This window comes from Diadema setosum, chromosome 7 (genome assembly GCF_964275005.1).
Source record: "Diadema setosum chromosome 7, eeDiaSeto1, whole genome shotgun sequence".
NCBI classification, from domain to species: domain Eukaryota; kingdom Metazoa; phylum Echinodermata; class Echinoidea; order Diadematoida; family Diadematidae; genus Diadema; species Diadema setosum.
The window spans coordinates 29694551-29838729 of NC_092691.1; the positions used below are offsets into that span (position 1 = coordinate 29694551).

The 144179-nt window shown below is 37.8% G+C and overlaps 9 protein-coding genes and 1 non-coding gene across 12 annotated transcripts in view; 5 read left to right on the forward strand and 5 right to left on the reverse strand.

Moving 5' to 3' along the window:
• Positions 1–11542, reverse strand: part of LOC140231262 (C-myc promoter-binding protein-like) — a 78640-nt gene extending 67098 nt beyond the window's left edge. The window contains exons 1-2 of the mRNA XM_072311407.1: positions 11431–11542; positions 294–510 (exon numbers count right to left, since the gene is read on the reverse strand). Coding sequence (XP_072167508.1) covers positions 294–470 — 177 coding nt within the window. The 5' untranslated portion in view covers positions 471–510; positions 11431–11542. The remainder of the gene's footprint in view (positions 1–293; positions 511–11430) is intronic.
• Positions 11543–32400: 20858 nt separating this feature from the next.
• Positions 32401–32464, reverse strand: LOC140231342 (U6 spliceosomal RNA). The gene has a single exon (XR_011901435.1). It is a non-coding gene; the product is annotated as a U6 spliceosomal RNA (small nuclear RNA).
• A 5153-nt stretch (positions 32465–37617) lies between these two features.
• LOC140230569 (uncharacterized) lies at positions 37618–46395 on the forward strand. Its single transcript, XM_072310711.1, has 7 exons — positions 37618–37714; positions 38104–38192; positions 39222–39366; positions 40366–40447; positions 41638–42334; positions 42973–43136; positions 45087–46395. Exons 1-7 carry the CDS (start codon positions 37688–37690, stop codon positions 45326–45328), a joined length of 1446 nt encoding a protein of 481 aa, XP_072166812.1. The 5' UTR covers positions 37618–37687; the 3' UTR covers positions 45329–46395.
• A 6262-nt stretch (positions 46396–52657) lies between these two features.
• LOC140230571 (dual specificity mitogen-activated protein kinase kinase 5-like) lies at positions 52658–87522 on the reverse strand. Its single transcript, XM_072310713.1, has 20 exons — positions 87391–87522; positions 85142–85190; positions 83000–83067; positions 78385–78454; positions 77783–77820; positions 76955–77019; positions 75495–75537; positions 72932–72996; positions 72336–72375; positions 71113–71181; positions 60793–60874; positions 60073–60134; positions 59575–59623; positions 58577–58701; positions 56899–56970; positions 55856–55882; positions 55090–55116; positions 54307–54339; positions 53763–53824; positions 52658–52979 (listed from the first exon to the last, which is right to left on the reverse strand). Exons 1-20 carry the CDS (start codon positions 87487–87489, stop codon positions 52823–52825), a joined length of 1302 nt encoding a protein of 433 aa, XP_072166814.1. The 5' UTR covers positions 87490–87522; the 3' UTR covers positions 52658–52822.
• On the forward strand, positions 65971–68379 carry LOC140230524 (uncharacterized). The gene is made up of 2 exons (XM_072310667.1): positions 65971–66060; positions 67567–68379. The coding sequence occupies exons 1-2, from the start codon at positions 65971–65973 to the stop codon at positions 68377–68379; spliced, it is 903 nt and encodes a 300-aa protein (XP_072166768.1).
• A 10229-nt stretch (positions 87523–97751) lies between the features above and the next one.
• On the reverse strand, positions 97752–100781 carry LOC140231038 (uncharacterized). 3 transcript variants are annotated; one of them, XM_072311190.1, is made up of 3 exons: positions 100709–100781; positions 99058–99231; positions 97752–97944 (listed from the first exon to the last, which is right to left on the reverse strand). In XM_072311190.1, the coding sequence occupies exons 2-3, from the start codon at positions 99181–99183 to the stop codon at positions 97753–97755; spliced, it is 318 nt and encodes a 105-aa protein (XP_072167291.1). In that variant the 5' UTR covers positions 99184–99231; positions 100709–100781; the 3' UTR covers position 97752. The 3 variants fall into 3 exon arrangements, with proteins under 3 accessions (XP_072167291.1, XP_072167292.1, XP_072167294.1); XM_072311191.1 differs by having other exon boundaries at positions 99058–99228; positions 100709–100780; XM_072311193.1 differs by having other exon boundaries at positions 99058–99204; positions 100709–100728.
• A 235-nt stretch (positions 100782–101016) lies between these two features.
• Positions 101017–107881, forward strand: LOC140230572 (probable peptidyl-tRNA hydrolase 2). Its single transcript, XM_072310714.1, has 6 exons — positions 101017–101116; positions 102161–102299; positions 102785–102886; positions 103554–103717; positions 103866–103980; positions 105299–107881. The coding sequence occupies exons 2-6, from the start codon at positions 102180–102182 to the stop codon at positions 105383–105385; spliced, it is 588 nt and encodes a 195-aa protein (XP_072166815.1). The 5' UTR covers positions 101017–101116; positions 102161–102179; the 3' UTR covers positions 105386–107881.
• A 4100-nt stretch (positions 107882–111981) lies between these two features.
• LOC140231171 (uncharacterized) lies at positions 111982–117386 on the reverse strand. The gene is made up of 2 exons (XM_072311319.1): positions 117371–117386; positions 111982–114106 (listed from the first exon to the last, which is right to left on the reverse strand). Exons 1-2 carry the CDS (start codon positions 117384–117386, stop codon positions 112002–112004), a joined length of 2121 nt encoding a protein of 706 aa, XP_072167420.1. The 3' UTR covers positions 111982–112001.
• Positions 117387–117583: 197 nt separating this feature from the next.
• Positions 117584–136889, forward strand: LOC140231172 (stimulated by retinoic acid gene 6 protein-like). The gene is made up of 18 exons (XM_072311320.1): positions 117584–118197; positions 120241–120326; positions 121622–121764; positions 123026–123158; positions 124696–124738; positions 125745–125870; positions 126566–126660; positions 127458–127519; positions 129368–129429; positions 130200–130428; positions 131254–131329; positions 132048–132123; positions 132353–132401; positions 133009–133126; positions 134010–134111; positions 134671–134834; positions 135539–135676; positions 136236–136889. The coding sequence occupies exons 1-18, from the start codon at positions 117949–117951 to the stop codon at positions 136682–136684; spliced, it is 2400 nt and encodes a 799-aa protein (XP_072167421.1). The 5' UTR covers positions 117584–117948; the 3' UTR covers positions 136685–136889.
• Positions 136890–140421: 3532 nt separating this feature from the next.
• LOC140231173 (stimulated by retinoic acid gene 6 protein-like) overlaps positions 140422–144179 on the forward strand; it is a 16733-nt gene continuing 12975 nt past the window's right edge. The window contains exons 1-3 of the mRNA XM_072311321.1: positions 140422–140706; positions 141423–141508; positions 141954–142096. Of these exons, the coding sequence (XP_072167422.1) occupies positions 140422–140706; positions 141423–141508; positions 141954–142096 (514 nt within the window). The remainder of the gene's footprint in view (positions 140707–141422; positions 141509–141953; positions 142097–144179) is intronic.

Genomic DNA, 144179 nt, shown 5'->3' on the forward strand with positions numbered 1-144179 from the left:
TTTGCTATAACATGCATTTCCCACAGGCACCTGCCCGAGCTTTCTCTGGACTCATCCTCAACGGGTTAAGATAACTAATAATTTACGTAACTTGTAACCTCACGATTTCTTTGTTGCAGTGTGTGTGAATGGACACCTCCCATCACTGTAAATACCTAATGTTGCCATGTTTCACAGCAAGAATGCACTTGCCCCTATTAACCCATTCTGTACGGGAACCTGGTGACCTGTGTGTTAAAGTCTATGAGCATTTTAGTATGCAACAGGTTAAGAAAGAGAAGACAGATACCCACCTTTTCCCCCTGACTCTTGATGATGATCGCCACATCCGTGATGGGGGCGAGGTTCTTCGGGGGCTTGCGAGGACCCTCGCTCTGGATCTCCTCCTCCAGCGGCCGCGACGTCTTCGTCAGGCCGGCCACGACAAAGTAATCGGCGACCCTCTGGCCGCCACTGTGATCCTCCATCATTGGCTGGATCTATGTGAGCATGTCGACAGCAAAGGTAGTCCTGGAGGCAACGAGAGCACAGGGAAAGTGATAAAATCTATTAGTATAATCCCTGACACAACTCTCAGTGTGTACCAAATGGAAAGGGAGTTCACGACCAAAGGATATACTTTTCCTTACAACTGCTACGGAAGAGCGGTTTTCCTGTTTATATCTATTTTTTTTTTTCCTATAGAGTTTTATCAACTGTCCATTTGCCTTCTGTGGAAGAGGAACTCTCCTCACTGACCACTATCTGCAAATGATTTTACATAGCTGCATCATAAACTCGATGGCCCGTCAATTAGACGTGTACAACTCTCACACACTTAACTGATAGAGTACAGTTCGACCTCAATTATCCGGCCATGTCGGGACAGGCGCTCATCCGGATAAGCGAATTGGCCAGATATGGGAGACGCATTGTTAATGTATATAGCTGCCGTCCAAGCTGCCATCCCAGTGCACTGGCAGCTAGGCAGGTAGCTTACCCCGCAACGGTGGTGTACTCTATGTTAGCCTGCGCAAAATTGTAGTCCCTTCTTCACAAAAATAAAGTATATCTCTACGTGAAAATCATACATGTGTTACCTCATTAGATATTCAGAAACCTATCACGCACATCTTATGAAATAAGTGAAACAGATCCATAAAAGTCACTGTTATTTCTCAATTTTTGGATGAAAAAAAAAAAAAATCCTTCACTGCGTGAACGCGTCCGGATAATAGAGATTTCCGGATAAAAGGAGGCCGGATAATCGAGGTCGAACTGTACTTATGTAAAATGTACATGCTAGCGCACAACCAAGTAGATGCATGAGCAAGCTACTTGTACCTTCGACCTGTCGGTTGTGCTTTCCAGGTCAAACCTAGGCTCCAAATGCGCATACAGAAGCAAGTGAAACCAAACTGGACGACACTTTTAGAACACAGATGGCCAGACATGACTACGAAGCATGTCTTGCAGAAATATGAATCAAAATTGCTTTTGTGGGAAAGACTGACTAAAAATAGCTCAAATTAGCCAGAAACATAAAATGCATACAAATTCTTTCATGAGTGAGAAAACAATCTATGTCAACTTCTGTGAATGATTTAGAACAATCTGTAAACAGAACTGATTTTCCTTTATAAGGGGGATTACTGTAGCTTCAACTGCGACTATCATGTTCCTTGTAATGTTTCATTCCTTTCTTCTCTACATTCCCATAAGAACATCCCCTCTTGGCTATTAAAGAGGAATTAAAAAACTTTCATGGGAAACTGACAAGGTGCTGGCAATGCGTAGGCTTCCTATAAGGTCAAACCACGTTCAGTTGTCTAACAAAGCAGCGAATGGTGCGTGGCAGGCATTCATCCCGAACAGGGCTTGCGTGGGATGCATTTCATTGTAGCGACCGTTTGGACAACACTCCTTCTTCCTTGCATGTTTACGAGCAAGGAGGCTCTGCACTTCTTGTCTACCTGAGCATGGTTCCTCAAACTTCCCTTCCCACACAAACGCACACGTCAAAGACAATCTGACTGGGGGATAAAGATGGACATGCCCATAATCATTTCCTGCGTTCTATCTCGCCTGGCTGATCACAAACTTATCATGGGAACACTCCTCGTCTTCCTTTTGTACACTTCTCCAGCTTTGGTTAAGAAATGCTATGTGAATTGACAGAGAAAAAGCCACAAATTATTGTACGAAAAGGTTTCATGACAAGGAATTTCATTATAATTTTTTTTTCTTTTAATCTCTGGACTGGTGTAAACTGAATATGACACATGTTGCAGACCATGAACACTACAACAGTGTGCAGGTGTAATGTAATCATCAACCAATATTCAATAAGGGCTTATACCATTGTAATGGAAGGAGATACACAAAAATACTAGCAAGAGAGTAGTCAGCTATGACAGGATAAACACATTTGTAGGTCTACAAGCATTTTTCTCATTCAATAATTGTATGCACTTTTTTTAAATAGTAGCAAGTTCATTCTTATGACTGTCAAGTAGTACATGCTAACCTGCGCAATCTTCTTGCTGAGATACAGTAGCTGTATTAACAGGCTTTTGAGTGTTGTTATGGCACACACACACATACACACACAAATACACTATGAGCATGCACAGTATACTAATGTATGTCTTGTAGCATTTCATTCATGTGCTATTAGTATTGACATTCATAATTACGTACTCTCCAAAGAAGACATCATTTCTAATGTCATGATTTCACAGTCCCTTTCATAAAGACTTGTTACACACTGCTTACAGTGATTTTACTGCTTTCTCCACACAACTGCCATTAATTTAGTACAAAACTGATGTATCGATCTTCATCTACAATGCAGGAACCTTTCAATCCTTCTACAATGTACATTTGGACAGGTGCATGCTCTGGAGAAATCACCAAATCAGCAAATTACCGGGTGCATGATACGGCAATCCACTGCATACTGTCTGCAATACTGCAGGTGCAGCGGTGTCAATTCCGAGCCCATCGCGGAATTCACTGCCACGGGCGTCATTCACATCCACCCAAAGTCAATATTAAAATGTATTGGCCCTGCATTATCATGTGACATCAACTGTGCACTAGTAAGGTAAATTTGGTGCAAATATGAAGCTCAAAAATGGCAGGACAGAAAGTGAAATTGCTATAAATAGAATCTATTCTGATTATTATCATTTTTTTTTTTTGGGGGGGGGGGGTGGGGTAACTTCTTTCATAATGACTGGTGCCGCAGAATGTGTAGCATTGGTTTCCTGTACAGAAAGTGCCGTGCAGGACAAAGCTATTGTGATTCAGTGTTTAGGGCGATAATGCTATTCCCCTTCACTGCCTTTGATGAAGCGACACACGGTAATACCGCACTGTTGGACACACAAAGGTATTGATCACATACCGCGACAGACTGGGGCATGATAATGGGTCTAGGGGGCTGATGAGAGTGGGCACCAGCGGTACGTGCACTTGACAAGGCCACCTACAATTAATTGTTTAGATCAGAGACTCTGACGGGATTGTAAATGAGGCGTGTAAACAAGAGTAACCAGGCCATGTGGCTTTCATGCCTCCAGCCTGTTGTATCAATTCACAATGTTCAAAAATGCGATGAGCTTGGACCGAGTGGGAACACCGCTCAAAAAGGCAAGTCCCCATCCTACTCCTCCCCCCATCCCCCTCTCCCATTATCCCCAATCCCCTTTTTGGGGGTGGGGATGGGAGCAGGTATCAATGTATGTTCAAGTGGTGAGTATAATACTGCTAGTGAAAAACTGAACTTATCAAGTATAGAATGATATTGTATGCTATACATTATACATATTTATACAACACCTATTTAGAATGTACAATGTAGCTATCCGATTGCTCGATTGCCCATCACGTGACATTTAGTGAAAGGTTCTATTGCACGCTCTGGCTGTCTCAGCGTGCAATTTTGGTTCGATCAAAATGTTCTATTGCACCCGCTCTGATGTCACAATAAACAAACATGTGCCGCGCGCACTCAACAACTACAAGCGCGCTTACAAGCGCGTACTTTTGTCACTATTTTTTGTAAACAACGTTTCGCATACATACGTACACGCTAACATGTACATACACGGTAACTGCGACTGTGAGGTTACTCATTCGTTTTTCACAGAAAATGTTGCCATTTCTGCGCTAAATTCAAGAATATGTGAGTACCAAATTCCTTGACGTTCGAGGTGTTGTATAAAACAAATAGTGTATGGTCTTTACTCGTGCAATGGAACAAGATTTCGCACTCGGTGAAAGATGAGGCGCACTATTCAACTTGGCTTCGCCTCGTTGAATAGAGCGCCTCTATTTTTCACCTCATGCGAAATCTCGTACCATTGCATTCGTGACCATTCACTATTTGTATAATAATGTATGCCTTGATGCCAATATCAACCACTCCAGACCAACTCACTTTTCTTTATACATGGGTCCAGTGTGTGCTATGCTGCATCTTGCACTGGTTGTTATTGCCAAGGAAATATTGCAATAATTACTTTGTCAGTATGTAGTATTATATTTATCAATTGGTTTTTCTTTCATGACTGCAACTTCAAATGTACTACAGGCATTAGGCAAAGTCAGGCAAAGTGTGGACTAAGGCTGCGTTTATATAACTTGAGAGAGAGAATCGCATTTCAAAACGCGTTTGGAACGGTGTTTGCAAACATGGTTTGAAATGCGATTCTCAGGGTGCCGCGTTTTTCTAACCATCATACAATCGCCATTTGAGTAGTGTCACTGCGCACCTGCTTTGCGCCGTTTGACCCGGGAAGTAAAGGTCAACTGCATACCACCAAACATGCCTCATCAGTCACACACAAATAGTGGGTAGAGAGCACAACCGGAAACAGCTGGGATTTGACCTTGAGATATACACGCGTTTCAAAACGGCACTGCATTTATCTACTCACAGAATGGCGATCGTGGTCTCAAACGTGTTTCAAAATGCCCTTTGAAAGGCGTTTCAAAACAGCGTGTTTCTAAACGCATTTGAAAATATGGTTGCATTTATCTAACCCCTGGAAATGCCTCAAACACGTTTAGGATTGTGATTCTGAATCAGAAAATTTTTAGATAAACGCAGCCTCATACATGTGGCGCAAGGCGCGGTGTGCACAACTTCACAGCAAACCCTGCTTTGCAAGACAGCTTGGGTGTTCTTCCCTTTCACTTTCAGGTGCCTGAACTTCCTCTCATGAAAAGATGCGCATGAACTTGAAGTCAATATACCGCACATGACATCCTCAGGAAGTTCCGAGGCTCTCTAAAAGCCATTCTCTTCCCCCACTGCCGGAACCAGCCCAATCCCTTCAGGATTTCCACTAGGACGGAAGTGATAACACCGTGCCCATCATAACCAGCAGCTGGCAGACACACACTTTCATTACTATTTAAAGCCCCATATAGTTTAGGAAACAAAAACATACAACTTGCACACAACAACATATTCATAAATAATTGGAAGTAGAACTGCACATACAAAAACTCTTGTACATGTACATGCAATGTAACTTTATGAAACCATGAATATGCAATAAAGTTTAAATACACATCATCTAACATGCAAAATATTATGAACCAAAGTAAGGTCTCAATGAAAGAAATAATCAATTTGAGGCCAATACTTGATATCCTTTTTCGCTAAATATTATTACATCCTGGAAAAGAATACTGGTAAACGACACAAACCTTCAGATGTTCTCGATACCTTATATCTCTTTATGATTGCTACACTTGACGCTTAGCATACTCCATTACATTAATGTACATTTGTTATGGTATTGTTACATCAATAAATACTTGCATTTTACAATTACGTAATAGGGTACCAGTAACCTTTCGCTCAATTCTATCAGAACCTTGTCATGTGCAGTTTGTCATAAGAAACCAAATTACAGCATGCTCTATGCATACCACTGTAGTCATGTAGAACTACAGTTCATGTTTTTTGTCTACCCCTTACATTTGTCCATATGTAGGCCCACTGATCATCTGTGAAAAGAAAGTCTTTCATGTCTGCATGTTCTTCGTTTTTTATCCACTCTGGCCAATAACACTGGCTCTGTCCAAAGGATCTTGATCAAAAACCAATCTCTCCCAAGTAACTTGTGTTACAGTGCCTCTCTCGAGGTGCACAGAAGAAAATTGGCTGCAGAGTCTTTGGAGCAACTGAGGTGAATGCATTCTATTTCTGGGACACTGGGTCACTTCGCGCATTTGCCCAGAGTTTTTCGTGGCCTTTCCTATTCAGGGGTCAGGCAAATTGAGCATTAGGTCGTCCATGGCCAAGAGGCTATGGCAGCTAAAAAGCTGGCAGATTGAAATAGCCTGGCTTCCAGGCTCAAATTTGGCACTTTACCAAGCAGAGTGATATAATCTACTGGTAGGGAACATCATGCCTTGCATACAGTTCTGTACATCCATCTAGAACAGAGACTAAAGCAAGCTGGCATGTTCAAGCATAAATCTCTTAAATAGCATCATACGTTACGCATAATGTATGGATTTAAACCTTAGTTGGTCAATAGGCTGACATATTCTTGGACAGGGCATGTAGCAAGGAGCTCATTACAGTCTGCAAGGTAGGCTACAGAGAAGAGGATCCCACAGAAATCTCCTCCTGTAGGGCCCCCTTGTTGGCCAGAGAGGGGAGTGTGGCGGAACGTCATTCATCGCACCTAATAAGATGCACACCTCCTGCATCAAACTGGAGGCATATTACCCAGGAGGGAGTACCTTAGTACAGGAGAGAGCCATTGTCATCATGTGAGGACACAATTTCATGTAAGAATGCAAGGGAATATGATCAACAACTGTTTACACGCTGCCATAAACACCTGCTGAATAGGCAGGTATCACTTGCCACAATTACATCGTGTATGATGTTACACCCTTTTTAGAAACAAGCCATACCGAACGCCTTCGCAAAAGACTGGGTATCACCTTTCTGTGAGAAGATTTACAATGTATGATTGACCACAGTATGTACATTTAAATATGAAAAAAAAAAATTAAGTTACAAAGTATACACATTTCTTGTTTTCTATTTTGAAACTACATTGAAACTAATACTGCAAACCTTGATTCAAGGCTATCTACATTAATGTAAATGCAACCGGAGACTCCAGCAAATAATCATTTCTCCAAAGATTAAGTTTTGCAAGTGAAGAGGGTAGGAGTGTGGGAATAGATTGAGTGATGATGCAATAATGCTGGTTTCCATAGTTTTATAAATGCAAAGCTCAATAATAATCATCTACGTGTATATGACTATTGTTGAGTTTTGCACACAGCATTAATGATGAATTACAGTCAACATTTCAGTTTCTATCGGCATAGAATAGAGTGAGGTAATGAGAAATCTTTGATGAAATTTGAAAGAGAATGCAATTTTATGAGGATTCAACTTTTATTTGATGAAAATTGGTTTTGAAATGGCTGACATATCCCCCAAAATGAGAATGATAAAAGGCGACAGGCCACAACTTTATTAGGATCTCTTTGTTTCACCTTGTTTTTGGATATCTCAGCCATTTCAAAACCGATTTTCATCAAATAAACTTTTGATACCCTTTAGAATTGCATGCTCTTTGACATCTCATAGAGTGGTTTCTGAATATCTCGCAAAACGTTAAAAAGCTAAATCCTCACCTCGACCAGAACTGTACACACCCTTTAAAATGTATGCGAACGTTCCTCGTTTTACAGTATTGTACACAAGCTTCCATGTTTCTGCCAACATGGCACGCCCATCAAATACATGGCAATGCAATCCATATATTCCATTATTCACAGAAACAGAAATAAAAAAGAGTGTTCTCACAAAATGTATTTTTACACCTGAAACCACAGTAAAATCTATCAAACAAGGGAGCACATGTATACAAGTGTACAGCTGTACATGTATGAGAGATTACAGTAGCCTTTTGACAAGGCCCTCTTGCTATCAGAGCTCACTTCGCTTGCCCCATTTGCTCATCCCCATACAGTGAGGGGGTCTTGTCAAAAGGCTAATGAGAGACTTGATTTCAGAAATTTGACCCGTCATTGGAGAATTGCCCAGGTCCTCGCTCAAACAGGAAATGACATCACAATATCTTCTCTCTCCCTCTATCTCTCACTTTCTCCTTCACTCTCTCCCTCTACATGGACAAGACCTGTCCTTCACCCAAATGACATATAATTCTGCACATTCCCCCTTACCAAGTGATGCTGTTAGTATGCGCTGGTTTATAAAGTCCACACATTCACGATGTCTTTCTAAAATCAAAGAATCACGCACAGAGGGATGTGTCTTCAGAATGAGAATTCTCAATTCAATGGACGCACATGGGCCAAACAGAACACATTTGAGTGCTACTTCATTACCTTGATATTATTGATGATGATGATGATGATGATGATGATGATGATGATGGTGACAATGATAATGTTGGTGGTGGTGGTGATGATAATCATGGTTATCATTGTAATAATGCTGATAATAGCAATCATTTCATTATCATTCTTTTAATCATGGGCACCATTATCATTATCATCAGTATTATTATTATCATTCAATAGTCCTCATGTTTGTTATCAATAATATTACAAACTGTAAAGGAATACTGACAATGGATATCAGAGCAACAATAATCTCAATAAAATTGAAAATAATGAGTTGCTAAGTATACAATGGAGGAACTACATGTACTTTATGTCATGCATTCTAATTCAGTGATTGATGGACATATGTACGTCAAAATAGAATTTGTTTTCCAGCGACAAAATCCATATTATTTCTAGCAAACGCATCTCAAGATCTTGACTAAATCTCAACACACCTCCACGTGGCGCAGTCATAGAATCTGGCACATTTGTCATGATGTGCTTCACACTGCCATGTGTGAAGTGCGTGGCAGTCCATGCATTCTACCTATACATGATGTACAATGTACCATCACACATAATAGCAATGCACAGCACCTTCACTCAGTTCAATGTGATTTGGTTGGCAGGTAAACATAGAGCGGCACCACGGCTAATATATTATGTGCCTCTTGCCGCTCTCGCGCACAGCCATCCTTGCAGTCAGCAAATAAAACCTATTCCCTCAATTGCTACCCAGTGACTGCATCGCCACCTACAGCTCCACTTGTTGTTGCTTATTTTTCTCTCTCTTTTCCCTTAGATGTGTGTGTGTGTGTCTGCCAATAGTTGACATCTCACAGACTTAAATAGCGAAGCACTCCCTCTTATACATCACAGCGCCTCTTGCGTTTCACAACAAGTGAAGCGCACGCGAGTATCCGGGCACTCTGGCTCTTGAATGTTTGATGGAGGGGACCGATTGGCGTGCACCCTTCCAAGATAAATCACATCCGAGCAACGCTGGGTTGGTCTTGACTTGCCCTCAAATTCTTGCCAAAAACAGCAGAATTTCATATGCACGACTGGCTTCCTGCCTCCCCGTGTTATCGTTTGTCTCCTGTTCCGTCAATCTTTCCCAGCGATGAGACTAGACTCAAATTGTAGCAAACTGCATTACTCTAGTCTTCCCATGCAATCGTACACACAATCTCTTCAATTCAATGCATGCCCTCACTCTGTGTTTATCAGCCAGTAAATCAGCTAGCCTCTGCCTTGAATGCAAGTGGAGACACAGCTAAACTCCTTCGAGTTAAAAGTAAATATATCTCTGATGGCCCTCACGCAGAATATTATATATTGTAATTTTTTGGTCGCAGCAGATCGTATGACATCCAGATAGACCACAGCAAGGCCAATTCATTCCAAGTAAAATACCAGCTGACAGTCTATCACAGAAGAACACGTTGTTGGGTATTCCACAAAATTTGCTGTTTATCTGACGCAATTTATCAAAACTTCACAGAATCACAAGATTCTTTGGAAGTTTTAGCAAAATCATGTTGTTCATGCCAGTCACTACTTGCAATGACAAAGTTAATCAAGTGCATCTAGTGGAATAAATTATTTTGCTAACAGAATTCTTCAAAACCAACAAGTATTTGTAGTATTTGTAGTAACCATGAGAAATATGGTCAGTCAATCATTATTCTTCATGTATCTTTCCTTTCATTTATATATGATTTTATCTTTTTTATTTTGTTTTCTATCATCACAAAAAAAAAAAAGTTTACACAATTCTCAATAATTTACAGGCAACTGAAGGAAAATAATATTTTTTTTAGGCAGAAAACAAGAGAAAATTACATCCAGATGTGTGGAGCTCAGAGAGAATGTGCTACCTATCTGACACACATTATCATAAACTGTCATCGAGTATCTCCTCCTATATCATGCCAAAGCATAGAGACTGAACTTGAGGTAATTCAAACAAGGCTCTTCAGGTCCTACAGCCTCGGTGTCGCCAGCAATCAATCAGTGCTCGACGACCCTTTACGACTCCCTTCGCTCGCAGGATCCACAGTATGGAATGCACGTTTCCTGCATGCCAACAGCTTTGTCATCGTCAATCAACTTCACACATCACTGTGCATAAAACTGCATGCAGAACACGGTTGTAGTAATTCCACTGAATCAAGTGTACACATGTATGTCACAATAAAATAACTTCCTATTCGCTAGATCAGGAGTTGTAAAAAAAAAAAAAAAAAAAAAAAAAATCAATGCCAGAAATAAGAGCTTATCAGTGCCTTAATCTTGTAGACATTTCTTGAAATATGTAATGTTGCTATACATTGTACATGTATGTGCTAGCTTTTACTTTGAATTTGTTGATCAGTAAATATCTAATGTAGCTTACCTGTGAAACTGAATACATTTAGCATTTATCATACTAGATACACAATGTATGATGAGAAATTGTCATTTGATGATACCATGCTTTACCCAGCAGCAGAAACACAAAAAGGTACATCTAATTTTATGCTTCCTTGAATCTTAATAGACAGGAGTGTCTCAGTTACAAATTGGAGTATGCTGCATTTATGACACCAAAATAGCAATTTCAATGAAGAATCCAAACATCCATATGGATTTCCAAACCATGTGATTCTCATTTTCAGTTTGTTTTCTTTTTCATGCACACCACCTTGCCATGATACGAGCTCTTGGAATTATCAGGGTGTGTGGTTGTGCAGGAATTTATTCTCGGGTAAACATTTGCAATGCATTTTACGGGAAGAGACTTGCTGAAACAAAACTGACCCATCCGACATACACAAAAGATACAACTCAAATTCTAGCATGTTTGATAGGCATTTCAGTGATTTGTATATCATTTCAATACACAAATATGTATCCTGATTTGTAATAGGATTTTGAAGTTTCTTTAACATTATATACAATTGTATTCCAAATCTCTGAGACATCAAGTGAATTTTGCACAACTAAGGAAACTAAACTGCTGCTGAATGAGACCCGGTGTCATGAAGTACAGATCACACAAAATCTCACCTGTATAATAACTCACTGCAGTTGCTGGAGTTGCAATAGAAAGACACCATCCACACGAACTTGATATCTGGCAGCTGGCCTCAAGATGTCTTCACTATCTGTCTTCCAGCGTCTGTGATAGAATGACAAGATACCACACAAAATTCATTCATAAGTACAGCCGTGAGTCTGGTAATGACCTAGTTCATGTTGCAGAATGCAGAGGCAAGGTAAGGGGACAAACCTTGAAATGTTTACTGGTGGCTGACTGAGGCCTCTCTGTTGTTTGCTTTCTGAGTGCGATTGCCAATACAATACTTGCACATTCACACGCACACACACAGGCGGAGATTAGCGGGAACAGCCGATGACTGGAACAGACACAAAGTGTGTGTTCTACGTATGATGCATCAACAGGTCATGGCTACAGATGAACACAAATTATATGGACAGTTAGCAGCGTCACATCTTCACAACATGCAATGTTTACCATGGTACACATTGCAAGGTCCGAGGTACAACACTGTGCTTCACTGTACACAGTCATTAATCCTGTAGGCCTACCCATTGGGGAATTAGTTACATACACTGCAACATAACTTTTTGCACGGTCAAGGACCTTGGGGTCAACCATGGACCTACAACAAAATACAAGGCCCACTGAAATACAGTTCAATTTTCTCTGAAAACCACAGGAAAACCCCCTATCATTTGCCACATTCATTTTGATGTGCTGGCATGACATTTACATTGTACTTTAACTACACACTTGAACTATTCCATAAAGGAATTCCAGAAAGAAAACAAAAACAAGAACAAAATATAGTTCTCTTAAATTACTGTCCTTTCTTGGCAATTGTACATTGTAAGTTCACCATGTCAATGTTCGCATGTACTCATTTGGACATGTGATAAACTTCAAAGCAAATACAGTAGCTGCCCCTTGTCATATTAATGTTGCTATATTATGATGACATAAATGGTATCCCGGGGTACCAAACAAAAATCAGCCATTTTGTTGAATTATTTATTTTTTTCAAAAGGTTGTACCCTGGGTGCCAAAAAGAGGAAATTATTTTGGTGCTGGAGCTAGCGCGCGCTAGCCACTGCACTGCACTGCACTAAAGCACACGCTAGTGGCATCGCAGCTTCCAGTGCACGCATAGTATAACATGCAGTGGCATGGGAATGACTATGTAGACGCACACACAGTGCATGCATTTTTCTCTGGCTGTCCTCGAGTGGACGTGAGATGGCGCTACACAACGCAGTTACCCGGGGTACTACGGTACCCCGGGGTAGCGCATGATGCATCATATTGCAAATGCAAGAGCACACATTTAATGGAGGCGTTACTGATACTGTACTAGTTATAATACTTTCTATCTCATAAAAAGTAAGTTATGCACATTGACATTCACAGCCACCCTTTATGATTCATAAAAAGTAAACAGCAAATGCAAGATTTTGGTATCGTCGTACCTACAATGTAAGTGGCTGTGCAGGTACACTGTACATGTATATTAAAAGAAATTCACCATCATTCTCTCCTCTCATTTATGTCCTAATGCGTTTTAATTTCTTTCTAAGCGCTTCTAAATTATGCTTTGAAATATACACAGGTTATGGAAACTACATACTTCAATACATTCATGAATTCCAATAATCTAATGTCTTTGATGCATCAATAAAGCAATTACGTTTTTATAGACAATTAACACTAAATAGAAGAAGCCTTCAATGCCGTGATCCTTAGACAAGAAGAAAAAAAAATCCTACTAGAGTCTGGAAACAAGGCAATAGCTTCAGGATTCCCCATCCACTCCAGATAAATTTGATTTGTAGAGCGATGCACAAATGTCAAATGAGCTTGTATGTGCACAGTGCTGGTAATTGAAGGCGGAATGCATCCGGAAGTCTTACGCAAAGCAATTGCGAAATATGAAGATCAAGCTATCCATCCACAAATCCTACCACATCTCTCCTGTCCTCCTCTCCAATATTCATCTGTAACGTAAGGTGGATTTGTGCATGGTTCAACGAGTGGTAGACTGTATGATATGTGACAGCGACACTGTGTAGTTTGGCGATATTGTACAGTCTGTAGTTTTCATGACATGTCTCATTGATTTGCCAACATTATATAGATGTGAACTTGCAATTTGTGTCGCGCCATTTCAATGTTCAACCAAATGTAGAGAGGTTCCGCAGCCAGAATATGAATGAAATGACTAGTCAAGTACAGCACACATTACACAGCAATTTCAAGGTGGAACTGTATACGCTGTTATTTTCGCGTACAGATATTTTCGCAAATTAGGAGGTCATAGACATTTTCACGAGATGTTGTTTTCGCGAACTGACGCTGACGCTAACGCAAATGCACTATTACCCTAGCGCATGGAGACATTTTTGTGTGTTGTTAAATTTGCAATCCAACTGAGATTCGCAAAATTCGCTAAAATTAAACCCTCGCAAAAATAACAGCTTATACAGTATTTCCATCTGCACTGAGAACATACAATGTATAAACCAAAGACTGGCTACAATCAGGTAGATGCATTACAAATCAGATTCAAGCAATTTAGTATAAAATACATGTAAATCATCACTTATCTTTTGTTTATGTTGTACATGTTGTGTTAGTTGACTGCAGAGTGTCACAGACAGTATTAAAAGCAAGAAACACAGATAATTTATCAAGGTTCATTAAGATCTGGGTCATACAACTAGTACACATAAACTGAAACCACATCCAACTGGTCATCATGACCAGAGACAGCATAGACACTCAATATGTTGGAGAGGTCAAGTATTAGTGGTCCACTTTGTAGGAACAGTATCAAATTAAGTGAGGGATTCTTTATAATGAATATCAATTTTACAGAACCAGCATTTTGTTGATTTTCACTTGACTTGTTTCAATGCTTGAAATCATGTCGAATTCATTCTTGGTACAAATTATTCATATGATGAAAATATCATTATCGCAATTTCTGCTGGTACTACCACTGCGTGTACTTCACAATGCAACAACAATAATGAAAGAAATATAAGTATAGCCAGGATCTTAAATTGTTAAACACTATGTTGTAGGCACTCCTACATTATGCTACAATGAATAAAACAAATCAACATGTAATACACACATCACATACAATGTACATGTACAATTTGTGAACGTCTACTGAATTAGAAATAAAATCTTTATGGATAGTAACAAAAAGGAACATTACATTTATTTTCATGTTAAATGAACTAATCTTTACATGATATCACATGTTAAAGAAACACAGGTTGTGCAATGCCAGTAGTTACGGTATGTTTGAATTTAAGAAATGGAAGCAGTGATTCACTGCAAGTCTATGCAATAATAGCTTGTCAATTCTATATCAACATGTACTGAATCATAAATTCAGAACAAGAATAATATTGTTCCTTCAGAAAATGATTTTTTTTTCATTATTTAAATCGAAAAGGACTGGGACCTTGCCCCCGTCACTTGATATAAAAATCTGATTTGGCAAGAACAAAGCCAATGCCAAACATCCCAAGCTGAACACACCAGACAATGTAGACAGGACAATTTCATATGATATTGCTGGCAATATTGACATTATAAGGCACAGGCAGATGAATGTAAACCCAAATTATTAAAATAAAAAGAAATAAAAAACCAGACGATGCTTATAAGCAGAAAAGTCAATAAATCAACCCTTCCATTCAGCATAGCAATCCTGCAAAAACACATGAATGAATAGACAAGTTCAGATGCCTGCTGGCAGCTTTTGGCTTATAACCGTGGGATGATAGAAGACAGCCAATCACAAATCGTGTGTCATACCGTATATTGTACGACAAGGGTAGGGCAAGCACTACAGTGTACATGTACTTCACCCTGCAGTATGTATTACGCGATCTGTAGGATCGGATGTAAAAGAGTGTTTCACAAATTGCCTCTCTCATGACTAATGCATGCATAGACGAAGGACTGCAATCATAAACAATTTAAATGTACTCCATATGACCATCATTAATGAATTACTTTCAAATACAAGCTCACTATCAACCCCCCCCCCCCCAAAAAAAAAAAAAAATGTGAGTATTAAACATGTTAGTACATTGTATAGCCTTGTTTCAAATTATGTACATTTGTACAACATTCCCACCTTTTGCAGTACAAGCATTTGACACTGCTGCAACAATGACTTGATTATCTGTTGTGAGGGGGAGGAGTTTGCATCATTTTTTTTTTTTTACTGCACTGATGTGATGTTACCAACACACTTTTTAAAATGGCAATAATCTGCCACAGCACATTAGAGTGAATGTACATGTACATTGTAGATGTTGACAGAGCTCTGAGCGTCAAAGTCTTCCTGCTATTAGACAAAGTGTTTACAAAGTTCAAGATGCAGGGAAACAAAGGCTTCCTTCCAGCTGGACTGTGTCTACAGTGAAGCAGGTGGAGATGCTACAATGGCTTCACAACTCAGTCCTAGACTGCATTGATTAGTTCAACAGGAGACAAAGAGAGCCACTAATCCAACTGCACAGCACCCAGATGTGTCAAAAGGTTCAATGGGGAAACCCCTTCAATATATTCTCCTTTTTCTTTCATACAGCTCAAGTGCAAGTACACACTGTGTGAAGACCACGCCTACAACTGTACTTGGTAGAAAGGGTTGCGCAACTGTGTCAAGATCGAAAATAGCGACCACTGTGATCAATTTTGGAGGCATGAGTCCTTCTTTGTATGTAAGACTGGTTCAGTTTGTCGAGACCTCGGATACACCGCGCTTTAATAAAGACATGGAACGCACTTGGCACGTCAAACCATGCAATGACACAAGAAATAAATGATAAAAAAATGTATTGTGAGAGAGAAAGGGATGGGCCTACAGTATGTTTCCATATAACAAACTCAAACAATCAACATGATATTGTACTATTCAAGACAAAAATTCAGGCAGTCCGGCCCTGCTCAAAGATGTCCACTGTTGAACATTTGTGGTAGGGGAGCTCAATTTCAGAAATTGTAGAACATCATTGAGTTGAGGGATAGGCCTAATGTTTAAATGTGTGAAAACAAGGGAAAAAGAAAAAAAAAAGTTCAGAGCAACCAACACATGAAAATTATGCTGCACTATAAAGAGGTCTATAAATACACATTATAATCATTCTAATTATATACCTTTTATTGAAAGGTAAATCCAGTCTTATCCAGTAGGGCTTACATGTAATCACATGTACAGTACGGTACATGTATATTTTCATTTTTTTTTTCTTAAGCATTTACATTCTTGTATTATTTTCAATACATTTGTTATACTCTCTTTCATATATTAGAAACTCTAATATTTCAAAGCATACAGTTCAACTTTTGCACACTAGAGGCATTGATAAACAATGCTTTGAACAGTCTCTGAAACAACTGCCATTATACCCTGTTGATGTAAGAACGTCCTGACCAGTGCAAACAGCATAATGTCATTGGCCCATCCCTAATTTGGCTAATTCAGATTTGCTCACTGATTCATCAAACAAAACATGTGAGAAACATCCACATTTCCATTACCCTAAAATTATCCCAAGTGAGACTCCTACATCATAAAATTTCCAACCCTTCTCCCAACCCCCATCCCTAATCCCCAAACCCTGAGCCATAAACCTAATCCTGAGTACCCGAAATCCTGATTGCGCCATTACACCGATGGGAGATAATCCACATGAGAACAGACAAATGTGAGATTACCATGCGCGCAATTTGTCCCCGGCCTCCCTTTGCATAATGACGGTTATCATCCATCATTCCCTAAAAATGGGGTATACTATCCATTCATCATGTACTCAAGAGCAAAATTCACTATTCAAACAAACATTGGGTCCCAATGGATCAGCCATAACTGAGCAATCTCCGCTGGCCTGGAACTGAAGCAATGAACTGGAGACAAGAAAGTCTGTGGGCTTCAGCCGCTTTTGTCACATCGCAGGCCACTCTTTTATAAATCTTCTTTGTTCATTTTTTTTAAAGACCTCTTTCACACGTGTGCACAAACTTTAAAAGTGTGTGGGCCAGTGTGGGTGTCTGAAAAAGGGTGTCTATTGTGTCAAAGCACTCGTAAAAACCATGAATCGTTATCACGTTCACAAATTTTATTTCATTTCGTTTGATCATGATGAGTCATCGAATGATTCCATGAATTAAGTGAATGGAATCATTTGGGGTACAAAAACAGGTAATGTGCATGAAAATTCAACCCTTTTATCTTTGTTCTGAGCCCTTTGTTTCCCACCCCCTTCTCCATCTACTTTCTACATCTGTGCAAATTACCCTATCTTTGAGTTGAATTACTACAGTGACTGTGTTACATAGAGCTCTACAAGTTATTGCTGTAACTTGTAAGCAAAGGAACTGTGTACTGTAACACTATAGTTGAATAATCTATAGGGCAATTCCACGGTAACTAGGACACAGGTGCCAAAAATTCAAAATGATATTTGTTTCAAACACCATACATTTTCAGACAGTACTTGAGTTGAAGTTTTAAGAATCATTATGTTTTTCAATAAAAGCGGCCATTTTGATTTTCAAAATGGCTGCCAAAATATGCCTATAACTCAATGGTGAAAAGAGTGTATTGTCGCATAACTTACTCTCTGTATATCCACTTTATTAGTACTCTAAACAACAATCTTTCATATGTATGCAGTTACCAGAGAAGTCTTTTACCACACGATAGAAAAAAAAGCTGGTAGCTTTAAAGAATTTGATAAAAACTGTTAATTACTTTGATAATGATGGATGTAACGTCAGTTACCAAAAACAAGGAATTTTTAAGTTTATTCATCAAAGGAAGTGAGCTGTATGATGTAACTTGGGATTTCTAATGTATGCCCATATGCCTTTATTTCAATACCAGAAATAAGGATACTTGGCATACTGGAGAGTCAAAATGAACACTACAAAATGTGTAACGTCAGTTACCGAAACGTCATACACGAGTATGTAACGTCAGTTACCATGACAGTAATTATAACTGAGGCAAATTTTTTGACTTTTGGCCATTTCAATACATCTGGGAAGTCAACTTACAACAGAGAGCAGCAATCCCTTTCATAGGAAGTGATGGTATGTCCATGGATACCAGGTATTTTTTTTTTTATTTTTTTTTATTTCTAAATTCATTTATTCATTCATTTACCATGATTATCTTTTTTTTTTGGGGGGGGGGCTTGAGCTTTCGATTTTTGATTCAGCACAAGTTTAAGGTTAAATAATCTGGAAGTTTAGTTTGCCAAATGCAGTATATGCACTCAAATTAGTACATTCCCAGTCCTACGGGATGATAAAGCTACCAAAGTTTGTAGGCCTAATCAGTGACATGATTGCACGTTAACCACATTTTCTATAAAAAAAAAAAAAAAAAACAAAAACAAAAAAAAAACAACTTCTGCACAGCTGTATACCAACAGTTTAACAATCTTCACCAATGTTTGCTTTCGCTGGCATTTTTCTTTCTTTTTTTTTTTCAAGAAGCTTAGTCAAGTTTCTACCTCAAGGCAAATGCACAGATATTTCTTCTCTTGCACTTTAAATGTGTGGTGTAGTTAACATGGCTCATCTTGTATCATATGGTATGTAAGGCATGTACTCATTATTGTTTGAAACTTAACACTGATGTTGCTCAAAGTGAGAGAGGATTCTATAGGGCTTTAAAAAAAAAATTGTTCTTACAGTGTGTATTTGTTGATTACTTTATTCTATTCATGCAGGGACATTTTGTAATACAACACATGATAATTATGAACAGGAAGAGTTTTTTATATTGATTTTAATATTCTTTCATCGCAAAGTCCGATTTCTTGGTATCTCGAATGTATTTGCAAGCCGTGATATATCAGTGAAAAGGAAAAGAAAAACAGTTAAATTTCTTCAAGCTAGGAATGAAACAATAATGCTCTTTTGACCAAAAAAGCATTTATTTTTCTTCTTCACCGAGAAATATTAAAAGTGCGACACTTTTCATTTAAATCAATTGATGATGGAGATCATCAGTAGTAAAATAAAGAAAAGAAGGAGAATTATATCACAATAGATTTCAATCATATTTATGCATATTTATGCATATTTATGAGTTGATACATGTTTTTTACCCCATGACCTGGAAGATATTTTGATATTTTTTTCAAGCACAAAAATATCCATGTTTTGTGTAGTACTACAAGGTATTATGGGTGGAGCACTCTATGTAGATAAAAACTTTCCTGTTCATTAAAAAACAAACAAACAAACAAACAAAAAAGCCCTTAGTCATGTCAATATATTTATACTTAAAACTGCTTAATCTATTAATGGCTCTGTGTAATCATAAATGTTGAATAAAAATTAAATCTTCAGACAAATGTCAAGAAATATCCTCTTGCGCATTTACAATATTTTTGCCCAACTGTGCTATGGCATGGGGGGGGGGGGGGTTCCCCCTAAGGGCCCACCCAATATCATTTGTGTCTTTAGATTTTGTTTTAATTTGTTGCTGTAGTTGCCTGGGATTGTCACTGGTACATTGCAGCAGTATAATAACCTGTTAAATAAATTAGTTCTCTGTAAACCCCACGGCAAAGTATGTGTAACGTCAGTTACGTAACGTCAGTTACTGACATGTTTACCTTTAAGTTTTCATAGAACACAAAGAAAATGGACTACTGTTTCATTTCATTGTGTATTTATGACTGATGAACCAAGGTATGACTCCATATCAACCAAATCATTCTGAATGGTCAGAATTATGAAATATCACATAACTATTCCCAATCATGATTTTGCATGTGTAAACCCTATGGCAAATGTAAGCGTAACGTCAGTTACGTAACGTCAGTTACCGTCATGCCTTCACTGAAATTGGCATGGTGGTAAAAGGAGACAACTAAAGTGCACATTATTTTGCACACCTGTTCCTAAGAACCTAGGTGTATTGCCATATTAAACACATAAAGGCTAAAAGTCAGGGACATGAGATATTTCCATTTACATCTACACCATAATTTCCCATGTCCTTTTTCCGTAATGTCAGTTACCGACACATTTTCACTTGCTATGTGATAAGAAGTGCAGTTTGAGAGAAAAACTTTCCACCAATTTCTTCCTTCTCATGAACTTAGTCATCAATGCTAATTGCAAGCCCAAGGTGCTTCCATTCACAAAACTACAAGGTAAACAATTTCATGAAAATCCTTACGTGTAACGTCAGTTACCGTGGAATTGCCCTATACAATGTTGACAGACTGTACTGTAGTATCCAGCAATGGAAAAGACTACAGTTGTATTGTTTGTGCATATATTTTATCATATCATCAAGAAAAATTGTGTGGCATTCACACAGTTTATCCAGCAATCTTTCAAATCTATCTCCTCAAAGTATAAAAACAAATTCCTGGGACTAAAAACTGCACTCAAACCAAGATAGAATGAGTGTACATTGTATGTGCACATAAACGGAGTTAGACATTGCATACAATGTACTGTATCATATCATGAGCTACCATTATACAAAACACAATGAGGTTGAAAGAATGCAGTCTAGCAATCTTAAGAGGTATTCTCATTTCACAACCACTTTAATAAGATGATATGCACACAAGAACAGATGAAAACTAATCTCATTGATAGTTACATGTATCTGTGATCATAAGTTTTGATGCATTCTGTGTCCTCGGTGCCATAAAGCATTCACAAAGATTCCACATGACAAAGTATTACAATTCCCCCCCCCCCCCAACACACACACACACAATGCATGGTTTTATGCCTTACTGTTTATCTATTTGACATTCTCTTACAGTCTCAACTCGACAACAAATTTAAATATGAACTGCGAAAACATTAGGACTACACTACATATTCAGATTTGCTCCCAGATACATCGAACACAACATGTGGGGAAACATCTACATTTCTATTACCCACATGAATAAACTCACAGTGCAATGCTATCACTGTATAAATCTTCAAAAAGATTCATTCAAAAAAACTTCTGGACAGCTGAAAAAATAAAACTTGTAAAACCTGCAATGACCTGTCTATTACGACCAACTTTCATTAAATTACAACCACTGCATTCAAATTGGCATCCCTTCCGAGCATTTAACATACATCCATAAACAATATCCATAAAAACCAGCCTTTCCCATTTGCCTTGGATGGTCTATGCTTTAACGATAGTTTTCACTATGTGTACGTGTGAACAGTATATTGTACAAACACACACAATTGTGTGTGTGTGTGTGTACACGATTGTGTGTGTGTGTGTGTGTGTGTGTGTGTGTGTGTCTGTCTGTCTGTCTGTCTGTCTGTCTGTCTCAAGCCAAAAGGAAATTTTCTAAAGATTTACAGGGCACACATCCCTTGGTTTCTAAAGACAATGCACTGGCTAACAACAACCACTTCAAAATGTAAAATACATATATGTACATTACTGTACACTAACAGAATTTGTATGTACATGTACATACCCCACGTATGATGTAACATCACCCTCAACCCACAGAAACTCTTCCCAAAACCTCACATGAATGGTGTCCTTTCAACTTTGTGTTTGTTTACATACAGTACACTGTATGTGTAGTATGACCTAGCCTTGCACACAGAAGTTGTATTGATTTGTTGTATCCTTCCTCTATTTACCCCGTCCCTCTCACATCCCTCCACCCCCCCCCCATGTCTTTCCTCGTAACTCATGAATTATTCATTGAGAGGTCATGTGCTTACATGTGTTCAAATTGTACTTGCATACACTTGTACCTTGTCATAGGTGTACAGTACACTGGCATAAACAAAACCTTACGCAGAAAGAAAAAAAAAAAAACAATTTAACATTTGAACTGTTCTCCACAGACCTGCATAAAGTCCAAAAGGCATACAATCATACATGCGTATGTGTCTCATATCTTATTTGTTAAGAATGCTATAAATGTACAAGGTTAATCCAGGGATGCCAAGTTCAAAAAAATTCTGTGAGTGAGATTTTCATGACTCGGCATCTCGGCGCGCGAATGTGCGAGCGAGCGAGAGTGTGGGAGGGGTTTCCCCCCTCCCACGTCCCGATAGGGGGCTTTTTCAATTTTTAGCTCTTAATGGTGCGATCACGTGCATACTTAGGGCCTAAGTGGCTATATTTTTTACTGATTTTGAAAGACAAAAGGGAAATATATACCTTCAATTGCAACTATCACTTAAATCCTTTGAGCTATGCTCATTATTATAGGCCCAAGTTGTAGACATCGCCCGATGCGTGAGAATAATGGGCGCCATGCATGAGATCGTGAGACGGACCCTAAATGCTTGAGTCTCATGCAGAATGCGTGAGACTTGGTAGCTTTGTTAATCATGGCAATTACTGGACATATGGTCTGCATCCATACATACAATATACCTGTGCATGTACATCTGTACAGATGAAAATACACTGTACACATTGTACATGTAGGCCTGCATGTAGCATTGAGGCCCTACTGCATTGAGTGCACAGAACTATTCAAGGGCACTTGCATCAGTCCCCATACAGATCGTACCTTGCAAAAATATCAAGAGTACATGGACTGGATTGGAAGGCAGCCATAAACACAGACCATAACAAAAGGTACATGCCCAATGAGTCATGTGAACATCTTTTCTTGGCACAATAAAATCGACTACATATGTGTACAATTGCAGCTCTCTTTCCGCAAATCCACAGTGCGACTCAGCAAGCACCACACACCCATTGTACAGCTCTACATTTTGCAGCACTGCCTGTACATACATGTACCTTGATGTGTTGATGGAGATCTGGGGAATGACACAAAACGATTGGGCAATGGGGAGGTTTCCCCAGTACATGTATACACGTCCTGTACACTGTACTCCAAAGTCCGAGAACACGACTGTGGAAGATGATATCAATATTGCTGTCAATTCATCTGACAATTCTATCATATCAAACATTACAATCACAGTATGTGGCTGCCTGGGCAAGCATGGAGTCAATGAAAAAAAAAATAGACTTTAATTGTACACTGTAATTTGATTGTACACTATTTGTACAAATAAACTTGTAAATCAAAGAAGCAAATATGACTCTCATTTTTCTCAAACATATTTCCATTATCATATTTGCCTAATCTTTGTCTTTAGATGTTTCCTACATTAGTTTTTCTCAGTTCTGGGTGTGTGTCTTCACAGTTTGACATCTAAAACAAGTGTACCTGCATGTACACTTGTACAGTGTATGGAGATGAAGCTTAGCTTGATCTTCATTCAATGTACTGCTGGCAACAAACCAAGTGCTCTACAGAAACATGTATGTAGGCCTACAGGATGATGTACAGTATGCATCCACAAACATTTACTGTATACTCAGAGTGCATGCATGTATACATGTATACAGCTATACAGAGAGCCCCGAGTTTGCAACACAGCTGCTGATGTTCCCATTTGCGAACAGCAGGGGAAGTCCATTTCAGTGTCTGAACATCTGTATTACTTTGAATGCACTTAGAAATGTAATAACAAACATGATCACAAACAAGACACTATCACTGCAGTCTGAAAATGGACTACATGTATAGCTGCGTTTATCAACTTTCCATGTTTGAAACGCCTCTCAATACCCACTATCAAAACACTCTTGCCAATGCCTTTTGGATCACACTTCTCGTGTTGTTGCATTTCTATCAACTCTGTTGTAAGTCAATTGAGAGGCCTTGTCACTGCGCAGGTCCATTGCGCAGTTTGACCTAAGGAGCGAAGATGTGTGGTTGGCAGTGCTCGACATGGGCAGGTCCGAGCTATAAACGTGTTTCAAACTCTACAGAAATGCATTTCAGGCTGAAAACATATTTGTGATTGTATATTTTTCGGCATTTCAGAAACATGTTTCTAACCTAACAATCAAAACAGCGTTGTGTTTATCAACAGCCCGAAACTCCCTGTGTATTGTTTGGAAACCTTTTATTCTGCACCAGGAGTGAGTTTATTTAAAACACACCCTTATGTCTTTGGGCTGTAGAACTTCTCCTCTTAATTCAACATCATGCATCCTAAATCTTCTGATTTAAACAAACCCGTACATGTACATTCCACTTGTCAACAGTATTTATCCAGATTGCAATCAAATGAACTATTCCATTCTCATGTGACAAATCAAATAAAACTGAAGATGAATGCAATCCACAAGTGTATGTGGAGAAAATAAAACCTGCAATGTCACTAACAATCAGCTCTAGAAATGGACTTACATGTATCTTTCAAGCAATCCAGAGTTATTCAATACAGACATGACATGACAAAGGACACTACAACAATTGCTGAGAATCTTAAGTACATGTATGTAACACAAAACAATAATGTATAGGAATATAGGATTTGGCAGCTGCTTTAATGCTGATGCAAACACTGTCAAAGCTAATTGTGTACATGTACAATGTACACAATTATGTATGTGTGTATTAAAGGGGATTCAATCCTCTCCTCTTGGATCACAAATTGCATTGAACATTTTGAAGAAATTCAAGAATAAACTGCAAATTACAGTTTTCTTTCCAAAGAGTAAAAAAAAAAAAAAAAAAAAAAATATGCCTTGTATTAAGTTACTACAGTTGTAGAAGTGTGAATTGCTTTAATAATGTATACACCATAAAATGTAATGAAATAATAAGACTGCTAATATGGAATTTTGTCTCTTGACAGTGAAACAATGTTATTTGCACCTTGTGTGATCTCAGGATTTAGCAGTTTTTCACAATGTCAAAGACAGCAGTTAACTGTGTAAATTGGCACACTGTTTTGAACATGTACAATATTCTTGCTTGCAACCACATCAGCACTAAACACTGAACAGATGTACAGTATTTTCAAATGGTACACTGTTAGGACATTGATCAATTTACACTAACCTCCAATACTTCATTTCACATGCCAGGAGTCCAGACTTACTGAGCAAATTCCATCCATGTCTTGACTTATTGCATATGTGTAGGCCTACTAAATGCAACAGGCATGAAAACAAAAATGCTATGATACAGCTTTCACTCTGATTTAAACATAAATAAATACTATACACTGAACTTTGTGCTAAAAGGCATACCAGCATATATACTGCATTTGAAATAAGAACTCGTCATGGACAGCCCCATGGGTCCATTAATGCACACACAAATGACCATAAATACAGTATGCTGCTTGTATTGTGTTCACAATCCAGTGCCCTTCTTAATACTGACCTCAATGGCAGACAGCATTTCAAATCCTAACCATGTGCAAGCTTAGGAAATTACAATAGCAACGCTGACAAGAAGGTTTTCTAGGTCCATGGTTTGCCCAACTTACTGTACATTTACGATACTGAGAAAGAACTAAGGTCATAGATTGCACCAACAATTCAATCATACACAGTGTGTGCGCTCCGCTCTGAACACATTTCTTGTTTTTCTGCAATTTGACTTCAGTAGGAATCATGCATGATTAGTTGTGGCTTAGTGCAAAAACAATATGGTACAAAGAGAGGAAGGTTGTTGCTGTTGTTGTCTTGGTTTTAATGGCATGTATCACTCAAGATTGAGTATTCACTCCAGATTCCTTTTTATTTCATTTTCCCTCTTTTTTTTTTCAAATTGACATGTTTCATCACTTTCCTCATAAAATTTAATAAGAATTTGATGGCTTTTGCTTGGATGGCTATTTGGTCCACTGATTGTTTGCTGACAAGAAAACAATCAATTGTTTGCTGACAAGGGTTGAGGAAAGGGATATTATTTTTGGTTCAAGTCAGGTGGTACCACTATTCATCATAATGAAAGGGGATGAAAAGGGAATAAATCAAAGAGAAAGTTGCTTGTATGAAACCTTTACAACTGATGCATGTAACCCTGAGCAGGTTTGGCTTGGCTTTTTAATGAGAATCTTAATATCATACATCAAACACAATTTGCTGTTTGAATGTAAGGATCTGCATGGTCAGGTGCTTACTGGACATGAATTGAGAACTTGACGTGCCATCAAGTAACATAATGTTCAAGGACAGTGTTCTATAATTCTGTGTACAACTTACTGTAAGCATTTTTACCTGATGAAACGATTAATACTGCTTTTACATTTAAACTTACCATCATAGTTATCCGGTACATTCTTTTGTCAATAGAGCAAAAGATGCAAGACAACTTCTCGAAATTTTAGCAGTCTGTACATAAACACCCCCTGGCATGCATCTCCCATCATTTGCTTTCTCAGAAAATGACACACTAACTTTCAAGGTCTACATTAAAACCATCACAATAGAAACAAAAAGACAAGGATGTGCCAGTAAACATCCCCTTATGTTGCTGAATAAAAGTTTCAAACTATTCAAACTTTGGTCTGCACTGGAACAATTTGACCCTCATAGTAAAAACAGTGAAGGTCAAATCCTGATCAACTCTGCTAATGACAATACACTGTACAGACTAAGTATTCTATGTACAAAGAAGATCACCCACACAAAAGGTTACTTGTAAAACTGAAAAGGCCTCAACTTGGAAGGATTTAGGCCTCCTCTAGTGACAGCAACGGATTTGCAAAGGGCACAAAAGAATCTAAATCTCTTTGCATTCCATTCCAGAATCAGTTGCAATCCCATTCACAGAAAACTGGCCAAGGTGTTGAGGATGCCCAGCGGATACCTATTGAGTGCCCCAGTGAGCTATGCGGTGTATTGGTGAATCAGTAGAGAGTAAATTAAATGTGTTGTAAAAAGGGTGGTTCCTACGTGTACGTCGTAGACACACTGCAGCAGCTCCATACATCGTACCTTTAAAATGAATTTTTCCTACTGTACACGCATGTCAAGAATTAAGACCTTTTACCTCCCTACCACACAATTTGGGGGAAAAAAAAGTATTTCCATGCTTTGTCTTGTCAGTGATAAAACAACATAAGCCATAGCTCTTACTATTCAACATTGTTGGGAGCAAAGGGTGGGTTACACACAGACAAAACTGACCATGGGTTAGAATTTTATACACAGTAATCACTATCACACAGTCAATTAATGGTCAGAATGCATCATCATTTATTTGGTCATTGAACTACAAAATATGTAAACCTCTATTTTTTTTTCAATCATTCCACAAAAAAAGAGACAAAATACAAGAGAAAGTCAAACACACTGTACATGTACCTCTTTCAATGATTGCACAGATTACCAACAAATACACTGTACATGTACATTGTATGTACAAAAGCTTTGCAGAGGCAGTGTTTCTTAGACTTAGACGAAGCATGAGCACAGATAATGCATCAATAGGACAACCAGTATGATTAAAACAGCAGTGACACCAGTGTTACGAAAAAATATTCTTTGTTGTTGATAAATGGAAGGTTTTTTTTTTTAATTGTTGTAGTTTCTATAAAGAAGGAAAAGATGAGCTTATATTCACTATAAAAGTCTTAAGTGGTTGCTTATTTTCTAATCAAATGCTGCATTGGATTAAGATTACTTACTGAACAAATGAGCTATATTGTCTGTAAATAATATTCATACAACATGTGGACTATACAGTTACATACCAGTACCATCACACAAAATGCTACAGCCTGTCACTACGCTACAATATACTGAGGACTCGATGTAAATCTGCTCAACCACCCCCCCCCCCCCCCCATTTCTTCATTTTTGAGCACAAAGAGACTGAAGTGATACAGGCTATAGAAATATGGTTATATGATAATATTCCAACATCAGTTGCAAATCAGTCTTCTTATGAGCCTCATGTTATAGGTAAGCGTCTAAACCTCTAGACAACATTAACACTCTATAATATACTATTGTACACATACATGTAGGGTGCGTTCGAGCGCTCTCCTAAAGCGAACTGTACCGTACCGTACCCGCGCCAGAGGAGCATTCGAACGCTCCTAAAGTGTACCGTACCGTACTGTACCGAGCCAAAAGTGCACCACTTCCCGATGTGCTCCAAAAGCATACCAAAGCGTACCAAAAGTTCGTTGTAAAGCATGCGCGTATCATGCGCATACGTCACAATGCAAAAACATCATTCTTATTGTTCTGGACAGCTGTAAGTAGTTCAAGCGCCAGGGGTGAATGACATTCTTGCTACAAACAAGCGTGACCTTTCTAAAAATAACTCGTGAGTACGCTTTCTCCACAAAGCGCTCGAACGCTCCAAAATTAGCATGGTACGGTACGCTTTAGTTCAGTTCGCTTTGGTTCGCTTTAGAGCGCTCGAACGCATCCATAGTTGCAGCTAATAAGGGGAAAAGTGGTGATGCTGTCGAACTAGGCTCAGTAAAGCCTCTTCTGTTTCTTTATAGCCACATATTTATACAATATGCCGAGTTGTAAAATTTTCTAGAGTGTTTACTTGCACTATTCACCTGGGCATCGTGACAAGCAATAGTGCATCTACCAACGCCAATATGCCAATGGCGGTCTGTACTCAACTGGAAGAAGAATTATTAACATTTACCCAATGTGCTTTTAATAGGGTACATACATGTACACTTGCATCTTCCTTGGCCTTGGCATCCAATCATTTTTGACAATCATGCACTTTAGGGGCCTATATTATCAGTGTACAATATACCCTAAATCGAGCAGTGCATGCATCTTTGAGTACAGTGCACTCCCATTATGACGAACATGGTTATAACGAAATTCCGGTTACAGCGAAGTAAAATTTAGGACCGCAACATTATCAACCCTATGTATTTCTATTGTTCATTCATTCGCCGGTCGCAAGGACTTTGTTATAACGGGAGTCCACTGTATCTATCAGGTCAATAGTATGTGTTCCGGTACTGTGTGCATGCATGTGTGTGGGATTTCGTGTCGGGATGTGTGTGCATGTGTGTGTCAATGTCTCTGTATACTGTAAAACATGATATACATCTATTCGCGGCATGAATTTTTCGCGAATTGGAGCCGACGGCCTTTTTTGCGGCATGAAATTTTCGCGAACTTCCACTGGCATTCAATGCATATACATGTAGTGTAGACAAGAACTATCGCGTGCATTTTAATTTCGCGAATCTTGGCGCTCGCAAAATTCGCGAAATTAAAATGCAGGCAAAAATTCCTCGTTTTACAGTAATAAAAGTGCTTGAAGTATGTACATACACACTGTATACATTGTACACCTCACCTGCGCTGCGCAAGGTGGTTTGCATCTGCAGTAGTGAATGAAGAAAGCATGAAAATATTTACATGATTATTGTGGTACCGGTAAGCTTCACATGCGATCACATAAAGCCTACCTTACACTGCAATTCCTTGTGATATGATGTCGCATCGCAGAAGATTGCCAGATAGCGCACAGAGTGCGGAGATTCTCTTTATCCATTTATCTATAACAGCCTAACGTTACGATTTTTCAATATCCTGCAATGGAGCAATGGCGCTAGATATCGCTCAAAGTAAACCCACCGCAAGCTATCGCTAGTCAAAATTGCAGTGGACTTTATCGTAAGGCGTAGTTATGGGTAAACTTGGTTGTTGGTCCTAAGGCTAAGCGCGCATTATAAGTGGCCGAGTTTACCAGCTACATAGGCCGAGTTTACCCACATACATCACAAGTATGGTACTTGTCAAAAAGCGTTCCATACAACAGAAATTCACCCTGCCCCTCCGATAGGGATACTAGATGGCGATGGTATGGTTGCCGTTTTTCTTCTTCTTCTTCTTTTTTTCTCTCTCTCTCTCTCTTTCTACATTTTATTCTACTTCTTCTTCTTTTTTTGGCTGCCTTTTTGTACTGTTAACTGTCTACGTTTACAACGACTATTTCTTTACAACGACAATTTCTTCTAACATCGGCATCACCATTGACCATCGCCTCGGTACTGACTGAGTGCTGTGTACAATGCAATCGAGCTATCGTCATCTAGCTCGCCGTTGAACTGTAAAGGTTACAGTACGATCCTGGCACATTGTTTTCAACAGCATACAAATTGTAATCTCATAGGTAGATATTTACAGACGTTCTGTCGTTGATCACTGTATCATGCAGACATGGTATCGTATTATCTTGATGATGAGAAGTTTAATACGCGATGTATACTATAAACACACATTTTCAGTAATGTAAGAAAACATTCACGCTGCGCGCTGCGTACAGCTAAACCGCTCCTTGGCTAAGCTAAACGGTACAGGGTGGGAGCCCGAGGCCCCCGTGTCTGTCTCTAAGCTAACGTTAGTTAGTGCATTATCTAGTATTCTAATGATAGAAATGTAATTGAGTAAGTGAGTACAAGAACGCATTTACTTACAGTTTTGAAGGCACTTTTGCTGGCACTTTCGTGTTTCTGTCAGGTCCTGTTATGATATTCTATAAATATCCAAGACAAAATATATAGCGACGTCTTCAGTGGTAGCTGGTAGTCAGTTCAGCTCAGATATCATAGTCGAGTCGCACACAACACTTACACCTTGTACCTTGCGTTGCATGCGCGAGCCATATCCGAGGCGTGGGAGCCGCCGTGGGATAGTTATGGGTGGTCTTTCTAGCTTAGCTAGCCAGCTCTCACATTGCACACACAAGGGGTTACGGGCGCCGTTGACGTGTGGAATCGATAACTGGCCGTGCTACGGAAAAAGCTCCAGAGCGCGCTCACTTGGGCGGCAAGGGTTAGCAGTGGTTAGGCCTGCTGCCATCGCCAGTTGAGGTACACAGTTTGTTGTTTGTTTTTCCGCCTGCATTATCATGTCAGCAATGCTTTTAGTCCACCGTAGATGGGGTACTATCAAAAAAGATAACGCAAGGGCCCGTATTCGACCTGTAGACCAAGGTCCACTTTTTAGACACACTTTTTAGACCAGGAGCATTATTTTAAACTTGCTTTAAGTTTTAGCAGAATACGGACCAAGGTGGTCATAGTACTATAAATGTACACATAGTAGTTGAACACTGCTGAACGAGCCGGCTGCACTGCCAAAAACGGCAAAACATTCACAGGGCCGGCGGCGCGGGGCCGGGGGCTCGATCGGGCCCCACTTTTTTTTTTTTTTTTTTTTTTTTTTTTTTTGCATAACATGATATAGGAATACACAGGGTTTAACCAGCTGGGTCCCACTTTTTTTTTTCATTGCACTGAAGGCCTAGCTTTTTCTTTTCTTTTTGCTTTTGTGCTTGTCAATCAATGATACCCGGAAGTGACGCCAGAAATATAACCCCCCCCCCCCTCCCCCACAGTAGTTAAGAGCCAGCCTTGGTTCACACTGGGTACGGTGTTGAGCACAGTAAACCCATTTTATGGTGATTTTGGTAGTGTGTGACAGAAAGATCTTGATATCATTTGTATTCAATTTAGCAAATTTTAGATGCGTTCATTTCTTTATTCAATGGAGATTCATCTCATCTGTGTTACCTGCTTTACAGTACGATTATGTTTGCTTGTTTTTGTGTTGTTGTTGGTGGTGGTGGTGGTGATGATGAAGAAATTCAATTTTACACCCCGGAAAATTGCTAACACATTTATTCATACGTTTTTGAAAGTTCATGCACATTCTGGTTATTCCCCCCCCCCCCCTTTTTTTTTTAAGTGGGGTGATGACGTACGTTGGCACAACACAAGGGAAACCCTAATTTACTTTTAGATGACAAAATGAACAGAAAAAGTGTCATAAAAATCAGTAACGGAGGCAATTCCAATTTAATTGTGCATGAGCGGGTCTATGGGAGATTTTGATATGACATTGTATGTTGTTGTTGTTCTTTTGGATTGTGGAGCTCTCTGCCGGGTGGGCAATTTGCTCCAAAAAAATATAATTATTCAGATATGCCTTAAATTAATTATAAAAACCTAAAATACTTTAAATTATTTACAAAAAAAAAAAAAAAAAAAACCTCATTACATTTATTTTTATATGGTATACATCGGAAGGAAAGGGGACAGGGTTCCGGAAATGATGTCATCTGCCTACTCCTGCATCGAGAGAAAATAAATGCAGGGTTACGCCGTTCCAGGGGCCATGCTAATCTTCTCTGTATCGTTCCAATTTTAATAGGTGTGAGCAAGATTTCTCCCATTCACAATTGAAATCAATTGCCAAGAAAATGAGGGTTTGATATTCATATTGGAAACAGAAATAAATCTATAAATGACATTGTATTTTCGTTCTCGTTTAATTTATGTGCATACTGTGATCATCATCGACATCATTTTTGTATTATGACATGCATAATGGTAATAGTGATGACTTAATTACACAAAACTGTAACAAATAACATTTTTTCCCTTTTTTGTCATCAATTTAGTGTGGTCAGCTTAAGCGTGGGATATAAAATCAGCCTTTTTCATTAAAAAAAGAGACCCATTCGAGTCGTGAGCAAGAGCCGAGTGCGTTTCTCTCGCTCTATCTCTCCGAGTCTCTCTCTCTCCCTCTCTCTCTCTCTCTCTCTCTCTCTTTGGAGAAGGGTGCTCATCATCATCATTATCACTAACTTTATCATTATAATATTGCTATTCGGCAAATGTACATATTATGGAAATCAATATAATTCATTGAGACTGTGGAGGATTTGAACTACGGTTATATATTGACAAAACATATTCTTGCGTTTCCATAAGTATAACCTCCAAAAACTTATACTTTATGAAAGTGATCGGTTGAGACAACACAAAGACAAATGTAAACAAAAGGAAATTAATTGAATAATCAATGATGTTCTTTTATTATAGAATCTACTTTCAAAAACGAAATATTAAACTCTTCGGTGAATCACTTATCGAGAACTTGAGATTATATTTTGTTTGAAATCAATTGCCAAGAAAATGAAGGTTTGATATTTATATTGGAAACAGAAATAAATCTATAGTATTGTACACGCTCTTGGGTCATAGAATAGACAACTTTTCGATAAAAGTAAAAAAAAAATAGGACGAACATTACATTTATTTTCATTCGAAATTAAAAGGTTGTTACTTTCAAGCTTTGCTATTTATGCCAGCCCCTACAGCCTCGTCAAACATTCCGTAATATAGAACTGCTCATGATTATGATATAAGTCTAAAACAAATAAAAATTTAAGACTAACCTGTACCACAAATTCAAAGAGGTGGGGCTCCCTTTGGTTTCACCATAGGCCTATATATTTTTTTTTTTCAGTTGTCCGTGAAAAAGTTGGAAACCAATAAATGAAATGAAAATTTTTTCAATTCAATTCAAAGTTTATTTCATTTTTCGACAAAACATATAAGTTGCACTTCTTTTGACAACAGAGAATAAGGTAAACATAACATTATGTATCGAAAAGACTATAAAACAATTGAGGAGGACCACATAGTAATTATACATTATAGTAAAAAAAAAACAATAAAAAAACAGAAGTGATCGAAATATAGTACATGTATAACTTTGCTTAAAGTGCGAAAAATGGAGAGACCCACTAAAAAGACAGAGCTTGTAGAATGTGGGCCCCTCTGGAATAATAACGTCAATGGAAAAATTAATTAAAGCATTATAAATACTATAGGAGAGGGGAAAAAAAGAGGAAGAAGTCTGGAAGTCCACTGAGAACTAGAATCACAGATAAATACACTTACTATTACAGACGTGAACAACATAGGACAAGACTAGGCAACAAAACAACTACTGGAGAAAAGGCTGTACGGGACAAAACGGGATGGACAAGACTAACAGACGCGAAAAAACATGAAACAAGACTAGACAGCAAAACAACTACTGAAGAAAAGGCTGTACGGGACAAAACGGAATGGAAACGATGAACAAATAGAAGACAAAATAGCAAACGAAAATGCACAAGAGAGAGAGACAGCGATCTTCGACAGAAGTGTATCAAGGGACACAGAAAATGGATGTGGAGGGGAAAAAAGTGATTGTAGCGTCTGAAAGGAGAAAAGCAAGGAATTGAAGGGACGTGAGAACAGGAATAAGACAGACATTCATCATTATTGTTCATGTCTTTGACTCTTTTGGCGAAAGCGTGGATAGCAGCAGACATCCAAAAGATTAGAATTTATTCTTCAAAGAGGAAAGAGTAAGTCTGTATGTGAGAGAGAAGGCCAAATGGCTAGTTGAGTCCTGGAAAGTCATACGACTGCAATAGAAAGGACTTCAGTCTCCTCTTGAAAGAATGTATGGATGGGGCGTTTTTTATATCATGATTCAGAGAATTCCAATAATTTGGGCCGATATAAATAAGTGTATTTTTAGCAAGAATCGTGCGTAAGAGGGGTAAGTGAAATTCATTGGAACGCCTAGTGGGATATTCATGAAATGATTGGTTTTTTAGGAACATGGAATTAAAAATAGACGGAAGCAAATTGTTACAATACTTATACATAAATTGGCCTAAGTTATACAAAAACAAATCTTTAATTTTTAAGAGCTTATTGGAGGTAAACAACGTGTTTGTATGAGAACGTACAGGGGAATGGCATAATGCGGAGGGCTTTCTTTTGCAAGAGGGACACTCTTTCAATTAAATTCTGATGCGTGTTGCCCCATACTAAAACTCCATAATTCAAATGAGGCAATATTAACGACGAATATAACATAAGTAATGTTTTTTGAGGAATATGAAATTTCAATCTATTAATAACACCTGTATTACGGGATATTATATTACAAATATTATCAACATGTGATTTCCAGGAAAGTTTATCATCTACAATGACCCCCAAGAATTTAATATTTGATACTCTTTGTAGATGAGAATCATCTAAAACTATATTAGTGTTTAAACTATCAACAGTATTGCTAAAAATCATATATTTCGTTTTTTGAGCATTAAGTGATAACTTATTAGCTCTAACCCAATTTGTCACTTTATTCAATTCAATGTTAATTTTGTGAACAAGAAAATCAATATCATTATGGGCAAAAAATACGTTAGTATCATCTGCAAAATGAATAAAAGAGAGATCATCAGATACGCGACAAAAATCATTGATATAAATAATGAACAATAACGGCCCTAAAAGACTTCCCTGTGGGACGCCACATTTGACTTCTCTGATATCTGAATCATTGTTTTTAATTGTTACAAATTGTTTTCTATCGAACAAATAACTCTTGAACCACTCCAAGGCCTTCCCACGTACTCCATAATGCGATAATTTATAAAGTAAAATGTCATGATTGATAGTGTCGAAGGCCTTGGAGAAGTCCAAGAAAATACTAACTAAATGAGAGTGATTATCGATGGCATGAACTACTCTATCAACGAAATATAAAAGAGCATGCGAAGTACTATGTTTCTCACGAAAACCAAACTGATAGTTCGTAAAAACTTCATGTACCTTCAAAAAATTGCTCATTCTCTTATAAATAAGTTTTTCTAAAACCTTAGAAAGTGAAGACAATAATGAAATTGGGCGGTAATTACTGACTTCAAGTTTATCACCTTTCTTAAATATTGGTATTACTTTAGCCAATTTCATTTTATCCGGAAACACACCGTTGAGGATTGACAAATTGAATATATTATGAACAAGTGGATCAGCAATCGAGGAAATAACACCCTTAAGTATGAAATTATCTATCTCATCATAACCAGAACTTCGTTTGTTCTCAAAACAGGAAACTATATCAATAATTTCAAATCTATTAGTTGGTGTGAAAAATATGGAATCAGAGTTGCGCTGAAAATGAAATGGTTTCTTCTTTGCATTACTGTATTTTATTATAGTACCCAGAAATAGTGACAATCCTGTCTATTACTACTCAAGTAAACTGAACATGGGGGACTCAGTATGATCAGACGGCAAGACTTTGCATCAGCATGAAACATAACCATGTGGGCAGATAACGGCAAGTGAAATGGGTAAATAAGATTGAATGCGGACCTCGTGAAAACATAATTAAACGAATAGATGAGCGGATTTGTGGAGGAAGTTGATATTTAAGCAGGCCTCCTATAATGATGTGTGGATATATACCGTATATTACGTACAAAATATAATGCTCGCTTCTCCGGCCATGCAGTTTTACATTTTTGATGATCGCTTAATAACATAACACCGCGAAGAAGACAATATTACGCACAGGATGATGGTGCACTGATTATACAAAATCTTTATATTCAACATGTTGTGAATTAATTTGTGTTATATAACTTGTCATTACAAGAAAGAGACAGAATTACACCATTTAAAGCACTATAGTGAATATACCTTTTGTTGCATAATCATAGCGTCTATATAGAATACTGAATCTTCTTCTATTTTATCAGTGCAGTAGCGATTCCAAATCTTCATATAACGGGGGAATCCTCCCAGAGACTCCAACCCATAGCACCTTCTGATCTGGAGATTCTCCCGCCTGAAACCCCTAGCAAACGGGAGACTCCAAGTTGATGTGTGCGAAGCGCGAAATTTCTAGGGTTCTAGATGCCCTCTGGTGTTATCTAAGGCTTATTTTTTCAACATACAATAGCAATAAGTAAGAAATCCTTTCCAACGGGAGACACAGAGCCAGGGCGGGAGAAATTAAATCTCAAACGGGAGAACGGGAGATTTTGCAAAAATGGGTTTTCGGCGGGAGATCTCCCGTCGAAAACGGGAGAGTTGGAGTCTCTGTCCTCCTCGTTTACTAAACCAGGTTAAATGCGTGGACTTCCTCTCCTCCTCCTCCTCCTCCTTCGGCTCCTTCTTCTTTTTCTTCTTCTTCTATTTCTTCTTGTCATTCTCCTCTGGGTCCTGTAGCTCCTCCTCTTCCTTTCTGTCTTTTTTTTTTGTTTTTGTTTTTTATCGGCTCCTTCTCCTTCGTCTTCTTCGTCGTCATCATTCTTCTCCTCCTCCTCCTCCTCCTCTGCCCCTCCTCCTTCTTTCTTCTTGTTCTCGATCCCCGATCCTCGTCCTTCTTCTTCTTCCTCTTGTAACAATAGGATCTATACAGTATTTTAGTTTTGATGTGTAGCTATGTTACATGTATTGAAACGTTGAGATCATTTTACAACATCAAAACGATAATATCAAGTCAAATCAAAATCAAAGCAATCAAACGACAGCAAACTATTGCCTATGTAGGCCCTACTGGTAAAAGAGATACGCGGAACTATACAAGACAAGGAGCCTGGAGGGGGTTACTTGAGGGGAGGCGAGGCTGCAAGGCCCGCAGTGAGATTCCAGTGGTTCCCCGATGGGTATTGATGGCCAACGTAGCACTCTGCTGGTGGTGGTGCACGCGCCGCACGTGCATAATGTATCGATCGTACTGTACGTGTGAATATTGGGATCAGAAGATCAAAACGTGCGTAAAAGTGTCGCGTTATTCAAGTGGGAAGCATGGACAAAGTACAGTTTAACACGCAGGTAAGGGCACCGGAAAATAAATCCACAAGCAAAATATCACCTTTCTCCTCAAATTCTCCCGCAGAAGGTTTAAATAATAGGTTTCTTAGGATCTACTACCGCGCTGGTAGAACCTCTATTTTTAATGGTCCCATTCACTCGTTTCTGAGTATTGTGCTACTGTTTCTATGCGTTTTTAGACTGTACAAAACATACACAGTAAACTTAAATGAGTAAAATTGCCTTGGTTTACTCATGACCGGAGGAAAAAATACTATTACACGTGATTGCTGAACTATATATTCATATAATTCCACCGAAACTGTACAACATATGCACATAGAGTTCTAGACCTCTATTGTATTGACCATTGCATTGTAATATCTTCTTATATTGTCATTTTTACCCAGATTGTGCTGATGAGGAAAACTGTCAAAAGAGCCAAAGTCCAGCTGGTGCGTCGTTTGACTCGCCAAATAGCAATCATGAAGAAGAAAAAGTAAGTAACTAGTTAAATTTGTGAGTAACTAAGTAATCTATTCTCCCATTGATATTGTTTGAAGTTGTGCCTACTTGTGGCATGTAGCCAAATAATATTATGTATGAAGAACTTGTGTCTGTGTCCAACAATAAACCAACAACATGAAATCAGTTGAATGCAAGTTTCTAAATGAATAATCGCTGTATACTGTTAGATCTATTTTCAGTTTTTCAGATACTGTAAACGCCGCATATTTTGCTAGGTTTTTATTTTCACAAATTTCATGCGTCGGGTGCTTTCCACGAAATTAAAGACACGCGAAAATATTGACTGATCCCGATAGGAGTGTGACATATGCGTACATTTCTCCATTAATACAGCCTTACAGGACTCCACAATCGCGACTTTAACCACTCCGGAAATCGTCGGGAAGTCCCGATTCGCAAAAATGTAGACTCACTAAATATATATCGTATACAGTATTCTGGTTTTAAAAAAAAAATGCACCAATGTTCGCCCCCCTGTACCCAAATTCGACCGCACGCAAAGGCATATAGGTTTCTACATGTAGCTGACGGTCAAATTTTGGAGGGTGTTATGGTTGAATTATGGACTGCTTGCTTTACTTCATTTCTACATCGTCATTGCATGGTTGCTAACCACATACCTAGAAAATCGGCAAAAACATGATTTCTGTAGTAAGTGACTGCTTACTTTGAGCACTGGACAAGTATTGCTCATGCTGGTTGTCTGGTGTCTTCACTCTTCAGTCCTTTTACAATATCTTTTATTTGATTTCTTTTCTTTGTTTTCTTCAGAATCTTTAGTCATACAAACCAGCAGAATGTGATAATTATTATTTGTCCTGTACTGGAATAGAATAATGCTGCATTGTCCATGGTTCATTACCACAGTTATTGCTTTGTGTCTGCATGCTCATTTGATCTGTAGTTCATATGGTATCAAAGTTGTTTAGTAGTGCCTTGAGTATTTTTTAGGCACTAAATGTGGTCTTATGAAAGCTTACCAGAAATGTCTTTCTCTCAGAGGGTCAGAGAAGCAGATTGCACAGAATGAACGGAGGGCTGGCCGTCTCGTCAAAGAGATTGAGGTGATCAAGGATCTGCCAGTAGATGAGGTCACAATATCTGCCATCATTGCCAAAGAATCACTTGAGGAGGTTCTCAACAAGGTGAATTCCCCCTCCCCCTCCCCCTCCCCCTCCCCCTCCCCCCCCCCCCCCCCCAACCCAAGAGCATTGTAGTTAGGGTTCATTGCAGGCAAGCAGATCAGCATTGGTTTCCATACACCAAAATTTGTAGGTGACACAGTATTAATATGCTATCCTAATCAGGCTTATTTTTTGTGGATTTGTCTGACGCTCTTTTCAAATATTCACAGGGTTAAAGGGGAAGGCTAGTAACTGATCAGTGGGAATCAGTGGAAATGCTGGGAGATGATTGTTCCAATCCTTATGGGATTCATTCAAGAGTTCATTGTATATCTATTGTTGTGTGAAAATGATTTGCTTCAGAACGGTCTCATATTCAAGTAATGTGCAGATTAATGCTCCGTCACTGACCAGGGACGCTAACCTGGAAGCATTAAACTTCACATTACTCGAATATGAGACCATTCTGAAGCAAATCATTTTCACACAACAATAGATATACAATGAACTCTTGAATGAATCCCATAAGGATTGGAACAATCATCTCCCAGCATTTCCACTGATTCCCACTGATCAGTTACTAGCCTTCCCCTTTAAACTAATGTGTAAGTGGTAGGGTGATGAAAATCATCAGCACAGCATGACTTCCTGAAATTTCTTGTATCTTCTTGTTTGTTGCCCTAACATTTGCAAGATGTGCTTGCCCAACATGTCGATCATACAAGAAGCCATTTTGGGTTTTTTGCCTTGTTTTGTGTTTGCGTGATCACGAATGCATCCCACAAAGGCATAGCAAAATTTTGTTTTCTCTTAGTCCCTTTTTCAAGCATCCAATTGTGGTACAATTTTTTTCCCAAAAGCAAGTTTGTTTAAATGGCTCTCTTTCATTAAAATGTAATCATTTACATTTTAACATTGATAGCTCGTGCTAAGCTTTCAAAATCATTGGTGGTGCTTTGCTCTAATATAACACACTAGCAGTTAAGGTGACACTCTCTCTAACTTTTTTCTGTCTGTTAGCCAAACTCAACGGCTGACGAACGGGGACTGGCTCGTCTAATCCATCATAAGTTGATTGTCCAGCAGTTGGCCACCTTCAAGGGTAAGTTTGAGGGAATGATAGGAATCTTCATTCTCTGTGATATCGGAGATACATAAATGTTAGCATTATTGATGATAATGATATGCCTAATACTGTTTCTGAAGACAAAATTAAATGAATACAGACATTGCCACAAGACAGTATACCACTCCACTCTGTTTATGTTCAAGTCATGCATTCATTCAAGTGATGGATCAACCATGGAGGTAACCTCCATGGATCAACAGTCTCAGTTTGAGTCTGGTATGTGTATTGTTGCTAGATCCAGTAGCAGTTGTCATGATGATTTTTCCAGAATAGCAGGGGCATTCTGCCAAACTGATATTAGTGCTGTTATTCTTAACTCTGGCAGTATTAATTTGTCTGTGTGCACTTGTGTTTGCTCTGAATCATTGTGCTTTTAGGTGCTATTAACCCACTGAGAACAGGCTGATTTTGCTATACGGTAGTACAACAAGCGTTTCCCATAGAAATTTACCCGATTATACTTGGAACTAGTCTTCAGTAGGTTAAGGCATTCATCAGCTGCCAACTTTGACTGGAAAGTGTCATTAGACTTGTGAGAAACTCCAGCGAACTATCGGTTTTCCAGAATGAAAACCAGAGTGGTTAGGCGGATTTTGCAATTTTATATACACCATAGTTTATCATGAGCATAACATTTAACAAATCTGGAAGTGTATCAAAATTTTGCAACGGGTTGAACTTGCAATCAAGAACCACAGCAATGGAATGTAAAATGAGAATTATCTCTCTTGTCAAGCAGATAGTTTGCAATTTTGAACATTGAACACAATATACAGTACATGTATGTACATTGCATTTCAGTTTTGGGCCACAAGTTATTTATTGCAACAAAAACACTTGTGCATGTCATATCTCTACAATGTACATTGTACAGTGGAATGGCACTTTTGTTGTTGAAATGAGTTGCTAATATTCCTGGAAACTTGTCTTCCATACATGTGTATATGTGTTGCTACTTGTATGTATACTAACTTAACTATTCTTTGTTGAGGAGTTTGTGTTTATTACATCAATTTGATTTCAGTACAAGTATCATACAGACATCTCTTCAATGTTTATTTTGTCTGCCCTAGCTTCTCTCTCCACACAAAACTTAAACCTGCATTTTCAGATGTATGTATACAATACTAACTTAGTTTTTGTACTGTGATCTCCCTCTTCAGATCTTGTTACAGATGATTTACTGGCAGTCGGGAAGAAGAAAGAAAAGAGCATGGAGAGAATTCAAAATCCTGAGCAGAAGAGGAGTGAAGCATCAGATACATCTGAAGGAAGTGAAAGTGATAGTGATGAACTGGAGAATGATGAAGACTCCCCGATCAAATCTGGAATAAATTCTGTAAAAGGGATACATAATTCAGCTGAAGAGACTCGCAGAAGAAAATCACAGAAATTAAAATCAACAAATCCAGTGTCACTGTGTGGACAGAAAAAGCAGCTTGAAAAACAGATGAGAGCCAGACACAAACGGAAAGAAGAGTCCGACTTCTTTGTCACTGGCTCAGACGGAGAGGATGCAAATGTGTCTGGGGAGATGTCGGACAATGGTGGCAGCAGCGAGAGTGACTCAGATGCAAGTGGTGCTGAGGACGATTACGGCGTAGATGATGTGGATGACGACCTCGATGATGATCACGATAACATGGAGGCAAACTTCGGCGCGGAGTTGAAGGAGCTGTCCGACCACTTCCGCAAACAGCAATCCCGGTATGCCGACAAGAGTGCTGCCGGTGAGAGGAAGAGATCGAAAGGGCTGGATTCCCTGTTTGTGGGCAAACTGTCGGGCAAGAGCCCCCTGGACGCTGCTGCCAGTGTGAACAAGAGCGGAAGGAACCGCCCTGGACAGAAAGAGAGGCATAGGTTAGTACCTCTGCAATGGTGATTCACATATTACCACTCCTTGTTGAACCAAAGCTCAGTTGCATAACAAACTGTGCTGAAACAGTTTCTTTCATTAAAGGCAACATCCAAAACATAATCTTACAAACCATGAAGCCAAGCTCTGATATGGGGGTTGCTATGGTAGTTCATTATCATTTTTCAGTAAGTTTATGGATTGTGATGATAGTGCAGGCATGCTTCTCCTGTGTCGCTTGTCATAACTTAATTGAGTTCCTGTTTTTCAGTCTATTCTCTGTGTTGTATTTCCATTTATGATTTTGTGATGTATCTTAAAGTTCAAATTACACACGGATGTGAACTCGTGAAAACCACGAGTCCTACAGAGTCCAAAAAACTTATTTCCAAACACAAACATACACACAAACACACACAGGGACACACAACCAATTTGGTTTCTTGTGCTTTGTACTGTTAGCATGTTTTGTATTAATTTTAGGTTAGTTGTTAGATAATAAAATCTGACTGATAAAAGCTGACTGAAAGGTTTTCATATGTGGTCACATATTGCCTTCTCTTACTGGAATTCTTTTTCATACATCTGTTTTTGTTCTCTGTCTCTCTCTCTTTCTTTTTTTTTTTTTCCTTTTTTAAAATAGAATTAACATCAAGAAGCAGCTGCAAGTGCTGAGAAGACCATCTGCTCATCAGCCACAGAGCAGACATGTAGCCCTGGTAGATATGCCTAGTCTTGCCACCAGAGACAAAGCAGAGAAGAAAGTCATTACAGGCATCAATGCTATGCCAGAGAAACCAAAGACTGGTAAGATTACAGAATGTGTTTGTCCTTCGCAAGCATGCATTTATTCCTATCTACTTCCCTCACTTGATGATGTGTAGTGTATTAGTGCTCGTAAATTCAATCATAAATTTCATAATACTTTTCCAGCGCTATGTAATGAGATAAAACTGTTGGGAACCGTTCTAAAGGAAAAAGATAACAATTTGCAGAACTGTGTAACTCTAATTGCTGTAACAAGTGGAGTCAATATGGATAGATTTGAGGAATAAATCCAGTTATTGTAGAAATTTATTCACCTGTAGAGCCAACCTACACATCCCCAGTATCAAGTTAGTGAAAACAGTGAATATACAAGACTGTATTTTAGAGCCTTAAAGGGATTGTACAGTTTTGGTTGAGACCTAATTTCAGGTTTCTAACATTTTTTTGGTGAAATAATGAGAAACCTCTTATGAAATATGAAAGAGCATGTAAATGAGGAATTCAACATTTATTTGATGAAAATCGGTTTTGAAATGGCTGAGATATCCAAAAAAAGTGATTCTAATAAAGTGTGGCACCCACACTTTATTACGATCATTTCGTTTTACTTTGTTTTTGGATGTTTCAGTCATTCCAAACTCGATTTTCATCAAATCAACTTTGAATTCATCTTAAAATGGAATGCTTTGTACTATATTATAAGTGTTTTCTTGGTATCTCGCAAAAAGTTAAAGGCCCAATTCTCATTTCCACCAATACTGTACCATCCCTTTAATGCAATGGATGTAAAGAAAATAGTAAACAGAGTCAGGGAGGATGAGAAAGAAAGATTTAGTACATTCTGAGAGGAGGAGGTTGGGGTATTAAGCATTTGGATATTGAAGACAAACTGATAAGAATGGGAGGTTCTCTTGCCTGTAAATTTGATAGAATGTATGAAAGGATCCGCCATGTCTCTTGAGCTGGGCAGAATGTATTGATAAATGGAAGAATTACTGAGGAAGTTTGTGGATGAAGGGCTGTGAAGGTACTACTTTAGACATGTTGGAAATGTCGGGGGATGAGAAGGGTCCATGTGAATGATGGGGGGGGGGGGGTGGGAATTGTAGAGGTGTAATAGGCAGACAATGGAGAACAGTTAACCATTCTTTATTCATATCACTTACCCTATTTGACTTCATCTAATTCCTTCCTGCTGACCATTCTTCTCCCCCTCCACTCTACTCCAAGGTGACCATTCATCACTACCAATGTCCATACACCCCACCTCCTCCTTTGTTCTTTTGTTCCCCACACATCAGTATGCCCCTCAACTCCCATTGTCCAGTAGGGATCCCTACCAGCACAGCTGAGCCCTTTTTCCTTCCTCTTAAAGCCCAACCCTTTGACCTTGTCCTTCCATTGTCACAGACATGATAGTGTTCCTCCTTTTGAAATTGCTTGAATCCTCTGCTTCCTCTCTCCTTTTCACAGCACATCCGTGGCATTGTTTAGACAACAGATAAAATGTGAATGTAGTTCTAGTACATACAAAGTTTGTTATTCATGGCCATGCTGTCCCCTGGATACTGTAGGTGTTTTTTTTTTTTTTCTCATGACGCTCATTCTTTCTGACATACTATGCCACTTTCTGTAACATACTGAAAAACTATGATATTAAAACATTTGCATTTATTATATAACCTGTTACTTTTGTTGTCATCTAGGATCAATATTTTCATGCTAAAATTATTAGGTTCACAGAAGCAGAAAGCTATAGACGTTTCATTAGATAATTGCTGATGATTGTATATTTGTGTCTCCTATTTATTTTCCAACCAACAATTTAGATTTAAAGCTGGACGTCAGCATTATTCTGAATGTCTGTGCATATAACATCCTTTTGGCACTGCTGCCGAAACGTAATGAAATGTGCCCAGTGATATGACTGCACAAAATTTATGTGACCAACTAATCCGATATGTGTCACATGTCTCTTTCCTTCATCAGAGCCCACAGGGGAGAAGAAGCTGCCACCATCGCAGAGGCCCCTGGACCACCCCAAGGCCAAGAGAGGCAGGGGGAGGGATGGAGGAGGAGGGCAGGGACAAGCTGGAGGGAAGGGGGCAAGCAAAGCACACGGGCAGAAGGCAGAGTCCCTCCACCCCTCTTGGGAGGCTAAGAGGAGGAAAAAGGAACAGGAGTCTAAGATTCTTCCCTTCCAGGGGAAGAAGATAACGTTTGATGACTAAATTCCCCACAGAGAACCAGCAGAGTAATTACATGATGCATGAATAAATATTTGGAAATGTTAAAATTTGAATGTTTATAAGAGTGACTTCACTTTGTGTCTCTTTTTAAAATGAGGGAAAGACAGAGAGAAGGGGGCTGCATTTTGTTTTTGTGGCCCCAAGATGTGCCAAGTATGAAATATAGTTTCAAGATACATATGAATTAAAAGTTAATGAAATTCTTCTGTCAAGTTGCTTTAATTGCAACTGATTGACAAATTGCCCTACATCAACGTAAATAAGCACTGAATTGATCAGTGTTTTAGTAGTAGCCATGACTAAAGAAATCAAAAGTGTGCATACTTGAGAGCAGGATTTGAACCTACGACCTGGATGACTGTCCGGTGGTTGTGAGTTCAATCCTACTCGAGTATGTACGTCCATGATCTCTGTTTGTCATGACTACTACTAAAACACTGATCAATTCAGTGCTTACTCATGTCAATGTAGGGCAATTTGTCAATCAGCTGCAAGTAAATGTTAACTTGAAATCACAGATGATCTTTCTACTCTCGCTGTTACATGCAGAAAGACTGAAGTAACAATTTAATCTAGTGCAAGCCACACTGTATGAGCCCATTCTGTTATTTTGAGTGTGGTGTGAAATATGACTTGTACTCCTTTACCAATTTCTTCCACTTTTATAATACCTCTCCCCTCCATCTTTGTTTCCTTCCTTGGTTTATCCTCTGTAATCCCATGTGATCGTACTGCATTACCAACTCTAGTCTATACTCCCAACTCGTGCATGAATATGTGGAAAAAATCTTGACCAAGAGTCAAAGCAATGCCTTCATTACCAAAAGCTTTGATTTATGTACTGAGGGAGAAAACAACATTTTTTGGCATTATTGATAATACAAACATTCTAACCTATCAAGCTTTTGGTCGCTTTCCCGATATATGGGCCAAAGGTTTATGTGAGTAAGGGAGGCAATGTTGAAAGATTGTCTTTGATTGAATATTGTAGAAAGAAATGCCCATGTTTTTTTTTCATGAAAAGAGCAAGAACACTAAAATAAAGTGAAAAAGAAAAACCCTGTTCCTTTTTGTTTCCATGTCTATGTAGGTGTCTTGAAATATGATGTATAACACAAGGTCCTATACATGTATATATATGTGACAGTGCACCTCAAAACAAACAAAAAGTCGCCAGACATGAATTTTTAGTTAAGACCATATTCTGAAAGAGCAGACTTTAAGCTTTAAAATGATGTATAACTCAAATCAAATGGACTCTCATAACCTATCTAAATATTGGAAAGAAAGCACAACCTCAGAAAAAGTGTGAACTGAGAAAAGAGGCTCTGAAGTACAGTGTCTATTCAAGCGCTTAATCTTTACCAAACCGTGCTGGCTGTGCGATGAATGGGACAAAAAACAGGAAGTAAACTACTGGAGTAATTACAATGAAGGGATTATCAGATTAAACTGAAATTAAGCATGTCTCATTAACACATTCTGTTCATACTTTATGCCAACTTTCAAAGCAGTAGCACTATCCTTGCAAAAGTTATTAGAGTTGAAAGTGAAGAGTGTGGACAAAGTTTTTCAGAAATGAAAAAGGGATTCTGAAGACACACCTAATCACACTATTCTATCAAAAATGTTCGAGATAAACTGCTAAAAAAACACACTTTCCTGCCCCTTTTATGATACCAAATTTTAGCATAATGTAAAAGAACACCTGCTCTTTCAGAAAATATGAAAAAGTCAAGTTCGGCTAGGTTGACCCATTTCACTTGTTTTCAGTCCTCACGCAAAATCAGTGTGTGCGACTTTGTTCGTTTTGAGGTGCACGGTCACATATTTAACTACATGTAGTAACAATCTGTGTATGTGTATACATTGTACATACCAGTGCGAGTTGTGCTTGGGTGTACCAACTCTTGAATTGACCCACATTTGGATTGTTAAAGTGAAGGAGGTATATTGGCTCTTGAAAAACTTCATGTCACATCTCAAGGTCCATAATTAGGTATTGAAACACATACCCTCACAGGAATTGATATATTAATGAGTAAATTAAAAAATATATACATACACACACACACACGTATATATATATATATATATATATATATATATATATATATATATATATATATATATATATATATATATATATATATATATATATATTATGTCTGTGTGTTTCTAAAATATTGCTTTAAACAATGCATATTTATTTAGACTTGCAAAAAAAAAAAAAAATCCCCCCAAAAACCTGCACAATGTAAAGTATTTGTGATGTTATAGAAATGAGGCATGTGGGGTGGATCAATGTAAAAAAGAAATTACACATGACATGTTCCTTCAATTGATGTTGTTTCTCTGTCATATTTAATTCAGATCTATTGCCAGGTATGTACACATTTACATGATAATACAACTTTGCACTCGACACTGGACATCATCATGCTATGACTAATATACTGACAAGGGCATTTGGGGAAATTCATGCAGGTTTTACAAATCAGCAAGCTAGAAATCAAGTTCAGTATTCCATACCACAAAATAGAGATAAGTATCAACTTTCTATTAGTATTAGAGACCACTACATAGTGATAAGGCTGAAATGTACACAAGTATGATAAAAATGGTATTCTACATATTATTTGACAGGCACACGTGAGGTTGTCAAACTTATTCTTGGGTTGGGAGCATACGAAATAAAGGAAGGAAAAAAAAAAACTGTTTTGAGAGGGGGAAAAAAGTGACCTAACATAAATTTAGAACTGTGTGGAGTGGTCTTGAGCATGTCAAACCAGCAGGTTTTGTGTCAAAATGATGCAGATTTTGGAAAACAAGAGAAGGTCACAGTTTCTCATCTGTGCCAACAAGTTCTGAGTGACAATTAGTGAAGATAAACAAAACAACCCTAACAACAACAACAACAACAAAACAGGGTAAACTTCAGATTACATTTTTGATCCTGGAACTCTTTCCCAATCAAAATCTGGTATTTTTTTTTTTTCATGAGGTTCGAATCAAGGGGCATTAGCATTTTCTTTTAGAGTTGATGGAAGTAAGTTATGCCCTCCTGGTTCTAACCACTCAATGCAGACATATTTGTTGTAATTGTTGGTCTTGGAAGTAGAGACAAGAAGGAGATGAAAGGCAGCCATGTTAATATCTCATCTTTTGAGTGGATGTCCGATAACATCACACAGGGCAAGCTGAAGATAAAGCCAGAGGTGCCATCTTGTTTTCCAAGTGCCATAAAACAATTCTCATTGCTATGAATGAATACAACAACAGACACAAGATTGATATATATAGCTGATCATAGCTACACTATGTCTGTTTGAACATTTAGTTGCAAACTAACGAAAGTGCTGGTCAAACTAGAGCAATAGTCAGAGTGACACCACAATCAAATTGAGAAGAAACTTGTGATATCCCACACATGAGCAGACATCGTCTAACATGAACATGGCAAGCTGAACCACCAAGATTGCAGAGTCAATTTGTCTAGATACTAGTGACTGACACATCTTTGCACAAAATGGATGATCTCTCATTGCCATCATCATGGAATGTCACTATTCACAATATACCAGCCCATACATATTTCTTGCAATCAAGAACAAAAACAAATATATCTGAAAAAAAAAAATCTCACAGTGTTAAGTTTTGACAAAACTAATAAACAATACTTTAAGAGACCATGACTACGTAATACTACATGTTTCTCCCAAAACCAATACAATAAAATAGAGATTATCAAAGGAATACACATTTGCAGCCATTCAATATGAATTGAAGTTTTAAAGGAGAAACTCCACTTCATGTCCAAGTTGACTTTGCGAGTGAGGTCCACTGTGAGTTTTAATCAGAAGTTTCAAAAACAGAAAAAAAAGCTGAGTTCTTAAGTTTTCTATGTTTCCACATAAGAGTGATGTCAGTCATTATCACAACTGATGTCATGTCACTATCTATACATATTTCTCTCTTTTTTTATTTTTATCTTTTTATCAATGAGCAGAATTGCTGCTTCATCTTGTGATGTGGTTCACTCCAGTAGTAATGATTATGACCATTTCAAAGCAACAAATAATGCGGATGTGACCAGAGTTGCATTCAGAAGACTGCCATAACAATTACCATCTTCATTCATCAAATACCAGTCAGCATTAACTGGAAACATTCGCTCAGAAGGCAGGGTACCATTTGTAATATTTTTTGACATTTCTTGGACAATTCTTGGAAACGAAGCTTTGAAGAGTTGCGCAGCACAGCTAGCTAGATATCTGTGGGCTTGTTGGTGAGGCTGCAGAGAGGATTTCCACAGAAAGTTCAAGGTGAAGGTATGCATTACCCTGGTACTCTTTGATATATTTTGACTATCAAACCCAGACAAAATGAAGGATGGCCACTTTTGTTGTTGGCAACATACAGAATGTTCCAACCTCCCTTGTTACGATGAAAAATCTTTAGGATGGTACACTCTGTATGTTCCCCCAATGCCAGTCCTTAGCTATATACTGATGCATTTTCAAAAGACATGTCATCTACTGCCCCGTCATGCTGAACCCTTGCAAAAGATTTACAGTTCTTCCATTATTACACATACATATAACTAATAACTGATCATAGATCACCAATAGTCCAAAACACACAGCTGTGTGTTTTTGTTTTGTTTTTTGTTTTTGTTTTTGTGAGGCCATAAGTAAGGGATACTGGGGAGGTTTTGACATCTCAAGGAAATGGCCCTATAATACGAGGGTCATGCTTCAATGTCAAAGAACAGAAGATGCATCAACTGTGACAAAGGGGAAAAATGGCCTGATTACTTCAATGACCATGTTATCACATAGGACCTACATTGCTCATTAGATAATGACAGAAGGATAAAACTTAAAATTCATTGTTGTGCCCAAGATACTTTCCACTCACATTTTCTCCCAACACAAGAACTTGTTTTAACACGTTCAGCAACAGCATACTGCTATGAATACAAAGTGACAAAATTTTGCTGAAATTTTAGATTGATACTACATTTCATTGAATGAATAAAATATCACAGTTGGTAATACTTTACTGCCAAAAGCTGATTTCCGTGTAATTAATGTCATTATCCTGTCAGCACCCGAACAATCTGGCTTTCTCAATGAACCACCCTAAACTGCCCTCATGCTGACCTCTACCATGCTGACATTTGTTTGGCCCTATCCACTGGATGGCTGCAAAACTTGATGCAGCTCTGAAGGAGGAGGAGCAACTATCGAGATAGTCTTGATTCAAGCACTCGGTGCAGATGTGGAATATATTACATATATGTGGTTAGGTCCAGTGGGCAGTTGACCAGTGAGAAGTGACCTCAATGCCTTTTGCCCCTCCCCTGGTTCCTAAAGGTCAATGCCGGACATCTTTTTTGAGCGATGACGTGTACCGTTACATATCTAACGCTGCAGCTTTCATATAATTTAATCATTGCAAATAAAAAATCACTGGCCACATGATTAAAATCTTGCTGATTCTCACCAATGGTGCTATGAGAGTTAAAAGCACTACCATTTTGATTCAGCTGACTATCATCTTCTCACTGTATTTGGCACAGAATGTCTGTACAATATTTGATTGCTTCCAACCATGCTTGCCCAACCATACCCATAACCATTTCTCTCCTCTCAATGTATGCCTTCCAACATGCCCATGCATAAATGCTGAAAAATGATTATGATAACCATAATGATAATAACAATAAATATTTTGCTTCTTGTCCATCTCTGCTCGAAAAATCCACGGACATATGCTTACATGACACCACCTTTACTTTCACTACCTTACTATTAAAAGGGTTAACTCCTTTCCAGAATCTACCCAGGGAGTTTTTTGAAAGGCAATGACCGACAATGACCAAAGTTGCCTCTCAATGATTACTACCTAGAAAAAGTAAAGAAGAATTAGCAAAGAGTATATTTTCATTACTTCACTCTGCAAATTATGGAAATTTCTCATCATCATCCTTGACAGTTCATTTTTTTCCCAACTCAGTGGGGTTGGACAGGTCATTTCTTTTAATCAGGGATGATATTGAGGTTTGCTGAAAAAATCGGAAATCAAAATTTTCAGGCAATTTTGATACATGGAAACAGCAAAATGTGTATAGACTTGAGAAAAAAAAATCTGAAATCAGATTTAAATCTACAGAATATCATGCCTGTTTAATGGTTCTCTTCTATGACATCCTGTCTGTTGGGTTGATGTGGGTGATTTTAGCTGCCCTTCTGTCTCCTTTGATGGTTTTGCAGGGTCTCCCATGTAGGTTTTTCCCAGCAACTGGGAAATTTACCATTCTCCAAAGCCAGTGGGTCTTTTCTCTCCTAGCCACATGTCCATACACATGTCCATACAGTCTGCTCTTCCTCATTTACTGCCCTATCCTTACCACACCCTTTGATTGGAAGAGGTTTTCATTTTTCTATGACATAATGATTCCCTGCACATCCATCCGACCATGCTAATCTCGGCCTTTCAATTTGTTTTACATTGGACAAGTTCATTGCTTTTGTCTCACTGCTATAGGTCATGCATTTCTGCACACATAAGCCTGATATTTTGCAAATACAAGCACGTATGAGTCATGACTCAGAACATGTCAGACAGTTTCACAATTTTTCTTTAAAAATGATTTCATGATTACATCAGAGATCAAGAAACACAGCAGAGGAATAAGAAATAAAGAAAAAATTATTTTTTCTCAAGAAGCAAAGCAAGCCATTTCACACCTCAGTGTGTGTATGTGTGTTACCTGAGGCAATATTTTGGCATATTGTTAATTTTACTGAACATTAGTTGACTCACATAATTCCCCATAAAACTATGGTACAGATGCCACAAGAACAACTAGAAGCAGGAGAAGAATCATCTATAGCTGTAGGTATTGACGAAGAGGCGGTTTCAAGTAAAACTTCACATGTGCATCTTCCGGTCGCACACACAGGACCTACATTCCATTATGACAGGCAGTGATAGATGCGAGATTCGCTTCTGCACTCACCACCAACCATGTAATAAATCGTGGCTGAGGTGTACTGTATACGCTGTTATTTTCGCATTTAGATATTTTCGCAAATAACAAGGTCATAGACATTTTCGCGAGATGTTCTTTTCGCGAATCGATGCTGACGCTTACGTTAATGCTCTATTAACACAGTGCATGGAGTCATTTTCATGGGTTGTTAAATTCACGATCCAACTGTGATTCGCAAAATTCGCGATAATTAAACCCTCGCGAATATAACAGCTTATACAGTATACATGAAACAAAAAGATAACGGGAGAAGTGGAAGAAGCGAGCCTGCATCAATGGGGAGGTGGTGTTGGAATTAACACCCGGTCATGCATCCTCAGGTGGCATGCTCCCGCTGGCATCCCCACAACTAAGAGTCTCATTTATATCTACATTTCACATGAACACATCCCGTCCAAAGATGCGATCTTTCCCCCCTAGAGTCCCTTCACGAGTCCCCGTAGCCGCAACTCCTGGAGCTCCTGACACACCCACTCGGCGATGACCTGCTTGTTGCCGTCGGCGAAGATGCGGATGAAGGGATGCTGCATGAGGTCCTGGGGCTTGGGCCGGTCCCCGGGCTGCTTCTGCAAACTGTGTTTGATGCAACAAGGAGCAAGAGATATTTTTTTAAAAAGGAGGGAGAGGTAATGTGAGGGAAAGAGAAAGAGCACATAACATTTTCTGGGATCCATTTGATCCATGCTTGTTGAAAAAATGTTTTAAATCTCAGCACTGCATGCATTAAGGAGAATCATATTGGTGTGTGAACCTATCACTGATCCGGGGACTATTGCAAAGAAATATGACAGGCAACTCCTGATTAGAAATATAAACAGAGAACAATGGAACTAAATCCCACTCTATCACATAAAAAAAAGAATGTTATCTGATGGCAAATCCAATGCAGGAGGAAGAAATCTCCAAAATCTAGGCACATAATTTGTATGTAGATGCATTAGAAATAATAGTAGTTTAAAAGACAGACATGGAAACAAAGACACTTGTTCACAACCCCACTGCACATCATACATCATATCTCTGCACTGAACGTGTTGGTTTTCTGTGATAACACATGAAGGCTCTTCTAATGGCCATATCTCACTCGGCTCTATTTCAATTGCTTTGATGAACAAAAAATATTAACTCCAGTATACCTATGTATCACATGTCTAAATCTTGCCCTCGAGTTGCCCTTAGACAATCATACTTTCCCACTTTCCTTCAAATATATCTAACAAGAGTTTACAAAGTTTTCAAGTTTTATACATGCACAAGGAAGAAAGAATATATGCTAATGGGCAGAGTATCATGAAAAGTTCCAGGCATGTGTTGAATAGGATAAAAGGAAAAAAAATTGGCATCACTGTCACTCACCATCGATTGACAAAGTCCACAAATTCTTGTGAAAATTTGTCACTTGGTAACCTTGGCGGCTTCTGGGTATCAGAAAAAAAATAATAAAAGAAGACAATGACTCACAGGTTATCAAAACAGATATATATTTGATTAGGTATATCAGCATCAAAGAAAAAGAACAAAAACTAATATACTGCACACTAATTTTAGACTATCAAAACATGCCCTACTGTACCAAAAGTATCATATTGTCTGCAATAAACGCATTGGAAAATGACATGGTTTTCATTTTATTTTTCTCTGATCCAATCTTGTTCCTCTCTTTTCAACTGATTCTCACAGATATGGTCCAACTCCACTATTCACGCCACTGGATACTTGTACATTCTAAGCAAGTTCTGCTGTTTATTCATTAGACTCCTTTGTTCCATATCAACTAATTTCATGTCTGGTCCATATTCTGTCGTAATGATTTATCTAAGTTGGGAAGGTTTCTTTGTGAAGCAAAGAAACTCAGAACTCACTACAGAAATATTGATACACCTGCAAAATAAATATTTACCTCATGGACAATACACTGCAGAAGATCTATTGGCTGCAAAGGGAGAATCAAACACAGAAGAAATGAAATGAATTTCACAGCTTCAATCACTGGGGAAGAAAATAAGATCCCACATTTTGAAAGACTTTTTTTTTTTTTTAATGGGACGACTGAGACGAAAATTACTAACATTTTCCATGCAAAGTTGTAGAATACTTCTTTGCTTAATTTACTGCCCTATACTTGTGACTTTTGTTATCTCAATTGACTTTGTAATCATACAAGTTGAAAGGGAATGCAGAATGGTAATCATAAAAATTGAAATTTGATTAAAACATAGATTACATAATTTCAACTACATGTATCTTCAAGACAACCTCATTAGTCTGCATGGATAATAGTTTGGAAAATGACATACTGAAATCAAATACTAAGGGCAATGCAGAAGAATGAAACATTACCAAAATGAACAGAGTTCATATTACTTCTGTAACACATAGAAGTGATACACAACAATTCTACAATTCCCATCCATCATATGACTAATCAACAACAACTTTTTGTATCTCTTTGCATCTAACAAAAATATTCCTGCCGGTGTCCACGTATACAGATGAAATGAAAAAAAAACAAAAAACAAAAAACAAAAAAAAACATCAGCACCCACTACACTTTTCTTCTAACAAGTCAAACACAAGAGCTACAATATGTGCGACCCGATGCAAAATCATGTGATGACAATGTAACTAAAGTATGGCAAGTGTCTGCAAACGAGGGCTTGGAATGAGGAACAGCACTACTCACCGAGAGATCACGTTCTCTTGGTGTTACCTGCAGAATGGGAAAAATGAGGAAAGAAATGACTGTAGCTGTAGGCCCCCTATGCAGTATTTCCTCTTACAGGGAATGGGAGAAAATTACCACGGCCTTGAGATGGCAAAACAGTGTTTCTACATCCAACCTCATTTCCAGTAAATTGAGCTTGAAGTTTTGAAAACCTTGTTCAGCTTGTTATTTTGTCAAGTCCATGCCCAACATGTGTTGAGCAGGGGCAAGCATATCGCCGCTTACATTGTTTTGCAAATAAAATTTGAACAATGCCCAATGGGAGGGAGTGTCATATCTCAGTAACGGAATGGGTTCTGATTTCAAGATTTGGTCAAGAGTTAGATCATACTAAAATAATCTGAAATATGTGACTACATCAATTTTCATGAATTTTCGACATACATTGTTTTGCCATCTCAAGGCCGACCAATCAATGACTTCTGGACTTGAATTTGATAAATGGTCATTTGTAGCCCCTTATGCATTTTATTAAACACAGGCTAGAGGTGACTTGTCACAAGTCACAGGTAAACACGTATTAAATATGCATTCCCAATACAGATGATACCAAAAATGCCCATCGTAGATAGAAAATGAACAATCAAGGGGGGGGGGGGTGTCACAGTTTATCATCATATTGTTTTAATTCCAGTCAGCAATTAGAACAAAAAGAAGCAGTAATTAGTAATCCTGTTCATTATGTCAATGTAACTCTAAAAATGAGGGAAAATATGAAACTCACTGGATATGGAAATCGTCCGGTTGCCATCTGCAATGTGGATAGATAAAATAAAAAAAATGATGATATAAATGTCAAAGACAAAAAAAACAGTAGATGACTGCACTTGGCTATCTCTGTATCACACACACCTTGTAATCTCATAGATTATCATTCAAAAAGCAACATTTGACAAACCTAGTCGTGTTGACAAAAATCACTGCCAATGCCAACTACCATACAGTTTAAAAACCGTAACGTTCATATCCATGGAAAATTTGTTTGTTTATTTGTGCTGTTTGATTTGTATTGAGTACTCGCTTTAAACAATTATTTCTACAACTCCTTCTCAAAACTGAGTTTAATCTGACAACCAGACCTTAACTGTATGTATTTAAATCATCTACACCAGTGTTTGTAGATCTTTCTCTTCTAAAATTTACACCTGGTTAACAAGGCAGGAACATACTGAGGCCAAATATCCTTCATCATCACAGCATTGCAGTGCACCAGGAAAAGTAAGGTGTGGGACCAAAAAGAAAAAAAAAAAAAAAAAAACACCCCAACTTTCTGATAATATGTAACCAAAACTAATCATTAGCTCATCAATATTCTCAAAAGAGATTTGTCATGACACTAAAGATAGGCCTTATTAATGCATGTGTACAAAATCTACTTTCTCACACTATTAAAGAATTACAAAATTTCAAACATTTCAAAGATTAAAACAGTTCGGAATGCACAGTACCGGAAATAATGTCTTCTTTCAAAGTGGCCGCTTGCTTATGGCAATCAATGGTAATCTTATGGTAACCAAAATGTCAAACACAAGCAAAACTCTTCTGTTCATAGAAATCCTTAGTGGTCACCTGCTTTAATTCAACATTCACTGTTTCCATTTTCGTTGAGTGGCAATTATCAGCTTGTGTGACAGATCTACTATTATCCTTGCAGCTGTCATATAGCAATGTTACAATATGGTCAACAAATGGAAGCAGCAAAGGACAAAAGAGTTGTCATTGCTTGGTGGGGAATTAAGTATGATGCCGGAGCCAGAGCAGTCTCACCTCTAATAAGAAGACTCCCAAACTCCAGACTTCTGAATGCACACCATACTCGTCACCCAACACTCGCTCCGGCTGTGAAGGAAGGTAAATCTTACAATTGAAGACCTGAATATAAGAACGACCCAAGTCCAATTTTTGGCCAAATTCAGTTTGACATGGGAAATTGTAGCTTCTGCATAGATTCATCTTGTGTATAAATGATAAATCCTAATTACCCCCGGAAGTGCCTGAAATTAATGAGTTCAATCTTATATGAATGTAAAAATTAAGGACTTGGGTCATTCTTACATTCATATTATAGCGCCCTCTCTCATCCTTCTCTCATCTCTATAGCAGAATATCATGTATATATGATTCAAAGAACGACCCAAGTCCATCACACAAAATGGCCTCTCCACAATTAATGTAAATGTTAATTGTCATAATAATATATGTTCTAATTTGTATATACAATGTTGCCGTCCCATCACAGTTAAATAGAATATTATTGGACAAATAAAAAAGATATGAAGCTTTTTTAAGTTTACTCGAAATGGTCTTCCATGGACTTGGGTCGTTCTTATATTCATATACTCAATTACAATTGAGGAAATTGCAAGGTACTCAGCATTTCTTGTAAAAGAGAAGAAAAAAGATTCCACATTTTCAATTCAAAGTATGTTAAATTTATACTACATACGTCTGTATTTTGCTTCTGAGAAATTATTCTTAATTAATCTGCAGAATTGTTGATGAAAATTCTATCTTTTTAAAAATTAATATACTCTACTGTGACATATAATTTTGGTTAATTTTCACATACGATTGAATTTTCATGATTGTACGACGAGTTGTTATTATTTTGTGTGAATATAGCATGCTCTGCCCTATGCAGGCTCTCATGCACCAAGAGTATTGTAAACAATAGAGACAGCACATTATAACTGCATATCATTACTATATTATTGATATCAAATAAGAGAGGCAAAATATCCTAATGATAGAGTTTTCGTAAGAACTATGAAAGATGCTAGGTTGAAAAGACTACAGTCAAACAATATCACAAGAAATTTACTCCTAGAAAGATTAATTGAACTATAACCATTAAAAATCAAAAGGAAGCAGCCTGTGCAAATCATGCAAAAAATAGATAAATAGGTGATGACATTTTCACTGTGGGTGATGCACCATCTAGTGTGGAATCAATCTTTCATTCCTGAAGAATAATCAAAGAGATCATATTTTTTTCTGAACTCTTTATTACAGTTCATGTTTACCTTTGGAAGCAGTAATTTAAAAAATGTTCAAGATATGACTTTTGATGCATATGTGTAGGTCTGTTGTATCACAAAACATCTTACTGTATAAAATTTTTGTACTACAGCCTAAAATACATTGTATAAGGAGATATCAGTATTTTTCTCATTAAACCATAACTGAAGATGGTTTAGTCAGGAAACATTTTTATTATAACTATTGTTCACATTTTGTACATTTAACAATACTTAACATTGATTATACTGGTTCAAATTTTTACATTGGTTGTTTCTATTCCTAACTCACATTTTAGAACTATTTTGAAGCACTAATGCTGGGTTTTTGTTTCACCTGCAAATGGTAAATTATGCCTTTAAACATGCTAAAATGCCACATCTTAACCTTGGATAAACAGGGAAAAGGAGAAGCCTTCTAGACTCACCGCCATATAGGCATTGGTCCCGATGTAGGTTCTGGTGATGGAGCTGACCAGTTGGGCACTGACCCCAAAGTCGCAGAGTTTGATCTCCCCCTGAGTGTTGACCAGGATGTTGGACGGCTTCACGTCTTGGCGGAGAAGTAGGGAGATTGGTACACTGATTAATTCAGGCATTAGAAAGTGGAATATCTCTCATGTGATTCACAAGAGAGAGGCCTGAAAGGTAGACTACCCTCATTCTGGCATGAAACAACAACTAATCCAGTCACCTGACTGCCAGCATTCATCCTGTGTTCATGACACAAAGAATGCCTGGTACATGATACACTGTAGCTTTATGAGACCAGAAGATATAATAAGATTTGCACACATGCACACACTTAATAAACAACAGTATACATATAGTGAATGGTTACGAGTGAGAAATCTACTGGAAAAGACCATACACTATTTGCTTAAAACAACACCTCCCACATCAACAGATATGGTCCACACTAAAACAACACCTCCCACATCAACAGATATGGTCCACACAGATGGTTCAATTCAGTACAGAAATGGCAACCATTTTTTTTAATGAAAGGCGAAGGAGTTGCACAGTCATTCGTATGCAAAAAAGATCAGTTGAGGTTGTTTACAGTAAAATGAGTCACAGAATGCGCATTTGTAATTGTTACAGCACGTGTGGCAAAGGTTTGTTTATTGTGACATCTGAGCTGTGCAACGGAACAAAATTTACAAGTCGATTATGACTTTCACATGGGAGTCAATGATATTGGTGACGCCGGCTATGTGGCATCCATTTTTGCTCAAACAAAATTGCATGGCTGACAGCGACAGTGTGAAATGTCACGTAATGAGCAATCAACCAATTGGATAGCTACATTCTTTTTATGTGTTGTATAACATAGAACATCATCACTGCAGGCCAAATGGATGGATTAAGAAATGTGTGTCATTGTGTGAAGCTCCTGACTGCTTGGTGTCACTTTAATACTCACCTCTGTGCATAATCTTTAGATTCCACAAATAATTCAAGCCCCTGACAATCTGAAACAGTGAAAATAAATAAGAAAGCTTTAACTGCAACCATTTTAAACTTCAACAGAGCACTGAACCAGCAGATGAACATTTCTCCATGCAATTAAAAGTTCATTTCAAAAAAGTAATAAACAAATAAAAAACACATAAATGAATGAATGAATGAACGAATGAACAAACGAACGAACAAATAAACACACAAACAAACAAATAAATGAAATGAAGTATATAGATAAACAAATAAAAGATTAATTTATTAACTTAAATGAAAAGGTTTGGTACTGCAGTGTTTTCTACTGACATTTGCTACAACATCCACATAGACCAGACAAATGTATTCTCAACTGATGACTTAGTGGTTATAACTCCATTATTTCTGGACATAGTGTAATGCATCCATGTTGATCTGTTGGAAGTATAGGGATAAAAACGAATGAGGACACCTGAATGAAACTTACCGATACGGTCATCCTCCCAAGTATTGACTCTGGAATGCATCGATACATTTCTAGGGAGCCACCTAGAGCAGAAGGGCGAAACAATGATTAAAGACCACATTAGAAACTCTGCCAATAAAATAATATATTCCTACACGTGAAACTTCACCCATATGATATGCTTCAAATGGCGAGTGACAATGAAAATATATCATTGCGCTACATAACACTCTCCATCCTAGAAATCTTAACTATATGGTTTATTCACTAACTTTCATGTTTCAGATGCAATGAATAGACAAGTACATGCAAATAAGCAAATATGTATATCTGATTGTATATCCTTTATGGCTGCATTTTGTCTATGGATTGCTTGTGTACTTTAAATGCTCTATATAATCTTCCTAAAATAAACACTTCTACTTAAATGGTTTTATCAAATCATATAGCAAATTTTTTCATACACATTAACATAAAGACAACAATGATACATTTCAATCAAATTGTATTTCACACAATTGCAACTGTATTGGCACACTGTCCAGTAGTTTGTTCTTATGGAAAATGCCTAAGACAATAGGGGGCCCTGAAACATGTGATTACTGCATCACTGCAATTCAGCTAAAATTTCTCAACAAAAGAAATGACTTTGCAGATAAATCACAAAATAAGATAGTTGGATCAAACTGAATAAATTGGTACTTCTGCAGGACTTATAGATCACATGGGTTGCTGGCTTACCATCCATAAACTCTGTGCATATTGAGATTCTGTTTTCTGTGAAGAAAGCTCCATAGAAGCCAATAATGAAGGGGGAATCACACTGCAGATTAAGACAAAGGAGAAAGCACAAATCAATTGAATGAGAAACTTGACACAATTAGAAGTTTGTTTGTTTTTCTTTATCAAAGTAAAGCACAAATTCCTTCTCTTCTTTACTGTGTCAACTTGCAGAATAATAGAAAAGAAACACAAAAAAAATCACTAACTAGAAACCAGAAAACAGGTAATAGTTCCACCATCTAGGAAAATTAAAAAATGAGCTATTTGGCTATGTGATTAATCATCATGACATCTGTAATGCTGTCAAATATCTAAACTTTGTTATACACACACTTACCAACCAAATCATTTTTTTTTTTTTTCAAATTTGAGATCTGACTTTCACCAATTTGATGTACTACATGAAATATGTCCTCCATAAGGTAATTTCTGAATATATCACAGAGGTGAGGATTCTAGTAAGATTATAGCAACAAATTCATATGCAAAGCAACAAACAGAATAATGTCCCCACGCAATAGTTTGCATGAGGTGATGACACGATGCTATGCTATACAAACAAAACTGGTATGAGAAAAGTCATGATGACCTCCAATAGCTACCCTGCTTCATTGACATATTCAATGATCAGTGCGCTTTGTTTTCAATGCTTTTCAATCATAGTACAACTGTACATGTAGCTTTCGGCCTCAGAGCAAATTCTCTTCTTGGCCCACATACTCATGCACACAAACAAATGGTAGAAATACGCATGCACACTTCAGGCACATTATAGGAGTGGGAGACTCTTTCGTAATGATGATTCTCCTATTCAGACATCCGCTCTGATTACACACTCAGTTAGGCTCCCATTACAGCATCCACTCTCCCATGTAATCCAGGGACGCAAATCACTGCCCCACTTGAGGATCTATCCCGCTCATCAAATATTAACGTCTAACGTGCCTCCGATCTGCCCAGTCCCCCCCCCCCCCCCAATCCTAGAACCGATTCAACAGTACATCACTTGCTCCATCTCAATATGGTCTGAATTCTGCAACTGAACGGAAAATTTAAATCACGAAGGGTTTCAAAAAAAGTAATTCCGTACACACATCAAGTAATCTATGACTGGAAATACCAAATAGATAACACAGAAGCTATTGCACAGTTGTTACAATAATCAGGTGAACTGACACTCCACATTTTATTTAGCTTCCCATAATGTAGAGTGTAAAATCAATTAAACAAACATGTAGAAATTTCATCAAAATCTGACAAAGAATAGAAAAAAAGGTACAGAATCTCATTGCTGTAGATTTTTTAGCCAGAAAACATCATCAGCAGCAACAATTACATATGACAGCAAGATGGGATCATGATAGCATTGACCAAGGAGGTGTCTGACAACTGTTACATTCACGAGTAACAAGTCCCTCTCTGACTTGCAATAAAATATTTACTAAATTTCCTTTGACATGAATTTACACAGAAGAGATTCTGCAGCAAATCATGACCACTTGCAGTAACTCAAAAAGATTGACTCTTTAGGGGGAATGGGTGATAGTTACTTCTTGAGCATTGACTTGAAATGAGTTTTTCTTCAGATCAGTAATGCACAAATCAATGGGAAAGTTGTTAAAGATGATATGAAACAGGGGGCAGAAACACACACACTCTAACACGCTGCACCTCATACTAGCACATCCCTCCCCCCCCCCAAAAAAAAACAACAACAAACAAACAAAAAAACAACCCAACACATCCAGTTCCGCCAGCCATGCTCTTGCAACATAATTTTTAAAAAATCACATCAACAATAGCAACAACAAAGAAATATTGGCTTCTTGAATCTTCTTTAAAGATCCTACACTCTGTTCAGTAAGGAGCATGAAATCTTGGCATTTTGCTGTTCAACACACTTTTCTAGTAATCATTGAAATATTTATTTATAAGAATAATCAGTCCTCCTTCATACAGTAAATATTCTCTCTCCCTTCTTATTTTCCTCTCTTTTCTCAGTCTGTTAAAAACCTAAGACCCTTTCAAATTTCAACCACAAAGATTATGCCCAGTCCAGCCATTTCTGCTTCTAAAATGCACGCAAGGATCATCTCCATCATCATGAACTCCTCGTAATCCTTCATAAAGATGCAAATTACCCCTTTCAAGCTTTCCATATGTCCTTTAATTCAGCGGAATCAAAGACATCAACTACTGGAAAACATGGTACGCAAAAATATTCACGTGCTTTTATTTTAACACTAGTTTCTGGTTGCGCGAAATGCGTAAAAATTTCAACACCGCGAAAATGTCCACTTTTACAGTAGAAGGTAGAATATCTCTAAGACATGCGTACATCACATATATACACAACCAGTTTCTCTAGAAAATAACTCAAAATGATGCATTTTTTTGGGGGGGGGGGCGGAGGGGAGGGGAAGAAGGTTACAAGTCCTTTCTCTCAAGTAATCCACATTTCACACAATGCACTGCAAAGTCAGATTCTAATCTGCCTTTTCCTGATTTTTCCAAGCACAGCCCTTTTGCTGAAATGATGACAACAACAATAATAATGGAAAAATCATAATCCCTCAGCCTATAAATATGCATTGGGCAAAAATGAAATCATAAATATGCTAATCCGAGCAAACCTGGGAAATGCGAATGACCAATCATTGCTTTTCATTCCAGAAGCTACGGAACTGGAAGACTGATAGAGAAGAGAATCAGAGTGAAAGAGAGAAAATAAAAGATGGATTATTAGAAAGACAGAGAGAGAGAGAGTGGGGGGGGGGGGGGAGGGGCAAGAGAGAGGGGGTGGGTGATAGAGATAGGAAGGAAGAAAGAGAAAGAGAGAAATTCTCCTGAAATCATCCATACTAGGTGCGATGCTTCCGCACTGGGACCATTTAACGCCACACGACTGAAGCGGGAAGTTAGCCAAGCTCCAGCTAATCATAGCAGTCCAAGACACGTTCAACCAAGAAACGGCACGCAACCCATTTTACAGTTCAACACAGACTCAAGACCCCAAAAATGGTAAGTGTTTCTCTGACCAGCTACACTGACACTATTCATTAAAACATAGCAAAAATAATGACGTACAACCAGGAGATATGCCGAAAATTGTGTCATCATTTAAATTTCCATAATATACAGTGGACATGAAGTCAGATGTCTGCAATCATCTGGTTTCCATACAAGTTTAGTCATCATCGCCTCTTGCAGAAATGTGAAAATGGTGTGAAAATGGTGAGTGTGTGTGTGTGACTTACAACTAAAGATTAAATGCTGACACTTCATGATGGGAAAGCATTACAAATCTTCCCGTATTTAATCTGAAAATGGCAGTTTATATGTGTCAAATAATGGTTTAAATTACAAGCAGGTTTATATGTGAGAAATGAAATTGTTTCCACAGACTTACTCTTCTTAAATCTTTTACTATTTGACATGTTTTCTGTCAACTTTTAGACAATGGCTGTATTAACTCGTCGGTGCCTACTCTGTTCCTCCAATGTGCCCCAAACTGAAAACACCCGTCATATACATTCACACACAAATGCTGAAATCTGATTCTGTATCTTAAGTAGCGATTTGCAGTATTTTTAAAAAAAAAAGTTTCTGGCTAAACCTAGCCTTAGGCCCTCATAAAGCCGCAGGATCAGAGCAAGCTAACACCGGCACCAAATCATTACACATCATTAAGTGAGAGGTTTTGAGTTTGATGTATTGTTGTAAGATAATAACATTCAGTTTGTAGAAATGCAAAATGCCATAAAGAGATTCACTATGTGTGAAGACAAAAAAAAAAAAAAAAATCAACATTCATATAACAGAAACATAATAAAAAAATTATCAAAAAGGTAAGTTTTTAGCATGGACTTAAATCCATCAAATCTGTAATGTGTCTAATGAGATCAAGTCTTAGGAGTTTGACATAGGCTCTCAATATACCGGTGGCTGAAATAAATACAAAGTATCACTGCAGCATTCAAAATATAATTTCATTCAAAACTTGTGCACTCAGAGCAGAATCAGATGTAAATACAGGATCTTGCTAACTGTGAAAGAAGAATTTCTGTGGTAGCACATATACAACTGTAGCACATTACAAGCTTTGCTTTTTAGACATTACAAGCTTTGCTTTTTAGTAGGTCCCCACACTTCATGTTTGTCAAATTGTCTCCTCTTGTATTCTTTGTAATTACGACGCTATGTTCAGTCTTATGTCAAATTGATTGTGTTTTGAGATGTGGAACAATACATCAAAAATCAAGATTTGAGAGGTCAGATCTTGCTGTTTCTACACAAATGAAATAAAAATACTCATTCCAAACTCACTCAGCTGCATGCACATTAACATAGCATCTCCGTCAGTCTGATTGTGCTAAAATTTTGACAGAACTCCTATTTTCATTTACATCCGCAATACCAAATGATGTTTTCTTTGAACAATTTTCACACTGAAATTATGTCTGTATAGACACATGGGGTAAATCGTACTTGGGGGAAAATCTCTTTCTACTGCGAAGAATCCAACTGTTTGGTTTGGATTTGCCTCTCAATCATATATTGCTTTAAAAGTATTGGAAGGGGAGGAGATATATCCATCTTCATCTTTGCACCTTCATACCTCTGCCAAGTGATCATTGGTGTTGGTTTGTCTGTTTGCAAAATAACTCAAAAAGTCGAGTATGGATTAAGATCAAACTTGCATAATAAGTCGATATTGACACAAGGAACACCTCATTCAATCTTGGTAGTGATCCAGAAATTTTTTAATGGATTTTTGAAGGATTTTTCATCTTTTGGCATATAAGGTCAACGAACTTGGGGTTCAAGCTCCGCGTATGGGAGGTTCACATATGCGCATTAAGGTGCGTGCTCTGCTCGAGCAAGGTGCCGTGCAATGACGTACTAAAACAAAATGCTTCCATCTTGGTAAATTGCATGCGTTTAAAAGGGTGGAAATGAGGTGCTGGATGGCGGAGGTATGTGCTCTCGGAGTGCTTTTCTAGTTTGCTTATTGTTCTAGCCCACAGAAGAGTATTGAGGTGTGCAATGCATTTTATCTCTCAACAAATACAAGTTGGATCTCCATAATTCCCATCCTCTCATTCCCATCCCCCTGAAAACATTATGAGTGCTAGTATGAGGGCTGTGAATGGCCGGAATGCTCCCCAGGGAGTGGAGAGTAAGAACTGTCAGTGCTGGTTTGAAATAATGTATCCAGTGACCAGGGTAATAATAGTCTGTAAAGTGCATTGAGATACTCAACAAGTGTGCAATGCACTACGGTATATAAAAAACAGCTATTATTATCAGTACTATTTAGTAACCCTGTATGACACCATTTTATATTGAATTTTTTTTTTTTAATATTCTACATTTGGAAAGACATAGGCAGAGTCATGAAAGTAAAAGCTCATAGAAATCTACATCATTAAAAGAAAATAAGTCATACTGTATAAGACAAATGGAGTCATGCTTGATTACCACATAAAATGTGAAACACAAGATACAAATGCAACATACAAGAAAGATACAACAATTACAAGGAAAAGTAGAAATTACGCGTTGCGTAATATATGTCCCCGCCGGAAGTAGCATTTAGTAGCAAAATGTACAATATAGGTAAAAAGATCAAGGTCAAAGGTCAAAGAAGGCAAAGGTCAAAATTCTATGTAGAAGTTTTGAAGCCCTCACCTAGTGCCATCACATAAAGCAAACGGAATCGAAATCGGGTTAGAAATGGCGAAGGAGTAGCATTTTGTAGCCAATGTACAATATAGGTCAAAAATCAAGGTCAAAGGTCAAAGAAGTCCAAGGTCAAAATTCTGTGTAGAAGTTTTGAAGCCCTCACCTAGTGCCATCACTTAAAGCAAACGGAATTGAAATCGGGTTACAAATAACGAAGGAGTAGCATTTTGTAGCAAAATGTACAATATAGGTCAAAAATCAAGGTCAAAGAAGTCAAAGGTCAAAATTCTGTGTAGAAGTTTTGAAGCCCTCACCTAGTGCCATCACATAAAGCAAACGGAATCAAAATCGGGTTAGAAATGGCGAAGGAGTAGCATTTTGTAAGCAATGTACAATATAGGTCAAAAATCAAGGTCAAAGGTCAAAATTCTGTGTAGAAGTTTTGAAGCCCTCACCTAGTGCCATCATATAAAGCAAACGGAATCAAAATCGGGTTAGAAATGGCGAAGGAGTTGCATTTTGAAGCAAAATGTACAATATAGGTCAAAGGTCAAGGTCAAAGGTCACAACTGAAATTCTGTGTAGCAGTTTCAAAGCTCCCATGTAGTGCTATCATATAAAGCAAACAGAATCAAAATCGGGTTAGAAATGGCGAAGGAGTAGCATTTTGAACATTTTGATCACACAAGGACGCACAGACGGACGGACAGACGGACAGACGGACAGACGGACACACACACGTACGGAGCCCGTTTCATAGTCCCCTGCTCGAACTCGTTCGGCGGGGACAATAAAAACTCCAGGCTAGATAATGTTTTCCAACAACTGTCATAGTGCTGAACATTTTTTCTTGAAAGATTTCTCAGTATTACTGGAGTAATCTTTTCATCTTCGAGCTTTCAATAGTTTAAAAGTAAAGATCTTCAGTAAATGATAACTAGAGAGTGTTGCTGATGATATCATATTGATGCTTCATATTGAAAATCAAGAGCTTTAAAATCAGCTTCCTCTGAACTCTATTCACAGGTAAAACAAACTCTTGTGCAGATACTGTTACTGCTGCTCCTGCTGGAAGGAGGCTGGATCGCAGCCAATGTGGAGCCAACGGACCCCTCCTCTACCAGACGGCCAAAGAAAGGAGATCTCATCTGCAAGGGACCTGTCTTATGCCCTGTCTGTCCACCAGGGCCACAGGGTAGCCCGGGGGTGGTGGGCCCACCAGGTCTACCGGGAAGGGATGGAATGAGCGGGGCCCCTGGAGCAGCAGGCGTGCCGGGCCTGAATGGTCTCCCGGGAGAGAGGGGAAGCAAGGGAGAACCAGGGGAGGTGGTAACGAGAGAGATTCCTTGTGCCAAAGAGGAGACAGGGACCCAGGGGGATTCTGGACCACCTGGAAGAGGGGCCAATCCTGACCTCACAGGGGGCCCTCCTGGATTAGCCCACAGGAGCAGTGCCAGCTACCAATCAGCTTTCACTGCAGCAAGGACTTTTGATGTCTATGGCCATAGCGACGTGCACAAGGACTTAACCTTTGACCACGTCGTCTCAAACATTGGTGGCCATTTCAATGCCACCACGGGACACTTCAAGTGTGCAATCAACGGGACATACTTCTTCATGTTCAGCATTGGGCACAACAGGGACACGCTTGTAGTGTTGCTGAAGAATGGGGAGAAGGTGGTGGGGATCCATGGCGACTCCGGCAACTCCCTGCGGCAGTCATACACGAACAGCGCCATTGTGGACTTGGTCGTGAAGGACGATGTGTGGCTGCAGGTCAAGCAGCGGCATTCGGTCAGTGGGACCAATGACAGGTTCACCACCTTCACTGGTTTTCTTCTGTATCCTGCAGTGCACTGACTTTCACTCCCCATCAACGCTTCACAAACCATAGTGTGGAAAAGCATGATTCCTATTACACTGGACTTGTTCCACACAAGACAAGCCACTGTCTCTGTGGTGATAGAGATGACTTCAGGGACTGAAAAGTTTGTAACAGTTTTCTTAGATCATCTCTTTTGATATGAATATTTATTACTGTCATCATTCCCAAGAATGAAGTGTACTATTTAATCTCACATACAGTCGCTCTTATTTCGAATTATCAATATGTGTACAGGCAAATCCCGTTATAACAAAGTCCTCAGTACTGGCAGTTTTCTTTCATAATATCAAAATTTTATCACAGCTGAACAGTAAAGTGTATAAAGATGTATAGATGACAATTTTGAGACTTGAATTTTCACATTGTTGTAATGAGAATTTCGCCATAACCATGTTTGTTATGACAGGAGTACATTGTACTGTATATGCCGTTATTTTCGCGTACAGATATTTTCGCGAATGACGAGGTCATAGACATTTTCGTGAATCAACGCCGACACTTACGTCAGTGCTCTTAATGCTTTTAAATTCGCGATCCAACTGTGATTCGCGAAATTCACAAAAATTAAACCCTCGTGAAAATAACAGCTTATACAGTATTTAGATTTTATGCCTGAGCACAATATCAATAAACTCATCATAACTTTGTTTTCCGGAATAGAATACATAAAAAGACAGAAGCATGTACATACAGCTGTACTTTTTAAGCACATTTCACAAAGGTTTAGAAAAGTTTAGGATAGTAGTATGTGTATTTGGTGTAGCACATGTGCAGTCCAACACTATAGCACATGAATAATCAGTTGCTATAGTCTGTAAGTTATCTCAGACTACATGCTTAAAATTGCAATAACGTGCTGGTAATGTCTGCGCTGACAGAATGGTTTACTAATAATTCAAATTGTATGCTAAACTATGTACTTCCTATGAGATTCTAAAATTCCAATACATATCATAAAGGACCCTCCATTTCATTCTTTCTTTTGCAGCAAGGCAAATATAAAAATTGTTGCTCTGGCCACTTTAAAGGTGCAGTTTACCTTTGGGAGCAGTGATTCAAAAAATGTTCAAGATATCACATTTGATGCATATGAGTAGGTCTGTTGTACTGCAAAACATCCTACCATATGAAATTTTCGCAATAAAGCCTAAAACATTAGGAGATACGTGAATAAGTATTTTTCTTAATAAACCGTAACTGTTCATGGTTTAGTCTGGAAACATGTTTATCATAACTTTTGTTCACATTTTGTACATTTAACAATACTTAACATCAATTTTACTAATTCAAAGTTTTACATAGGTTGTTTCTATCCCTAACTCACATTTTAGAACTATTTTAAAGTACTAATGCTGGGTTTTGTTTCATCTGCAAATGGTAAATAATGGCTTTTAAGTACAGAGAGATATAAAGCAAGTTGACAATGACAACTTGTGGTTCTGCTCACCCATCCCTCGGAAATGAATGCTCCATCAAAATGGAAAAACTGGTGCTATTGTCATTCAAATACTTAGCAGCATCAAATGACAGGAAAATAACTTCCAAAACTTTTCTGAAATATCAAAACGGACTACTGATCTGTCATATACTAGGATCACTAAAACTCTGCTTTCCCTTCCCTTCCTGTTTGATTCTGTTTGACTGTCTGTCTGCCTGTCTCTGTCTGTCTGTCTGTCTCTTTACTTGTCTATCTCCACCCCCATCTATTTTTTCTTCATCTCTCTCTCTCTCTCCATTCATGTCTTTATCTCTCTCTCTCTCTTCCATCCTCTCTCTTTTTGCTGCTACTACTAAAGACCCAGTACCATGGGGATTCATGGGTGGTCCCATTCATTCACTGCCCACCAGGGTACATTAAAAAACCATGAATAGCACCAGTCAGCAAATACATGTATCGAAGCATACGCTCATTGGCAACAGTCGACTCCAATCAAGATTCTTTGGCTATGTGTGTACTTAAATAGAGATCACCGATAAAGCTGTGCACAATTTGTTATGGGGATTCTGGAATACATCTGAACAGAGTCAGCCTTCCCAATCCATGGTATCCCCAAGCTTACTGGGTCTGTACTGCATTAAAGGGGTGGTATAGTTTTGGTTGAGATGGAGTTTCAGGCTTCCAAATTTTTTGTGAGATCTCTTAAGAAATATTACAGAGGATACATTTCCACGAGGACTTCAAACTTTATTTGATGAAAACTGCTTTGAAGTGACCGAGATATCCAAAAACAAAGAGGTCATAATACTATGTCGGACCCATCTTATATTAGAACCGCTTTGTTTTACTTTGTGTCTGCATATATCAGCACTTTCAAAACCAATTTTTATCAAAGAAACTTTGAATTCCTCTTAGAATTGTATGCTCTTTGATACTGTAAAATGAGGATGGTTGTGTGCATTTTAATTTCACGAATTTCACGCGAGCCAAGACTCGCAAATTTAAAATGCACACAAAAGTTCTTGTCGACACTATTATGCATTGAATGTTATAGGCAACTCGTGAAATTTCATGCCGCAAAAATATTGTTTTACAGTATTTCAAAAGAGGATTCTAATTATCTCTCTCTCTCAAAAAAAAAGAAAAAAAAAAGAGAAAAATCTGAATCTGCCATCTCAACCAAAACTATGTACCATCCCTTTAAAATAGGGAGGTTTGGAATATTACATCACTCAATATATTGATCATCGTGACTTGCAATGGCACTTACCTTGTACAGGATCTGTAATTCGGACAGGATTTCTTTTTGTGCCTCTGGTGTGATATCTAGTGGGATGACCTGATGGATAGAGTGCAGGTGTAAACATTATTGGTCAGAGTCCTCACTTGTAGCTTTAAAAAATATAACTTTATCTCTATGACATATGATATTTCTCTATATGTTTATTTATGCCATATAGAAGTGCTTTGGTCAACAATGTCTTTGCATTTTTGTTTTCTAATGAACAGTCAAAATGTGCATGTATAGCAATACAATTTTTGAAGAAAGGAGATGACACATTACAATCAGACTTACTTCATACTTAATACGCTTTTATAATAGCAATGAGAATAGCAAGATCATGAACAATTCACAGGAGAGTATGAAGCTATACGTAAGCAGAGATAGCATATTGTCTGTCACACCAAGTGAGACATATGATACATATGATCACTATCATGGTTATCATACATGTATTCAATATTCCAATGTGAAAGAAAATTCAGAGGATGTAACCATCAAGACAACATGTATCGACACAACAAATTATATCAAATGAATTGTAACAAAAGCATGGTAAAGTATATTTATGTTGCAATTTCCAACTGAATGTTTAGATCCAGAAAGTACTAATGAGAATGGATGGTCAGTTGGTCATACTGGGTTACTGTTACAACCACCGTTCATAATCCCATTTCCGTGGCAACAAGGGCACACACTTGTGATCTTCTTTTTTTTTTTTGGGGGGGGGGGATGGGCGGTGTCTGTGATTATTGTCTGATATGCATCAAGTAAGCCTGATTCTTATTAACCTTTTACATGCCCAGGCATTCAGCATTTGAACTTTCCAAGCTTTTCTTCTCAGCAGTCAGTAATGTATTCAAACTTGACCTCGTTGTTAAGTTATCAAACCCACTAAGGTGTGGCAACGTGCCACAGTCCAACAGGAAGGCCATGGTGACATGGTAGGAATGGATGAATTAAGTAATCTCTATTCATTGACAATTAGTTCAAGACATCTGTGCCAGTTGGTGAAGGAAGCACTCCAGAGCGCTACCAATCACCAAGCAAAGCACAGTAAAGGGTTAATAATAATTTCTTATTCATAGCATAATTCTTCTCAGTGTTGAGAAACAATTAGAAGATTACATGAAATGTTGCTACAATGGAAAGGAAAGAAATTACAATTTGTATGAGATCTAAGAAAGAACAATATTTTCATAGATCCTTACCTTCACTGCCATGACGTTATTTGTTGGTACATGTTTGGCTCTGAAAAAGGAAAATTCCAAAAACAGTAACAAGATAGAGGGGGTGCATGGGTGACATTATTTGAAAAGTTGTTGTTGTTTTCCACAGAAATACGAGGTGGAAGTTGATTGTAACACAATGAGATGAATTTGTACACTCCTAATATATTTCAAATATGGCACTGATGCCGCATTTTGAGAAACTAACATCTGATTTTCATACCACACTTTATCTTGAACATATGAAAATTCCATCATAATTGATTTCTTAATATTGATAGTTTGTATATTGACATAGACCTAATCATGTTAATATTCATAGCCATTAAATTAAATGTTTCAATTAGCACTAAATTTCATATTGTTGTTGTTTATATCTATTTGTTTTATCATTATTGTTGTTGTAATGCCATTAAATGTTATAACTACAGGAGTATTTCATATCATTTCAAGCCTTTTTCAATAGAGCATAGCATTGTATAGCCTCCTGATAGAACATTACTGTATATTTCCCTGCTATTCATCATCTATTTATAATATATGTCCACATCTACATAAGAACAATTTCGCAAACTCACTTGTATACTGTACCACTGTGACCATGTCCAAGGACCTCTAGATGTAATATGTCAGTTTCCGCTATCTGTACAGTACACAGAATATACACATACATGTACATTGCATGACATATTGAACAACTTCATTATATTTGTCTTACAGTTACCACTGTTTAATAAAGAGCATATACTACATCCAAGTTGAATCTGCATAAACCTCGGCTAGATATAATGTCTGATGTAATTAATGGCTATTATATTTCTAGTGTAAAATCATGAAATATAACATCTAATGACAGCTTGACTTTAGATGTGCAATATTCTACACATCAAGAGAGTAAGAAATTAGCAAGAGAGTAAGAAACTAGTATTGCTCCATTTAATTTGAAAATTTGTTAATTTGTTCATCTGCACATTGTATGAATCAGGGCTGCCAATGTTCCCCAAATCAAAACGAAGAAAGTTTAGAGTGAGCAGTTAGGAAAACGTATGTTACATTGATTTCAATGGCAAAAAAAAAAAAAAAAAAAAAAAAAAAAAAAATATATATATATATATATATATATATATACACAATAGCTCCTGAATCACAGAGATTACATATCTCCCTTATTCCGACATGAAGAGACATCTAAGCTTCTAAGGAAGCCTCTGGCAAAATCAGTGAGACTTTGCGACTCTTTATGATTCAGTTAACATGCATGATTAGCCTTTGGCTGCTGATCATGTTTTTGTCATGTGACTCTTCCACGATGTTTCTCGAAATCATGGAACTAAACAAATGCTGTGATGATTATTGAAAATCTTGAGATCATATCCAATCCACGATTCAGCGCATCACTTGCCCCTCGAGTCTTTTAGTAGCAAGTTGTCTTTTAAGATGAAAGTCTACACTCCTGGAAACAAGTACAAGCAGACTATACTGATTTAAAGCACATGTTTTGTTGTATTGTTCTTGTTCTTGTTCTTGTTCTTGGTAATGTTTCTGTAGGAAATATTATCTAAGCAGATTGCTTGAGTTTTGTAGGAGTTTCACTTAAGTTTGTGATCACTTCTTTTTTGTCTTCACTGCTTGAGGGTTTCCGGATAGTAGAGAAGTTCGGATGACAGTGGGTAGCATAATCGAGGTAGGACTGTATAATACAGTGGCGGATCCACAGGGATCGCACCAGGAACGTGCCCCCTCTTTATTTCTTGTTAAAACAAAAGAAATAAAAAGAAAACTAGAAATGTCGCTACAGCGACTGGTTATACCCCCGCCAAACAACATTTCATAAGCTTTGGTCAAAACAACATTTGATAAGCTTTGGTCAAAAAACTGAGGAAGTAGTTAAATCCGCAAGATCTTTCCTTGATCTTCTGCCATTAATATGCCGTTACCATGGCAACGTACTTTCGGGTACTGTCGAAAAATGCGTCTTGCACATCTACAACCAAAGGCACACATCTGTACCAAGTTTCATGGAAATTGGGCAAAAACTGAGGAAGTAGTTTGCAACAAAAAATTTTCCATCATTTTGGCTCATAATATGTGAGCTGTTACCATGGCAACATACTTTTTGTCACTGTCAAGAAATGTGTCATGCTGACCTATATCCTAAGACAAACATTCAATATGAATTCCATGAGAATTGGAAGAACACTGATGAAGCAGTTTTGCCATGAAGCATTTTGCCCTATATTTTACCAATAACATGCCGTTACCATGGCAACGCACTTTTTGCCACTGCGGAAATCTGTGTCTTGCACATTAACATATTCAGATGAACATCTGTACCTAATTTCATAAAAATTGATCAAAAACTGTGGGAGGAGTTCGCAACGCAAGATTTGTACCCATTTTTGCCCATAATATGCCGTTACCATGGCAACATACTTTTGGGTACTGTCAAAAAATACGTCTTGCACATCTACAACCCAAGGCACACATCTGTGCCAAGTTTTATGGGAATCGGTTGAAAACTGAGGAAGTAGTTCGCGACGCAAGATTTGTACCCATTTTTGTCCATAATATGCCGTTACCATGGCAACGGACTTTTGGGTACTGTCAAAAAATACGTCTTGCACATCTACAACCCAAGGCACACATCTGTGCCAAGTTTTATGGGAATCGGTTGAAAACTGAGGAAGTAGTTCGCGACGCAAGATTTGTACCCATTTTTGCCCATAATATGCCGTTACCATGGCAACGTACTTTTGGGTACTGTCAAAAAATACGTCTTGCACATCTACAACCCAAGGCACACATCTGTGCCAAGTTTTATGGGAATCGGTTGAAAACTGAGGAAGTAGTTCGCGACGCAAGATTTGCAACGGACCGACCGCCCGACCGCCCGACCGACCGTCCGCTGATTCCTATATACCCCCTTCAAACTTCGTTTGGCAGGGGTATAAAAAATGAGATGAAACCAGGAAGTAACACCAGAAATATTGTTTGTGCCCCTCCTTTCTGGAATTCCTGGATCCGCCACGGATAATATGTCACATTGATTGCTGGAAACTGACAAGAACTTTCATTTGTTTATCCAGAATGTTTCATATGACTTGATGCAGAAGTTGAATTATGATTGATCAGTGTGCTTACCCTTCCACTGGCTAGGATCTCTCTTAGTTCAGCATCATGTCTCCTATAATGAAAGGAAATGTGAGATAGATTAGATCTGTTTTGGCCCCATCTCTATTGGGTGATGTTCTTTTTCATCATTTTTATTCCGAAGATTTCTTATTTCGAAACACAAATATTCTGTATACCTAGGGGTTCGTTAATCCGAAACTGAAAAGGGGTCATTAATCTGAACATTTGAGGTGTTATTCTGAATGTTTGTAATTCCAAAAGTGAAATAAGGTTTACTATTTCAAAGGCATATTAATCTGAAAATGAAAAGGGGTTCGTTACTTCGAAGGTTTGCTAATTTGAAAATGATATAAGGTTTGTTAATTCAAAAATGAAATAAGGTTCGTTAATCCGAAAATCTACAGTGTTGTAAAGACAGTGCGTACATACAAACCTTTAGAATTACAAACCTCTTGTCATTTTCATGTTAATGAACCCTTGGAATAACAAACCTAATTTCATTTTCAGTATAATGAACATTCCAAATAATGAACCTTTGGAATAATGAACTATAATTATCTCTATCATACCATAAATGCTTTTAGAGGTTCACCCATAACTATCATACCACAGATGCCTTTAGTAGTTCATACTTGTTTGTGTGGAGAGAGAGATATATATAGACAGATAGATAGCTACAAGTTAACACAGAGACTGAAAGACAAATAAAGTACTGATTTCAAGATGAAGAAATTTTCTGGTGCTCCACTAAATATCTGTAGCTCTAGTTAACTTCAATTCAAATCAATACATGTTTTATTAAAATCATATGACAGCCAAAGGCTGAATTTCACATGTTTATGATTATAATCATTCATACAAGTGTAGATATTACACTACTCTAAACTAACAATAATTCAAAGTATGATAACAAATACATCCTACCTTTCCCAGTAAAGTTATAAAAAGTGAACTAAAAGGTGAACTAAGAGGTTTGTGTAAAAATGATATAAAGACAATATGATATAATGATTCAGTTGCTTGTCTGTACTACACATGCTATTCTTGAGTGTATAATCACAACTACAAATGAGAAGTAATTCTTCAATCACAAACTTGCGCAATGACCAAAGTCAGTGCATATGATCGGCGACAGCATATTCCCAAATTAGGTGCGTGATACCAAGTGAACACTTGAGTTATATTTCCCATGGGTAATGTAGTTGTGTATTGATATATGTACATTTGCTTTTAAAATAATAGCTCAACAACACCATTGTCATGAAATATACTGAGCAGGAACAGACTGTCCAATCAGAAATTAAAGCTGCAATTCTTTCTCTATCTCTATGTATCTACCTATCAACTATCTTTGTTTAATAACTTTCATCACTATTTGTATCTCTGTGTATCTACCTATCAACTATCTTTATTTAATAACTTTCATCACTATTTGTATCTCTGGCTGTCCGGGGGTCTTCTTAACTCACCCATATCCTAAACTGATTCCACTGTCAGCCCCCTTTGGCACAGCTCCTGCTGGTCTGGTGTTCACCTGCAAATCAACCATCAACATTCACACATATACCAGGGCTTCATGAACAGATACAAAGCAGATGATCATATTACCTTCAAAATAAACACATAGCACTAATAATAACAAAAATAACATCACTACAGCCTTTTGTTGCTCAGGTGAACACTCACTCACAACTACTGACAAATTACATTATGTAGATTATTCAGAACAAGGAAAACCTTTGATTTTTCTTTTATCTATTTATTCATTTATTCATTTACGGGCCAACAATTATCATCTCAAACATATTAAATTGAATAGATTGCCTACATCTCGAAAAAACGACAACAATGCCATCTTAAATTAACTTTTTAAATTAACAAATGTAAGAAACCATCTACTACTTAGCCCTGCAAATCTGAAATAATTATCTACTAAATAAACCCTCAACATACCAGGTACAAAAAAAAAAAAAAAAAAAACACTGCAGGGCTTCTCTGAAAAATATACCACCCTCAAAGAACGGGTCACTAAACTTTCCCAAAGAGCAGCAGACAAGTAAAAGCCACATTATTGCTTAAGCTTCTCCTTGTTCTCATACAGAATCTATGGGAAACTATTGACATATATTGATGATGCTATTTTTGTTTTTGACACCACTTCAGATGTTTTGAAGGCAAGAATCACATTTTGCCTGAGAAAATGGAAAATTGCTCACATGTGGCATGTAAATTGAAGTTAAGTAAATATATTTCATGTATGTATTATTTGGAGAGGAAAAGCCACGCTGAATACTTACAGTCAGATTGTGAATGTTTTTCCTTCCCCCAGCTTTGACTGGAAAATGCAAAGAAAAAAGGGGAAAAAGTAAAATTCCTTTCTCATTAGATCACAATCAAGAATGTTTTCACGTTACACAGAAATCATAGACCAAATATAGGAAACCAAATAAACACAACAAAAACAAAGTATGTGGCAAATGCAAAATCAGATGTGATATTGTTTTGCTGCTGGCACCATGCCTCTCATCATTACTCTATGAACACAACTGTTATCAGAAATAAAAAAAAAAAAAACAGTTGTCGTAATTTGCAAAACCCCTCACTTCTTGTGCATGTTGCAGTTGGTGCCAGAAAGGTGCAAGAGATATTTGAGAGGAAAAACATCATCAAGTTTGGAAATGATTCATGACAATGCAGATTACATTTATTTCACTTTAATAAAGTTTGGAAGTTATTCATAGTCGTAGTGGTGGTGGTGGTGGTGGCAGTAGTACTGGTATTACTAGTCAAAGTATAAATGGTAGTTCAAGCAGTAGTAACAGCATGTGTAGTAATAGTTGTTGGAGTATAGTGACGGTGGAATCTTTTCATTTGCACATTGGTAGTCACAGCTGCTTACCCTGTGGGTAGATGTCGAGGGGCGGGGCCATGACACGTCGGGCTTCACACTCTGCTAGAACTGTCAGGTACTGTCAAAGAAAAAAAAGACAACAGTAGGTAGCTGCCAATCACATTGCTCGATTCTGTCACTTGACATCACACACTCATGGCCTGGAACAACACTGATCCCTTTTCAGCAAAAGGAAGCACAATACAAAAGTGCAGTGTGTTGTATGTTGACCAAATCAAGGAGGTTCAAGAGAATGGAGTCACAACTGTCGTATTTCCTTTGAAGTCACGTTTGATGCCGCCACTCGAAAGTATTTGAAGCATGTGGCAAACTGGATCTGCCGCGCAGATAGGAAGACAATTGACTCATGTCTCATTGCATAATCATCAGCCACTTTCTAACGAAAATATGTCTTTGTGATGGTAATTACTTTTCGCCATCCCTACTTATAAAAGATAGGTGGTATATAATGGTAAAGACACAGGGATGCGCGAATAGAAATTGCGCAAAAAATGATGAAATGAAAATGAAAATTACTCGACTGGCCGTGCCCGGCCACTAATCTGATATATCTATCAATATAGAATTATACTCGAAGATTATTCCATATCAGTTTTATTTGGAGGAATGAAGTGGAAAAGTGATAAAACCGGCTTTCCGGGAGGGTACAGTTTTAAACACTTTCACATGATACAGCTCTGATTTACACTTTTGCACATATTTCTTGAAGGGATTGACCTTTGTTTAATGAGCTTTATCATTAAGTGAGATTTCGTTTCATTTAATAGATAAACAAGCAAAATATAGCCAACATTAAGTTCACGTTCAAAATGAATCTTCAGATTGCTCAGCAAGACGGCGGCATCAAACCCCGCCACCAAAGGCACAGATGCACCTGTGGAATTCTTTTGTACATCAATAGAAAAGTGACAACTGTTTGAATAATTACAGCCAGTTGGAACTCCATCTCTTAAACCTCCTTGACCAAATGTATTTATCTGTCATTTACTTTGACATCATAGCGACATTTCAGTACAGGATGAATACTTCTGCTGACGGTTTGGAATCCAAGCAGAACAGGCTACATCCAATCAAATTTCATTATGCAAAACAAACAAACAAACAAACAAAAACAAAACAAAAACATGATAATATGCAGAATTCTCTTGATACTTTCTTCATACCACTTCCCTTTCTGTGACATCACAGATTTTTGCAGCCTTGTAATCACTCAAAATAATGATCAAAGCCAATATGAATGAATCTCATCTTTATCTATAAAGTTTCAACATATATTCTCACTGTTGAAGCATCCCCTAACCAGCAGTTAATGTTGATTGGATATAAAGCCATTCACATTTTGTAGGTCAGGGGTACATCTAATTCAGGTTTGTACATGGGGTCAACCATTTGTAAAACCAAGATTACACATGTGGTCAACTTGTTGCAGTGTTGAATTACACGTAATTTCAAAAAGGTTGGCATTTAAAAGAAAGCAAATATTCAAATGGACCACACATAAATCTATAATCATTTAACTTCTAAGCCCATGTTGAAACATAATTTTGAGCATTAGTTTCATCAGGATAGCTGCACAAAATAGCTTCTCTTTAATCCAACAGACAATGTACAGGTTACACTGTTTCAATTAACAGACATTCTCCCTGTCTTACAGTCTAACGTAGACATAGTGTATTCATTAGTCAAGTGTATTCATTAGTCAGAAAGTAAGACTTGCAACTTCATCAAACTATGAGTGCCCATATTCATCATATTGGGTGTGGGACCATGGACTTTGACCCACTTCACATATTCAGGTTAAAAATAATCTTAAATGAACATCACTAGTTTTGTGAAACTGACAGTTAGTATGCATTCTATGAAATGTTGACAGACAAGCATCAGAATCAGTTGCTTCACATTTGCTATGAAGAGAGCAAAGTAGGCATCAAAAGTTTGCACCTCAGGGGTCATAGGTCATTCATATCATACATGCCTGGGTCACGGGGTTCACATGGTACTCAGTCAGTGTCTGGAGTATCTCCCAGGGTTTGAATTCTCTACCCTGAGGCTGTGTGTCGGCACTGTGTGTCGGACAAGATACCATCTGTGCTTTCTCTTCATCTTCTATTAGTATCTTTATACTTTCATTTTTCTCTTTTGGCAAAGGTCTCTCCTTTCTCTCTCTCCCTCTCTCTCTCTCTCTCTCTCTCTCTTTCCATATTTCTAACCTAGATCTATCTCTCTATCATCTCTATTGGGGACCTTTATAGTGATTGCATTGTAACTAATGAGTGAAACACTTTCACATTCAACAGTTGCTGAATAACAATTAGGATATATGTAACAAGCTACTATTTTTCACCGATCATACATCAAGTTTTGTTTGTTTTGTTTTTTCTAGGGAGTGGCGCTTATGTGCAAGAGAGTGTGAAAATTCTTGTTTGAAGAAAAAAATGACAGGATGTACTGAAAGCGATTTTAAGACAAAAAGAATGACTGAACCAAAGTGCAAGTGCTTTCACTCATGAGAAAATATCTTACTGACTGAGTTACAGAAAAAACAAGAATTCAGTTAAATCGCTTTTAAGCATCCACTCGTAGATACTCATTAAATATCCTCCTGAGACTGCTATCAATTACAATTTCTTAGTGTAGAGACAGTCTGACATGTGCAAACTATACAGAACCAACAAAAGAGATTGAAAATAGTCCAGATGTCATTATTCTTACTCACTTACATGTGTATATAACGTTCTTTCTAGCAAAAAGTAGCAACTTCACTTTCCTTTGTCTGTACAAAGGGAGGATCACATGATGTTAGTTAAAAATGCCACTATTTTGATACATTGCATCTAATGCACATCCCAATAACTGTTGTTCTTTTTATATGATTTCTACTTTCCATGATGAAAGAAGGTATGATTCCTTCTTGTATTGCAACAAATAATCCTTTTACTCTGCCTAGAATAAATGAATGAATAAGTGAAGAAGTGGATGAGTCAATGAATGAAATAATTCTTGCACAACAAATGAATAAATTGCACTTCCAAACCTAGCTCATTCTCAAACACATGTCCAACTTTGTCAAAATGGATGTGCCCAAGCACCGAGATACAATTCTAGCAAGCACATTAAAGGAAGAATGAAAAAGGAACAAAAAAAAAAAATGCTGAGCGGGATATCATTTCTCTGCAGTACAATGACTCATAGAAACTGATGTACGTGTTGATGAGTACAATAACTGCACTAATGTACAGAGGATGTTAGGTATATCAGGATTACCATTGACCCTGTATGCCTGCGTGCAAACAGGAAAATCTGCAACAGGATCGTTGTACACATAGTACCCACACATTTTTTTTTTCTCTGCCCAATTGTATTCTCATGTAGTATGCTTACCATGCTTTATTGTGCATTAATGTGTGCTTAACCTTGGAATAGGAAGGACTAGTCCAAGAGTGAGACAAATATGGATTATTTCAACAAAATGAGGCAAAACATTGTGAAATTTGAGCATAGTCAGGGAAATATCAAAGAACATTAACATGACTTGAATGTCAGTACTTGGTCAACCAACAAAAAGAACACCATCATAATGATTGGGTGACTATAACGTCATTTTCAAAGTACTCCTTAACTGTTGTGTGCACGAGACTGCTGCAAATTTCAGTTTTTCCATAAAGAGGGATTTCCTGTCATAACCTTGGCAATCCTTCATCACAACCAGGGCCCCGTTTCATAAAACACATTATCAGTAACTACTGCCACATTTCTATGACAAATTTGCTCTCAGCCAATCAGATGTAAGGATTTCAGTAGCTTCTAACAACCATCGCAACTTGTTATTGATAACAAGTTTTATGAAACAGGGCCCAGGATCATTATGTTCTGACACACTTTCGAAGACAATAGAATAAATTTATTAGCATACAAATACACAATACAAACTGTGTCATTGTATCACTTTATGAATTCAGTGCAGGATAGGTAAGCATATATGATAAAAGTATCAGGAGCCACATGGGCAAGACCTACTTATTCTGAAATGCCTTTAGTGTATGCATGCACTGGACTCCTACTGTAACTGCCTGATAATTTGTATATATTTTATCTCTTATGGCAACCTAGGATGACATCTCACAGCACTTTATATCGGGGAAAGGACGCTATAATGATATCAACTTTTAATAATAATAATAATGATAATGATAATGATAATAATAATAATAATAATAATAATAATAATAATAAGAAGAAGAAGAAGAAGAAGAAGAAGAAGAAGAAGAAGAAGAAGAAGAAGAATACAAAATAATAATGATAATAATGATAATAATAATAAAAATAATAATACTAACAATAATCATCATCATCATTATCATTATTTCATTACTATTATCATTATTACTATTATTCTTATTATCATCATTATTATCATTATTGTGTATGACCAACTAGACAGTATGTCAGATTTAATCTACTGATTACATGATCATTAGAACTTTCATGCTAATTTATCCAGTTCTACTCAGACTTTTGGGTTTTTTGTCTGACCATCTTCATCTGACAATGATGATTTCCCTGGAGATAATCTACTGTAAATATACAAATGATATGAACTTACATAGTTTATCATGGCCTCCATTTCATCATCACTGCGAACTGTGATACGATCACCATCTTCGTCTTCATCTGGAAAATGAACCAAAAGTAATAAGCATTATCGTTTGAGCTGACTGAATTGTAATGTTAACTAAATGCCGCAGTCACTCATTAAATGTAACAACACTCTGGGTTCTACTATCTTAAAATCAATTTTTTATTTTCTCACATGCCTTAAAAGGTTACCCATATCATGAAGTCACTTGCCCATAAAAACAAGAAAATATACACTGTAGAATGACACGAAGGCAAACCATGCTTTTAATAATGATAACAATTTTAATAGTACTCATGGCGCTGAGTGCGGAAACAGAAATGAATACGATATTAAGATATGTTACAACATACTCTCATAAAAGATAGAACATAAGAACAAACAAGTGAACAAACAGACAAATATTATATAATATACATACAGTCTGTAAACAAAATAGTTTGTCAATGTAAATTAAATAGCTAATAGGTAAGCTTTAACGTTCAATTGAAAGTATCAATGAAAGGTGCTTGTCATAGACATATTGGGAGGATATTCTAACACTTAAGTACAAGTCTGTCGCTTCTTCTGCATTAGTGATATCATCCATTCTCATCCATTGTTCTTAAGTTCAGATATTGCACCAATCCCTACTTTTACCCAGAGCATGTCTAGCTGGGTTGAATCATGGCAACCCAGTTCATTTTTAGACTTTACATGATCAATAGAATAATTTGAGTTTAGTTGCCACTGGACAGAAGACTTATGGATTTGTAACCTTAGCCCTAATTCTAAAATGCACTATAGGCGCTGTCAGACTGGCAAAAGATCAAGAAGTTTAAGATCACGAAGTTTGGGCCATTATTATGCGCGCAAGCAAGACTGCGCTGTCCGATGGCTAGTGATTGTGATGTACCAATGCACATCTGTACATGACAATGGTCTCTAGCTTCAGAGGCACCGCCCGCAAACAGATCGAGAAGTTTCACGGGAAGTTTCGCAGGAAGTTTATGGTCTCACAACTCTCTTATTGACCTGAACATACATCTCCACTTTTTTATTTCTTTTTTTTTTTATTATTTTGAATGAAAACTAAACAGAAAAAAGTTTAAAATCTAAAGCATCAAATGCCTGATTGTGTGGTAATCATCCAGCAAAGGTGACTGTAAGATGGAACGAGTTGTATTGGCTAGATTATTGACTAATGATAGATATGCTGGAATATATTGCCATGGCAAAAGACCCAAATATCAAAGCTCTCCCAGGTCTCCTAAAAATAGAACTTGAACAGTTCACTTTATTATTAAAAATATACAGTGCAGTTTAGACTGCTTTGCATCCTGTTGCATTGCTACATTTCAGATAGAATGTTTATCCTAAGCACACATTTTCCATCATGGATTCTGACTGGCTAAATTTATAATCATTTATGTGTGACTCTAGGCATAACTTGCAATATGATATAATTTAAAAGCGTTAATCTTGTTTCATAGCTCGGTCTGAAACAAGGAGATTAATAAAATGCATCAACCAGTTTTAATGGACGTGATATAAAGAAATGAAAGACATGTGTATTTGATGCAAAGGGTGCAAAATGTTAGGCTGCCTGTTTTTGAGAGACCATATTTTGACAAACTGATGCATACCATCCAAAACTTTGACAAAATTTGAGGCATTGTGTACCATGGTGATGGCAACACAGAGCACCCTCCCTACAGTTTTACTTGAAGCTTGAACTGATCACAAAGCAAAACTCGAAGTCCCATAAAATTTGTTGAGTATTCAGAGAATTATCCTGGTTATTTACATTTTGGTTTCTTTGGCTTGATTTTTCTCTACATTGCAACTTACTCATATCACTGCCTCACCACAACGATTTTACACGTATGGGAATGGCTTGTCAGACACTTAACCTGATATTTCACAAATTTATATGATGATAAAGAAGTTACATTGTATTTTCCTGCAGACTGCCGTGACTAATCAAGAACTCATCACCCCTTGCAGATGACAGATGCAAGGAAAATTTGTGACACTTCCCTTCCATCATCCGCTCAAAGTCAACCTTTCTTTTTAATCCTGATTACCATTTTTCATACACATCAAGATTTAAGAGGATAGAATACTTACATTCAAAGGCAGTTGGTGTATTATCTTGTAGAACCTGAGCTATTACCTCCTGCAAGAAAAAGAGGTAACAAAATGTGACACTCACCTCAATCACTTTATTTGTTCTGGACATATTAAAAAAAAATCAAAGTGGAGTATGAATATCCATGAAAGTGCTAGCCTTGGTTTTGCAACCTGACCATTTTTTTATATATATATTTTTTTTTTACATTTCATGAGAAAAAGTTTTTGAGTGTGTGCGTTTATAAATCATAAGAACAGAAGCAAAAGTTTTTACTTCACACCAACACAATTTTAAGTTTGAATATGAAATATAAACATGATTTGTGACCTTTCTGTTTTTAAAGTTCTTATGATATCCATCACTTATTTTGAAAATTTTGAACAGATAAAGCAAGCTTTAGAAGAAAGATGAATCTATTGTCATTTTGCACAATTAATGAACACTCACTATTTTGAAGACCTTACGTTACAGAACACTTCTTATTATGACAATGTGAGGAACAAGTACACTGTATAAGCCATTGAGGATGAGTCCCGAGTATACTCGGGCAAGGGTCTATGGGAAATGCGTGTTGTAGGAAAATCAGCCCATCCTCAATGGGTTAAGTTTAGTCAGTTTAAAAAAGGTAACTTAGATTTTGATTTCTGATGAAGATTGAGATGACAAAGCAGCACAGCAGGCTTAGCTAACACATGTGGGATTAATAGATTATAAATGAATAATTTCTTGACAAAATATTCTACAAAAGGGAAAGCAATTGATAAAGAAAAAGCTTTTGTGGGTTATGAAAATATAGTCTAGATCTACCGGGTACTTACTTGCAGTATTATTTGCTCAATCGTCAATGCACTAAAATTATTCATTTGCATTTAAATCACAGAATGCATGTAGAAGGGGATTCTAGTCACTTAACAATAGATACCCTACTCCTGTCAGCAAATATTAGAATATCTACATCCTCACAATGCAACATGGACAAAAGGAATTTAAGAACACTGTTTTAGAAGCACAAACAGTTGAATATAGTCTGATCTCTTCCGTAATAATTTTTTATCTATATTAGTAATAAATGTAACTGTTTGTGACTTTCAATCCCATGAACTTAAAAGCCAAAACATAGTTCTGGTAAGTCTGCAAAATTGTCAAATTTCGCCCCAAAAGGTACGCGTATGCCCAAGAAATGTATGGAATAACGCTGTAATGGTAAGATATTCGTTGGGTAATGATGAAAATGTGAAATATTAACCAAAAATGTTCACATCTCAGAACTTCCCCAATCGGAGTCCGGACTCGGGGACAACTCGGCTTCGCTTTGACGGCGGGGCCAAGTTGTCCCTCTGGATTATACAGTGTTGTACTATGGGAGCGCTTCTCGTTCTGGCTGGTCGCAGTTATGTCCGAGTTGAAACAACACGTGCAGTTGAAACAACACGCGCAAAGAACCTCTTTGGCGCTTGTGCAAAATTAATCTGTGCTCCTATCAAGTGCCTATATATAGAATATGGCGATCACGCACAGAGTATAAATTGTCAGATATAGGGCCGAGCTGTTCCCGAGACCGGTCCAAGTTAACCTGGATCTTTCTGGAATAAAAGTCGGTATACTGACTCTTAATACTTTTGATCTCAAAATACTCCGAAACAACTCATCATCCCGGCAAATCGCGTCAGCCAGGTAAGTTTCTTGGTAGACTCTTTCGATATAAATTTATTACAAGCAAATAAATTTATGAAATGGTGCCAGACGGGTTCTCAAACCCTTACCAAAACTATGTTTTCACTTTAACATAAAATTTACTTTCTTCAACACAGCATAAAATTTACTCGAGATAAAAAGATATGAATTAATTTATTAAATTTATTTTAAACATGTTAAATTAGAGTTACTCTAAATTACACTTGTAAATTTGTGTGGTGACTGTGGGAAAGATGTCTGCATGTAGCCTAATCTAGATCAACTTTCCCCTTTTGCTCTCGAAAGGCGACTGGTTGGACTTAGATAAAGAGGACAGGGCATACCGAGGACAGGTGCCCGCTCGTACCGTAGGATACTAAAATTTATGTGCATTCAAACGAGTACCCAAAGCAAAGCGCATGCAGTATATTCACTGCTTTCTACCACATAAACACGAACGTATGGGACCACTGGCTTTCCCGCTGTAGAAGATGACGACCAACGACCATTGCGCAACCGGTATCGCGACAGTCCCGTCAAAATCGATTCTTCGGGCAGAAAATTCACTTACCAATACTCCTTCAAATGAAAGCTGGCCTAACTGTACCGTCCAATCTACATCTTCCCCGTTTTGGGTCTTTATCCTGATAACAAGTGGTTGGGCAGCCATCGTCAACAATCACGGAAGCCGCATCCACTAAGTACAGTTTGATCGTGCAGCAGTGCAGACACAGACACAGGCAGGCTAGGCATATGCAGTACATTGCACACACAGCGCTAGCGAGCGTTTGATATCTATCTAGTCTGTATTTCCAGACTCTTTAAATTTCGAGCCAGTCGTGATGATCCGATAGAAATAATTGTCTTTTTAGTAGACCTATACTATAGTAACTTACTGGATCGATGATTTGGACTGCTGTGTTGTTTCTATTGTTTTGCATATAAAAGCATCATACCGTGAGTTGAATTTCTGTACAAGACACTCGTTTGTTTGTTCAAAACTTCAACTTGTGTCTTTGACGGCGGAAGCACTCTATTTGCAACAGTTCTGAAGATCTCGTGCAAAAAAAAAAAAAAATGTCTTTACTGTATGGGTAAATACAGCACGTAACGATAAAGCAGACATATCATTTTACGTTCAGTTTAGAGCACAAACCAAAAAAAAAAAAAAAAAATCCCTGAGCACCAGTAGAAGACATAGTTTATTCAAAACGTTACAACAGCAACAAACAATTCCAACCAATCAAACAAGCAAGAAAGCAAACAAACAAACAAACAAGACAACTGTAAATGGACACTGAGATTTTTTTTTTCAACGCTACTGTTTAATCGTCACTCTAGTCGAGGCTAAAATTTCTGACAGGTTTGGTCCACCTTCCCCTCCCCCACCCTTCAAATTCAGCCCGCTGTTTGCCAAGTTACACCTCAGCATCATCATCAGACAGTGAGGTAAGAGCATGGAGATGCTCTTCCCACCTCCCTGTTAAGAGGTAGTCCAGGGAGGTGGTAATCAGAGTGGAACACCTACAGGGAGATACCGCTTGCTTGTGGAACGTGCGGGACGGGAGTGCCAGAGGAATGTGGGGTCTCCTTCCCACCTCCCTGGAAGCTTGATAGAGGATGGTAATGGTGATGATAATGGTGGTGGTGGTGGTGGTGGTGGTGGTTGTTGCTGTTGTTGTTGTTGTTGTTGTTGTACTTGTAGATTTTGTTGTCATTTCGCTACAAAAATCAATCTCGTTGGAATACCTAGAATGTCATTCCTGCGAGTAAACCTTGATTACCCAAATTAGCAATATGATCCTGTGTGGGATTGGGATAATGACTGACTTTTTTGATCCACAGACAGATGCGTAATCATGCGTGTTTCTATTATTATTGTTTAATGTTATAGGATGCTTACATTGTGAGGAGAACGAACCTGCATCAACTTATCTTATAACTTATCATCTTCTTACATCAGTGACTGAAAATAAGTGTACGGGGAAATTCAAGCAACCAAATTATATCACATTTCAACAACAACAATAGTAGCAGCAACAACAACAACAACAGAACAAACAACTTCTGATTTTTCGAGTTTGGAACTTGCTATTCTTATGTCTTGCATAATAAGTTTAAAAAAGTATCCATTATTGCTTTTGTCGACAGACTACATTGTATATTTATAACATGCATTGAAAGATGGGATATAATGCAGTTTTCTGTTACTAACTTTGATATATTTTGACTTGATTATTATACGAACGCAGAATAGTACTGTATAAATTGCAATTAATTCTGGATACAGATGGTATTCTGCAACCCACATCATGCAACTCTACTCTGATTTATTTGAGTTATAAACGTGAATATGATGCAAAATGAATATGCGCACAATACACGAGAAGGAAGCACCAATACGAGGTTTTTGGAAGAGACTTTGCATGCACACAACGGGGGCTCAAATTGATGACTAATGGTTTAGGTATTACTATAGTGTAGTGATTATTGTCCCTGCATCGTGCAGTGCGAGTTGCGGATGGCTCTTCAGAAAAAATAAAAAAACCACACAATAAAAATGAATATGTATGCATATATAAATGAAATAAAAGATGAAATGAAATATTTACATGATAATCGAATCTAGATTGAAAAGATATTAAATGAACTCTTCGGTACAAGTGTAACAAATTGCTTGGCCAAAGTGGTGATATTTGCAACATTCATGATGTTGACATTGTGGATTGATTTGTTCAAACTCTTTTCCACATATACTTTCATTCTCCGTCTCGCCCTCCTCCTCCTCCTCCCCCCCCTCTCTCTCTTCCTTTTCTACGTCATCTTGTCTCTTATTATATGTATATCAATCTCTGTCTTTTCAAAATTTTGTGTAAAAATGAAGATGCAAGTTTACCACTGTAATCGAACAAAATATAATCACTAATTTTTTGCTTTAAAAGAAGAGAGTGAAAATATGGGCATCATGATCAAAGCATCGCATGATTTATGTGTGTGTGTGCGTATTTACACACACACACACACACACACACACACACATACACATATAGGTACGCTTGATGTGAGAAGATAAGATGCAATGAATGTCGTGTAATGATACACACTATAATAAAATCGATTAATATACATTTACATCAATGCGAAACTTAGTAAATAATGCACGAGTATATCAAACATGTCAAAATCATTGTTTTTGGTGTTATTAGCACATCGAAATGAAATATGAATTAAAAATATTTGCTTGGTAGCATGTATTCGCATCTTGTGGAGGGTGTTTTGAAAACAAGTAAACTTGAACAGCTTTAAATATTGCCCTGTTTCGTGTGTTGTTCATGAAATTAAGAGAAGATGTCTTCAAGGTGTTACCGCCCTTGCATTTTGAAGATATAAACTCCCGGGAATCTCGAACAGAGACTGATTTTTTTTTTTTTAACCGCTAAAACAAGGGGGGGGGGGTGTGTTAACACGTTTGTTGTATCATAACTCTATGAACTTAGTATATTATCACATCAGTGTACTTTATGTATATCTTAAAATGCAAATTTTTAACTTTAAAGACAACTGAAAACGTCTTTTATCTTCCTACTCATTTCTTTTTATAAAGCAGCTTTTTCTTGATTTTGTTTGCACACAATTTCAGTTTTAGCTGGAATAAAGCTATGAAGTCTGAAAACAAGCAGTAGAAAAGAGAGACCAAATACGAATATTCAATGTCACTACGCGAAGGGCAACACGTTATCAGGAGGAGGGATTCAATCTGTTGTTTGGTTTGTCTTGTATTCAGATGAAAGTTTGCGTATTTTCTCATAAGAAATTCGTATCAAGCGATTATTAGGAAAAAATACAGAATAGTTTGTGAAAGGTTGATGATGAAGCGAAAGAGAGATTACAAGATCTTTCTCGAATGGAAACATCAACGAGAGAGAAGCAAAAACTCTAAGATCTTCTTGAATTCTCTGTTGCTCATCTTGTGAGTATGTATGTCAACGAGGTCGTGTAATCCCCGGAATAAAAGTCACAGGTGATGGCGATTTGGACAAAAAACAAACAAACTACCGACTACTATTATACCTGGTATAACCATGCAGGGCTGCATCTGTTCTCCTAGATCTCCTGTGTGTAAGCGTTCCAGGGAACAACAAGTTATGTAGCACATAATGATATTATTAAAGTCATTCTTATCAATTCAGTTGGAATATATACGAGAATGAATACATCGAACTGATGACTCTTAGTGACCTCTTGGACGTTTTTGATGTCAAAGTGATCAAACATGGAACAAATTGTGTTCTTGCAACATGTAGCGATCGTTCTTGAACTGAACAGGTACCATTATAAAGAAATAACATTATTGGTATAATTTGGCATAATGCTTTGCGTTTTTCACACGTAAACATGCTTGACTTTATACTGAGATGAAAATGATACGAACCATGATTAAAGTGTTTAATTTTGAACGAAGAGATGCCTCCGTATGTGGCTGTGTGACTAAGAATGTCAAAATTGATCCCTCAAGATTCGAAAATCATTTTTAATCGACGTCTTCCCTTTGAGATCAAGTCATGTATTTCAACTTGCAGATCAGATCAGTCTTGAAGCATTATAGTGTCACTTTTTGACGTCTGTTTAGGTGAAATTGGCACACAGCCCCCACCCCCAGAAAAGCAACAATATAACAAACAAATCTGTTTTCTTATTTTCCCTCTAAGCAAATTTCCATCCATTTCATGTTCATGCACAACTATTTCACCGATTTATATTGCCCCTGTGTTGCTGTGCTACACGTTACATCTAAAATGCCTTTTTTGGGGGGCTATTCCTGAATGATTGCCTTTCCCAGGAATTGCCATATACTGTAATTATACTTCAATGTATCTAAAATTCCCTGATTATCAACGGACGGCAATACTCACACCCTGATATGACGGTAATAACTATACCTATATGCCAATCAACAAGGTAAAATTACCTCTCCACGCTTGGAGTTTTACAGAAGGCTTGTAACATTATCTTCATAATGATCGCTGTTTATGTTCGTATATGAGTGGACGAGGCTGCGCTGATTGAAGGTATTGTTTGTCAATGGGAGTGATTATTTGAGGGATCTTTAATCTTTAATGTTGATTTTTTTTTAATGTGTATGTGGGTCATGTGTGTTATAAAGTATTCTGTTTGTGACATGCAAACATATCTCAGGTGAAATCATATAGTTCTGGTGTGAATTTACCCATTATAGAAGTTCCAAGCAAGCGCCAGTAGTCTAATAGCTTAGACTATCAACTTCAATTGACAGTAGGTTTGTATCACCCTGCCAAGTGGGCTTATGTAATCACCCCCAGAGGGAGAGGCAGCTGCCATTCAGGGTCAACTACAAGAGTTATCAGATCTAGTGGCTCGGGCGGTCAGCCCAATTTCCATAAAACAAAAGCTAAGAATGGGCAGTCTAGATGGGATGATGATTGGCCAAAAGTATTTACCTTTTTGTATTTTATTGAAAGTCAGCCAGACATAGTCGAATATATATGTAATTCCGGCCACTACCATGATTGGGTAAAAGTGAACCCTTTTTGCTACTCTTGTAGTCTCTGACTACAGACAAGACGAAATTATGTAACCCAGGCATGCAGCCTGATTGGCTTGAAGTATAAGTCCTCTTTTATAAACCTTTATGCTATTTGGCTTATTGTGGGGAGGAGAGAATATACTGGTTTGCTGAGCTCAGGTCCTTTCCCCCTAATTTTCCCTTTATAAGTAAACGTTGACGATGGATTCGGCACATTTTTACTGTAACTCTGTTTCCATACTTCACTCTGGGAAATGTCCCAAAATCATATAAAAGAGGTGGAATTGTGAATCTCCTCAGACGAGGAAGCGAGGAGACCCAGCTTGTGTGAATTTAAGCTGAGGACATCTCAACATAGCTGTACGACGAAAGAACTCTCACAATAAACCTGGCAGGAAAGTGATCAACCGTAAACATGAACTGTGTTTGCTGTTTCATTCCTGTGCTAATGTGGCTTAAAGGGACTGTACAGTACTGGCTGAGGTGGAAATTAATGTTTTGAACATTCCTAAGTGAGATAATGAGAAACCTCTTATGAAATATGAAAGAGCGTATAATTTTAAGAAGGATTCAAGGTTTATTTGATGAAAATTGGTTTTCAAATGGCTGAGTTATCAAAAAAAAAAAAATGATGATAATAAAAAGCGACAGGCCATGCCTTTTATTAGGATCTCTTTGTTTCACCTTGTTTATGGATATCTCAGCCATTTACCGATTTTCATCAAATAAACTTTTGATACCCCTCGGAATTGCATGCTCTTTGACATCACATAGAGTGGTTTCTGAATTTCTCGCAAAACGTTATAAGCTAAATCCTCACCTCAAACAGAACTGTACACACCCTTAAATGGTGGTGAGCGTTTGAGTCACTCTGTCAGCGACAAAGCCAGTGTCAGTTTTGTCACACTGTCATTTGGGAGTTTGCAGTAGGGCCTGAAGTGTATATTCTCAGTGAGCCCTGGCAGGTGGGAAGCCAACCTCCCTGGTGAGCCCTGGCTGCGGACAGTTTGTTTAAAAAACAGTTTTATTATAGCTGCTGTTCACATTTTGTATATTTGGCAGTGCTTGACATTATTGTTCTGATTGATATGTTTACCGGTATGTTGGTATAGTTTTTGTGTGTAACTCACACTTTGAAATTTTTGAATGGGGGGGGGGGGGTGGAGTTTTTTGTTTTTGTTTCATCTGCACATACGTGCTTCAGGGAACAGAACTATGGGCCAGGGAATCCAAATTTCACATTCCTCTCTCTCTCCCCCTCCCTCCCTCTCTCTCTCTCTCTCTCTCTCTCTCTCTCTCAAGTGTGGGTTATGGATCCAAGGGTTTGGGGCAAATGTCGTAAGGAAAATGCTGAAATAGTATTTTTTTTATTATGTTGGAAGTAATTTGACATAGTAACCTTAAGGAAATCTAAGGGGGTTTCATTTAGTTATGTTTGATATTGCTTGTTATAATAATGTAAACTGAGATTTATGTTAGTCATTGTGCATGTATTACTACTGTATTAGTGTGTTATTTTGAATTTTCTTATACAAGTTTTGTTTGTAGTATTATATTAGTATTGTGTAAATGTAAAATTTTTGGGTCTGGGAAGGGTTAAAGTAGCTTGGGTTATATAGGGTTATAAAGAATTATATATGTATAATCGTGTAATAGACTTGTAGGGTGTTGTTTGTATTCATTGTGCCTGTCATAGACATAATTATGTAATTGTAATGTGAGATGTGTTTGTATAGTCATGATTATTTTGGTACAATACTTAATGTCAATGGAAGCCAAATTTCCATGTCTGACATAGACCAATAAAGATGAATAAATGAATGTGATATTGTAACATTTCTTACTTTCTCGTTGGTTTCTTCCAATAGTTTTTAATGAAAATCTTTATCTGCATTACTTTTCAAATATTATCATTTCAAATATTATATTGTGATTGTGGAATACACACACACACACACACACACACACATATATATATATATATATATATATATATATATATATATATATATATATATATATATATATATACATATATAAATACTCCACATACACCAGAAACCACACAGGTACACTTCCCAAAACCTTAAACAAGCCCTGAACAAGACGTGTAAGAAGACCTGTAAAGGGTCAAAAACTTGGCAGCAATAAAAGGTGGTAAGTGAACAATGGCAAAGTCTGCTAGCAGCCCTTCTTCCTTCGTCAAGACTATGATTATATATATATATATATATATATATATATATATATATATATATATATATATATATATATTATATATATATTGTATTGTATCTTCACATAGAAGATCCATTTCATTTTTCTTTTATATTTACTCAACTTGACATACATACCTGTACACACACAAAAAAAAAAATCTTGATACATGCATGCGACACCACACATTTTCAAGAATTACATTCAATAACATTTGAGCTTTCTTTTCTTTATTATTTTATTTCAAAATAAAAAAAACAATCAGCATGAGTAAGAATGTGGCACGAGCAATACACAAGATATTGTTAATTTTAACACGTTCAAATCATTTGCAATGAATCTTACTCTTTGAAATAATGACAACCAATTAAAAAACAACAAGCTCAGATAAGCTGGGATGAAATGAAGAAAATGAATTAGGAAAAGATTCCGCACACACAAAGTCATGGAAGAGTCAGTCATGCTGGAAAATATCATGAACCCCTTGATACATCTAAATTTAACCAGTTAGGGTATTGCTGGTACTTTGTGTTCAAAACATTATAATATTTATGAAGTGAACCACAAAACAGCATATATAATATAAATATATATATATATATATATATATATATATATATATATATATATATATATATATATGATAAACTTTCAATCTGCAGGGCAAACTGAAATTAAATACAGCACAACATTTGAAAACAAGAACAAGACCTGGCTGTCTTGCAAATCAAATCACACAAACAGAAGCCTACATGTAAGAGACAGATTTCCAGCAAGCTTTGAAATTTGTTCAGATGCTATCAGATTCTTTGGTGGTAAGCAGCATACAGAACATTAAACACCTGCTAATCTCTGGGAAGTTTATTTTGACAACTTGCAGCATTCACTGTTGCACAACACTTCATGAATCCATTACCAGCACGGCATCAACACTGCATGAAGCTAGTGTGACAAATGACTGTGCACAAACATCTTCACAATAACTACATACCCTCTTGTAGCTGGAATTCATTTCATACATAGAGTGAAACTTCATCGGAAAGCATTACACCTCAACATATTGCACATAAACGTGGCAGGCACAATATACAAGAAATTAAATGCACCAAGGTAACACTGGAACTACACAGCACCACAATGAGGCTTTGTGGGGCTCTCTGAAAATCAGAATGACCATCAACACTATCGAAGTCCCACTAATGTATTTTTACTGACATTATGGAATAGCAGACTGAAAGAAAAGATTGGCTTGCATCATTCTTACACTGATTATATTGTATATAATCTTTTTTTTAATGAATTTGTGGCCTTACATATTGATCATGTTATTACAATCAGGGAGGGCACCTCCTTGTTACAATAGATCATCCTTCACATATCATATCAGTGTATATTGTGAAATTTAGAGGATCTTCAAGGGGTAAAATATGAGATATGAGATGTAATAAAGCACGTGTGTACACATATAACAGACACATGTTCTAGCAATCATGTAAAAATTAAAAAACACAAGCAAATAAAAACAGTGATTGTCTACATACCAAATGATAACATAATAGCCTATAGTTTTCACACAGTCACAAAGAACCCATCACCAGTTTGAAAAAGAAAAGGTTCATGTGAAAAAAAAAAAAACATTTCCCACACCAAAAAATACATGATAAACATATTAATACAAAATTAAAGTTCTTGGAGGTAAAACAAAAACAAAAGCAATAAAAGGTGTTACTAGCCTACTGTAATGATATGATAAAAAATTGAATACTGAGTAGTGAACTTTGTTATTTCAACCTGGCATATGCTAATACTTGATGAAGTTTGCTGAAATTTTGTTCAGAAGTACTCACACAGAGTAAAATTCCCATGAAAGCATAATGCCTTGCACCTTAGTAAGCACATACATCTGGATGTATATTTTATATGATAAAGTAACTTCTGTACATTACATGTAAAAAAAAAATCCAAAGCCTCTCTGTGCACCGAAACCAAATACTGCAAATGTGAGAGATCAGGTAAAAAAGAAACCTGTCATAGATAATGCCAATGATACAAACTGTATATATAAGATTAATGATTATTACACTTGCCCATTTACTATAATAGTAAAGCAATCATATAAAAAAAAAAACCACTGGTTACATCACCTATTCATATTCAGAAGCAATTCTGGACACCTACAATTATTTTGGGTGAAGTTTGGACCTTTACAATGGTAATGCTGGCCAACAGGCAGTTCACTTGCATATAGATTATGGTGCTGCTAATCTGTAGGCCTATCTACAGCTTGCTGATATCATCAAGAAGGATGTATTATGCAGCCAGGTAATGGTGGCTTGGTTATAAAGTAATGACAAACATCACAGATTTTAACAGCCATTCATACAAGTACAACACTTGTATCTGTAAACTGCAGGTAAATACTGAATTTTGATGTTCATTCTGGCACTTGTTTTACTGCATAGGATGAAAACATACACATTTCTTCGCGTACCTGGTATTAATAAAAGGTGTCAAAATTCAAAATGTGTACTCTCTGCGTTGTTCACAAACAAAAGTATGTGACATGTCTTTTACAGCTCAAATTCCTTTTTTCCCCATAAAGCTTAAATTACCTCACTTTTTGCATGATCTTCATTTGCCTAAGGGAGGAATCCCATGTCATATTACTAGGTGATTTCTAAAGATGCGTATCAGTTGCAGCTAGTTTCTCAGAAAACATCTTTTGAGTAAAGTACAAACTGAAAGCTTTAATTGTTTCAATATTTGAGCTCATGCAATCAAGAGGTAATATGATCAAAACATGGCAACAATATTCAATTTTCTTATCCAACAACCAGTATGTTTACTTAGAATAGTCAGTCTTTACTGACTTGAAAACAAATTCAACAGTTTAAGCAATGGTAAAAATTGCAGGGCCACTTTTCTTTTTAAGTGAGTGGCTGGTTCATAAATATCATGTCTGAATGCATATCTAGATTCAACATGAAACAGAGCAAGTAGAACTGGCATACATATTCCTTGATGAAAATACATCGTTTGTAGTGGTAGTGTTGATATCTTCCCCAAGTAGAAATAAATATTGCTGTAGTAGTAAAAGAAGAATCTCATTGATACCTTATTGCTCTTCTTCTTCATTCTTTCCACTTCTCTTTCTCAATAATTGTAGCCTTTCCATGCAAAGGAGTTCAGAATGCCAATATCTTTCAGTTTCCCCTCTGCAACTCGTTTAGCATCTGGCGCTTTCTCACCCGAGTTCCTTGTCAACCTGTCCAGCATGTCATCTACTGCTTCTGGAGTCATTTTGGGGTTTTGCCGATTCGACGTGAGTGGAATTTCCTTCCGTATCTTGGGTTGTAGAAATAAAAGTTTGACATTTTAATCAGTATTCAGTATTCTGATATTCTGAGAGCAACAGATAAACGAAATGTAATGTAATACCAGCTTAAGAAGTAGACAGGCACTAAATATGGAATTCATGTAATGTTGCTGTGACAAAATCTCCTGTTCATCGCATGTCAGCAAAGTGTGTTTGAGAAGATACAGTATAATTATACCTTCATCAGTTGCAGCATTAACCACCAAGCTCTCTAAGGGCTGCTGTTTGTGTGTTTGCCTGTGCATGTTTATGTGTGTATGGTCAGGTTTGCTTCAGGAAATATACATTAGGTACTGTGCCAACACTGGGCAGAGTCTTACCATTGCTCAGGTAGTGGTGTATGTGTATCTTCCTTGGGCTTTAACTCCTAGGATGTTAATGTGCACTATATATATTTAGCGATGATGTGCATTACAACGCTGAAGTAACACACTGAAGCAAAATAACCTTCATATCATGAGAAGGCATGAGAATGTATGTGAAGGCACGAGAAGTAATGAATGCCTGGATGTTTTGCTTCCTCACCCAATATTAAATATAAGCTCCTCAAGAAAGTACCCAGGTAATCAATATTATTCCTTGCTCAACTAAAGAGAAACAAAAATTCTTCTGATCTAAAAATTATTTTGTTTTTCAAAAAGAAAAAAAATTGACCTGCAGAAGATGACTATGGTGCTAAAAATTAAGACAACTGAGGCTGTATTTTTTTTTTTCAAATTTTGTTTCCAGCACATTTCATAAGAACGATAATGCTGCATGTTTGAAGTGGAGGGAGTGGGTATATATAGAAGCTGTTGATATGTATACCTAGAGTAGATAATGGGTTCACTCTCCTTGGCAGGCATCTATTTCATTTCATGGTGGAAATGAGGTGTGTTCATGATATTCCCATTTCATCAAAATAATAAGTCCACCTCCTTCACTCTTCTCATTATAGTTTATGTAAACTTTTGCACGGTATATTACAACTTTGCACAATATTGACTGAATATTACCATACTGTAGATTATTTAGATGAATGACTATCAAACATTAAAGGAGACAGATCAATGTTAGTACAGCAGAATAATGACAAGTCTTACCTCATAGAGTCTTTCTACCAGCTGGTCAACCTCATACATGCTGACTTTCTGGTGGCCGAGGTGCATGTCATCAGGCTTGGTGATGGTGCCCCAGGGGCGCTTGGATGTGCGATGGGGAACAGCCATGATGCTTATACTGATACGCTTCTGTGCACAGAGAGTAGGGATCACCTACTGTGGTAATATGGAGGCAGAAATACATATTGTTGAATATGTGTAGGATTTATATGTTTCTTGTATTTTTTTCTTCCAGTCAGAAAATTTCTCTTCTTTTTTCTATAATGTTGGATGTGAAATAAGATTATGTTGGGTGAATTTAATGAAATTTATTGGTAGTGTATTTTGGTAGTTTTGTACAATTGAATGAGTGATTAGAGTTATTTTTTTTCTTTGTGAGAGTAAATGTATGTTGAAATAATGTTATTTTTTGTGTTTGTCCTGAAACAGCTGATCAAATGCATTATGTTTGTTTGTAAATGTATATATTTGTGTCCTTGTCAACTGTGTTGTAATGGACCGGGTACACTGTATTTCTTTCCTTGTAACCTAGGATTGTTTATTACATGCTTTGATTTGTGAAGAAATAAAGTATGTTATATATATTAATATAGTTACACTTAACTCATGGAAGGAGGCCAGTTGTTTGCGCATCATTCCTTTCCTCACAAGACCACAAAATAAACTGAACTGAACTGATTCGGCCTTGTAAATAGCAACATATGCACACCAATTAAAAACATCTGATGATAAATCTGATAAGAAAGATTGTACATAGGTAAGCAAATATGTAAAATTAGTGTGATATACAGTAGGTACATATCAAATCCTAAAGTTAAAAAAGGCATGTTGTTGAAAGCCATTCGAGCTTGACACATCAAAGCACCAACCTGCTCAAAATTCACTTACTTTACTTGTATGATTCTCTTTGTATGGATTTATAGAAATTGTGTTTTTTTTTTCTATGATCTGGTGAAACATGAAACAAACATGATTCTGAGCTTGGCACAAATCAAGGAAAACATATACAATATGGTGAGACTGTTAGTAGATATCACAATGGTTATCTCAGCAAGAAGCAGCAATACATAAAACATGAAAACTCAATCAATATATTAGCAGGAACTAATGAATGAAATGTAATAAAGATTCTGTATTCAATTCAAGTCATTCACCACATCTGAAAATAATGCAAAAAAAGCAACAAAAAACAGCACACCGCAGCTCCAATATAAACAAACATTTAAATTTACATGTCCTTCAGAATGAACAAACCTGTAAGTAACACTGTACCACATAACATGAAAATCATCAGTGTGAGTAATTACATGGCAGCCACAAGAAAATTAATAGAATACTTAATAAAATCCTCCACAGGACAATGTCTTGGGAATGTTAGACACGTTTGGACCACTACCATTAATGCTGGAGCATAATTTTGCTCGGGCTATATCACATTTAAACAACGGAGAAATAAAATTTACGTAAACACATCTTCCCGATTTGGGTTGCACGATCCGAATCACGTCTGCGAGCACGCATTTTTGTGGTTTCCCTCATATTTTGAACGCCAGAGGCAGGGTGTTTATTACAACAAGCATATCATCACAATATCATGTGGAATTAAAAAATAATTTAGCTTGCTATACATTACCTAAAACACTTGTGATCAACTCGGCAGTGATTGATATCCTGCTGATACCCTGTGGCTGTAGGCGACGTATACAGTAAGGGACGATTGTATCAACTGCATCCAAATGATGGTGTTGACATGGTACAAATTTCCAAACGCGCACTGCCACTGGTCTTCGGTCGAATGAGTCCGGTTGTCAAGCACGGCAGGTGCACGTTGCTAGGCAAGGGTCTCAGCTATCCGGGGATGCACCACCAAGTGAGGGCGCTTGCTCACGAGTTTCTCACAGGTAATTTTTATTTTTCTTCTGTCTCTGCTGCTCATGCTGGCGGCCCCCAAATTTGAGGACAACATCTCACGCAATAGCACCACCCCGGTAGGATAGGATCTTTGATTGCACGATCACCCAAGGAGGACGGCCAACATCCCGTAAGACAACAACAACGCCCATATCTAGACGCGGTAGAGTAGTCTGTCGTGAGGCATGATCGCAATCAAGAATCGCGTTTTATTCTGTAGATAAGATAGTCCCATGCATTTAATTTTGTGTGCTGTGAGTTTCAAGTTGTAGAGTCGAGTCCTTGCTTTGCATTTGCAATTGGAGAATACCAGGGCCGGGGCCTGTTTCATTAAAGAGTTACGATTGATTTTACGCTTGATTTGTGGAACATAACTCAGCGAATCGAGCATAAGATCAATCCTGGTCATAGATTATTCTATTTCATAAAAACACTTACGCTTGAAAGCACAGTCTACCGAGACTACAGATTTAATGAATATTAGTATTACATCAATTGTATCATATAATTTAAGTTTATTTATAAAGCCCTAACTTTAAAGGTCTTTGACTTTGTGAAAAAACAAGCCCCATCGTACAGTCTGAACCCTTGTGTTGATTGCATTGTTATTCCTTATACTGGCATTCCTAAAGTCGACCAGCGACATAGGTTTGGATTGGACTTGGAGTCACATGCGACTCAGTCTGAGAGTCTGATTCTATAACTAACTCACGGATCACAGGGCATTCCACTGTCTTCATGTTCGGGCTGGTTGTAGTTACTGATTAACTAGATGCCCCGGTCTTGGTAGCCCATATTCCTGTCTGTCCTTCAAACCCTTGCAAGTGAGGAAAGACTTCCTTAGTTATAAATGTCCCCCACTAATTTTTCCATACCACTCTACACTACCCAACCCTTGCTAGCTTATGCGCAGATGCACACATTTGGCAAGTGGTGGGGTATGGGGGGGGGGGGGGGGTTATAAGGAAGTCCTCCTGCAAGTGAAATCCAGATATTGCTGAGATAACAATATTGCATTGATAACTCGGGACCCTACTCGGTACCATACTGTGTGCTGTTTTCGGGTGAGGATTAGGAAATTAAAACAAGGATCAGTATAAAGACTCTATTTATGCCATATGATTAGGCACATGTCATAGTCTTTGTATTGATTTATCTTCCCTGGAACTTGCAGGAGTGATTGAAACAAAAACATGGCAGCCCTTCCTGATGACAATCCTGGTGGAATCCTTGCCGAAGAAGGAAATGCTCCATGTGAGGCATTTGTGGAAATGCTCATGATGATGGGTATAGACAGGAAACTTGCAGAAAAGGTAATTGTAATACCTGGAGCTGGTCTTTGTTTTCTATTGTTGTTTTCACCATGAATTTTACTCAAAGAAAGAATGGATTTTATGCTCACTGATCATTCAAATGTTCTTGTATAGTGAAACATATTGAAGGTAGTCTAGAAACATAAATTTACCACAGCAGTGCACCAATTGTGCCAATATAATTGATACTTCTTGACCATTTTCCTGAACATTGTTAGAAAGCTTTTTCAAAGTAGTATGAAGTTTGTTGTGTGCCTTTAATTCAGAGAAGTGGATTTTAAATATATATGTATATATATATATATATATATATATATATATATATATATATATACCGGGTATATATATTCATTTATATGAAATGAGAAAACAAAAATAAGCCCATTTACTTTAAAAAAATGATTAACTAGCTTCTTTCAATTTCTGGAGCTTGCTTAGTTTGTAACTAAGAAAAATGCATTAGTCTTTTCTCTATCTGTTTTCAGGCTGTTCAAACAACAGGGAATATTTCAGCAGAAGCAGCTGTTTCGTGGGTATTTGAAAATGCTGATATGTCGAAAGGAAGCATTTTAACAGAAAATGCACAGGTGAGATATTCATATCTATAGTAATATCACCTCCAATGGTGCAATCATTTTTCATCCTTTTTTTTTTCATTGTATTGAGTTCTGAAAGTCATTTCATGGTTACAACAATGAGTAAGTCAGCAGTCTGGCAGACTAAGATTGTACATTGTAAGTTTCACTGCCACTATTACATTGTAAGTGGAAAACATTCAGTGTGATGTTTATCATTATGCTAGATATTATGTTATCAAACATTTCAGAGCAGTTCAAAAATGTTTTTATGAAATACCATTAATATGACAATATGAATTTACAAAAGCATTCTTCTGTTCATAACAGAATATATGCCTTCATTTATTTGCCCCCAAAAATGCATTATTTTGAGCATATTTTTTAAATTCAGAATGCCATTTTAAACAATATTTGACATCTTATGGTCTAAATCAACAACTAATCTCAGTTTGCTATGACATGGAATATCTGGTACTGGTAAGAATCTCATATAGCTCTTACAATCTTCAAATCACTGTCCAGTTAGTCAAGCCACAAATCCCAGCCTTATCATTAACTCCATCAGCACCACAATCTTAAAATTCTCCAGACATTGCATTGAACCTGTTGCTGACTGGACTAAGGGAGTTCAAGATCAAATAACCATGCTGCTTTTTCACCCTCTGTTTTGTTGAAGGAATTTGATAATGTCAAGATGGTTTTCGCCGTCAATTCTGCACTGAAGATGGGAGTCGGCAAAGTGGCGGCACAGGTGGGCCACGCCTGTCTTGGCCTCCACCGCATCCTGGTGCGGGAGCAAGAACAGTACGGGGATCTCCTTGTGCAATGGGAAGCATTTGGGTGAGATCGTACGACTGACTTCCTATTCTTACAAACTGTCTTCAATTTGATTTGATTGCCATTGAAATCAATCTCTTCATTGATTCCGTAATTGTATTGTTTGATATTGTTACTGTTGTTTTTATTATGTTCTGTGATTACTGTGTAGAGAAGGAAAGATTGTGCTGAATGGTGGATCAAAAGAGAGACTGGAAGAGCTTCAGGCACAAGCAGTTTCCCTGGGTCTTCCAAGCTACCTCGTTCAAGATGCTGGTCACACTCAAGTATGTTTGGACAAAATCTTATCTCCCACTTTGTAGTTTGTTGCTATTGTTGTTGTTCCATTTAATCTTGGAAATACTATATTGTCACTCTGTTGCAAACATCTGAGTGGTGTAAAGCATTTACAGGATAATCCTCTTCAAAGTTTAGGTCCCATTTCCTGCACATTTCAGGTGTGAGATAGGAGGCTTGCTTAATTTTTCCATTGAAGATATTTTCTGCAAGTGCTTGAAGATGTTCAGAGGAGTGGGGGAGGGTTGTCACAAATAAAAATTGATTGATTGATTGATTGATTGATCAGGTTTATTGCCATCCAAAAAATAGACAGACGGGTGAAAAGTCCGAAGACTTATAATTCCCGTTTACAAAACAAATTATACACAAATACGTGAAGATACCTTTTTTTTTTTTTTCAATGGGTGCCTTTAACATGATCACAATCCAACCATCCATCTGGTGGACACATGTCCTCAATATTCAGGTAATGGTGGAATGTAGAGACTGATGAAGGCCCATCTAGGACACTTTGTTATTTATATGCATTTTTCTAATGAAAATGTTCCAAGTTTAGGTAGCCACTTAAGATTTCAGGTGACAATTCCACATCTGTTCTATCTCCAAGTTCTATTTTCAGTCAAGCTTTCACAGAAATGAGAGAGTCTTTAAAGAGGAGGTTGCCTAAATTTGTGTGTCAAAAGAATGGTTGCTGTACTTAATGTACCTTCTCTCTTATATCCAAAGAAAGCTATTAATAATGTTCTCTTCAAAACCTATCCAAGGCATCAAGTTATACATTTAAAGATATATTTTAGATGTGATTGAGATAGTGTGTTTGTGTACCGGTACTTGAGGATTGTGAATGACTTTGATCACTTAGACACATAGGGCAAAAAAGAAAATTGTGTTATAGGGCAAAGTGGCAAATTTTTATTGAATTTGTGCGGATGTGACCGTACCAATCTCTTTTGGGGGGATTTGAAGGAAGCAAGTCAATGTTAATGGAACTGAGGAAAACACATCAAATTAGGCAACGTTTGACTTTTGGATTTACAGAAGAATAACACATGTAAGGCTATGAATGCAATTTAGGACTTTCATTTTCATCAACTTGTCTAATTATCAGACACATGCGCCATCGACATACATGGAGTTAACTGTATATCATTCATCACAAGATTTTTTCAATGGTTATGTTCCTGTTATCAAATTTTAAGAGTGACGAATGTTTTCCTGTGTTATGCTTCATTATTAATCCATGATTCTATAATACATTTCATTATACATGTAACAGAACACTATCGCTTGCTTCCATCTTTGTAGATTCCAGCTGGTTCATGTACAGTCTTGGCCATATTCGGACTTGCCAGTAAAGTTGATCAGGTGACAGGTCAGTTAAAGCTTCTTTGACAAAGAGAGGAGCAAGAATTTGTCGACCAGCAGACATTCTGCCCCCCCAACAGAAGAGCCACTGTTCCATGTGCAACAATCACCGCCTGACGACAATAGCGCAAGTGTTAGTGGCACACTATGCTCTCAGTGTTCGTGACATTGTCACACAGTGTCATTTGCAAGCGTGAGATTGGAGCTGTCCATGCTTGCGATCGAAAGCAGTGTATATCTGCGTGTGTCATTCTGACTTTCGCTGCTTGGATGTTTTCTGCGGTCTTTCACGATGGAGCTAAGTGCAGTATAGTAATCAAATGACAGTTTAGAGCTTCTTTGCCAGTCAAGTTTTTGTGTCTATCTCTGTGGAAAAGGTGCTGGAATCACTAAGTATCATCATTGCACCTTGTTAGTCTCTTTCAAGGAAAGCTTGATTTTTTTCAAAGTTGTTGCAGATTTCGTAATGGCACAAGTAAATAATCACTGTGAACTGCCCATTGTTTTTTTTTTTATGTTTAGAGAAAAAAAAAATGAGCAAGGATTACAAAACAGAAAACTCAGTTAAATGCTTTAAGTTTTAGGAGGAAAATGTGAACAGCCTTTAAGGCCAGACACAAATTTGAATTCTGGCTCGTTACGTTTAAAACAAAAGTTGTCCTTTTTTTTGACAGTCTCTCATGTAATGCCAGAATCATATAAGGCTCCTTGACTTTAAGTAGTGTTTGTCCTGTTAAAAGGACAAGTAGCCTGATGGGTTCTTAGGCTACATGATTTCAGGTATTAGGAGTAAGGATTTTTTCAGTGTTATGCATTTTGGAGATATCTCCCATGTGGTACATTGTAGTGCAATAACTATGTTATGTTTCCCTGTGTAAGCAATTATCGGTGTTGGAATTGCGCTTTCATGTTAATACACATAGTTACATAGTGTTTTGAAGTGTCTGTTCGACGAATAACTCAGTTTTTAAGCTCCTTTACAGGTGTTTGGGACAACAGATGACAGCACCAATTTTATCTTTAAATGCCAATGGTATGCTGAAGAAGTCAGTAGCCCTTCATCATATTAAAATGAGCAAGTCATGCCTTTGGTTTTCATTGGTCATCCTTAATCATTTGTGCCGTGAGCAACTGAAGAAAACTGCTCATGAGATATTGAAACAACTACATGTTGAATGGCCCATGAAATGTGAAATGGGAGGATATAGTGAGGTTGACAAACTCACAACCTGTTATTTGTCCACTTCATTTACATCAACACTGATTGAATGTACTATCACTCTCTCTTGTGAGTCAAAATTTTCTTTTTACAAATGGGGGTTCTCTTACAATATGTAAAGTTTCATCTGAAGGTTAAGGGCATATCAATGCTAATGTCTCAGGTTAATAATGAGAAGTGACAGTGTGAATTGAAGTGTTTTACATTTCTCTGACTGTTAGTGTCATCTTCCTGTGGTCAGTGAATGTTTACATCATGATCACGAATCGGGAGGTGATATATATTACTTGCCACAAGATCTGTTGTTTTAAGGCACTAGGAGTACATGCCCCCCTTTTTTTTTTAATGATACACTGTATGTGAAAATAACAGTTTCTAGCTTTAAAGAAACTGGAAGACACATTGGCAAACTGTCCCAGTCATTCAAAGTTTGTTGGTTTGGCTTTGGGTTTTTTGTTCAACCTGAAGTCACCAGACTCAAGAGGGTGTAGTATGACCAAAAATCTTGGCACATTTGGTTTGGAACATGACATTATGATGATGTTCAAAACCAAATGCAACACTTCAAATGCTTTGTTGAAATTAGTTTCTGTTTGTATCAAAGAGAAACTAGATAAACTTTAAAAAAAAAAAGGATGATGATTTATATTCATGTTGATTTCTAAGAGTTGCAAATATAGTTCAAAAGTGCATATTCATATTACCGTACATACAAATTGTATCATCATTGTTGATTGGCATACTTCATGGATATAATGAAGGCTTTTCCACTACACATATGCAAATGCTAGTACAGTTGCTACTGCCTAATCAGGGTGACTCGGGCGCAAGACCTTTGTACTGACGCAGTGATTGTCACTGATGAAGTGACTGAAATTGATAATCTGAATATCACAGTACACAGTACACAGTACACAGTCAGTACACAGTCAGTACACAGGCTCACACAACCCACCATAACTTGTTCACACTTGAATGGCACTAACAAGATGACTTTATGCAAATTGACTTTTTTGTTCAAGTATAGCTGGTGAAAGTATTGACTCTTTTGGAGAGAGGTAAATTTAATGCATCTTGGAATTGTTTCAGTAATATTATTGTCCCATTAAAGCTGTGTTCAAGTGTATCAGAGTCCCAGCTGAACAGCAACAACAATGAATCTTTAGGTTTTCCTGATACAGCTTTATGTTCATTTTTTTTTTTCTTGAAATCTACAGTGTTTCCTCACTGTGGATCCTTGAAACTGAGAGTTTTCCATGATATCAGCATATTCGTTTTGAAAACCAATAGCAAAGGAGCAAAAAAAAAAAAAAAAAAAAAAACCCAAAACAAAACAAAAACCGAAGACTTGGTTGCATATTGCGACCATTGGAAATACATGTAGTTTGTTACATTGAGTAGCTCATTACATTTAAGTTCCCATTATACTTAGTATCTATGGGAAACAAGCTTTATTGTAAGAACAATTCCATCTCAAAATGGATTATGATTGGACTAGAAATTGTCAATGAAGAAACAACAGATCTTATTGAATAGTGTTAGAGTGCCATGGTGACACAGGTAATGACTAAAATTCAGGACTCAAATGGCTCCCAACAGTTGTAGCAAAAACTAGAGTATGTATCCTATTCCAATCATTTGACTTACTTATTGAAATACACAATAACCAGCTTTTCATAATTTCAGTACCACTTGTGGACATATCGTCACCTGCGTACCCACACACTAAAGATGTCGTATAGTGTTCAATTTTGTTGGCATGGACATTTTGCATAATATTATTTGATGATGTTTGAACACTCCAAGTGTCCTTAGTAAGATGGGCAGCGATGTGAATTTTTTGTTGAGGAAAATATCAGAGAAATTTATTTCAGTACAGTGACAGAACACCCGAGACTGACGGGGCAATCTTCAGGCCACAGTGGCTATCTGGAGGACTCTGTAAGGCGTTGCGTTACATTACCGATAGCTGTTCAAAATGTGCCTCAAAATGAATAGCACAGCGGAGTCCATCTCATGAATATAAAAAAGCTTGAGAGAGCAAGTGAAATGATTTCCGTGTGTGTTTTAAGTAATTTAAAATGCAACATTAAAACAGTGTGCAAAATACCTGTTTCATTCTAGGGTAACTTAACCAGATGGGGATACATATACCCTGCTACCATTGTAACCAATCAAATGAAATACACACACACAAACATACACATACATGTGTGTACATGTGTTGGTAAATATACAGAGGTATCTAATTGATGCTCTATTCATGATAACAGTGATACCAAGTGTAAAAAGCTAGAAATGTTTTATTTATTGCATGTAGAATTTTCAGTGGAATTATGCCATGATATACATGTTTACACAATGTCTACATCTACTGGTATGTATATGAAGCAATTTAAAATGCAGCATTAGAACAGTGTGCAAAATACCTGTTTCTTTGCAGGGGTGATCTAACCAAATGGGTTATACTCTGCTACCGTAGTAAAAATTGAATAAAATAAACACACGTATACATGTGTAAGTGTATGTTGGTAAATACTGTACATGTATACAGAGATAGCAAATGGCGTCCCAATTCATAACAGTAATCAGGAGTGTAAAAAGCTTGAAATATTTCATCTATGGCCGGTGTATTCATTTCTGTGAAATTATGACATAATATATACGGTACACAATGTCTACATTGACTGATATGTACGCACATACACGTATTAAGCATTTTAAAATGCAGCATTAAAACAGTACATGTATGTGCAAAATACCTGTTTCAGTGGAGTGGTCATTTAAACATACGATTATGATTATATTTAGACATGAATGATGCTATTTCCAGCCATAAAGGGAAATGCGGAATAAATGATAGTTTGGGGGAATTTTTATAAAAAGCATAACAATATTCAGAAACAATGCAAATATTGCCCTCTTTTGAAAAATTATGCGCTAATATGGGCTCAATGAAGCACTGAATTGAGAAGAGCAAAAAAGGCATCTTATACCACTAAATTGTGTATGTTAATGAGAAAATGCTACTTTTTTTTAAAGAAAAACACTACATTCCCCCCAATGACCAGTTTTCTATGCACATCCGATATTACACCCATTATGTTTTTGTTTTGTTTTTTGCATCGCTGACAATCTCCCCTAAATTGTATTGATGGTACAGTCTTCAATCTTCACACACTACTTCATCTGTGTCCTACTGTGGAGTAGTCCTTGGAGCCCCAGATCACTGATAAGGCATTGAAAAACATTGTCAAAACCTCAAGGGGAATAAAAAATTTCCCCTTTGGAGCGAATTCCCCTCATTTTCAGACGTACAGATTTACCCTATGGACAATCATATTTATATTTATATACATGTATGATTATATGCACTGTAACCATGGTAATATTACTTTGAATAAAATACATATATACACATACAAAAAATGTTTAAAGCAATGTTACAATTACCTGTGGCCTTTCAGCAAACACATTCACTACTGACACTTAATTAGTGTAATAAAGTAAAAAAGCAGTTTTTTTTTTCTTCCTCAACAACATTGTTTGAAAACAAAAATATTATAAACTGACTCATGCAAAAATATACACTTTGACCCATCACACACTAAAACAGGATAATGAAATTTTTGTAACATCTATGTACTTTTTAAAGATCTTTATGCACAGAGCATCAATGAATTTGACTGCAAATTATTGTTTGGTGTACTGTATACCTGGGTACATATGATTGCAATGATTTGATGATTAACAAAACAAAACAAACTTCTAGATTTTGCCTTATACAGTATGTACATTAAAAAAAATAGAATGCCACAACAAAGGGTACAAGCATGCATTAAAACCCCTTATCATGCAGTAAGAAATAGTATATATGCATGCCTTAAAGTACACTTTTCTATGCACCACTGTATTTGAATATTTCAGTTTAAAATTTCAGGCACTGTTTTGTCGAGCTGAAAGTGTCAGTTTTCCGTTGTTGGAATCTTATGTACACACATACTCTTTTCCCCTTGATATTTGGCTTGTGTCAAGCTCGTAACAAATTTCAAAAACTGTCATTTCACTGATCTGAAGGATTGTCAACTAATTTTGTTAGGTCTTGCGCACACACCACAGCCACCTAAGTGGATGAGAGGTGGTATATGCATGAGACTGACAAGATGCAAGTATTTTGCAATACAATGTACTTTCAGTTGGTGACGTTGCTCACCAGTATAATGTACAACACTGACTGTAGGCTCAATATAATATGAAGAGTTTGTTTGCAAAAACCGATAAGTGCATATTTGCCAAATAGAGATATTTGCAATTAAAGGTCAAGAAAAATATAGAGAATAATAAAAAAAATTGTGCTTCTTTTGACCATAACTTCAAAAATATACCTTTATATGTAGTGACCAATATATCATTTAAAAGGTATTATTTTGTACTTTATGACAGAGACCGTAACTCAAAATCTTTAAAAATGGACTTATCGGTTTTTGCAAACAAACTCTTCATATATTCTCTATAGATGAGTGCCACATATCCTGCAGTTCCTGCAGCTGGAGCATGCCAACTACGCTTGATGGGCGGGTAACAGAAGTTTTGGCATTGATAATTAGGTCTACAGGCGACTCCTGTAGTAACAAAGTCGTCTGACTGGATTGGCAGTTTTCTTACTTTACACCATGTATACATATCATAATCGCATAATGTTTGAACAAATTAAGATATCTAGATAACCATTTTGGGCCCTTAATTTTACTTCGTTGTATCCGAAATTTTGTAATATACGTAATCATTTTTCTTAGAACGGGATTGCACTGTATAAAATTATTTTCACAAAATTGAGACCTGCCAAATTGACCTCAACACAATAAGCATCGATCATAGGCCTATACATTAATGTACCAGGTATGGCCTATACCGGGTGTCCCAAAAAAAGCGGAACGGTGGATTTTCAGTACCTTGCGTTCTATTAAGTGATCTATTTTTTGACATCATTAGAAAAGTATCGTAGAATAAAAACTACGGAACCAAATTTAATGATTTTGGTATCATTGTCTTCTGCGGAAGATGCTCTTTTTAATGATGTCAAAAAATATATCACTTTTAGAACGCAAGGGTACTGAAAATCCACCGTTCCGCTTTTTTGGGGACACCCGGTATATATATTCCGCATAATTCCTATATGCTACTCATGCTTTGTCCTTAACAGCTTGCAAAGATTACCAAATTTTTCATATTGTACATAATTATTAAACCCATTGCTGGTATTTCACGTTAATTTCATGGAAAATAGTGGCAACAGACGGTCACATCCCTCAATACACCACAGGGTATATTCTCTCTATCGAGAATCAAATCCAGTCTCAAAAACACTGTATGTGGCAGATTCAGTTCACACAGTGGTCTCACTTTCAACACTTGACGAAGTATTCATCCGTTGACAGGCAGCGTGATATCAGGGGGCAGCTCCCACACGCAGTCGAGGCAGAGGGCGGATTTGCACTCGTCACACTCGCCGAATTCCTTGGCCCGCACGTACTCGGTCTCCACTCCCGCGACCGTCAACTTCAGCCGACCACGCGACGAAATCGATGAATATGACACCGCTGGCTGTCGACCAGGCATTGTCAGGACACTCGATTCGGGCGACGGGCTGCTTTTGCTGTCCCTTAAACTTGTTCCGAGACTTATCTTGACTGCTCCCTTTGCAGACTTGATGTGCATGGTATCGCAAGGCTGGGGGGCATCGCTGCCTTCCGTTCCTTCCGTGCCTTCCTCTGGCTCTGGCTCTCGTACCACAGTTTCCTCCGAGGTGTTAACAGCTTCTTTGGCCGTGTTAGCAGCTTCCTGGGAGGTGTTAATAGCATCTTCCTCGGAGGTGTTGACAGCTGCTTCGGAAGTGTAAGCAGCTTCCTCTGAGATGTTGACAGCTTCTTCGGAGATGTTTATAACAGCTTCCTCAGATGAGGTGTTAGCGGCTTCTTCTGAAGTGCTAGCTGCTTCCTCGGAGGTGTTAACAGCTTCGTTGGCGGTGTTAGCAGCTACCTGGGAGGTGTTAACAGCTTCCTCGGAGGTATTAACAGCTTTTGCGGAGGTGTATATAGCAGCGTCCTCGGAGGTGTTAGCAACTTCCGAGATGTTAACAGCTTCTTCGGAGGTGTTATCACCTTCCCCAGAGGTGTTATTAGCTTCCTCGTAGGTGTTAGCAGCTTCCTCGGAAGTGTTTATAGCAGCTTCCTCGGAGGTATGAACAGCTTCCACGGAGTTGTTAGCAGCTTCCTCGGAGGTGTTAGCAGCTTCCTCGGAGGTGTTAGCAGCTTCCTCGGAGGTGTTGGCAGCTTCTTCTGAGGTGTTAATGTACGCTTCTTCTGAGTTGTTAGCTGCTTCCCCAGAGACTGCAGAGGTGTTATTAGCTTCCTCGGAGATGTTAGCAGCTTCCTCGGAAGTGTTTATAGCAGCTTCCCCGGAGGTATGAACAGCTTCCACGGAGTTGTTAGCAGCTTCCTCGGATGTGTTAGCAGCTTCCCCGGAGGTGTTAGCAGCTTCGTCGGAGGTGTTGGCAGCTTCTTTTGAGGTGTTAGCAGCTTCATCGGATACGTTAGCAACTTCTTCTGAAGTGTTCATGTACGCTTCTTCTGAGATGTTGGCTGCCTCACCAGAGGTGTAGGGATAAGCTTCCTCGGATGTGTTTATAGCAGCTTCCCCGGAGGTATGAACAGCTTCCACGGAGTTGTTAGCAGCTTCCTCGGAGGTGTTAGCAGCTTCGTCGGAGGTGTTGGCAGCTTCTTCTGAGGTGTTAGCAGCTTCCTCGGATACGTTAGCAACTTCTTCTGAAGTGTTCATGTACGCTTCTTCTGAGGTGTTGGCTGCTTCACCAGAGGTGTAGGGATAAGCTTCCTCGGAAGTGTTTATAGCAGCTTCCCCGGAGGTATGAACAGCTTCCTCGGAGTTGTTAGCAGCTTCCTCGGATTTGTTAGCAGCTTCCCCGGAGGTGTTAGCAGCTTCGTCGGAGGTGTTGGCAGCTTCTTCTGAGGTGTTAGCAGCTTCCTCGGATACGTTAGCAACTTCTTCTGAAGTGTTCATGTACGCTTCTTCTGAGGTGTTGGCTGCTTCACCAGAGGTGTAGGGATAAGCTTCCTCGGAAGTGTTTATAGCAGCTTCCCCGGAGGTATGAACAGCTTCCTCGGAGTTGTTAGCAGCTTCCCCGGAGTTGTTGGCTGCTTTTGAGCACAATTTGCGATTCTTTCTCTCAACAACACAGAAAGGATAGTCAACGTTCATGTCATCCTCATTGAAGCTATACACTGTAGAACACGATCCGCAGGACCCGTGTCTCTTCTCGCAACCTTCGACTACCCCAGAGCCTCTGGCTTGGTTGTTGGAGACGTCACATTTTGCCTCGCCATTCTCAGGGAGCGCAAAAGTCGATAGAAAGTCACTTGATTTCAGCATGTTTGTGCTTTCCAATTTGGCTCCGTCAGGTGTTATAGGCCGTTGAATATTGTCTCTACAACCTCTCTGCGTTGCAAACTGTCCTACAGCGAATTATAACATGGAATATAGTATGCTTGCTTCCTGTTGTAGCTTTTATTAGCGTTATCATAACGCGTGTCAACAATGTTGAAATAGTCGACTGCCTCTCAATGAGTGTTACACGGTGAAAAACTGCACTGGGGAATCCCCAGTGTAGATAGTCTTAGTTTCTAGCCTAGTTGCTTAGGCGAGGCTATGGTGTATCTTACACCATGCTTAAATTGATTGAAAGTGTGTTAGTCCTTTTTGAAGAATACTGATCATGGGTAGATTGTTATTGCCGTGTTAATGGACAGTGAGTGTGGTTATGTTGACCTTCAGAGGAATTAATGCAAAAGATGAAATACGAGTGACTATAGTAGCTGCAGCGTGGACCCCGCTTTGATCGACACATCACCAGTTCAGGTCATCCATACCATTTAATCAGGGAGGTGTTGTAAAACGTGTGCAGGGGCGGATCTAGAGGGGGGTGGGGGGATGGGCGATTTATAGGTGGGGTACCATGCACTATATACAGTGTCATTTATGATGCTCGAAAAGCGCACTGAAATTCCCAATCAAATATATACACTATAAGCACACTGGTTATAATCATATAAGTATACACTATACATCTTATATTAGATGTAATAAACATAGAGTTGTACCTGTATATATATATATATATATATATATATATATATATATATATATACAACTTTAAAAAATTAAATGGTAAATCAACATTTTGAGTGTTAAATTCAACTTTCAACAATAGGTTGGAGTGAGACATTTTAATTGTTGATTTACCATTTCATTTTTAGAGTATTATAATACATGTATATATATTTTATATTTATACATACATATATATTATACTTTACATATATAAGTATAATGTTTATTTATTTATATTCATACATACATATATTATAATATATATGGCGTCTTGTCCGCTACCAGCGTGAACCACCGGTAGCAGACAAGATGACGAAGTAGGGTGGTAATGCATTTCTGTCCAGAACAGTGCTATTTATTCAAACCAAATTTTCGACGCATACACACGTCTTCCTCACGTCGACCCTGAAGGAGACGTGTGTGTTTGCGTCGAAATTTTAGTTTGAATTTTAAATAGTACTGATGGACTGAAATGCATTCCCACCCTACTTCGTCATCTTTTCTGAACTGGAACTGGAACATCATTATAATACACACACACACACACACACACACACACACACACATATATATATATATATATATATATATATATATATATATATATATTATATATATACTATTATCAGGGCTCAACTTTATCAGTGCAAGTGTCGGGCCACCAAATTTCCATATCCTTTGGTGACCCGATCCCCCATTTAAGATTCAAAACGGATTGTTTGTTTGTTTGTTTGTTTTTTCAGGCCATCAAAACTTCAGATTTGAAAATTTTAGTGGCCCGAAAGAGACACCAGAGAAAAAAGAAAGTTCGTGGCGAGCCCTGTATATGATTACGTATAGCATCTTATAAACACTGTACACCTGATCTCAAATTACTTTTTCGTAAAAAAAAAAAAAAAAAAAAAAAAAAAAAAAAAAAAAAAAGCCGGAAAATTTGGTCAATGTCAGTGAGTTCAAGCTTTGGAATTCAACTCACCATTGTGTGGTGTGTGTATGTGTGTGTGTGTGTGCGTGTGTGTGTGTGTGTGTGTGTGTGCTACCGTAGTGAGCGATTTAACAGAACGATAAAACAGTACGATAGCGAAACTGCAGAAGCCCAACATACTCTTTGCAACTGATTGACAACTTACTCTTTGCAACTTATTTACATCGATGTAGGGCAATTTGTCAATCAGTTGCAATGAAAACATCTCGACGGAAGAATTTCATGAATTGAAATTACTCTTTGTAGGCGTGCAAGCCCTATCAAACACTGCAGGTCTTTCCCTATTTCCAGAGTTTGATGGCCACGGTGGCGATGTATGCGTGCATCTTCGGACGCCATTTTGCCATCTACACAACAAAATCAACATAGGAAGAACAATTTTAGCCCTATTTCCAGCGTATGATAGCCACGCATACTGTATGCATGTACAAGTGTTTTTGGATGCCATTCCCCCCCCCCCCCCGCGAGGGTGGAGGCCACTTCACACACCAATCAGGCACATTGTGTCATACCCTCAAATTTATTGAAGAACAGAGGGGCGGTCCCCTCAGGTAGGTAGAAAGAGACATCTCCCTGGCATGATCTGCTCGATTGTGGTTCTGCGCAGTTGGTACTCCATCAAGGTCATTTAAAGGAAAGCTGCCCAGTCTTTCTGAATAGAAACATACTAACAAAATATGCATGTCTTAAAGTGAGTTTTTGGTTGCAATAAATAGTATACTCTACATCGAGTCTGAAGGAAAGTAAAGGTCTATGTTCAATTAGTAATTTCCAGATAGGATGGACCCTACTTTGCAGAGGAATTTTGCCCAGGATACACCGCGGCTGACAATTATTTCTCCCCAACATCTTGGGTCAATCCACAGCCCCCCCCCCCCCCCCAACGTGAAACACACAGCTGCAATAACACATGCACTTGTAAACATGAGTAACTAAATCAAATTCATGAAATTCTTCCGTCGCAACTGATTGACAAATTGCAGCACTTGTCGGGCGAAAGCTCGGTGGTCTGGTGGAGATCAGACGCCTGTCCGGAGATCAGGAGGTCGTAGGCTCGAATCCTGCTCGAGTACACCAACTGTACGCCCATGATTTTTTATCATGGCTCCTACTAAAACACTGATCAATTCAGTGCTCATTTACGTCGATGTAGGGCAATTTGTCAATCAGTTGCAATGTGTAACTTATGTAATTATTTTGGAAATGCCGCCTTGAGCAGTCTGCGAACTGAATAAACCACCGTCCATTATCACCGCCATTATTACAACTTACTAGCATACGTCACGGCCTGAAAGGCTTCCAACCCACAAGTGGAAATAAATTCATATTATATTTATCAAATATCAATATCGATATCATAATATCATATCATATCATATCACATCACATCACATCACATCACATCATATCATATCATATCATATATCATATCGTATCATATCATATATCATATCATATCATATCATATCGTATCATATATACCTATCATATCATATAATCACATCACATCACATCACATCATATCATATCAATCAAATATATCATATCATATCATATCATATTATAGTTTATTATATCCCACTGCTTGATGCGTGGGCTGTACTGCCCTTTTAGCTCCACGTACGGAGCTCCATGTCCATGTCCCACCAAACAGTTCTAATAGATATTGATTGACAGTTTTAGGGCTTATGAGAGAAGGCTATCCTCTCTTTAATGCAAAACTAGCAAGCCGATGCGCCGTCAGTGCGGAGGTCAACGCGTGTGACTCTGGTGGACTTTGAACACTTGTCTGTGTGTCAGTGTGATCAGTTGATTCTGTGCTGTGGTAGCGAAAAATAAAATGCGGCCTGATTCTCTGGACCGCGGTCGTGTTGACTTCCGTTATCTGTTTCCAGTACATATTCTACGTGAATGGAAGCGATGTTAGTCCTCATACACAATATACGAAGTGCGCATTTTAAACTTCCATGCCACAACGACTGTATACTTGCAACAAAATGTTACGCGTCGACCTTGCAAATGGGTGAATGAATGGATGAAACGAAAATCGGGAAAATCAAAACGTTCATGTTCTGCGGAGATCAACTAGCAACCCAAACTTGACAAGATAGCCAACCACACAGTCATCCCACGCGCGGTGTACTTCATACATACAATCTGACATTCACCAACAGTTCTGAAATCACGCACAAAAATCTGAAGATGACGACCTGGTTTAAGAAGCATTCCAGTCATTTTATGCTCCTTGGCGGGCTGGCTCTGGCCATTTTAGGCTGCATCCTGGGCTATGCCGTCTTTTCCTCATCGTCGGGCAAAGGGACAGCGACCAACTCCTCGACGATCATCGACTGGATCGACATCCAGGATACCAGCGAAAACGTCACGACGAACCTGTGTTCGAACCCGACGTTCAACGTGCAGCAGTGGACCATCTTGAATCTACCAGTGGCAGTAAGTTTACTTGGAACGAAATCTTGATGTAGGCCTGTCGTAGTGGCTGAGAAAGGGATATACCAAACATATATATAGGCCTAGTATTTGAAAAAAAAAATCACAGTTAACTTCACAGTGGCAGCCCGCTTCTGTCTGCTCCATCGAAAATCCAATTTGTATCAACACTATAGTGTGTTCAAGTTTCCTTAACGCAAATCCGTGTAGCTCAATGATGTTTTCCTTTCATCGTTTTTTGTTTTTTGTTTTTTTTTAGTGTGAAGACAGTTGGCGTATGTGGAGCGAATTTACAGTGAAAATAAAAATTAATGAACCATGACAGTGAAATAATTTACAATCTCTTGTCCTCTACCTCTTTCTCCCCCCCCCCATCATCCTCCTCCCTCCCGCTCCTCCTATTCCTCCCTCTCCACCTCCTATTCGTCTTTCTATTTATCTGTATCCAATTCTTCTTCCTCCCCTCCCCTCCCCTCTCCTCCTCCCTCCCCTCTTCCCTCCCTTCCTCCATCCTCCATCCTCCATCCCTCCCCTCCCCTCCTCCCCATCCCCTCCTCCCTCGCCTCCTCCCCATCCCCTCCTCCCTCGCCTCCTCCCCATCCCCTCCTCCCTTCCCTCCTCCCCATCCCCTCCTCCCTCGCCTCCTCCCCATCCTCTCCTCCCTCCCCTCCTCCCCATCCTCTCCTCCCTCCCCTCCTCCCCATCCCCTCCTCCCCATCCCCTCCTCCCTCCCCTCCTCCCTCCCCTCCTCCCCATCCCCTCCTCCCTTCCCTCCTCCCCATCCCCTCCTCCCTCGCCTCCTCCCCATCCCCTCCTCCCTTCCCTCCTCCCTCCCCTCCTCCCTCCCCTCCTCCCCATCCCCTCCTCCCTCCCCTCCTCCCCATCCCCTCCTCCCTTCCCTCCTCCCCATCCCCTCCTCCCTCGCCTCCTCCCCATCCCCTCCTCCCTTCCCTCCTCCCTCCCCTCCTCCCTCCCCTCCTCCCCATCCCCTCCTCCCTCCCCTCCTCCCCATCCCCTCATCCCTCGCCTCCTCCCCATCCCCTCATCCCTCCCCTCCTCCCCATCCTCTCCTCCCTCCCCCTCCCTCCTCCCCTCCTCCCTCCTCCCCATCCCCTCCTCCTCCCCATCCCCTCCTCCCTCCCCTCCTCCCTCCCACCTCCCCCATCCCCTCCTCCCCTCCCCTCCTCCCCATCCCCTCCTCCCTTCCCTCCTCCCTCCCCTCCCCTCCCTCCCCCTCCCCTCCTCCCTCCCTCCCTCCCCTCCTCCCCCTCCCCTCATCCCTCGCCTCCTCCCCATCCCCTCCTCCCTCGCCTCCTCCCCATCCTCTCCTCCCTCCCCTCCTCCCCATCCTCTCCTCCCTCCCCTCCTCCCCATCCCCTCCTCCCCATCCCCTCCTCCCTCCCCTCCTCCCTCCCCTCCTCCCCATCCCCTCCTCCCTTCCCTCCTCCCCATCCCCTCCTCCCTCGCCTCCTCCCCATCCCCTCCTCCCTTCCCTCCTCCCCATCCCCTCCTCCCTCGCCTCCTCCCCATCCCCTCCTCCCTCCCCTCCTCCCCATCCCCTCCTCCCTCGCCTCCTCCCCATCCCCTCCTCCCTATCCCCTCCTCCCCATCCCCTCCTCCCTCCCCTCCTTCCCATCCCCTCCTCCCTATCCCCTCCTCCCCATCCCCTCCTCCCTCCCCTCCTTCCCATCCCCTCCTCCCTTCCCTCCTCCCCATCCCCTCCTCCCTCGCCTCCTCCCCATCCCCTCCTCCCTCCCCTCCTCCCCATCCCCTCCTCCCTCGCCTCCTCCCCATCCCCTCCTCCCCATCCCCTCCTCCCCATCCCCTCCTCCCTCCCCTCCTCCCCATCCCCTCCTCCCTTCCCTCCTCCCCTTCCCCTCCTCCCTCTCCTCCGCCCTCGCTCTTCCCCCTCCTCATTCCCCATACGAACTCGTCTTCTTGCTATCTCCATTCTCCTTGTTTTTTCTTCCCTCTCCATCTCCTCCCCCTGCCATCTTCCCCTATCTACCTCAACCCCCTTTTCTTCAATCACATCTTTCCTGGCAGACTGTCATCATCATATTCTTTGGCTTCTTCCAGCCTCGAACTCGCCTCTTTCCGGGCTGCTGCAATGGAAAGCCGAGTGTGGCGTAGTGAGTAAACGGTGACGGACGAACCAATTTGTCCGTGTTTTGTTCTTACTTTTCATAACCTATTACAATTAACCTCTTACAATATGCATGATATGGAAAGTCAATATTCACTGGCATTGTGCTCTCTGGCATTACCTCAGTCTGGAGAAATCAATCATTCTTTAAAACAAGGTACCGATAGTTTACCGAGGTTTTATTAAACTGAACATCTTACAATCTGACGCATTTTATAAGCATAGTGTTTTGTCAATTCAATTCATCTTAATTCAATTGTGCCTTTATTTTATATTACATTAATATTAATACAGATATTATACAATGATAAATCATATGTTTTTAACAATTTGCAAGCGATATGCAGATTTTAAAAAAATATGCAAAATAGATATAAACGAATGAATAGAAACAATGCAATGCGATGGAAGAGGAAAAGCAGAGCTTGTAAAGTATAGTTCACTCGAAAAACAATATGCCAAAATAATGATATATATTCGAATTTACCTAATTACATTAAGGGCATTTGGGGCTAAATGAATGAATGAATTTGGGTAATCAAAAAATGTAGGCCCATTATACATACTGTTTTAAAATATTTTTAAGTGTAGAGAACATAAAAACTTAAGATGAGATAAATGTTAGCTAATGTTGCTGCACAGACACTATTCATCCTCTTCGTCTTGTAATCATTCCTTATTAGGCTACATAATATTATCAGGTAAATTCATTGGTTACAGTTCGTTATTCCGAAGGTTCGTAATTCCGAAAGATCTTTATTCCGAGGCTCGTTATTCCGAAGGTTCGTTACTCCGAAGGTTCGTTACGGACCCTATTTCAGTTTTGGATCAACGAACCTTCGGAATAACGAGCCCTATTTCATTTCTGGATTAACGAACCTTCGGAATAACGAACCCTATTTCATTTTCGGATAAACAAGCCTTGGGAATAGCAAACCCTCTTCCATTTTCGGATTAACGAACCTTCGGAATAACGCCAAAAATGCTCGGATTAACGAACCCTTTTTCATTTTCTGATTAACGAACCTCTTATAGGTATAGGAAGTTTGTGTGTTTCTCATGTTTTTCCTTTATTGTATACTATCATTTCCGTTAGCAATCACCACAATCCTTTTCTTCCTCTCCTTTTTTTACATCTTGGTGTTCCTTCATTTTACCTATAACTGCGCTCTGCTATGACGTATCCTTTTCTACCACTGTATAGCAAAAGTGTTACAAAATTATCAATGTGCGTCGTCCGTCGATCTCTCGTGAATTCTCATTCTGCACACTTTCCAATAGCCCTGTAAATCTTCTCGACTCGTACTCGGATCGGCTCGCATTTGTGTGCGCCTTTGGCATCACGTGCATTGGGATCCTGGACCTGTTCACGGGCAACTACTACTTGGAGCCCAACTACGAGGATTTGCCGGAGATGGTGCGAGGTGAGATGGTCGACCGTTTGTGGACCATTATTCTAAGCCGCAAAGGCCCGCTTCTCTCACCTAGTGATTAGGTATTCCAATCTCACCACTGGATCCAAAATGCAGATTGTAGCTGAAAGAGAAATCATGCATCACGCTAAACACGCGCATTTCTTCAAAGAATCCTTAAATCCATTCACTATCCACTTAAAAACAATGTTTGTTATTTTTTCTGATCATAGTATAAGGACAAATAAAACCTCTCGAGATGATATTTACATACGTCTCAAGTGATCCACGTCTTACAAGCTTTGCATTTCAGTGGACCACTTTTTCCCCATTCTGATATTTACTTTTCTGTTAATCTTCCAAGTGTGCATTGATATTTTTGTTTATTTAATGAAATTGTATGTATAGTTTATTATACTTCATGACACTTTTTTAATACTTTATGTGTTTTCTACAAAGCCTGTCTACAAAATGATTATTGTGTAATGTATACTTTGTATTTTGTTACTGTTTTTGTGGACGAATTGAAATAGATGTCAACTGAACTGAAATTGAACTGATATATCCTTGTCTAGTTGTATCTTATATAGGCCTACTTAGCAGTAATAACCAATGCTCATTTAAATCTTCAAATTTCTGTAATTTTGCTAATTCTTCTGTCGGTTTTATCCGGGTTGCAGACAGTTTGTCTAAAAAAAAATTATTATCATCATTTTATTACCAGTCACAATGCAGTTTGTTAATTCCCACTATGTGTATGCACGCACACACACACACACACACACACACACACACATACTTTTTTTTAATGATATTCTTTATTTGAGTTTCGTTCAATATCAGGTTCATGTAATGTTGACAATGAAATTAATATGAACAACAACAAAAGAGCAGCTGTATTCTTCTTTCTTGTGCTACTAAATCATTTTTCCAACGTACAGTACAATATGTTTGTTTGTTTTTCAAATCATACCATGTTTATGTAAGAGAAATGACATGAAATTCTGCATAACTCTCAGAAAAAGCTATCTTGATTAACTTAATCAAGCCAATCCATATCTGCCTTATTACACACACACACACACACACACACACACACACAAATGTGCTGCTAAATCACATTTTTTTAAAACATAGCTTTCTTTTTTTTTTTGCAGAGCACACGCTATATACAAAACACACACCCACATACACATACACACACACGCACATACACATACACACACGCACAGAAGTGCGTGTCCTCAATCTTCTCTTTCTCTTTCCTAATCAGGCGCAGTGCGCAGCTGCATGGCGTACGTCAACGTGTTCGCCATAGCCTTGGTGCATTATCCAATCATGGTCAGTCTGACGGTTCAAAACTGGGTCGTCAGTGACGTCATCGGGCTACTTTACACGCTGGAATGGTGAGCTGAGCCAAAGAGATTATACCACAAGAGGGCGTAGTCCAGTAGAGAGGCAGCCGCGCGAGGGAGCTGCCATTTTGCGTTGTGGGAAGCCGCCATTGCACGGATCCTGTACAGTAGATGGCAGCCAAAGAGATTTTCCCCAGTGACTGCTAGAGTGCGGAGTCTTCATACGCCCTGTACTATTGTTTTGTGAGCGCAAGGGGAGCATTGGATGACAACGAGGCGGTACAACGGTAGGCTCACCCCTCGTGCTAACACGCTAGCAAACGAGCAACCGAGGAGCAGCCAAAATCAAGTGCGTACTCGCGTAAAAGTTCAGAAGTTCGCGTAATACGCGCTGTAGAAATGTATACATAGTACGCAAAGTCCGCCATTGTTAAGTGAGCTATGGCGGCCCCCATGAAATCACTGACTCCATTGTAGAGTCCGCCCTCTAGTGGTGGGGAGGAGAAAAATCTCTTTGATGGCAGCGCATTGTTAAATGCGCTCGACTTGAATATTCGGCGCAGTGACCTTGCGTTGTTTTATTGTGACGTCACAATGGTCATGTTTAAGCGTCATAATGGTGCTGATGTTGTTTGATTTTATGGCGTGAGTGGGAATGTACGCAAAACAAACGTCATAGTGCTCAACTACTGTCTAGTCTACACCCAAGTTCCCACTGTTAATTTTGCGAACAACAAAAAGGTCTGGACTCTACTAAATGGTTCAAATGATATGGTATCATCGCAGAAACTAATATTTAAACAATTAACCACATTGCGATTCTGAAAATGAAAATGTGTAATGAAAAATAACATATCACTCCAGATATGATATGAGAAGATATGACTTGAACGTAGACTTAGATCCAGTGCCAGGAGCTGAGTGTGCGCTCCCTCTTCAATTGTGGACGCACTATTTGTACGCACGCGTATGGCGACTACTTACTCTATAGGTATAATCTCTTTGAGCTGAGCTGACAAAGTGTCAAGTCAAATGCATAATTCTGATGAATCATGATGTAAGCGATGTCAAAGTCAATACGCACTGCCGAAACTATTATGTTAGTTTCATTTTCGTATATAAAGGGGCCTACATGATAATAGTCCTGTTCCCTTATACAAAATTGCCACACTATGTAATTCGGAATGATACAGCTGATCAAAAAAAAAAAAAAAAAAAAAGAAGTGGGATAAATATATATATATATATATATATATATATATATATATATATACATGTACATATATATATATATTTTTTTTTTATTTATTCATTTATTTATTTTTATTTATATTATGTGGGTAGACTTTAGTTGAAACGTAGTCATTAGGCCATAAAATAACGTTTAGATTTGATTGCGTATTCAAACACCACGGTATCACAAGATGCAATAATTTGCATAGATACATGTATTTTCCTTTTAGAAATTTTGATGCTCTTTCTTTCTGGCATCCTCAAACTTTAACAATGAGATTACGTAGCACTGAAATTTGCATTCTCCAGGAAAATTATTTTGAATTATAAATATCATCGCTTTCTTGCATTGCAGGGGATTCATGTATTACTATACACTAGCCGAATGCCCATGGCGAGTAAGTATTAGTTACTAATGACATTTTCAGAATGTGAATTACAGTCATAAATGACATTTTTTGTGTCATCTTCTTCTTTTTTTTCTCTCTCTTTTCTTTTTGGCGCAGGCGACAGATTTTTTTTTTTCATTTCTATATTAGAAGAAAAAAGTCATACTGAAAAAAAAAACCCAAGGACAGTCAATTTGCACATGATAACATCCAATATATTCAATAATGATTCAAAACTTTATAGAGAACTCCTATTTCTTAATTATTAATTATCTATTTCTCTCACTCTCATATAATACCAGGTATGAATGCTGTCATAATCTAAGTAACTACAATGTATTTCATTGTCTTCCTCCGTTTGATCAGCCAAAATTCCTCTGCTCTCTTTTTATCTCTAGAAACCCATTTTGATTTTCTCTGAAGAGAATTATTCCTTTTTTCCCCATAAAAATGTCTTTGTCAATTGCGTGTTACGTTGTCGCTTCAAACTTCAAGTCAGTATCCTAAGTTTCATCGTATGTATACGGCTAGAGACTTAATTGTTAGAGCATTGGTAGTGCTGAAAGCTACACAAGTCCTTTCTCGCTATTCGCCTTCGTTGATGTGTGTTTTGTGTGTATTTCTTACCGGGGTCATCCCACAAGACCGACACCCACGAGTCATACGGCCTGCGATTTCGACATTGAAAAGATGTCCATGTGTTTGTATAGCTCACGAGTCATACCGCCCGTGAGTTCGACACTATAGGCAAATAAAGCCCATGAGTTCGACACTAGGTTAAAAAAAAAGGCCCACGAGTTCGACAGATGCAACACGGAGCTTTATGTGTCGGTCTCGTGGGCCTTGTTAGCTTAGTGTCGAACTCATGGGCTGTATGACTCGTGAGCTGTATAACTCATTAGCTGTATGACTCGTGAGCTCTATGACTCGTGGGTGTCGGTCTCGTGACGTGTACCCTTTCTTACCCCTCTCTCTCTCTCTCTCTCTCTCCTGATGCGCTTCCAAACTGAATCAGGAAGCCGAAACACTGGACGCAAACACTCTCATCTTGTTACCTGTCTACATCATGTACATCATACTCACGGTACTCTTCGGGAAAAGGATGTACGAAAACCACAAGATACGGAAAATGAAGAGAAAGGTATATCTCTCTTTCAACTTCACGCGCTCAGGTTCAAGTTTATATTACTTCTTAACAGAATAAAGAGATGAGGATGAATAGAGGTATTGACATTTCAATCTCGATTGGCAATTTTTTATTCTGACATTTGTATTCTCTTTGTAATATTCAATTGCATTTTCTTTGCCTGTTCTTTATTCAGTCTCAGTTATTTGTCAAATTATTTCACTTTTTTTCCAAATGATTGTTAAATTATCTTGAAGGAGGGAGAGAAACTCCTATAGTTCAACAAAGTGTAGAGTAATTTATTACACTATCAGCCTGATCTTTGTCCGGATGTTAAGCTTTATTTGTTACGAGATGTATTTAAGAAAAAAAAAATGTGGGGAAATGTCGCACATGAATACCTATCTTGTTTTTTTTTTTTTGTTTTTTTGTTTTTTTTTCATCTAGGGCCTATCCAAAAATAATCTATAAAACTTTCCCACAATCTGGATAATGTTTTCAAGCAGAAAGTTTGAATCGCTAGCATTGGGACGCAAAAATCACTACATTACGCACGTACATACAGCAGAATAAAACCATCAATGCAAATACGTGAGATAGAATACCGGTATTACTAGTCCCTGGAAGTAACTCCCCCGTCTGATGCTTCAATGTGATTATAGTCGGACAGAAAACCAACGAGTGTGAACTACATTTTACCTCCATCGTAGGGTCTGGAGACGAGACTACAAGATAAGCTGTTTGAGAAGACACATTACTACGAGAGAGTGAAGTACCTTTTGACTCCTAAGGAGCAGTGGGACAAGTACGTACGTCTTCAACATTTCGTATAGCTTATTCCGATTCAACTCAATTTCAGTCTCCAACAGAACGTCAGATAAGTTTACAATACTTGCGAAAATATTCTATTGTTTGCAACACAATGCAAAGAAAACGATACCCTACCATAGATAAATTTAGATATATATATATATATATATATATATATATATATATATATATATATATATATAGATAGTTAGATAGATAGATAGAATGGTTTTTGTTCAAATCATGCATGGCAATCTAAATCTATCTATCTAAATATTGGGAAGAAAACACACACTTTAGAAAAGTGTGAACTGAGAAATAAGGCTCTGAAGTACACAATGTATTCAAGAGCTTTACCAAGCCGTGCTACAGCTGTGCGATGAAAGGGACAAAACACAGAATGTAAACCACCGGAGCAACAACAATGAAAGGATTATTAGATTAAGCTGGAATTGAGCATGCATGTTGTATCACCACATTCTGTCCATGATTAATGCCAATTTTCAAGGCTGTAGCGTTACCCTTTCAAAAGTTATTAGACTTGAAAGCGAAGAGTGTGCAAAGGATTTCAAGAAATGAAAAGGGACCTCTAAGACATACCTGATAATTCTACTCTCCCCCAAAGAAGGGTTGTAGAAATACTGCTGAAAACACACTTTCCCATCCATGTTATGATCCCAATTTAATTGTTGGTAAGTGCTGGATATAAGCATGTGTATGTGTGTGTGTGTGTGTGTGTGTGTTAATTTGTGTTCCTTGTAACGATGTTGTTTTGGTGTGTATGTTTTACAGAAACCAGCCAGAACCAACGAAGTTACAAAAGATCTTGAACAAGATGTACCAAAACGAACCAGGTAAGACGTACAAATTGTCTGGCGTCAAAGACACAAAATGGTTTTAGACACTGACAATGTCACTATTTATTTTGTCAATAATTTCTCGGGCCATTAGAGAGTGGTACGGGGCATTACAAATACCTTATATTATTATTATTATTATTATTATTATTATTATTATTATTATTATTATTATTATTATTATTATTATTATTATTATAGGTTTTCCCATTCATTTTCAAACTTTTTTCATTCAATTTCACAAATTTTTACTTCAATTTCGTCGCGGAATGTCGAGAGTAGGCCAATCTTACTTTCAAATTCGTCTTTCGTCGTTCATTTTCAAATAAAGTCCATTCAATTTAGTCAGTTGGCATACATTTTCGTCATTTACAGTTGAAATTCGTCAGTCTCACTCGCAGCACTCAAAACAGCAGGATCGATTTCGTCTTTTGTCAATCATTTTCGTTAATTTTTCATTCATATTCGTCTCATATCTCTACCCGGTGTGATTTTCCAGTCATTCATGTATTTTTTTCCTGTAACCATTCACATTTTACATTCAGGAGTTAACATACACCTAAGTGCCCCCCCCCCCACACACACACACACACACAGAACCACAGATACAGACACACACAAGCAATCCGAGTACACACTGAAACAAACATACATGTACCATGTGTATTAATACGTATACCGTCTCGTAAACGAAAACACTGACAAACAATTTGTAGGCAAACATGATTAAATACAAAATTTAAGTGTAGAATTGTCGCCTGTTTAATGTCAAAGAATGGATAGCATAATTATGTTTGCTGCTTTCCAGGGTATAAAATTTAAACTCTGCTTCATGCATTAGGCCTATGATGCGAAAACCTGAACATTACGAGTTAAAGTTCAAAATGTGACACTGACATACTGTCCTGGGTTATGACTTTTGACTGTCGTTTATCCTTCAATCATTTTCGTTGGTTGTCTTGTTTTTTGTGTATTGTTAAAGCAAATGGTTAGGGATAATGTGTAACAATACAGTTTACGAGAGAAACTAAAAATATGTCGGCTTAAAGTTGGTTCACCATCAAAATAAAAAATCGACAACATCTGACTAATTTGAATGAAAAATTCATGAAATTGTGTTAACAAAGACGAATTTGATCTTCACATTCTGCGATCCGTCAGCGGGAGGGACGAATTTGAATGACAACTGACGATTTTGAATGCCATGTCTTCGAAAATGTTTGACGAAAAACGAATTACAATGACAATTGACGAAATTGAAGTTAGGATTTGCGTTCCACCTGCTTCTCGGGACGAAATTGAATAATAAATCTTTGAAATTGAATGACAAAAGTCGGGAAATGGATGGGAAAACCTATATTACCTTCATAAACAAAATAATGATATTGATAGTGATGATAATAATGATAATGATAAGCAAAATATGAGCTTATGTGTTATTTGGCCTGCGTAGCCTCCTCAGTGTTGGCACTGATCTTCCCAGAAGGTCTTGCCATTACTATAATTGCCCAGCACTACCAGTTACCCATCATTGAAACTCCGTGGTCAAGAGGGACATTGTGGGCTAAACATTTCATCCAAGGACGAGCGCAACGGGCGGAATATATCAATGTTTAATTATGTATTTACTTTTTTGCGTATCATCCTTGAAGTCATCGACTGTGTAACAGTGACGACGAAATTACAGTTGCGATCTACAAAGGTTATTGTTGTATCACATTAATGAATGGTTTCTTGAAGTTCAAAATTTGCTCTCAAGTTTTAAAAGATCGAAAATCTTACTTGTGCAATGGGAAACTTTTATCGATTTATTTGATCTTTTGATTGTTTGTTTCTTGTTTACAGGATTTCGATATTCACGAAGAATAGCGTGTACCATAGGACTAAGTGCGTTGTGTCTATATTGTGTAAGTTGTCCGCCGTTTTGGGCCAGCAGATTATTAAACTTGTGAAGAGGATTTTCGTGCCATGTTTTGTCTCCAAACTCTATGTGAGATAATTTTTCCGGCTATTGGCACATGTATTAATTCAATAGTAGCTTAAAAACAGCTGTCAAGTGTCTTCTTCACAAAATAAAGGCTATCACAAGGTCAAAAACTAGCAGTGTCCATGCTTTATTGCTTCGCAGAAAATCATATTTGTTTAAGTGATAGCTACAGCAAGTTCAAAAAGAATTGAGCAAATATTTAGTAATAGTAAATATTTTGAGCAAATATTTTGAGCAAATATTTAGTAATAGTAATATGCTATAACAAAATACGACATAAAGACTTAATATGAACGTTGGTAAGATTTTGAGCATTTCCCATTGCGTCCATTTAAGCCTTATCGAACCTGATAGTCATTGTTAGTGTAAATAGAGGCTTCGATAAAATGCAACAGAACGTAGAGCGAAAATAGAAGACAGATTAAATTAATATTAGTATATTTTTACACCTTTCAGATGCCTTAGAGATATTGAGCATGTGCTACCACATCAGTTTAAATGTTAAATCGGTTGAAGAGAAAACGCCAGTTGTGTTACGGGACGGAGGAGATACAACATAAACGGCATATATAGCATAATGACTGTGTATTATATATATATATATATATGTATATACATGTATATATGTATGTATATATATATATATATATATATATATATATATATATATATATATCCTCTTAATTTCAGGTTGGAATAATTTACGAAACCTTGGACGTGACTTTTAGAGCAATAGCGAATGCAACGTTTGCAGTCGATGGAGACCTTTACGAGCTGTACCGACAGGACAACGATACAGCTGGCTTTTACGACTTGAAAGAGTTTGTGGATACTGTGGTTTGTAAGTCTCTCAGCAAGAAAAGTATCGTTTCCTCTTGGATACTTGATACCGGTATCCGGAGGACACAGAATGTGTTTAGTCTTTTGCTGTCGCTAGCTGTATGATAGATCTTCGCACACTACTTATCCTTGTTCGAGTGGCCGCATAGACGTGATAATAATTAACTAAGGAGAAGGCATATCTCAAAGGTTGATTTCTCATTTTCTCATACAATAATACATGTACCATTAAAAACAAAGGGTGTCAGATGAATCGAAGATAATTCCATTACTCACTTCTTCATGGCACAATTTCATTTTATTAAGTTTGAACACAACTATTGTTACAATCATCTTGAGGTCATGCAGTGAATGCTGAGAAGTAACAAATATTTGAAAATCCAGTGTATACAATTCTTTACATAATGTTGCGTGATGTAGAATGGATTTAGATTAGTTTAGAGTATGTCATATCATATTCTTATTGACCCAATAAGATGATATGCCGGGGAACCTACAGAAAAGCAGATGCGTGTGGGGGTAAGATCCCCAGAAAAGAAGTCGAACATACTCATACACACACACACACACACACACACACACACACACACACACACACACACACACACACACACACACACACACACAACAAACAAGCAAAAGAAAGAGAAAACTAAAAAAAAAGTGAAGTGGATGCCTGCAGCTTTGAGAGAAAAGAAGATGGTATGAAAAAATAAGAAATGTGAGATGATACCATATTGCACTGCAAAGTCGAAAACTTGTCTTACATCTTCAGCGCAGTCGAAATGTACGTCGTCTCGATTCAATTTGAAAAACAAAAAGAAGATATGTCGGTTAAGCTGAGATTTATTTCTTGTCAAAGGTTTTGATTGCCATGATTATGAATTTCCTATCACCCTCGCAGACACGTTTTCCCCGACGGTCTTTGCTGCGATGGTCATTATGATCTGCTATGCATTCATCGCCTTCCACACCTACAGGTATACACATATATACTCATGAAGCTTATTATTCTTCTCTCATCACCCATCGTCTTCATCAAACCCCAGTTTCTTTCTTCAGAATGAAAAAACATGCAGTAGTCTCGAACGTTGCGATTGAAGATGTAAGCCAAAATATTGAACGTTCCTTGACTGTTCCTCTACAGTAAGATGAAAAATTAAGCATATAAGACCTTTACCACATAGTATACGTTTTATTTTCTCAGTTGCAGTCAGTCCCAACTGTTTGTGTTGCTGGCAAGACGCTACAAAATGTTGAATATTTGTAATCTCCCACAGAAAAGAATCATCATTGATGCGTCTTAAAAAGACATATGGATTTCGTGAGTAGCATGGCAAACATCCATTTTAATGAACCACTTTTTATCATGAAGGGTACTTTAATAAAATTGTCTTTTCGTCGTGGTGGAGCGAGGAACACAATGAAGGAATTATCTGGTTTGCCGCTAAGTTTCGTTGGTTCATTTTCGCATTTATAAGAACTGAACATATTGCTAATCAACGTATATATATATATATATATATATATATATATATATATATATTCACAGACAAAAAAAATGAAATATCATTTCTCTTTTGTTCAGCATTCTTTTGTAGTTAAGGACTTCACCAAGTTATTATTATACTATATTGTTGTTTGTTTGTTTGTTTGTTTTTTTTTTTTGTAATTCATTATATCATGTTTCTCTCTCAGGAAAAATACACTCAGCCTGTGGCGAGGAGATAAGAGCTTCTGTCCGAAAGAGGATTTCAAAAATACAACCCTGGTGGTAAGAATCTTTATAATCCCCTATGAATAAATGCTCCTGTCTCTAATCCCTGCCTTTCTGCTCGACGTTGTCCATCAGCATCCCTCTCATTGTTTGGCATTTTTTCTAAGCATACGTGTATTTCACCAATTGATGCCAGATGTTTTCTATGTCATTATCATTACTTTGCTGTCGTGCAATAAAATCTATCTGTTGCAATTCACCATCTCATTACTATCATGTTTAACAGGTGTCGAGTTTCAAATACTCTGGTTTCCACATCGGCTTCGTGTTATGGGGTGAGTACCCCTGTTAGGACTTGTTGTTCGGTGGTACGCCTTTTGTATGAAATCGTCAAATTGTGTTTGTTTGTTTGTTTGTTTGTTTGTTTGATCTTTTTTTTTTGATTCTTTGACCAATGTTTAAACGTGGGATAGATGCTTTCACCTCCTTAGACAGTGAAATGAAGAAGATAGCTTCATATAAGCGTGACGATGTGCGCGAGATTTCAAAGCTAAGTATGTTGGTTAAAACTTTTGAATACTGTTTGTTTACGGTAGTGTTGAAACGTTATTTTTTTTTATGCATTTCCCTATAAAAGCATTTAATGTTGTTTATAATGTAATTATAAATTGATGTACGAAATAGTGTATTGGTCTACAGCGGTCGCAGGTGCCAGTCATTATTTTCATTATAGGCCCTACAGTGTACAATGGTCTTGCAATAATTAAGGTATTAACCATGAATTAATGTCATGTGTACTCTCCATTTTATCATAACAGTTGATGCATCCTCTATCTTCGCTATTTTAGAGTTTATAATTCAGAATTGGACTTTGACTAGTTATTCTAGTAGTGCCTTCGAGATCGTTAACTTTGCCGTACAATAACATGGATCTGTGCCTAGGTTTTATACTGCTCCAACTGACGCTCTGGTTACTCGTCTTCCTGGTCATCTACTATCTCGTCATCCCCCTCATCGATCGAGAAGAAAATTGGGTGTGGTCCGTCATCAAAAACCAATGGTGAGCGGCTCGCAGATCACTCTACAAATGATGACATTTAGTTCTTCGTATTACGGTGTAATGAGCACACATAGTTCCGTTATAGGTTGCGTTGAGGCCTGGGGGCATTTCATGAAGTGTTTTGGTCGGATATTTTTTTGACAAACTGTTACAAGCTACTGAAATCCTTGCATCTGATTGGCTGACAGCAAATTGGTTTGTCCGACAACTCTGTCGGACAAAATGCTTCATGAAATGCTCCCTGGTAATGCTCAACCTGCAATGTCATAGATACGAATATGAGAAATCATAAAGAAGTAAAAGGTGAATATTGTATCTCATTTGGATATGTATCCTTAATGTTATATTTTACGTTATGTTTTCATGTAAAAGTTGTTTGCGTTTTTTATTGTTGTTTTTTTTTCCTTTTAACGCCTGTTTCTGAGCAGTTCGTTCATTGTCATTCCGATGGGTGTACTGCATACAACCAATGAACTGACGAGAATTTTTTGTCAGCAACAGACTTTTCTTTCTATATATTTCAACGGAATTGTAAGAAACATGAACATATAATTGGTATGAGTCTGGTCTTGACCACTGTATGATATGTATTAAAATAAGGTGTGGAGAATGTTGTTTACTTGTATAATCAGTCGTCACCTACCGGTATTTTTTTTTTTCAACTTTATAAGATACAGTGAAACATAAGCTGCACAACAGATAGTGTGTTCCAGTCTTTGTTTATGTCTATGCATATGAATTTTCACTGTGATCATGATTAATCCACAGATCTGGTCAGGAAAACACACGGTCTCTGTATTTTATTTGTGTTGTATACGACTGTTTCAAAAGACTTTAGACCATGAATTATTGACTTGGAACTTTATATTTTGCTTTGTTGTAGGTTGACGGTAGTCGTGTATCTCAGCATATACTACAGTCAATTAATATCAGCAAAATACTTTTTCCTCCATGAGCGAGGGGCAGAGCTCAGCATCGATAATAGGTAAGTAAAGAACATGTATGTGCATGTATAGGCCCTATACTTCTAATTGTAGCCATATAACTAAGATATCCACATGTTATTTTCTGAAGCTAATCTATGCCGATGCAAATATACACAAATATATCCCGTGTGTGTGTGTGTGTGTGTGTGATTGGAAAGCCAGGTGTTAAAATATTAAGTTTAATTTCAATTTTTAAGAAAGCATTATTTATGCAAGAAAGGTAGCACCTCCTGGGTGGAACAATGTTGTTATTTGCGTCAAAAAGGTGTGATTTTTCTGTTTGTACAGCGGCACTGGCTGATAATAATTTCACTATATTTGCATTGATTTGAATGTCAATAGACTGATAAATAAAACTTATTGAAAAAAAAATATGTGTGTGTGTGTGTGTGTGTGTGTGTGGTAAAAGTCAAGTGATTCACTGCAGTGCAGCAATGAGAATACGCTATCTCCGCGTGATTACATAGATTGTGAGAGTGTAGAATTGTTATTTTGCTACTCCATAGCATTGGGAATGTGATGCACATTCTGATTGTTTGTTTCCCTCTCAAATACCAGGAGAATGTTTCACGTTCAGGTGTACTTCATGTTCTTCTTCAACGTGATTCTCGGTTTGGCCTCGTGTCTGTTTCGGATATTCAAATCGGTTTTGTTCGGATTGCTCCTCGTCGGTCGGATAGATCGGTGCCTGCTCATGAGGGGATTCGAGCTCTTCGATTCAGGTTATTTCTCCGTCATTTTTGTCTTTTCTTGGTGAACGAGTAATTCTAGATCAAACCACTCATTGTTTACAACAGTCATTATACTATAGGAAGGAGAAAAAATAACAATATACTCTGTAGTACTTAATACTGAAGAGATAAACTAATCTCATAGGCTTCTCCTTCTCGTTACAACTTATAGCGTGTCATGTGTTGACATTAATGCCTGATCCTCTTAGTCTTGTGCCCCGAGAATATTACCCACAAGATTCATAAATAAAAACCGCATCTTTTGGGCACTCGATTTCGTGTTTGGCTATTTTCAGATTCTGTCTCTTTACGTCATTTGATCTACATAGGTGTATCTCAAGAAGTATATAATGATTAGTAACTATATTCCGTAAGATTTGGGTGATGTTTGTGTTTCTATGAAAAGAAATCGCTTTTGTTTGAACATAAGATACATTTTTCTTGTGAGTTGGGACTACAATATGTTTTGAACAATGTGAGCAAAAATAACATGACAGAATCGCAGCCAATAGCGTCTTAAGAAAATGACGTCATTTTTGCGTGAGTGATAGCTCATACTGGTCTAAGATGAGTTCATTTGTGTCATTTCAACTCCACCCTCGCATGAAAAAGTTGCCGCTTTGTATTAGCTGGCATAATCATTCGGTGGTGGTGGTTTATTACGCAATGTTGCTTCCTCGTTTTGTCATTGACAGGTTACAAGGCTTACTTGGGCTTCTTGCAGCTCGAGGTCGCCCACACTCACCCCGTGGTCGTCACCTTCTGCCACTTCCTCCTCCAGACACAGAAGGAGAAGAGGGACAACGTTTCCGACTTCGACGTGGAGGATGACGGTAGGTCTTGGTCGTGAAGCAAAAGGAAGAGTACTGAGAAAAATGTTTTGATTTTTTTTCCATGATCCATCGGAGATAATTCACGTCTGCTTTATGAGGCAGGTACTAGACATACCTTTAAGTATTGCAGTGTGTGTAAGATTTTGGAGGAGAAAAAAATTACTCCCCTTTCAGAGCCATATGTTATCTGAATAGGGGAGATGTGGTCTCTATTCAAGAGGGATCAAAGGTTTCTAAGCATGTTCGTTTCCCTTCTTCTGATTTGTTTACTTCTTCTCTTGTACTTTTCTTCTTTTTTTTTCTGTTCGATGTACAATTCAGTAAGGATGCTATTAATGTTCTAGTGGCTTTACTAAACTCAGTATGGCTGCATAAATGTTTTCCGTCAATCATGTTTCCATAAAGCATTACCCGTTCGATATTCTGTTAAATATACTATAACTGGAACGAAACGTTTTGCGCTTGAAATTGAAGACTAATAACTTTTATTCCCAAAGCAGTGTTTTCGAACTAAGTTTGTCTCTGTCTCATTCTCCTCTTTTTTTTCCACATGCTTCAGTGGAGGTGGAGCCCGCAAAAGTAGGCAAGAGTCCAAACAGACGGGCCCGCAATCGTTGGCATCTGGCTTTGACTCTGCTGAAAAACAACCACCTACTCTCGCAGAGACTGTCCGCCATCCTGCAAGCAAATCGGGCAGAATTCTTGGGACAGATGGAGAGCGTTCGTCGGGCAAGGAACCAGATACTCACCGAACAAGCCATCAACAAATTTGTCAATGACTCATGCGACGACGACGACGATGACGATGTTCCCTTGATCCTCGACGAACCGGACTGTGTTCAAATGAACTCGACGAGGGATGAACAGGTGGTTGTAAGATCGGGTTCCAGTCATAGTTTGCAGAAAGCCGACAGCAACGACGAGGAACGTCGGATTCTTTTGGAATGGCCGCACGCATCCGACAACGCTCGTTATCGTGCTATTCCACTTCGTGAATCGGAAGCATAATCATCTTGATTGTTGTTTGAAGACCGTGAAACAAACTACAAGAGCGCGGAGAGCGTAAGCTTTCACAGAGGACATTTAGCGTTACTAACGCCCCAAAACTGTTGCACACAGCATTATAAAACAAAACGTTAGATATGCATCATGATCTGGATTCCCACTAAAAACCTATCGCGTGTTCCTTTTATTGTAATGCACGTATCCTGAAAAAAAATCATTCATCAAACCCTGCCTCTAACTTAGCTATTCGAGTGCAAATAGAAAAACATTATAAAACCCTCGCAAAACACCGTTTTCTTGGCGGAGGTGAAAAAAAGAAGAAAGTCTCCCTGCCGAATTATTATAGCCACGTTAGAGTTTTTTATTTCATTAACTTGTTTTCATTTTCATTCCATTAACTCCATTAACAAATTACTAACTTGTTAGTAATTTGAAATGAACGATAATGTTTTATCATTTTCTTGAAAGTTAACGAATAAAGCCCAAGATGCAAATGACGCAACCGATGACTATTAATGTGAGCGGTTTTAGAATGAAGAGATAAACCGGTCGCTGTGTGCGTTATTCAAAGAGGTTGAAGATATTATTGTATCATACGTTTTGAAGAGAACTCTAACAATGCAACCTTCAACAACATTGTGCTATATATCTTTGTGTATCAGAGGTGCAGCCATTCTGGATGTGTAAATATAATATTTGAAACAAAAAAAAAGAAAAAAACAACAACACTGGATTTGATAGAGCTACGTAGCACTTGATAGAGAGTGGTAATTTTTGAATGAGCTGGAATTAATGTTGTAGGACCTATACAATGAATTCGTGCGTGGATGCAAAAATATAAGCTGATTATAACTGATGTTGATATGCATTTTGTGATGAAAAGCAAATGTGTTCAAAGTATTAATCACAGAGTTCTTTGATAGATTGATGCGCTTTTATCATTGCTTCATATGTCACGAAAAAGAAAATGAATTATGATTAAAGACACCTACAATCAATGCTACATCTATTTTCTAATGGTATCAAGTGTGGAAAAGTATTATTCCTCGTTTGCTGCCCTCCCCCGAAAAGAAGATTCATATGATTATGTAAAGTTAATTACATTTTTTATGAAGCAATTTTAGCAGTTATAGCTATAAATCGAAATGTAATGGATATGGTCGCTAGCTAGCTGAACTTGACGCTTGACACCATAACACAGTTCCTGTAGGTAATGAGTAGTGAAAATGAAGAGGAGGAGTGGTAGAGGTATTACATAGACACATATCACAGATTGAAAAGACCTAAAAGAACAGAGAAAGGGATGCTTAATAAGCATCGTGAAAAATAGAAAATGGGCCAAAAGTAAACATGCTCATTAAAGGTTTCCAACAAATTTTCTTTCAAACTATGCATAAATTTCACAGGTGTTGTATTTCATTACACCTTTTCCTTAATGATGATAAACGACCCTCTTTGGTTTTGTATCACAATATGTATTAACAAAGTTTATCATGCTGTATTCATACCTGTTTGATATTTAAGGCATTTGAAGTTTAGTTTATTTTTGTAGCTCAAACGTTGTTATAACGATTATCTATCAGTATTACAATACGACAATATTTTGATATCGTGCAGTATATGATTATTTACCTAAAAGATGCTGACCAGGTAGTCTCTGTAAAACAAACAAACAAATAAACAACAAAAAAGACATGAAAAACATTCCATTTGAACGCCGTACGTCACAGATAAGAAATGAACGATCCTTTCTTTGCTCCTGTTTTGCTTTTGCTGCATCTCTCTAGTTCTTCTTTTCTTTTCAATGCATGTGATGTTACAGACTCTTGAATATTGACTTGCCTTGTGTTAGTAAACGATATTTACCAGATGCTTTTTGCGAATAAATTTATTACAACTATTATGAGTAAGTCAAATTGTCAGTTGTCGTATGTTTTCAAATGATACCAGTTAAACGGACAACGTCTTCTGGATAATGATAATACTAGTAACCCTATGCTTGAATTTGATCAATATCATACATGTTCATATAGATGTATATTATATATATATATATATATATATATATATATATATATATATATATATATAATTATATATATAATTATATATATATATACAATTATGTATATAATGTATACATTATATGTGTGTACGTGTGTGTGTGTGTGTGTGTGTGTACGGAGACTCTTACTTTTCTCTCTCTCTCTCTCTCTTTCTCTCTTGGTGACCCGGTCGGGCAACTAAATTCTCTAAATCTGAAATTTTGGTGGCCCGAAAAAGAAACGGAAACATAAAAATTCATTTCGAATAATAAGTGCCCGATTGGGTCACTCCCAAAAATGCCCACTTGGGAAGTTTGGTCTTGGCCCGACATCAATTTTTAGTGGCCCCGGGCCTTCGCTAATGTCGAGCCCTGATACGTTGACAAGATCCCGGACAAGTTTAGAATGTTCAGGCATCGGGGTGAAGATAGGAAATGGACATCGAGAGAGACAAAAAAGATAAAGTGAGGGGAATGAGATATACAGAGAAAAATAAGCATATTGAAAGAAAGATCATTAATTCAGAGGGGTGATTAAGTGCTATGACACACTGTTTTGTGTAAGTGTGTGTCAATTTCACCCTCTGTACAAATATATTTGTTAGATCGCAACTGCTGATCTTACAGGTTTGTTAAAATGTAGATCAGCAGTTGCCATCTTACCAATTCATTATTTTGTACAGACGTTGACGATAAATTGATTTAAAAAAACATATCAAAGCACAAAACAAGTATAGCTGATAAGGCACGCAAGGGCACGCTGATACATAACCATCCGTGCGACCGCACTCGTGGTAAATTGGCCCAAATATTATATAATATGGATGCAGTAATTGCATAAACGTCAGAAGTACCAGGAAAACATTACAATATGTTAAAAAGACATGAATTTGTACGATGAGCTTTGTATTGTTATTGTCATTTTCAAATTTCCCGGGTAATGAAAGCGCACTTGACTTACCTTTTTCAAAAGGCATGGGGAATAATATTATCCTTAACGTATACTTATTCCAATATCAATATGCACTTTTTAGCAGTAACAAACAAGAGAAAACTTAAAACCACCGGCACGATATACATGTCGTCAATAGTGTTTAGTTAAACTGAGACGCAACACGCAAACCAAAAATGACCAGAAATGTCATGCTTGTCTTTGCATTATGATTCTCTCTCCTTGGAAACAACACGCATTGTTTTCCCCGCGTCCTTCCTCTGTATCAGACATGGTGAACCATCTGCCCTGTCGAAAACAAATCTTAAGTCGTCGCCTTGACTATTTGAACAACGACTTGAACTTTGCACCCCCATTCATGGTGTTATCAATGTAATTATCCGTTTCTCTGTGGACGACGTGAAGGAACTACAGGCCCAACCCGAAGCACAAACCCCTTGAGAATAGAGTAGTGGTTTTTAGACTGATTCAGAAGGATATTTCAGCCAGCGGCTGCCACACAACAGTAAATAGAATACACAGTTTGATGTCAACACTTCAAAGCTCTTACACTCCATGCAGAATGTGTATACCTTCCTGTGATGTAACATGACTGGGATGACGTCCTAAGGTTTGCCAATACTTCCATGTTTTCGACGAGACGTTCGATTTCGTTTGACTCTGCTTCATCGACTTTGCTTTATTTTACTCATTTTGTGGTGAAATGTAAGAGTTTGATATAATTCTGGTAACAAACTCATCACCATGGGAACCAAGAAAGAGTCTTCTCTCGCAGGAATATCCATCTTGTTGCTGTTCGTCTTAGCTGGCATCTTCGGTTGCGTGGTCGTCTTCGTTCAGTCCACTGACTCTCTGACGACCGTCAGGAATACGAGATCGAACCAGCTCCCCAGCTCGCAGAATATTCCGATCGATTTCGATTTAAATTGGACCGACATCGAGGACACGGCAACAAATATCTCACTGGGTAGCTGCGAAAATCCGACGTTTACCGTCCAGCAGTGGACAATATGGAATCTACCAATTGCAGTAAGTTTGAAGATTTGTTCTTTCTGAGAACGCTTTGCTGATTCGATTCACCTTCTCATGGCCCCTAGTGCTAGACAATTTTCATTATGATGACACAAGCAGGCCTACGGTTGAACTACGATAACACATGCAGCAAATGTAACAATTTTAAAAGTTGCAAACGTGTCTCCCTGTATGTAGTTTCTAAACAAGTAGATAAAATAGTCAAAGTCTTTCATGCATGATATTAAATGCCAAATGAATAGTAACATGTCAGTTCCAATGAAAAGTGCAATGACATGCATGAAGCTTGCTAAAAACTATGTAGTGTGATCTCGCAACAAGAAATGTGTTTCATCATTGCATTTGCAGTTTTTTCACAAATACAATCCCAAGACATGAATGCACCGGTTTGCACAATCTATCCAAAATTAGATCCGAATAATGATCATTGTCATGGCGCCTCAATTAATATCTTTGTTGAAAATTATATTTTGTCACCACTTGTCTACCTGACCTGTATTTACGTAGCATCAATAATTTATCCAATATTAACTGAACAGATTTACTTATACGTACAGGTGCCGTCGTATAGTTCTTGTTCCTTAGGGTTCATAAGATAACCTTGATATTATTTTGTCTTTTTGTCTATGGGTTCACTCACTCAATCTTATTCTACTGTATTTGTTACTCTGATGTATCTTTATTTGATCACTCCTTTTTGCATCTTCTTGCAGGCAACAATCATTGTATTTTTCAGCTTCTTCCAACCTCGAAAGCGCCTTTTTCCAAACTGCTGTGGCGGGAAGCCGAGCGTAGCTTAGTAAGTTCAATCACCACCTTAGTTCAGTCCATTCGGTCGTAGAGACATTGTACACTAAATTAAAACCGTTAATCATACAGCCATGCAAACTTCCCGAGAGAAGAACTATCACAAATGATGTTTTATATAATAAAATATGTGTTTCATAGGTTTATAGAACGACCGTGACCAAGGAAACCACCAAAACCGTCAAGACTGATATTAATTTGCACATTGAATCCATTTTACCCCACTTAGAATAAAATAATTCTTGAAATGTTCATGTTGAAGGACGCATTGATTAATTATGTTACACCATAAGAATTTTCTAGTGTAAAAATTGATTTGGATTTTGGACGCTTCCGTCAGTTTCAAAGAGTTGTAGTTTGATCGTTGTTTTCATCATTATAATTATCCTCTTGTGCTTTGTTTCTGTTGTTTTGTGTGTGACTTTGTTTTATTTTAGTCCCGTGAATCTTCTCGATACTTACTCTGATCGGCCGGCCTTCCTTTGTGCCTTCGGCATCTGCTGTATCGGAATCCTGGACCTGTTCACGGGCAACTTCTACCTGGAGCCTAACTATGACGACTTGCCTGAAATGGTGCAGGGTAAGACAAACATTCAAGGGATAGTATAGTTTTGGTTGAGATGGGGGATTAACTTTTTGCGAGATAATTAGAAACCATTTATGAAATATTAGGGAGCATACATAATTCTATATAGGAATTCAAAGTTTATTTGATGAAAACGGATGTCATTTCTTGTTATTCATTGAAACATCTTTATTGAGGATAGCTAAATCAGCATTTACATCAGGTTCCTGATAATTATTGTATTATACAGGACCTTGGTGTGATGGCCGAGATAGAAAAAAAAAATAAAATACAACAAAGTGGTCTTAACAAAAAGTGGGTCCCACCTTTTATTGGGACTTTTTTGTTCTAGGATATCTCACCTATTTCAAAACCGATTTTTATCAAATAAACTTTAATTGAAATCCTCTTAGAATTGTATGCTCTTTCATATCTCATTACAAGTTTCTCATTATCCCACAAAACAGGAAACCTGATCAAACCCATATCTCAACCAAAACTATAATAGATAATTCCTTTAACCCCCTCGTCACCGCAATCCTAAAGTGATAATAGGGACTTTGCGCATGAACTGATTAAAGATGATATTGAACGGCTTAGTCGATGCTTGCCTGCGGTAGGTCTTTGGAGTTAAAAGACTGTCTAGTCCTCCTTATTCATACCTCTTTTATTACTTCTATGAGTCACATAAAATATGTCATATATTTCGACGAAAGCGAGTCATTACGTCGAATACGGTATTCAGAAATAAAAGATTTCTTTTTCACATCTCACAAGTTCTTTTAACATTTTACTGGAGTGCGCTCCGGAACACTTGTCATGCTTGCATGCAGTGAATGATAATGATAAAAAGAAGGGGTTGTGGTTAGATCTAGACTTAAACAATATCATAAGCCAATGGAATACAACAGTGTAGAGGGTGCACTCGGTCAGAATTAATGAGGGAATTGGGTGCCATCTGTCAGTCTGTGTCAATGTCACTCCCCGTGTAACATCGAGATTGCGAGTGATGATTAGCCAATGAAGTCCCAAAATTCACAATGATATTGGTTGATGGTGTGCCTTAGTAAGAATACAACCTTTCTTTCTATTTTGGATTTCTGGTATTTCAAAAGGTATAGAAAAAAAAGCTTCTGACTCATGTTAGCCATTGATCTTATTTCATTCAATATTTCTGTTGCAGAGTTATGACTACCTTCTAAATCTCTCAATTTACCCCTAATCCTCAACTTGGTTATCATACACATCGTTAAGCATTGAAGTTAATATTTTCACTTCAGTTCATTTCAATTGAAATTCATTTCCATCCAAAGAAAGATAATACGTAATACAAAGTAAACATTTGACATTCTATATTGTTTAACAATTTCTAAAAATGCAAGTAATAAAGTGTGATACAGAATGATTTTATGAGCAAAACAATACACACTTTGTAAAGACGACAAAAAGTAAAACAGCCATAGAAAAGAATGGTTTGTGCAAAGTGATATATTTTGTCAATCTCTTCCTGATTAAGCGATCTTAGCAAGTTCCACCCAATCTTTCTCCACGGTGAATTTGCAGTAGAATTCAGTGCCGATTTGACACTATTTGATATGAACCAATCAAATAAGGCGTTTTGCATGCAGTAAATCAATTTACCCTTCACTTGCTTACCCATTTACACTTCAAGTGGCTAATCGTGTGCTCTAGACCATCGTGATACTAGAGATCGATATCTTATTTGGGACCGACTGCCTCTTCTTTCTAACCCCCCCCCCCCTCCCCCTCAGTCTCTCTCCCCCTTTCTCTCTTTCTCCCTCTCATTCGCTCGGATTCCCTCAACAATCCTCCTTTTTGTAGCACCTCAAAAGCGATGAATACTTTCAGACATTCTTACAATCTCACATTCTTACATCCGGCTCTAATAATAATAATGATGAATCAAATTCAGAATTCAAATTCAAACTTTATTTTCACTTTTTTTTTCAACAGAATGTACAAGAAACAATGTCATAGAATTGATTTGCGAGTCGTTGAGAATATATTATTATTATTATTATTATTATTATTATTATTATTATTGTTATTATTATTATTATCATCATTATTATTTTTA

Coding starts and splice junctions, on each gene's coding strand:
- LOC140230524 (XM_072310667.1), top strand. CDS start 65,971: ATGAGGGCTGTGAATGGCCGGAATGCTCCCCAGGGAGTGGAGAGTAAG. Junction 66,061..67,566: donor TAATGTATCCAGTGACCAGG/GTAATAATAGTC, acceptor ACTCTTGTGCAG/ATACTGTTACTGCTGCTCCT.
- LOC140230572 (XM_072310714.1), top strand. CDS start 102,180: ATGGCAGCCCTTCCTGATGACAATCCTGGTGGAATCCTTGCCGAAGAA. Junction 102,300..102,784: donor ACAGGAAACTTGCAGAAAAG/GTAATTGTAATA, acceptor ATCTGTTTTCAG/GCTGTTCAAACAACAGGGAA. Junction 102,887..103,553: donor TTTTAACAGAAAATGCACAG/GTGAGATATTCA, acceptor GTTTTGTTGAAG/GAATTTGATAATGTCAAGAT.
- LOC140230569 (XM_072310711.1), top strand. CDS start 37,688: ATGGACAAAGTACAGTTTAACACGCAG. Junction 39,367..40,365: donor TTGAGGAGGTTCTCAACAAG/GTGAATTCCCCC, acceptor TCTGTCTGTTAG/CCAAACTCAACGGCTGACGA. Junction 40,448..41,637: donor GCAGTTGGCCACCTTCAAGG/GTAAGTTTGAGG, acceptor CTCCCTCTTCAG/ATCTTGTTACAGATGATTTA.
- LOC140231172 (XM_072311320.1), top strand. CDS start 117,949: ATGACGACCTGGTTTAAGAAGCATTCCAGTCATTTTATGCTCCTTGGC. Junction 118,198..120,240: donor TCTTGAATCTACCAGTGGCA/GTAAGTTTACTT, acceptor CTTTCCTGGCAG/ACTGTCATCATCATATTCTT. Junction 123,159..124,695: donor CTACTTTACACGCTGGAATG/GTGAGCTGAGCC, acceptor CTTGCATTGCAG/GGGATTCATGTATTACTATA.
- LOC140231038 (XM_072311190.1), bottom strand. CDS start 99,183: ATGGCTGTTCCCCATCGCACATCCAAGCGCCCCTGGGGCACCATCACC. Junction 97,945..99,057: donor TGGTAGAAAGACTCTATGAG/GTAAGACTTGTC, acceptor CTACAACCCAAG/ATACGGAAGGAAATTCCACT.
- LOC140230571 (XM_072310713.1), bottom strand. CDS start 87,489: ATGGCTGCCCAACCACTTGTTATCAGGATAAAGACCCAAAACGGGGAA. Junction 55,117..55,855: donor CCGGACGATTTCCATATCCA/GTGAGTTTCATA, acceptor CCCATTCTGCAG/GTAACACCAAGAGAACGTGA. Junction 53,825..54,306: donor TGCAGTGTATTGTCCATGAG/GTAAATATTTAT, acceptor TCTGATACCCAG/AAGCCGCCAAGGTTACCAAG.